The 138,835-nt window shown below is 55.1% G+C and overlaps 2 protein-coding genes across 22 annotated transcripts; both read left to right on the forward strand.

The window, feature by feature from the left end:
• Positions 1-26,319: 26,319 nt before the first annotated feature.
• EPB41L1 (erythrocyte membrane protein band 4.1 like 1) lies at positions 26,320-97,439 on the forward strand. 14 transcript variants are annotated; one of them, XM_074888416.1, is made up of 27 exons: positions 26,320-26,451; positions 35,724-35,773; positions 36,498-36,565; positions 66,078-66,273; positions 66,971-67,135; positions 69,928-70,032; positions 70,111-70,153; positions 70,820-70,895; positions 71,199-71,417; positions 71,523-71,610; positions 71,936-72,088; positions 72,877-72,974; positions 73,123-73,298; positions 73,716-73,864; positions 74,438-74,473; positions 76,457-76,648; positions 77,999-78,097; positions 82,883-85,564; positions 86,124-86,231; positions 87,459-87,857; positions 89,267-89,353; positions 89,753-89,833; positions 90,026-90,088; positions 90,996-91,091; positions 92,080-92,160; positions 93,039-93,155; positions 94,355-97,439. In XM_074888416.1, the coding sequence occupies exons 4-27, from the start codon at positions 66,097-66,099 to the stop codon at positions 94,361-94,363; spliced, it is 5,499 nt and encodes a 1,832-aa protein (XP_074744517.1). In that variant the 5' UTR covers positions 26,320-26,451; positions 35,724-35,773; positions 36,498-36,565; positions 66,078-66,096; the 3' UTR covers positions 94,364-97,439. The 14 variants fall into 14 exon arrangements, with proteins under 14 accessions (XP_074744517.1, XP_074744515.1, XP_074744520.1 ...); XM_074888414.1 differs by lacking the exon at positions 36,498-36,565; XM_074888419.1 differs by lacking the exon at positions 36,498-36,565 and having other exon boundaries at positions 82,883-85,561.
• Positions 97,440-98,279: 840 nt separating this feature from the next.
• AAR2 (AAR2 splicing factor) lies at positions 98,280-116,713 on the forward strand. Of its 8 annotated transcripts, XR_012631450.1 has the most exons (6): positions 98,280-99,078; positions 100,489-100,718; positions 103,792-103,985; positions 105,485-105,633; positions 109,258-109,378; positions 112,422-116,713. XR_012631450.1 is itself a non-coding variant. In XM_074888434.1 (5 exons), exons 1-4 carry the CDS (start codon positions 98,331-98,333, stop codon positions 103,032-103,034), a joined length of 1,128 nt encoding a protein of 375 aa, XP_074744535.1. In that variant the 5' UTR covers positions 98,280-98,330; the 3' UTR covers positions 103,035-103,063; positions 103,792-103,897. The 8 variants fall into 8 exon arrangements, 6 of the variants coding, with proteins under 6 accessions (XP_074744535.1, XP_074744532.1, XP_074744533.1 ...); XR_012631449.1 differs by lacking the exon at positions 109,258-109,378; XM_074888434.1 differs by lacking the exons at positions 105,485-105,633; positions 109,258-109,378; positions 112,422-116,713 and adding exons at positions 102,066-102,137; positions 102,957-103,063 and having other exon boundaries at positions 103,792-103,897.
• The last annotated feature ends 22,122 nt before the right edge of the window (positions 116,714-138,835 follow it).

Consider the following 138,835-nt stretch of genomic DNA (forward strand, 5'->3'; position numbering starts at 1 on the left):
GTAGGTTTACACCCTGTGGGTACGGTGGGTTTACACCCTGTGGGTACGGTGGGTTTGCATACCTCTTGACAGCAATAGAAGGGGAGAAGAAGTCGTGCTAAGATACCTCGGGCTGTACAGTGGAGTTTAGAAAGGTGCCCAGGCAGGTACCCCTATTGCATCTGGGACACAGGAGCTGCTGAATCCTGCCTGCCTGCTGTAAGAACACGGGTTCTGGGAAATGCACGCAGAATTATTTGCCAAGGACTCTGAAGCCCTGTGGGCATTTATAAACTTACCAACCGCAGCAAAGCAGGGAGTAATGCCCACCCCTGTTGCTCCGAGTGGCTGTGTGAGCCGGGACTTCTCACCTGGGCTTTGGGAAGGGTTGGAAGGTAGCAGCCAAGTTCCTAAAATTATAAATGTGATGTAGCAGCTATTTAAAGGTCATAGACTAAGTCACACCTTTGAAATGCTCTGTAGAGCAGCAGGCATATGGAATAGATGCTTGGTCTAGAGCTCTGGAGCCAGGATCTGTCCCTGCTGTGTGAGGTGATTCTGGGCTTCCTCCTCAGGATCCCTCTGCCAGATCCCAGTTGTGATGTCCCAGCTGTGATGCCATGACCATGCACTGCTCAGGCTCGTAGGATCTGCTGGGCTACATATGAAAAATAACAATTACAGGCTGCTGTTTCTTGCAAGTTATTACACGCTCTCATTCTGCTGCTAGTGTGAGGGGCAGGTGGAGAGAGCAGGGTGGTCAGTGGGGCTGTGGCCCCGCTCCATCCCTGCCATTAGCCAGGGACATTGGGCACTCCAGGCCATGGAAAGTTTCTCGGATTGAGCTGACAGTTTATGGTGAGAAATTCAGCCCTGGAGATACAACCAGAATCTCATTCTGCCGTGGGCTGTGAAGGAGAAAAATGGAACCAGACTCAAGGCAGGGAGAGAGTGAGCCATGCTGAGGCCAGCCTGGGCTCCCGGGAGCTGCACGTTGGGGCATACTTCATGACAAAGGTCAGCAACTGCCAAACTGAGGTAGTACGGCCACCTTGTCCCCACTAATGAGCATTCTCCAGGGACAAGGGTGTGTTCAAGACGATTCATCTACCAGTGCTGTGCTGCTGCAGCACACCAGGGACCACAGATCAGAGTCTTCCAGTGCCGTGCCATCCGCTCTGCAAACTGGGCAGCCTGCAAGCCCCCATGGGCTGCCTGACACACTGTGTGACCACTGCCACAGCCTCTCTCCCTGCCCACCAGCAGTACCTTCCCAGCTCACAGGAGATGGATAGAGCCTAATGAGCGCTAACGAGGTGCTTTGCAGTGCCTGAGTGGCATCTGCTCTGCATGTGGAGCTGGTGACCCAGACTGGGCATCACCGAAGCACTGCTGATACTGGGGGTGCTCGCAGCCTGCAGCTCCCATTGCACGGCCAAGGGGCCATGGGACACTGCCTGCGGGTGGCCCTCTTCAACCCTCCTTCCCTCGCCTGCCCTCAGCACCGCTGAGTAATAGAGCATCATGGTGGCAGAGCTCCAGGGTTTCTACACGAGCTGTGGTTTTCCTTAGCCCCATGGAGATGTCCCACTGCCTTAGTTGCTGTCTTTCTCCTGTCTCATCCTGGTACAGAGGGTGGAAGGTCCATCCAAAGTGCAGCAGAGTGAGGTCCAACGCAAAAGGAGAAGGAACTGTATTTCCCATGAAGTCTGATGGGGGTTGTCAAGACAAGCTGGTTTTGGGTGTTCTTCATCTGTCACCATACCCAATACTTTTCCTGCTCTTTCTTACTGGTCAGAGTATCTCAAACAAGTTCTTGAGCATGCCAGAGCAATCACACCTTGCAGAACCTGCCTCATTCCTCAGATCCAGTAGGTATTTAGCCCAGCTTTTGCTGGATTTCACAAAAGGCTCCTGCATGTTTCTACCCTCACATACCCTGCCCTGTGTCACTCAGGAAAGGTTTAATTTCCTAGAAGTCTCCACTACTGCTGCTGCAGGGACCAGGGTAAGAAGAGAAAGGTGACAGTAAGAAGGAGGAGGTGGTTCCTCCTGTGGAGGGACTGTGGAGAGAAGCTCCCGCGACTGGGTGTGGAAAGGGACCTGGGGAGGGAGTGGGACCCACAGAGTGAGAAGCAGAGGGCCTTCAGGATGCTGCTATTCCTGAATACCTGCAGTTCCCCAGTCACTGTGGTCCAGAAAGGGCTCGTGGCTGCAGGTCCTCAGTCTTGCAGTGCCTGGGGGTGATGAGCTCAGTACCTGCCGCTGAGATTCCCAGGGCCTGGGGGGTTTACTGGTTGCAGCGGTGGGAGCAGGTGCCAGTGGCAGGCGGGTACCTTGGTGGCTGTGGCTCTGGAGGTGTTGCAGCGAGGAGGAAGGATGCAGATTTCTAAGGAAATTGCTTTTGCTTGCTCTCAGAGTTTTAGAAAAACACACTTTGATTCAAGAACAAGGCTGATATTTACCTTTTTTTCTCTGCTCTCAGCTATCAGCTCAGGCCTGGCGACAGGAAAGCCAGAAAACCAGGGAGGAAAGGGATGAGCAGGAGTCTGAGGCAGGAACAAGGGAACAGGCAATGAGGAGAGAGATGCTGGAGGATGGTAAAGAAGGAAAGCAGAATAGGAACTGAGCATGGAGTCCTGCAGCCAAGCCACCCAGCGCTCCTCTCAGCCCGTCTTTCATGTACTGTAGTGTTTGGGTTTCTCTAAACCTAGAAAATTCCCACACAAGATAACTCTTATCACCAAGACTGCTAAGTACAACCCAAACTAAGAGACACTACTCAAGAACAAATGCTTAAACATTAAACCCACAGAAATCACAAGCAAATGCTGCATTCTTTATTTCCATACCAACCCCAGGCGCTCCGGTGATGATTGGAGGTAGCAGTGGGAGAGGAACCAGCAGAAATCAAGAAGAACCTGGTAAACTTGGGAGGAAGCCAGGAAAGAGAGCACCACGTGGGTACAGGACTCATGAGAAAAGCAGATTCAGGTTCCTATAAGCAGAATCCTACATCACCAGAGAAACACGGACTTGCCAGCACTCACATAACCTGAATTCCGAGCCTGCATCCCATTTACAGATTTCATTTCAATCTAGGAATAGCTTTCTGTTTTTTCTAGCGTTAAAAGTTCAGTGTTGTTTTGTCATTTGTTGTGTACTGAGTGGAATCCCCAGTATTTACTGCTTTATTCCACCACAAACTCTGCATTTCCTCATGGACTGCATTTGGATACATGCAAAATCTGGTTAGGTACCATGGATTTATTTTGCCAAGGGAGGAAGCATTGCTATTTGAAAGGTATCTGGGCAACTGTCATCCTGAAGGTTAGAAACCTGTCTGGCAGGCACAGGCACTGGCTCCTGGGCTGGGCTTTGCAGGGGCTGTAAGCTGCCATTGGCTCTGCAGTCTCAGCCTGGTGGGAGCGGTGCATTCTGGAAAACTGGTCTCTCTTACAGGCACTGAGCCCTTGGCCATGACCTTTTAGAAAGTTTGACCCAAGATGTCTCAACGTGAGCATTTGAACTTTGCAGCAGACAATCTTTTGGCCAGATTCTTCCACTTTTACCCATCCACATAACACTTCTCAGCCCAGCGGCTGGCACAGCTCCTTGGCAAGGCTCTGCTGTGCCGTATCTCCTGTTCCAGATCCTGCTGAGCCAGATGTGATGCGTAGAGATGATGAGCCACCAGCCTGACCAGGCAGTCACATCTACCCATGGGAGCTGTCTGGGCTGGGAGGGGGCTGCAGTGTCAGTGTGGTGACACAGCCTCTGCATCCTGGGAGCTGGCAGCAAAGTGGGGAGGTGAAGGATGAGGGATGACAGCAAGGGGGTGAGCTGGGGAGGTCTGATATGCCTCCTAACATCTGTCATCCCGGCCATACCTGCATTGCCACCTCCACCCGGATGTCTCAGCTGCCCTGATGCCTGTCCCTGCTCCCTGTGCCCTGGATGTCACAGCTGCCTGCAGTGGATCTGGAGAGGAGCCTGCAGAAGGAATGACTCATCAGACATCCAACCGCAGAGCTAATTGCTTCCTCTCCTGACTCACTCAGCTGGGAAGCAGGCTGGAGCTGCACAGCTCAGGTGCACACCCAGCTTTGAGTGTCCCCAGAATTTGAGAGCTAAGACCTGAGGATGTGCAGCCCAGGCTGGACCAGTGAGCAGCTTTCTGGCATCGTTAGCCTGCCGCAGTCTTCTGGAGGGCCTGATGGGGTCAGTACCCTTCCCCACTTCCCAGGGGAGATCTTCCCTCTCCCCCTCTGTCAGTGGCTCCACAGCTATGGCCACCCATGGTACATGGCAAAGCTTAGCCTTCCAGAGAGCTGCGAGGGATGGGACCTGCCTTTTGCAGCCTGCAGGAGCCCAGATGATGAGCGATGCAGTGGGAATGGGTTTGCTGCTGGCCCATATGCCCTCCCCATTCGTTTACTGGGGAGCAGGAAATACATCCCCCTCCATTTGGGCAGCATCCCCCGCTGTGCCCAGGTGCCAGAAGGTTTGGCTGTGGGAGATGGGTTCTCAGTGCTGGGTTGCTGGGCTGGTGCCATGAGCAGAGCAGCCTTTCTCACCTGCCTAAGAAAGAGCAAGGCTGCCCTGGGGCCTCGCAGCCACCTTTTTGTCCAGTTGCTGGACCTTATGTGCATTGTAGTGCATCAGGGTGCCTTGATGGAATGGGCAAACTCTGGGTATCCCAAGAGGAAGTTTAGCACCACTGGGGAAGCTCCTCTGGATTATTCCAGCACAGCCTGGCACATGAACCAGGACCTGAAGCCATCTCAGCATGTGAATGTGGCCGTGTCAGCCAGCAGCAGGACCTGGGCTGTGCAGCACTGCTGGGGAGCAGCAAGAAGAAGAGAGAAGGACCAGGAGCTGAAAGAGTTGGAGTAACAATATAGTTGTTCCTCTGGGTGTCGAGGACAAAAGGACCTGTAGAAACCTCTGCTGTGCCCTTGTGCTGGTAGCACGGAGACCACATGGCCCAGCAAGAGCAGTCACGGCAGGGTTGGGGCTGGCAGGCAGAGTGCAGCACTTTCAGGGATTCCTCCCCAGCATTATGCTCATCTCCGTGCAGCCTAAGCCCATCTGCAATGAGGGGGTGGATAGCCTTAAGCATAAGCAGGAAGCACTGTCAAAAAAAGCCTCTTCAGTGTTGTTATGCCGGTGCAATCATGTCAAAAAAACAAAAAGGCATCACCACCTGCAAAAGAGCAGGCGCTAACTCTGACAGCCTTGGAACTCCCACCCACATGGCCAGCCCTCCACGAGACAGGCACGGAGCTCGTTCCTCAGTCCCTGCACTCTGTGCGACCCTTTCTCAAGCCCTGGGGCCAGTTGGACCCCCCTCAGCCGACAGAGCAGCTCAGGGTCTCCTCCACTCACCCACCCCGCATCAATGCACCAGCTCACCAGGACCACCAGCAGCCCAGAGGCACCAGTGCAGCCTGTGGTCCTGTCAGCCCCTTGGCCCCGGCATGAGCCTGTTCCCAGCACTGCCAGAGACACAGCCAGGGAGAAGATGTGCCTCCTGCTCCACGGCTGAGCCACGATGGGACCAGGCACTGACTCAGGCTCAAGTCCTTTCTTCTTGTAGCTTCAAACCAGGTGGAGATGAGTGCTGTAGACCAGTGCAGGGTTTCTGGATTTGCCCACAGCATCTGAAGTACATTGCTACTTGATGCTACCTGCTCTCTGCCTGCCTATCTGTACAAGTTCCTGCTGGTGCCTTGGGGAAATGAAGGGCCATACTGAGCAGTCCCACCCTGGTGCCAAGGGGAGGTCTTGCCTGAGCCCTGGATGGTCTGGAGGAAGGCAGACTTGCTCCCTGACACTGTTTTTCCCTAGTCCTGCCCAGCGACCCAAGCAGGCTGCAAGCAGCATGTTGGCATATGGGGGCTCCAGGATCAGATCCTTGAACAGTAATCAGTGCTCCTTCCTTGTCCTGCTGGCAAAGCGCTGCCTACCAGTCTGAGTCACCACCCAGCCACCCATACCCTCAGCATGGTGGGTCTCCCAACAACACCAGCAGCCTGGGAGTCCTGGGGCACCCAGGGAATACAATGGGTACTTACCTCCCTCTCTGCCAGCTAGATTTCAAAGCACTTGTACAACATCACTTCAAACCTGTTCTGAGAGCAATAGGAGCAATATGTGCTCCATGCACAAATCCAAAGGGATAACAATCCCTGAGGATGAGCAAAACCCCGATGACAGCTGGCATGGCCTGCAGGAGCAATTCCTGCCAAAGTGCTTATCTCCCCAGAGGGGATTTTGACTGGTGCTTCCTGGCAGCCCTGACCTTGATGTTACCTACCAAGGGCTGGTGAGCTGCCTGCAGAGCCTGTGTACTCATCTCCCCACTCTGCCACAGCAGCCGCTGCCCCATTCCTGATGGCCACAGCTCATCTATCTGCCTGGCAGCCCTGGCATGTCCCTCTGCACCATCCAGTGGACCCAGGAGATGCAGTTCAGAAGATGACTTCAGGAGTGAGCTGAGGATGCCTGGCTCCTGAACCCCAGTACAAGTGAGGCAACATGGCACCAGAGAGAAACAGAAGTGTCACATTGAACTGACCCATATGAAATGTTTTGGATCTGCTCATCAAACTACAAGAGTTCCTTCCACCTTGGTAATACTTGCTGACTACACATCAAAAAAAACCCTCACATGCTTTCCTTTTCCAGAAGTGACACTTTTGTTTTGTTCCTTGCAGTGTTCCACTTAATTAAAAAATCTGAGATTTCCCTTTTTGGACCCTGGATAAACAGAGTATAGGAAGTTTTGTGCAGGAAGGGTGGCATGGCTGCTGCTCAGCTCAAGCCTTTGCTGTTACTCCTGGACACTCCTAGCTGCCCTCCCTCCCCTACTCCATGCAATGTCATATATGCAGTACTCCAGAAGGTTTTGTGCACCAGTGCCTGGCCATCCTCTGAGCTCAAGGCAGGGGTAAATGCATCAATTAGTGCAAGTGGTGCAGAAACGAGGGTTTGGGTCCCTTCACAGCACGGCTGGCCAGAGGTGGACCCTGAAGAATGAAAGAACACCCAAGGACCCCGATGTACCTGCCCAGTAAGGAGGGATTTCTTTCCTGTTTGAGAGGACTAATGACAAAAACCAAGGGGAAGAACCAAGAAAGCTGGATAAAAGCCTCCAGGAAGAGTGGGAAGGCACAGCAGAGCCTGAACAGGGCTGAAGGAGGGAGCACGGTGGAGACTCCTGAGATCTGAGCAGGGCAGACACAAATGCCAGCAGCAAAGGGGACAAAAGGGAAGAGCTGGGGACATGCCCTGGGAGCTGAACATCACAGGGACTTGGTGGGACAACACAGGCTGGGTACGTCAGTATAGAAGGCAGAACCTGGGAAAAGGGAATAGTGCAGCGTTACCACACATCGAGGAGGTAGGTATAAGGATGAATATAGAGGAAAACACAAATATGGGTAGAGAAAATAAAGCAGACTAAGGCAGAAAATGAGTTCTGCCTAGATGTATAAGCCTAGGAAAAGAAAAATCTGTATATCCAGGAAAGTCTAGATGGTACAGATAAGCAAATACCAGATGATATATGAGATGGCTGGATTGTTTGATATCTTTTATGCTTTAAATATTTACAGAAGGGTTAACTGTGACCAGATTACTATTAGCAATGAGAGGCTAGGAACAAGAACAGAATAACAAGGTTGAAGAATATAGCATGGGAATATTCAAATTGTCAATGTCTGATAAGATTTACTCTGGAGTACATGAGGAACTAGCCACGGTAATCTCTGACCCCATTAGCTATTATCTCAGAAAACATTTGGAGCATGGGTGAGGCCCTTGTGGAGTGGAGCAGGACAAAACAGCGCGTAGCATTAAAAAGGGAGAAAGGGAAATACAGTAGTCAGACTAACTTTGATTCCTGAAAAGATACAGAATGAAATAATTACACAATCATGTTAAGCATCTCAAGGATAATATGTGATAAGGAACAGACAACAAGGATTTGCTAATAATGCAACATGTTGAACCAATCTAATTTCCACCACTGATGGGGAAGTAGCCCAGCTGATAACAGGAAGCAGCAGATATGGTAGGTTTGATTTTCATGGGGTTTTGGGCGCTGTCCCACGGGACATGCTCTTCAGGAAACAGAGGCGATGGAGAGCAATTGCAACATCACGGAGATGGATGTCCAACTGGTTAAAAAACCCTGAGAGCGGGGGCTGCTCAGATGCTATCAGACTGGGAAGACTTGTTGAGTGAGATCCTGTGAGGTCTGTCCTGAGTCAGGTCCTGGTCAGTGTTTTCGTTAGCCGTGAGGTTGATGAAAAAGTAATTGTGCTTATAAAATGCTGAAATAATAACAGCAAAGGGCTGCAACTGTTTTGAAAGACGTGATCAGAATTTAAAATAAAACTCATTCACTTAGGAATTACTTGAAATTGATATAAAGCAGTTCAGTAAAGACAAATGCAAAGCAGGCAACCTGCAGCGCACAAACACCATGCAGAAACTCTCCTGCTGGAGAGCAGTGCTGCTGCCGGGGGGTTTCGGTGGGTGAGTGCTGATCGGGCTCGGCAGCCGTCTGCTGCTGTGAGCCAGGCAAGCGCGTGCCGGGCATCCCCTGTAAGGCAGGGCCAGCTGCAGCGCTGCTCTGCTTGGCCTGGGGGAATTTCAGCCAGAGATTTGGGCTGGTCATCATAAGGAGGAGGTAGCAAACAGGAGAAAGTCCAGAGGAGATGCTTACAAGATTGGTTAGAAGTCTGAAAAACATGAGCTGCAAGAAGAGGAAGAGCAAACCGAATCTATTGGTTTGGCAGGGCAAAGCCTGAGCAGGGATATGAGAACAGCCTTCTAAAATGCTAAAAATCACCAGAAAGAGATTAGTGATCATTTATTCTCAGGTCTACCCAAGATATTTTGTGCAGTAATTGGCTTAATTTGCATCTAGAGAGATTTAGGGTAGGTATTAGGATTGCAAGGAGATTTTCCTTGGGCCACATCATGATATATCAAAGGCTGGCCGGGATCTAGCTGTTCCAAAACAGCATGCAGAGGAGCAGCTCCTTGCAGTCCCACTTGCCCTTTGGGGCTGTAAGGCACCCTGGAGGGACCCCACTGTGCTGGGCACCCTGGGAAATCTTCCTCAGTAAATCAGGGCCAGGCAGGGAGAGGCTGGGCAGAGCACCCTGCACTGGGCTTGAGGCAGCAGGGGAGAGGGGAGGCAGCGGAGGCTCTTGCTCACACTACTGAGAAGAGACTGTCTCCTTGCCATGGGAGAAGGGAGGTCTTTGCCCACTGGCAAAGGGTGGACACTTTTGGTGAGCTGCACAACTGAATAGGAATACCAGCTCCACAACTGTATCTCCAGTTCTCCCGTTTTTTGATCTGTCCCTCTGACACACCACCCTTTCCTCTCCCGCCTCTCTGTGCCTCTGTTTTGCATCTCCTCCATAATCTTTCTTGTGCTGTACGCCTCCTGCTCTCCATCTTCCCCATCCCTCCAGCTGCACTCCTCCTCCTTTCTACTCTCTCCCTCTTTATTCTCGTTCCTTCTCACACCAGCTTTTTAATTCAGCAGCACGACATTTCCATTTGAATCGCTTCCCTGACTCCATCCAGGGCAGGAGCTGAGCCAGGGTGCTGCATCCTGTCCTAGCCCCACATCACGAGTGTCACGCGGACGGTGCTGGCTGTCACCCGCAAGCCCGTTCTGTATGCGTGGTGGGAGCTCCTCTCCGCCTGGCAAGCTCAGCTAAGCAGGGATTACAGGGCCCGCAGAGCTCCAGTCGCCGTGCGGGGAGGGAGAAACAGTGACTCACCTGGAGACAGACTGAGTGCTCCCCATTGGCATCCCCAGCAGAGTAAAGGGCACTCTGCAGCCACCCAGTTCCAGGGAATATGCTGGATCTGCAAACTGCGTTTTTGAGGGTACAAGGCACACACATCTGTGCCACCTCTGCCCAACAGTCCTCGTGGGCCAGCCTGGGAGCCCCACTGCCGAATCAGGCACCGCAACAGTAAAGGCAAGAGATAAGTATGGTGAGAAGGATCATCTGGTGGGGGGTGGGTGTCATCAGGGGGGGCAGCCATCAGACAGTCTTTCTCACAGGCACTAGGTTTGCCAGGAGTGAAGGTCTGGTCTCACCAGGATGGTGCAAGCTTGGGTATTCGCTGGGTGGCTGGGTGGGGGTGCTGGGCTCAGCCCAGCCCCTCTGAAGCCCTCTCAGTGGAGGGACCTCCCCAGCTCTACACAGACCCTCAGATTAGCCACTGGGGTCTGGCAAAGTCTGTTCTTTCCCAAGGACCATCTCCACATGTTCCTGCTCATCTGGGTGCTGAGGGCAGTTTTTTGGGGCAAACTCACTCTTTTCTGCCTATTCTCAAGACCCTGTGAGCATGATGCTGTGGTCTGTGCAAAGTGTCTGAATTTCTCCTGTTTGTCACAGCCAGCCATGTTCAGGCTGAAGCAGACAATGTGCGCGTGTTCCCCAAGAAGTACATCGCTGAGCTCCATGCTCCCAGAGCTACCCTTTGCCCTTCAGTCACTCATCGCAGCGGCTGTTTTTCTACCAGAGGCAGCAGTCCAGCACAAGGACTTTGGTGGAGCCATCCCTGCTGAAACACCTGCCCCAACTGTCCCCACGGCACACGCAGGATGCGACAGCCACACAGGTTGGGGTTGCTCTGCTTTGTTCAACTGTGTGCTCAGCCTCACCAGGACCCTGCCAAAACAGAGGTAAACTGTACCTTGCCTCTTCCTCCTCCAGCCTTCCCAGAGCTGGGCTCTTAGGCTGAGAGGAGCGTGTACCCCCAAACACCCACTCACACACGTGTGAATTCACTTCTTGCACATCAGCACATGTGAACATCCATCAGGGACCAGACCGCATCATGCAGGGGCCATTGAACAGGGCCTGGGACCCACTGTGGCAGCACCTCTGCTTCCCCGAGACCCCCTGGGGCTGCTGGCTGAGAGTCCCCAGCTCCTTCACTGGGAGGACAGAGAGCCAGGAAACCCCATCCTGTGGGCTACCTCTCCATAATGAGAGGCCCTGTTGTGAAAGTCCCCAAGAGCAAGACACAGTTCTGCACCCAGGTGCGTGTCCCCTGAGGTCCCTTGGTCTGGAGGGGAGGGTTGGGGTGGAGGCCTGTGGGGCACAGGACTGCCCACCCTCCCCACCTCCTTCTCTCTTCTCTTGAGGCTCATTTCAGTGCTCAACCTTGCAGAGTTCTATCCCTCTCCTTTGTAATCTTGCGGACTGTCCAGGCTAAATATGATTTATTATCTCCCCAGCACCAGGCAAATAGCTTCCAACCTCACAGGGTGTTTCTTTCCTTCTCTATCAGGTGCCTGTTAATGATTAACTTTCAGGAGTTTTCCTCCTAGCAAACAGGGAGCCCTTCAACATTTTCTTTAACCTCTTGGTTAAAGAAAAACCAAGAGCTGGTTGGTATCTGGTGAACTTCTCTCCACACCAGGTGGAACCGGTGCCCACTTTGCAGAAGCCTCCGTGCGGGTGCCATGGCAGACGGGCAGGGCAGCGCGGGCTGCGGGCAGCCAGGCACAGGCGCCAGCGGCACGGTGCAGGAGAGGGTCCAGGCAGGGTTGTGTTTCACTTACAGGATGTAGAAGCTCGGTGTGATGGAGGGCTACAGATACAGCTGAGGATGTGGGGGTCCTGCAGCAACACGGCTGATTGCTGACAGGAAATGGTCTATGGTCCCCGTTGAGCTGTAAATCAAAACTCCACCTGTCTCCTTCTCCAGGGGCAGATTGGGTGGGAATGGGGTTGGTGTGCTGATACACTCAGCAGAGCCTCAAGTCCTTTACGTGAGTGCAGAGGAGGGCAATGAGGCTGGGGAAGGGCCTGGAGAATAAATCCTGTGAGGAGCGATTGAAGGAGCTGGGACTGTTCAGTGTGAGGAGGAGAAGGTGAGGGGAGACCTCATCACTCTCTACAGCTCCCTGAAAGGACGTTGTAGAGAGGTTGGTGCTGGTCTCTTCTTACAGGGGATTAGTGACAGAACGAGAGGGAACGGCTTGAAACTGCAACAGGGGAGGTTCAGGCTGGAGATGAGGAAAAAACGTTTCCCAGCAAGAGTGGTCAGAGAGTGGAATAGGCTGCCCAGGGAGGGGGTGGAGTCCCCATCCCTGGGTGTGTTTAAGGGTCGTTTGGATGAGCTGTGGGGGGATGTGGGGTAGGGGAGAACTTTGTAGAGTCAGGCTGAGGGTTGGACTCGATGATCCCAAGGGTCTTTTCCAACCTGAATGGTTCTATGATTCTATGATTTACCTGTAAATGCACAAGACACCCCCAGCGTGCAGGCAGCTGGTGCTGAGAGCTCCCCGGCAGCTGCGGCCATCAACTCCCTCATCATGGAAGAAAAATGGGCGCACAGGTTTCTGCTTACTGTCTCTAACATCAGAGCTGTTACCCAGAAGTTCATCTCTTTGAAAGAGGGTCAGATTCTGCTAGTAACAGTGCAAAGGGATAGAATATTTTGCAGTCTTGTTTGCGTTTTGCTGATGGCCATTCACAAACCACCGACACGTGGTGACCCTCAGACCACACGAGCAGAGCGACGGGGGCTGCCCTTTGGTGGCAGCAGCGTGGCACAGCGCCTCATCCCTTCATTTTTGACTGGCGTGTTAAAATATCACTTGATTGCCATTCTCTCTGCCACGATGGAAAAAGCAAACAGGTAAAGAGGCTTTGTGCTTGGGTTGTTAAATTTTCATGGCAATTTAGCAAGGCTGGTTGAGAGTCATTTTCCAGCTAATGTCAGCTCCTCTGTGCTGCTCCTGGGCTGCAGGGCCCAGGCTGCAAATGTGACAGCAGGAAGCTGCTCGTTTGTTGCTCAGAGTCTTGTCATGACCTGAGAAACATTGTTATCAGCATTTGATAAGAGATGATAATGCTAATTTTGGTCCTAAAATTTTTCCTTAATAGAAATGATCAGCTCATATTTATCCCAGCAATTACAGCTGCAAAGAGCTCATTCAGTTAGAAAAAATCCACCTCCTGCAGCTGAGAGAGAGGAAAGGTTTACATGGATCATGAGAACTAATGCTAACGTGGCTTTTTGAAAGAAAATTTCCGTTTGGAGGATAAATCAGCACCCAGCTGTTAGAAATTGGGCTCCTTTCTTCCATGGGACAGGCTGTCCCACATCTGCCTGACGGGCGGGTGTCTTGCCAGTCCCTCTGATGCATCTGGCTTTTGTCCTTGCAGGAACCAGGAGGCAGGACGTGGCTCGGCTCCAGTGCCCAGTGTGGGCTTGTGCTCAAGGTCTGACATTCTGAGTGGTATTTTTGAGGTTGCCTGCAAGGGGCTTTTGCCAGAAAATGTCCATTCCAGGACATCAGGTCTAGGTGGGCACATGGATCCCAGCCTACGCTTGTGCCCCAAACCCTTCTGAAGTGCAGCTATGTGCAGTGTGACCTGCTGAGGCATCACCATACACGTGCCAGGGTGTCATCGTTGCTTGCAGATATTGGCAGCCCACATTTCTCCTTTAGCATGTGTGGCCTGAAGGCTCAGCAGGACACAAGGCAGAGCACGTATGGCTCCACAGCGGGGATGCTGGCGCTGCTGCCAGGGAGTTTGTGTTTCAGGGGCACGGGCAGACCTGCAGAGCCTTTGCAGGGCATATTCTTACATTTTGCAGCAATGAGGAGAGAGTTTTCCAGCCTGCTCCAGCCTTTGCAGCACTACAAAGCACAGTCCTTGACGCAACAGAGCTCACCGACTGCTTTCCATAGCACCAGCCATTAACCTTTCTCCTCTGCCCAAATAAATCAGTGTGTCTGTAGGGCCTCTGGAGCTGGTGAACGATGCCAGCCGGCGCTGGCGGGCGTACCGGGGAAGCGGGGTGCCAGGCGGTGCTGCGGAGGAGTGCGGCAGCCTGGTTTGTCTGGGTGTCCTCTGGCCACGGGGTGATTTGTCAGCCAGAAGGATCAGCACAAGCCACCCGGCTGGTGCAGCTGCCCACAGGGATGCCTGGACACCCGGCCCGGGCGCACAAGCAGGGCTGGCACTGCTGCTTCTGCCATGCGGGTCGACGAAAAGGCAAGGGCTGAAAATGTGTCTTATGTGCAAAGCACCAAAGCCAAGGGGGCAGGATGAACGTCCCAGTACTCCCACAAGCCAGTCCAACTGGTTTATGCAAAGAGGAAATCACTGATATTTCTGTGTTGGTGCTTATGTCTGCTCCAGATCTCATATATAACAGCCTCAATTTTAGCATGTCGGGACTTTCAGAGATTTGACTGTTTGTCTGACTCCAGCAGTCTGGACTTGTCCGTGTGAGCACCTTCAGCACACAGCCTGCCGGCGCTGCCCACTCATGAAGGCTGTTGACCATCATCTTCCTGTACCCAGTCCTGAAGAAAGGAAGCTGGCACCCACACCGGTCCCCTCCAGGACAGGGAAAGGACGTGTGGTGAGGATGACGAGGCCCTAAGCTGGCACCTGGCTAGGCTGAGCTACTTGCAGGGTACGTTGTAAGGGAGAAGGTGGGGACCTGCTGATTTGCCTGATGTGGCCGACACCCCTCAAACGCTGGCTTTGCAGGGGGGATATGCAAGGAGTGGAGCAGGGGACTGGCCCCAGCTGACCGTTGGCACTGGGGATGCCCAGCCCTTCTCGTTGTGAAAGACAAGAGTGTGTCCCCAAAAGCACCCAGCTGTCAGCATCGGCTGGTGGTCCCCATGCCACCTGGGTGCAGTGGCAGCTCTGCCACCCAGCTGAGCTCCTCACCAGGCTCCAGCACCTCAAAACAGCCATCAGTGAGGGCCTAATCCAGACAAGTGCCAAATACCCACGTCCATCCCTCGAACTGACTAATGGGAGTGTGTCACCGAGCCCAGAGACTCTGTGGCCACTACCAGCACTGGGGTCCCCAGTCCTTCACCCAGGACATTTGGGGCAGGACCAAGGATCAGGAGATGTTCCTCCTGCACCTCCTCACCTTGCCCAGCGCATCCTGCACCATGGCCACATGGCCCCTTTGCTCCTGCCAGCCATGTGCTTTGGAGGGGGACCAGCTGGCAGTGTGAAGCCTCCATGGCTCCAGTCCTTCCCCATCAGCCCTCTGCTTTCCTCCCTGAGCCTTTGTTCGGCCCCCATCCCATCGGGCTGGGGCTGGGGGAGCCTCAGGCAAGCCCCACACTGTCTGCGAGGGGCTGATCAAGACCACGGCAGCCACGGGAGCCCCAGTCAGGGAGCAGAGCTGGCACTGGGGCAAGTTGCCCCGCAGGCCCCTTCCCTCCTCCTCACTTCTGGTCCTATTAACCAGCATCAGCTGAAGCTGGCAGGGGGCTGGAGGTCTCAGCAATGCAAATAAATACCCTGAAAAGAGGACCCCACCTTCAAGCCTGATCCTGTGCTGCTGGAAGAGGCTCCAGCTGGGTGCTGGACACCCCTGGCAGGGGCTGACTGTGCACAGATCTTTATTTTCCAAATATTATTTGTGACCCTGTATGTGATGAGCAATAATAAGGCTGGGATCTCACTGTGCGCTGCTGCCAGGTTGCCTGGGCCAAGGAAATTGGCTGTGGAGGTGTTTGAAGTGCTTTCACAGCATGTGGGGGGCTGAGCCCTGGCAGCCCCACAGCCACAGTGGGGAGGCTGTTCACTGCTCTCTATGCCCTTGGCCATAGAGTTGGGGGCAGCTCGTGCCAGAAGCTGCATTGGAGGTTGCTCAGAGTCCAGTGAGGCAGGAATCTGGGACAAAACAGAGTTTGTTTCCTCAGCCGTGACTTCTCTCATCAGCTCAGCTGCGGGCTTGTGTTCCCACGTCTCAGTGGGGTGGCATCGCCCAGGAGGATGCTCCTCTTGTCCCACGGAATTTGTGGCATGGAGGCCAAAGGACCTCTGTCCTCACTGGAGCCTCCCTGAGGACCCGATGACCCCCTTCTTGTGTAGCCTGAGGGACTGGGCCCCGTGGGGAGAGCTACCGCTAGCCAGGGCTGTGGAGAAGGAGGGCTCAGCAAGACCCTGGGGCATCGATCGCATCCTGCAAGGGGCTGGAGTGGACAGATGCAAGGAGAGGGTGAGCCAGTGCCTTTCTGGGGCCAACACTGCTGAGGGGCCACATCCAGACCAGGCTCAGGGATGCCCAGGATGGGTACAACAGTGGGGAGGTGATGGGACAGCGCTGTACCCGCCCCACATGTCTGGGACCCCGTGGCTCAGGGATCCCAGGAGGGTGCAGAGCTCCCTGCATCATCCTGCCCATGGGACATCCACAGGCAATCCAATGGTCCTGGCTGGGGGCTGTTGGACCAAGGCTGTGTAGAGGGAGCGAGGCACAGACAGTCTCCCTTGCAGCACGGGAAGGAGAGGAGAGCTGCTCCCTGGATTTTGGCAGTGGTTTCTCCCCAGCTGGAGCTGGACTCTGGTCCCATCTCTGTGCTGCCCTCCCACCCATGGGCACGGCCAGCATTGGTGGCACAGTTACAAGCCTATCGCTGGGGATTTGGTAGCTAATCCTGTCTGGAAAAGATGGCTGTAATCTAGCAATATTGGCTCAGGCTTTTCTTATTAACTTCTCCCAGGCTGCCAGATGCTTCTGGCCAGCATGTCCAGTGGTGAGGGACTGCCCTCTTCACACCTTCCCAGACCCTTGGGAAGTGGGGTGAACTGCACACACTGCGTAGGTGTCAGGTTGGTGGGGTGATGCTGGGGCTCAGTTCACAGGAGCCCCCCATCAGGGGGTCAGACCATTTGGGAGCAAGCCCTGTGCTTCAGGGCAAGACAAGTATGAGACAGAGCTACTTGGAGTGGGCAGCAAGGAGGAGGTACTTCCCTGTTTTGGGGGGCTGGAGAGGGCCACGGCTTCTGACCCCATGCCACTGCCTAAAACAGCAACGCTGGCTCAGCTTTTGCCCCGGGTCTCTGTGGAAATCTGCCAGCTGGTGGGGGACCTTGACACTGAGCAGAACACTTGCCATGCTGCAATGGGCCAGGGCTGTCAGGCTGCCCGTGGGCACCAGAGGCAGCAGGGACAGGCAGGAGAGTGGGCACGGAGAGTGCTGCCAGGGGCAGGCAGATCGGGGAGGCGGGGGGGCAGGAGCCCTCCCTTGCTTTTCGGGGAGCCTCCCGTGTGGGTCCAGCCAGACATCAGCAGCCGCCCTGCCTGCTCTGGCTGGCGTGTGGACAGAGGGAGTAGGCAAAGATCCTGCGTCCAGCACCAGCATTTTCCTACCTGGCAGTGCCAGTAAAACCTGTGATCCAATCAGGTTTGGATCCGGCTGCTCTTGGGCTCCCTGACTCTCTGTCCTGCTGGTTAGTTGTCAGGGAGAGGCTGTGCTGTCCCAGGAGCTGCAGAACTTCAGTTTCCATCAGAGATGGAGCAAAGCCTGATATTCCTGAGGGTGGGACCAAGCAGTAGGAACCCAGCGTCTTGGAGACTGTCTGGGATCCAGTTGGGAGTGAGTTAGGTGCCTGCCAAGGAGTGAGCCTGCCCTGCCCACCTGCCCTCCCTGCCTGCCTGCCCTGTCTGCCGCCAACCCCCTGCCCTGATAAGACCTGGGTCATATGCACAAGACTGGGCAAAGCCAATCTCAATCCAACCTCTTGCCTGCGGAGCAAACTAAGCCCTTTTTGTGCCTTCAGCAGATCCCATGTCAGAACAGTAAACAGCATGGGCTGGGAGCTAACAAGCGAAGGAGGCTCCAGCTGCAGCAGCCATCTCTCCATCACAAGCAGATGGGAGAGCAGCTCTGGTGCTGATCCGGACCACCTCTCCTGCCGGATGGAAACTGTTCCAAGCACTCACTTTGCAAATGATGCTGCCTAGAGCTAGGAAATCTAGTCTGTCCCTGCCTGCGAGACAGGCTGTGGACCAGCAGCCCTGCTCTCCTGGAGGTGGTCCCCAGGGGTGGCCACACAGGGTTTCTTGTCACCGAGGCCCAGAAATGCTGGTTCTTCTCTGTTCCCAAAGCACATCTGGTCCTGCTCAGCTTCCCACTGGCTATGGCCAGGACCTGGCAGCGTCCACTCTGCCCACTCCGCCCTCCAGGGTCAGGATGAGGAAGTTTGTAAGATACTGCTGGAGCAGTCAGGACCGGAGTAGATCAATTTGAAACAAATCCTCTCCTTCCCAAAAGAAACTTGGGCTCTAGCTGACCTAATCCCACCTATGTAATCTTGCCATGCTATGCCAAGCAATTTAGTGCCTCTCCTGGAAAAGATGGGTCTCAGGCCTTCTCCATAGGGGTCAAGCAACTAGGCCAATAGCCCCAATAAAGTGCTTGCTGGTGAGGGGTCTCCTATATCAGCAGTCTTCTGGCTACCAACACCAACCACATCACTGCTCTGCTCAGAGAACACCTCCCAGATGCCCTTCAGGGCCTTCCTCAGTGCCTGCTGCCCCACTGACGACTAGCAGCGTGATTGTGGCTGTTGGGAAAATGTGGGAGACCGGTCTCTTTTTATTCAGGGAAGGTTGGAGCACCCTCCAGCTACACATGGGGCACCGGGATCTGCTTCCCATCAGTGCCATGACTCTGGGTGAATTTCTGGCACATACTCTGGGATCTTTGGTGTGAGATGGGAACCATGTGAATCCTGCATCCAAACCCATGAGCGCTTTGCCAACATCCAGACCTCAGTCCAGAGTGTTTAGGACCAAATGTGGCTTTAGCAGGGGGTTTGCAAGCCATTCAGCTTGCAAAAGGACTGGAATACTTTTTCATTGTTCCTGGCAAATCCTTGCAGCACAGCCCTCACAATAATGTATCGTATCCTTTATCCAAATCACTGTATCCAGGGGAAAAGTTTTCATGGATTGCCTTCATTCAGAAGACATCCCAGGAAGACACTGTCACTTTGAAGATACTGGAGTGAAGCCTCTGCTCCTTGTGACCCACATTCCTACAACAACATCCCCACTTCTGTGCATCAGCAGGGAAGGGAGTTGTGCCCACCACTTAGCTAACTTCAGCCCAGGTTTGGAGCACAGACTCCTGGGGAGCCTTGGTAAAGAAAGTGTGATTCTTCCTACACCCGTCCTGAACCCTTCCTGTATGAAGCTGAGTCTCAAATGTGTCTTAAAACCACAGACATTCACTGGTATCATGTATGAAGTTGAAAGATGTCCAAAGAGGGCTGCAAGCCCAGCCGTGGTCAGATGAACCTGCCTGGCAGCAGCAGACCGAAGAACTTCAGCTGGTTGGGTTTCTCCAGGAAAATGCCCAGAGGTTCAGCTGGTTGAGTTTCTCCAGGAAAATGCCCAGAGGTTCCTGTGGGAGCCGTAGGCACCAGCGTGGGGAGATGCTCGTGCGTAACAGAGCACTCTGTAACCAGATACATGCAGCAAGACCTAGTAGCTGGTCATTGAAGATACTTAAATTATGGCTGAGGTGCTGCTCATACAGCGGGTCATTAATTTCCTTAGGACTGTGGTCAGCTCACCAGCAGTGCTCAGCAGGTTGTCCCTCCCAGGGACACGTGCCCGCTCAGCCACTGGTCCTGGGCCTTGTGGGAGGCTGTGGGGCCAGGCCTCCGGGGCTTGCTGTGCAAGGCACCAGGCCAGATGATTGTAGTAGTCCTGCACGGCTTGGTGCTTTTTCCACCTAAACAGATCCTTAGATCATTCTTGACCCTCTCTTGATTTGTTTTCTGCCATTCTAGCCTTTATGTTTCATATTTTCCTGTCTTTGCTGTACCCAGAAGAGTTAGAAGCTGCAATTTCCACATAGTCACCCGGCTCCATGAGCTGGGACACTGGAGGTTGTAACTGGTAATCTGAAATCCAGAAGAGATGGCTTTTTTTGGGGGGTGTTCCCTTCATGCCTGTGATTCTTAATAGCAAAATCCATTCAGTCTCAAAATGTTTGCACTGAGAAGTAATAGCTTGGGCAGCATGAGAGATTATGCAGTACAAAGTCAGGTTCTTGGGGAGAAATACTATTTTCTGGTGGTGCAGTCCCCCAGGTCAGTACTCCTGCTGCAACACTGTAATTAATATTGCACCCTCCTCTGTGGCCCCCCCAAAGCAGAGTGATTTAGGACAGTGTTAGGAGCATCCTTCTAACGGGGCAGTTGAGGGATAGAGGAGCCATGTGAGAAGATGTGATGCTTCATTGAGGGGTGCTGTGACATCAGCCTAATCTTCCCTGCCTCACAGTGGTATCTTTAGCAGAGTGCTTAGCAGAATGGGTTAAAGGTGCAAAGGTGACCACAACCACTCCCCACTTTGCACCTTGTTCTTCGTCTTCCCCTGCTTTCTCTCTCTTTGGTGCCATGGGTTTTGCTGGGGATCTCAGCTGTTCTCAGTGGGGCAGGCTAGTGTCAGACTCCTCTTCCTTCAATCCCTGCCATCTTCAAGCTGGCAGTTAATTAAGCTGTCAGAGCCTTCCCTTTAATCAGAGCATGTCAGAGCTGTGCCAGGGGCTCCCCTCAGGAGAACTGTACTTCCCTGGCAGGTCAGGATGGAAAGACAGAGGATATCCCATTGCTCTGCCTGCTGTGCAGTCTGGGGCAGAGCCTCGGCCTTGCTACGTTCCTAAACAGGATGGGGCTGATGCTCTCCAGGGACTCTCAGCCCAAGGCTGCATCCAGTGGGTCCCTGCAGAAAGCCCAGCTAAGGAAGGAGTGGCTTCCACGGGGCTCTTGCCTGCATGGGGCAGGATGAGCACAGAGGGCCGGAGCTGCTGCTGGGAGCAGGACCTGCCCAGCCCTTCCTCCTTCCCCTCACAGCTCACAGGACAGGAGCAATCTGTTGCCAGTATCACAGAATCACAGAGTTGTCTAGGTTGGAAAAGCCCTTGAAGCTCCTCCAGTCCAACCATGAACCTCACACTGACCGTTCCCAACTCCACCAGATCCTTCAGCGCTGGGTCAACCCGACTCTTCAACCCCTCCAGGGATGGGGACTCCCCCCCTGCCCTGGGCAGCCCATTCCAACGCCCAACAACCCCTTCTGCAAAGAAATCCTTCCTAAGAGCCAGTCTGACCCTGCCCTGGCGCAGCTTGAGGCCATTTCCTCTTGTCCTATCGCTTATTACTTGGTTAAAGAGACTCATCCCCCCTCTCTGCACCCTCCTTTCAGGGAGTTGCAGAGGGCCATGAGGTCTCCCCTCAGCCTCCTCTTCTCCAGACTAAACCCCCCCAGGTCCCTCAGCCGCTCCCCATCAGACCTGTGCTCCAGACCCTGCACCAGCTCCGTTGCCCTTCTCTGGACACGCTCGAGTCATTCAATGGCCTTTTTGGAGTGAGGGGCCCAAAACTGAACCCACTCATCGAGGTGCGGCCTCACCAGTGCTGAGTACAGGGGTAAGATCCCTTCCCTGTCCCTGCTGGCCACGCTATGGCTGATACAAGCGACGATGCCATTGGCCTTCTTGGCCACCTGGGCACACTGCTGGCTCCTGTTCAGCCAGCTGTCAATCAACACCCCCAGGTCCCACTCTGACTGGCAGCTCTCCAGCCACTCCTCCCCAAGCCTGTAGCGCTGCTGGGGGTTGTTGTGGCCCAGGGGCAGCACCCGGCATTTGCCCTTAGTGAAGCTCATACAGTTGGCCTCAGCCCATCGCTCTCTGCAGAGCCTCCCTACCCTCGAGCAGGTTGCTCGTTACTCTCTTTGCTGGTGGCTCCTAACCCCATCGCTGACTCACTGGGGACCCCATCTGCCCTAAAAGTCTGCTGAGATGGCCGTAGCACAGGTGCTTTCTGTGGTTACTTTGCACCTTGTTACAGCTCTGTTGGGTGGCATCAGGCAACCCACATCCCACCCTGGGTCTCCACTTCCCTGCCTCTAAAGTGGGCAAAACTCCTTCCTCCCCATCTCCCAGGGGTGCTGCAATTCTTTCCACTGCAATTCTTCTACCCCTGCAAGGTGTCAAGGTGGGATGTGTCATAACTCTTATATGGGTCATTAATCTCTGTGAGTTAAATTTAAAATAATGCATTTCCTGCCCCTGTTGTTCCTAGTTCTCCACCATGTGTATAACTGTCTGAAGTTATGCCCAAGTCTCCGAAGGTCAGCAGGCACTGACAGCATTTGGGTACTAGGTCCCGTTCCTTGGGAAGCAGGGGATGAAGGCAGCGGGTGGCCTGCTCGTTCTCCAACACTTCAGGGCTCTGGACACACAGGGATAGATCTGACGTCTCTGATGACATCTCAGTCCAGGGACTTCTTTGAGCTTTGGATCCCACTCAGACAGTGTGGAGGAAGATGGCACCAAGAGCTGGAAATATTTTCTTTGGATGGAAGCATTTGCCTGGAGCTCCTGGGGGTGAAGCAGCCCGAGCTCACCACTGTGTTCCCATCATCCAAAATGTGTGAAGGGCAGAAAGTGCCCAGGAGCTCAGTGCAAGGAGCTGTGCTCCCTGTCCTGCAGGGTGACCATTTCTGCAAGCCCTCCTCAGCCCACGGGCACCCCCATGCCTCCCTCTGGGCACAACTTTGCCGAGGGGATGGAGCTGAGGAGCACACAGGGAGCGTCTCACTAATCCCAGCTGGCAGCCAGCTCCCCGAGCTGCACAAAGGGCCTTTTCATGCCCTGCATAAACAAGCGAGAAGCATGAAAGGTTGTTATCGCAGAGCATCAGCACTAGCAGCAGCTCAGGCGGGGATTCCCAAAATAACCTCCTCCCAGAAACACACAGACATGCACACCCCTTTTTCCGTGCTGCTGGGCTTTATGGAATAAAGGTTTTGGGTGCACCCAGCTCCTCTGCTGAACCCTGTAGCCTGAGAGCTGGCTCACAGGCAGGGCCTGACCCCCGTGCCTGCCGGTGCTCCTGCCAGGACAGGCAGAGCTGGCCATGCCCCAGCAGGCACGTGCGTGTGTACGCACACATGTGCACCTTCACCTTGTGTTGGAAGTGAGGGAGAACACAACCACACGTCAATGTTTGCTGCATCCTTGTGTTTGTGAGTCTGATGAAGAATACCTTGCAATGATTATTAGTAACTGGCAGCGTGCTTCCCTGACGCTGGGACTGCGAGGGCTAATTAACAGCTTGCTCTGTGATTGGAAGGTGGAGCTCCAAAAGCTCCAGGGTGCTCTTCCTTGCAGGAGGTTTCCTCTTCATAGCCGCACCTGTGAAGCTGGACCCCCAGCTGCACCCCTGTGTCATCTAGCTTCTCCAAGGAAGAGCAGGTTTCCATGTAGAAATACACTCAAGGGTCACTACTGGAGGATGCGCTGATCCTCTTTGCTTTCTATCCCATAAAGCCAGGCCAGAGCTGCTGCAGAGTCAAATTGTAAGGGGGAAACTCGCTGGAATAAAAGACCTTGGAAGCTCTCAAGTAGATCTGGCAAGAGCCTGGTGACTGAACCTGTCATAACATCGAACCATGAAACATCTGCAAGACCTTGCAATTTATGCCAGTCCTCGTTTATTTGTGTGGGCATTTGTGATTTATATTGTTTCAAGTTCATTCCATCGAACAATGGGAATCTGGCCGGGAGATCCTCACTTGGGTTGCAGAAATGAGCCGACTCCTGAGAGAGGGTTTCCCGTGGAGGTGCTGGCCAGCAGTGAGCAGGGCTTGCAGGCTCCTCCATTCACATCGCTGTTGCAGGAGGCTCAAAGGTTTCCCTTGTGCACCGCTGGGCAACAAAGGTCTCCAGTGTCCAGTGGGCAGACAGAGAGACAGTTCCACCCAGATGCATAATGGCTGGTTTTGGTGTTTAAAACAACTAACTTTTCTGGAAATGTAGTTGATCTACCTGAACAAATAACTGAACAAATGTCAGCTCCTTTAGATTTCTTAAAATTCTTTATATTTTCAGCTAAGCTCCAGAAAACCTTGTAAAGTTTACATTTCCTCAGTGTTTTCCGGGGAAAAAAACCCAACTTACTGTCCCCTCCCTGCCATGCCATCTGCAATGTGTGGCCAGAGCAGGTATCTCCATGGCTCCCATCCCTGCAGCAGGAATCTGACAGGGATGCAGGAAAGCTCCTTTGTCTGTTATTGAATAACCCAGAAGAGGGTCCAGCACATGGTGGGGTGATCAATAGCTCACAGGTGATTATTTTGCAAATTCAACTCTTTTCCTCATTTCAGCAGGCATGCAGGTATGCTCACAGATTGCATTTTCTATGTCTTCAGGACTGTTGAAGAGTTTCAGGTTTTAGCTTGGTGGTTACTGGAAGACAGTTCAGGCTGGGCTGTTCGCACCAGTGCGAGAAGGGGAGTGAAGGATTCCCTGGAGGAATCTTGTTCTGTACCTTCTCCTTCTGGCTCCTTGGCTTTGCAAGGCGAAGCTCCCTGCGGTGGGTCCTGGGGAACTATACCAAGTGCTCATAACTCTGCCGATGTGGTCACCCACTGACTTATTTGAACCAAATTCACTTAAAAGTGAATTGAACATTTAAATTACCTACATTTTCTTTTGGAGTATGACAGAACCTGACCCACTGAGCAGAAACTGCTATTTTTCCTTTGAATGACCTGAAAGGTGAAAAAAGACAGTAACAGTCCTCAAGACACTGCACAGAGCTACAATTGCAATTAGTTTTTGCAACAGTACGGTGCAACTTTTCTCCTGTACAAGTTCCCTACCAATTCAGCACAGCGTGACACGCGAATGATGTCACTTGCAGCGCAGCCACCCCTGCAGTGAGGTAAAGCATCTATTCAGCATCGCCCCTTAACGATGCACAGCGGTGGAGGGCCGGAGGTGAAAACCATGCCTGCAAGGGGAATATGATCAGCTAGTTGAAATGTCTTTTATTTGTAAATGAATGCCCTCCCTCAAGCTTGGCTCTGATGCGGTAGGGTTTTTTTTCCAAGAGGTTCCTGCTATTTACCCAACTTTCCAGCTGGGCTTCTCCGAGGCACAAAGAGGCAGGACCTGCCTGAGTTTGTACAGTGAGTCAACAGCTCAGCAGGGGATTAGAGCCCACAATCCTGCTGGCATCGCTGCCTTGGCTCGAACCACTGGACCATGCAGCCTCATTTTGTTCCTGGTACTCTCTGCTGGTATGTGGTTTGTCAGGAAAAAAGCCTCAGCGTGGCTAATAAAGGAGGCGCTTTACAAAGCGGTAAAAAAAAGCCCTCCTCGTTCCAGCGCTTGGTCCCAGTCATGGTGGTGTAGGGGTCAGGCTCCCTGTGTGAGTGGTAATGGCAGGTTTCCCGAAGGCTGGTGGGGAGGAAGCTGAGGAGCAGCACCCGGAGGCAGCCAGCACAGAGCCCTGGCACCCACTGCTGCCAGGCAGGCGACCGTGTGCTGACACACCGTGACGAGCCGCCCCAGGCCAGCCCTGGCTTGCAGAGGACAAGCAGAGGCAGCCAGGTCAGACCTTCCCTGCTGGGAAGAGTCCCCAGGCCTCCCCCTCGCCGCTGGAGACCTGCCTTTCCTGGAGTCCCTTCCGACCTCAGAGGCCCGATACAGTACCTGATGGCAGATGTGCTACTAGATAACAGAAAAGCAAAGGCCCCACAGGGAAGTCCAGGGGCACAACACGCTGCTTGGAGCCCTACATGATGCAGCAAGGGCTAGTGGGCATTGGGTTCCACGTCAGGACTAGCCACAGGCTCTGGGAACGAGGAAACCAGACCCAGCGCTACCCTGTGTATGACACATCCCCTCCGTCCTTCGCTCCTTGGCGAGACAAAGAGGGCTGAGTGTGCAGCACACCTCCAGTCTCATTCCTCCTGTTTGTGACCACCAATCTGACCTCCCCAAAGGTTTCACCCATGGCCATTGCAGCCACGCTGTGCACCCGGTGCACCCCTGCAGCACCCAGGGCACCCATGCTGGGGGTGCGGGGCTGTGTGGTGGAGCAACTGCTCCCCTTTCCATCTGCATCTCTGGGAGGGGGCTGTTTGCCCTGACACACCCAAAACACACGGCTCAGATCCCTCGGTGATGGGACTGGCTGACGGGTGTCCCGCACCCACACCGCGCGGTGCTCAGGGGCTGCGGGCAGTGGGGGGGCAGCCCCGGACACTCACCCAGGACTGACCCTCAGGAAGGGTCTGTCACCCCTTGGAGCTGCAAAAGGAGGGCGCAGGAGGAGGCTCTGCAGGGCCCGGAGGTCTGGGCCGGGGGGGGGGGGGGCGGGGGGGAGCGGCTGGCGCAGCCGTGCGAGCTGAGCCGGGCAGGGTGAAAGGGCGGGGGGGGGCGCCGAGCAGGGGGTCCTGGGTGCCTCTGCGGGACCCTGCCCTTGGGTCGCGCGGGTCGTGCGTGAAAACAACCGCGGCGGCATCCCTCCCTCCCCCCCCACCCCCCTTCGGGCCGGCCGAACCGGAGCCCAGCCGCCGCCGCTCGCCCCGCACTGCCCGGCGCTCCCGCACCCCCCGGCGCGGCCCGTGGGCGGCTCCGCGCGGGGCGGAGCGGGGCGGGCCCGGCGCTGCGGAGGGGGAGCGGCCGCTCCCCGCCCCGCCCCGCGCTGCGCTGCGCTCCCGCCGCACGGCGGGCAGGCAGCAGGCAGGCAGCAGGCAGCAGGCAGGGCGGGCAGCGGCCGCTGCGGCGTGGGGCCGCGCCCGGGAGGTGGCGGCGGAGCGGGCTGAGCCGAGGTGAGCGCCCGGGCGAGCCGGGGAGGGGGTCGGGCAGCGCCGGCAGCCCCAGGTGCGCTGCCTGCGAGGGAGAGGCAGGCAGGGCTGCAGGCAGGCGCAGACCCGCCGCTGGGAAAGCTTTTCCAAGGCGGGCCTCCCCTCCTCGGCAGCGGAGGGAGGGAGGGAGGGAGAGAGAGAGGGAGGGCAGCGCATCCCGCACCGTGTCCTGCCTGCGTGCCCGCCGTGCGGGGCGGGATGCTGCGGCCGGGGCGCGGCTCCCCGCGGGGGTCCGGCCGGGCACGGGGAGGGGGGACCCCGCGCTTCCCCCCCGCGAAGGAGCAAAGCGGAGTGCGGGGACGCAGCAGCGCGATTCGGGTCCTTGCACCGGGATGAGCCAGCCCCGGGGAGCCGTAGCCCTGAGCTGCGGGTTGCCGTAATAGCATTTAACTGCCGGGCTGGGATTTCAGGGGGACGATTTACATTAGAGGGAGAATGTGGAGAGAGCCAGGAACAACTTGGAATGGGTCCTCGCATATTTCTGTGGTTATTTTTGGAGTATCGTCATATGGCAGGAGGTGGGCTCTGGAGGTATCCTTGAGCTCAGCATTTTCTCCATAGGCTGGTTACCCGGGAGATTGTACTAGAGGACCTGCGTGGCCCTTTTCTCTATCAGTGGTTTCTGTATAAAACACTATTTATCTTTGCTGTTTGCGCGGGGGTATTGTTTCCCTCTGACATGCCCAGCCTTCAGCATGTTATGGGGGGGACCCTTCTGTGGGCAAACAATGGTCCGGGGATGCGTGGTTGAGTATTCACAATGTGTTGCAGGAACAGGTGATGGAAAAGCTGTGTTTGATTCAGCTGTGGATGTTGTGAGGTGACTCCTGATCAGGCCTCTCTCCACTGCCGTGGATGAGGTGTGGCTTCTCCAGCATCCCTAGAGAGACCAGCCCATGCATCAGTCTCCTTCCTGCACTTAGCTGCCGCTTTCCCTCCAGCTTTCTCATGCGAGACTTGTCCAAAGTGATTTTTGCTTCCAAACAGCTGGAGATGCGGGAAGCACATTGTTACCAAGGTCTGCTCCTTGGGGCTGCCGTGCAGATCTCTGCGTCCTTTGCTGGAGGACTCTGTGTGTGTCAGGTCCCTTTGCCCTCGGCCGCACGGGCTGGAGAGCTGCTCTGGGGGCCTTCGGTTACGTGTCCTTGTTGCTGTCAAGCGAGTTTGGAGCTGAGGGGAGGCTGGGTTTGGGCGACGATGCTTGCAAGAAGGGAATTACGCTTTAATTATATTTTTTTCGAGTCTGCTTTGATAGGCACGGAGCCTGTCTGTGGAGGCCTCCCCAGGGTGCTCAGAGCTGTGCTCTTGGTGAGGACCCCAGCCTCCGCTGCCTGCAGGGATGCAGGGCATGTTCTGGAAGCTGTGGCAGACCCTGGCTGCTGTAGAACCTGGCAAGTCCACAGCCACCCTCTTTCTCCCAGAGCCTTCCCCCCTTACACAGGGGTAACTCCGTGTTTGGTGTCAAAGGACCATGACGTACCTGTCCCTTGGGGGTGCGAGCCACCTCCCCGCCTGCAGCCCCTGCGGGGAGCGGAGTATTCACGGCTCCTCTCCTCTTTGCGCCATCCTTGTGCTGTGTTGATTGCTTCGGCTGCAACTTCAGAGGGTAATGCGGGCATTAAACCAGACATCACTGTAAACAGCAGAGCCCTGGGTTGGGCTGCAGGGGGGTACAGGGTGTCTCGGGGGGGGGCGGGGGATGCAGCTCTGGGTTAGCTGCAGAGCCTTGTGTTTGTGCTGACAGCAGGCTGCTTTGGCTGCAGGTGATGTGTTATTCCCCTGCTGTTTTGGTTGCTTCTTGATGTTGTAGCTAGAACTGTCCAGACTTTTTATTTTTACCAATTTTTGAGAAATCACCATTTTCCAGAACTCTCAGGGGAGATGTTTTGTTTTGGAGGAAGCTTCTAAAAAAGGTTTTTGAAGTCCAGTGTTGTATTTCTAGTCAAAAAGCATGAGTGTGGATGAGAGTCTGTGTTCTTGGTGTGCTGAAGGTGAAGGTTTTAGTACCTTTCCTGTCCAGTGCAGGCATGGAGCTTGCTGGGCCCCCTTTCCTGGGCTGCTGCCATGGTTGCCACCACCACAACAACCTCCCAGGGTAAGTGTCTTCTGGCATGTGGTTCATGGGCGGCCAGGAGGGGCGGCTGGGTCAGCTGAAGAGGTCACTGCAGTGTAGAATGGGGTAAATCTTAAAAATCAATTTTCTTCCCCCAGGCAGTTGAGCTCCCTGTTAAGCTCAGGGTGATGACCTTGGTCCTGGTGAGGAGCTGGATCTCTCATTGGTTTACAGAATAACCTTTCATGCTTTCTGCTGGCAGCACCGAGCCCTTGTCCCGTGTGTAACTCTGGCGTCACTCTGCCTTGCCTGCGTTCCTCCTTGCTCCAGCACTGCTGATGACTTCTGCGTTACTAGAGGAGGTTTTCAGAGACGGAGCAGTCAGGTGCCTGATTAATTTTGTCCTTAAAAGAAGAAATCTTTCCCAAAAGCTAATTAGGATTTCTAAATTAGGAATTCACAGAGAATGACCTGTTGGTTAAAGGGCAGGGGTGGGCTTGGCTCTTCCTGGGCCTGCTCTGAGTTTCCTGCCCAGTCTCGCAGACATCGCTTGAGTGTCCTTTGCCTTAATTTTATTTGGCTCTGGACTGGGGATATTTCCCTGCTGCCTTGGGCACAGCGCTGTGGCGCCTGAGTGACAGCTGGGATACCGATGGGGAAGCAAGCGTGTGCGAGGAGATGGGCTGAGTACGGGCTTAAGCTTTGCGACAGATCAGCGTGGGCGTCTGTAAGGCCTGTGTTTGGATGTATAGTAGACTTTCATGTGGTGCCTGTCACTTGGAGGTCTGAGCCGAGTCTGAAGCTCTGTTTTAAGCATAGAAGCAAAAGAAGAAATGTGAAACGGTGGAGGTTCCTGAGTCCCCGGTTGTTGGAAGCTCCTGTGCAGGAAGACTTGTGCAGCTACAAATACTTGATTCTCATACAGCATCTAAAAATGTGCTTGTGCTGAGGCTGTGACAGTGATGGCTGCGAGGCTTATTGTTCTCATTAGAGCAGTCGGGTGGCTCTGAGTCAGCAGGTTTGGATTTGTCACAGCCGGGGTGATTGTTCCAGGGAGACCTGTGAGGTTCTCTGGTGCTGAGTGGAGGGGCTGGCCCTGGCTGTCTCCTCCTATGTGGGGATGTTGGGGTTTGAGCCCGGACTGAAGCTCAGTGTTGGCTTGTGCTGTCACTTGAGTCTGGAAGGAGTTGTATGTATTTGTGGGAGCGGGACGACAGTCTCCTTTGGGACCTCCTTTCCAACACCTGCCCTGTGCCATTTGGGTCTATGAAGTTGAGCATCACTACTGGCAGTGAGGCAGCTTGCCGAGTGAACCAGTCTTTCTCGTGCATGTCACCTTGTCTGGATTACAGGAGATGGGAAGCATGGTGGGAGGAGACCATCTTTGACGGGGACATGTTGCAGGATTTCCCTGTGGCTGCAGATCCCTGTTTCCTCTCCTCCCAGCCCTTGGGTGGAAGCTTGTGGGTTGTCCAGGACCTAAGTGTGCCTTAAAGAGAAGAGGAGAAGATCTGGGCAACCACATCTTCCACCATGGAAGCCGTGGCTGCTTTCTGCAGCAGCTCTACTATCCACGCAGCATGCCCCTGGGGCAGAGCGGGGCGCTGGGCCCAGGCCCCATGGATGTCCCTTGTCTTGGGTGACGGTGGCTCCCTCTGCCCTGCCTTGCTCCAAGGAGGTGAACCGTTTGGGAGTGCATGGAGGCATCTGTACCAAGAGCTGTTGGGCTGAGCTTTTGTACAACTGGGACTGGAGCCAAGGTTTGCTCTCCTTGTGCTAGACAGGGAGCTGTGGGACTGTGTGGAAAGGGGCAGTCATCCCAGAGCCCCAGCTGGGTGATTTGGTGCAAATACTTCATGTCCGCTTGTCCCAGGACACAGCTGAGGGTGCTCTGATTTGAAGCTGAGAATTAGGCAGTGCCCTGCCTATAGTATGTGCATGCTCATGCACGCTCCCGGGTTTGCCATCTGGGAAGATGGGAGTAGCAGACAGAGCCTTAAAATCTGGATGATAATGCTCTGGAAGAGGAATTTCTTTCCACCTTTTGCTGATGTCTGTCTTTTGCCCTCTGGGGGGGGGGGCAATACTAGTGCCCCAGGCTGGGTCTGCCCCGTGCAGAAGCTGCTGTGTCCGGGAGCAGCCGGCTCTGGGTAAGCAGCATCCCGGGTCCGATGTGATCACAGTGCAGAGAGGAGACTGGGCTGACCCTATTGTGCTCAAAACACGAGACAAATGAGGCTGAAGCTGCAGATTTGCAGTTGCCAGCAGGTCAGCAGTTTTACTTGGGCACTTGGCCTCTTTGTGGAGGTGAAATACGGTGGCAGCTTAGTATCTGCTCCATCCCCCTTTCAGAAACCAGCCCTCTGCCCAGCAGCTATAACTGGACCCCGTGGCCACCCCACTGGGCTTTGCTGTCCCCGAGCCCTTCTCGGTGCCAAAGACTGATGCTCCTTTGCAAGGTATTGGGGATGAGGTGGAAACCAGGACCAGGTGCTGCGCTAGCGTAAAACGCACCCTGCGTTTGAGGCAATACTGAATGAGGATTCACAGCCCAGCCCTGCTGCCAGGTTCCACCCACCGGCTCCTTCCTCCCTCTGCTCCTACTAACCCACTGCCGGGCCCCGCTTGCTCGCTGCCTGGCAGCAGAGCGGAGATGTGTGCTGGTATCCTTCCCTGAGTATCATCGGATGGAGAGGAAAACACAGGGTGGAGTCATCTCTCGCACAAAGGAAATGTTGAGGTATCGTTTCTGCCTTTGGTGGATTTTTTAGGTGGCTGGGGAGAGATTAAACAGGATCTTAACACATTCACAGCCCCCTTCCCACCTCATTTTCCTGTGAATCTGTTGCTGTCATGGTATCTTTCAGAAGATATTTTTAGCTTTGCCTTTTTTTTCCCCCCTCTCCTCGTATCAGGCTTTTGAAGGGAAACGCGTTTCTATGCGAGAACAGAATGAGCCATTTCACGAGACATTTTGTTATGAGCAGAAGGGCCGGGAAATCTGATTGTGCGTTTTAAATGACACATTCCCCTTTGTAATCAGCTAATCGTACTCGCTGGGGTGAGTGCCAGCAGAAAGCTCTCCCGGCCGGGCCAGAGGCAGGCAGGTGCGTACCCTGGCAGGCTGCGGGGTGGAAGGGGGGATGGACCAGCCCTTCGCATCCTCCTCCTGCCCATCCACACAGGACCGTTACCCAGGTGGCCACGCGTGAAGGGCTGCAGTGCTGGGAGGGGTCCTGCAGGCTTTTCTCCTTAATGATCCTATTGAGGAAGCAGTACCCCCTGTGTGTGAGAGAAGCAATTAAATGTTCTAAATAGGTGCGCTATGGATCTGGCAGTGTTTCTGCTGGCAGGAGCTCCTGCTGAGCGTGGGATGGCATGGCACCTGACAAAGCTTTGGGTCTCTGCTTTGCCGGTGATGAGAGGGACGTGGCAAAGGACTCAAAGTGGGAGAGTGGTGCTGTGTTAAGGCCTAAGGGGTGGTCATGCAGCTGGGTCTGCTGCTTGCTATGGGAAGGTGCAATTTTTGACAAGGATGCTAACCCAACATTGATGGTGAAGTTTAGGGTGGGAAACCTCCAGTCTGAATTCTCAGCAGTGTTGCCTTTTAGGAGATTTACTGCAGGTCCTGATAGATGAAGGTTCTGCAGAGTGAACTGGCCAGAACGAGAGAAACCTCCCTTGAGGTCTAATCTGCCTGTGGGTATATGCATGCCTGTGTGAGGCCATTCCCTCTGCAGATTCATTGGGGGTCTTCTTCAGGGAACCAAAAAATGCTTTCTGGTAGTATGGCATGAGTAAATCCCTGTTGGTTGCCCTGGTCTCGTGTGCGATACATCTGTAAGCAATGCAGCTGACTTTAGGGGGACGGTTGGAAGTACTACAGGATGTAGAGAAAACACAGCTGGCCATGCTGTGTTTTGGTGGCAACTTCTACCATCACTGTAAGCCCACCTGGCCACTTCTGTGCTGCTGCCAGAGCTTTGGAGCTCAGTCCCCCTCTGCTGTGGTGCTGCTGGCTGTGGCCGCCTGCTGTGTGTAGGCAGGGCAACCTGGAAGGCCCATGGTGTTGTGGTCCATGGTCGCCTCCAGCTGAGCACTGGCCGGGCTGTTCTTTCTCTGCTGGCCGGAGCTGATGTGATCCCAGTGCGTGGTGAGCCGTGCACAGCTGGACTTCCCTCTGGTCCTGCTTCGTGCTTGGCTAAGCTGCCCTGGGGCTGCCACACTGCCCTGCCCTGTTTATGTTCCTTCTCTGGTGGATGTGGGAAGGAGACAGTATGAATCCTTGTCCCCTTTGCTGGACCCATCAGCACTTTTGCAATGTGCTGGCCTAGATTTGAGTGAGCTGGGCTCAGCGTATTGCTCCCTCCTAACCCCAGCCAGCCGTGCTGGCCAGGATCTGCCCCTTGCACAGACTGTAGCCGTCGTCTGGCTGCCGTTGGTGTCCCAGCGCCTGCTTCCATCACCAGCACTCGTGCTCACCCCGTCAGGGTCAGGCTGGACGAGTGGGATGACGATGTTGTGACAATGTGGGTCATTGTGGGATGTTTTCAAGCCTGGGGCACTGTCTGTGGCTGAGATGGTGTATGCACCAGCCGGGCGCCGGGGAGAGCTGCGTGGTAGGAGATCACGATGCAATCTAGCATGGATTTTCACTAGCAGGAGTGTTACGGGGAGCTGCTTGTTTGCAGGCAGAAGTGAGCAGGGTTGGGGGAGGGTCTTGCTCCCGCTGCCTGTGTTCTCAGAACACTTCATTAATATGATACTAATTGATGCAGTAGCTCAGATCCCAAAATGTCTATAGCTCAGAGCCTGCTGTGGTGCACCAGCCCCAGTGAACGCTGCTTCACGCGGCAGAAGATGGGAAGGAGGGACAGCCAGTGTCTGATGGAGAGCGCAGGGGCTTTGTTTGGCAGCGTTAATACAGGCAGGTTGGGAAGCGTTGAGTGCCGCTGCCTTGCTTTGGTGACTGCATCCTCCATCCTCCCTCACAGGAGGAACATGGTGCAGCTGTGGCAAGCCCCAGGTGTTGGGGCCACTGGTGTGATACCCTTTCTTCTGGGTCTGTCGAAAGCTGTCTGCTCCTGTGCCTGGCTCTGCGTCTGCCTGCCCGTCTCTGCTGTGCATCTCTTGACTTGCCCTTGAGCTGGGATGGGAGAAAGCCAAGTGTACAAACCCGGGAGCAGCATGGGGCCCGCACAGAAATCGCTGGGCTTGGCAGAATAGGAGCAGGGCCACGGAGACTGCGCCGAAGAGGGGAGAGAGCCCCGCAGATTCCCACGGCTTTGTGCAACAGTATGTGGGTGGGAGCAGGAGCTGCTGGTGTTGGAGTCCATTCCCCATACCAGCATGGCCTGTTTGGGGCACCGTTGTGAGCTGCCTCTGGGAGAGGGCAGAGCTCTTCTCCTGATGGGGCTCTTTCTCTCCTTTGGCTCCTTAGCCGATGGGCTGTGACATCTGCACGAGAAGGAGGCAGGTGAAGGAGAGAGAGGTCTGTCGAGGCTCTGGGGCAGAGGGGTGTGGGCATGTAGGTAATGGCATGGGACGTTCACATACCAGTGGCATTCCTTGGTCCGTGGGCAGCACAGGCTCTGTGTGTCATTGCAGGTGGGTCGGGAAAATGCCATTTCCAGGACTGGGAGAGCAGCGAACTGTGCACCGGGACGTGCGTTCAGCGTGGAGGAGTTTGGGTCCCGTGACACCGGCCCCGCAGTGGGGGTGGATGGGGGGACGTGGGACTGTGGGTGCGGCCAGCGCTGGTGCCACTTGACCGGGTACAGCCCCGCTCCCCACGCAGTGAGTGAAACCACTCGACTGGTGGCTGCGAAGGGATCTGTCCCTGTGGGGCAGGGGTGTATGAGAGCCAGCATGCAGTGGCATGTGTCCTGCTTGTGCTTCCCCTCGTGTGACAGCGGTGGAGAGCTGGGACAGGACCACGCACGTGGCAATAGCTGTAACTCCCTTCTCTCTCTGTATCTCTCATCCAAATCATTGGGGGGTGCAATTTCTCCCTGCTTGGAGGTGCCAAAGCTCCTGGCCTTATTGCATCAGGTTTTCTGTCTGGGGGACAGCAGCGGGTCCTGTTCTTGTCCTGGAGGCTGGAGCCCCATGTGGTAGCTGCCCAGCCACAGATCAATCGCTACATGTCACCATGCTGCTTGGGGACTCTGTCCATGTGGAAAGTGGGGCAGCTTTTATGCCCCTCTCTTGGGAAAGCTGCTGTGGATGGGTGTCGCTCAGGGCAGGCTGTGTTGGGCTACACCCAGATGGTATTTGCTTGTGGAGAGTGAAAGGTTTTTGCTGAATCCATGGGAGAGGTGGGTGCTTTGCATAGGTGGGTCCTCCTGCCTGCTTTGCTTCTGTGCTTATGGGAGGATGGTCTTTGCCTACCGAAGGTACGTTTGAAAATTAACCCTTGGAAAAGCAGAAGGTATCCTTGCTGTGCTGTGAGACAGCTTCCTCCTTCATGTAGCTGTGGTGCCTGCTGGGCAGTTTTTCCTCCCCTATTAGATGCAGTTGTCATCTAAAAACTGACCCTGAAAATGCTGTTGCAGGATTGGGGCTGTTCCTATTAAAACTGCTGATTTTACTCCTGGTGTGCCAGAGCTGCTGGTCACTCCACGGATGGGTGAACGAGGCTGGCTCCCATGGGTGCTGCATCACTGACCTGCATCATTACCCGGGGTAAAAGTCCTGCCCACCAGATGTTGCCCTCGGCGTTACCACAGGGACCGCGCCGGTGAGCCAGAGGGATGGGTGACAATGGGGTGGCACAGATGGCCCTGAAAGGAGAACTTGGGCAGCACCGGGCGGTGTGAGCCAGGAGGGTATCTGTTTCATTTCTCGGAGGTGTGTTGGTTCTGCGGCACTGCCTGTAGTAAATATTTGCTTTTATCACTCAAATGAGCAGAGCTGGCTCGCAATGCACGCAGTGGGCAGACTGGCTGCGTGAGAAGGTGCTGTTTTCACATCAGTCTTTTTGAGAGTAAAGCAGCATCTAACATAATCTGGAGCTTACATTCTCCAGCAAGCAGATTTGTATGGAGTCTAAACACAGTGCTCGAGCCGTGCGGGCACCATCTTGTGATGAATTATCTGGCTAACGTCCTTCCGTGCACTTGCCATCGTCTCTGGGAACGGTTTTTTTTTTTCTTTTTAACCAAATCTGATTTCTTCTTTGCAGGTTCTGAATTGTGCCCAAGCAGAGCGCTGAGAGCAGCCCCTGGAAGCAGTGTGAGTTTATCCTGAAAGCTTTTATTCTTCTTTCCAGATCCCACATAAGGCTGAGTGGATTTTGTAGCGTAGAAGGGGTTGCTCAGCAGGGAGCCTGTGCTGCAGGGAGGCTTGTCTGCCAGAAACCCCCAGCAGGACTGGAAATCTGGCCTGCTACCACCAAAGCACAAAACTGCTGGGCTTGGGCTTGTTCTGACTTCCTTTATGTGTTGGGATTTTTCCTGGTTTAGTTAGGAGTTGGGCAACAGCCCCTTTGCCAACAGGAAAGCTCCTTCTGGCTGCCCAAGTCTTTGCCCGCTGATGGAGCGGCTCTGGGACGTCATACTTAGTGCTGAGTTTTCATGCTTTCTGTTGTGCAGAGGATTTGAGGCAGGTGGCCTGTCTGCAAACCAGCCATTGTGCTTTGTTGGGTGTGGATCTGAGCCCAGGGAGTTGGTCCTGGGCTCATGGGGGCTGGGCATGGCCAGCTTGAGGCATGTCCCAGTGAGGCTGGCTCCACCGGGCAGCTGGGAGCGAAGGATGGGAGAGGACAGCGATAAGTCTGAGCTGCAGGATTAAATTGCTGGGATGCCTGAAAGAGTTGAGGGCTTGTGGTCCAGGCCTTCTTGGAGACCCCTGGGGTTCCTCCAGCTGGGTGGGCTGCTCTGCTCCGGGTCCCCAGTGCCCAGCAGGTTTGCATGGTGCATGTGACACCAGGTGTGAGCTGTTTCCACATGTCCTGCAGATGGTGTGCAGCTGGGGATAGCTGGGAGGACAAGGGCTCGCTTCTGCTTTCGCTCCCCGACCTGCAAGGTGAGCCTGGATGGAGAGCAACGCAGCAACACTACCCTCACTCTGGCCCAAGATGGGAGGAAGGTGTCATCATCTGAAAATTGGGGATAAGGAGCTCCGTGGCAGGACCCTGCTGTCCTGGCTCTGTCCGGGGTGACAGGAGCATGTGGCAGCGGGCACTGCGAGGCTCGTGGCATCCGTGGGACCCCGCTGCCCGCTGGGGCTTGGCTCCTGCCTACATGAGGCAAAGGGCGCAGAGGCAGGCAGTGCCCTGGATGTGGACGGGGGATCTGCGTCCTTGCCGAGGGCTGCGATGGGCTGCTGTGATGTGTTCCTCAGGGCGAGAGGCGCCTCTGGCTCTGAATGGGGCAGCTCGTTACTTTTTATGAGCAGTTTCTCACCAGCGGTGCTACAAGAGCATCCCTCCAGGAGGGCTCTTTGCGGACCTGGCAAGATGCCACATCCGCCTGCATCCAGGGATGCGTGTCTGTAGGGAAAGCAAGGAGAATGATGGGGTTTGTTGTCCCATCTTTGTATGCTGAAGAGTTTGGGTGCTGGAAGACCAGTTTTGGCATTGGTGGGGGCAGAAGTGCAGGCCTAACTTCAGTGGTGGATCGCATCGCTGTGTGCCTCAGTTTCCCTCCAGCACGGGGTGGGTGCCTGTGTGCTTCTGCTCTGGGGCTCTGCACAAGGAAAGCTGCTTGGGAGGTCAGGCACTGGCCACCCCAACGTGGGAGTGTTCAGCTCCTGGGCGACGCCTGGCAGGAAGCTCTGCCCCTGCATCGGGGGTGTGAGTCCCTGTCGGGGTTCCCTGCACTGGGGCGACATGGGGAGCAGGACACGCACCACCTCCATGGTGACCCCTGGTACCCAGCCGACCCCTTGCTTTTGCTGGTGGCCTTAGTGTCCCGGGTGCAGCTGGGGGTCGGTGACCCAGGTCTGGGTGTCTTTGGTTTCATGTTTCTCTCTTTCGGTTGCATCTCCTGAGCCAGCACTGGGGGTTTGGGGGAGCACTGGCACAGCAGAACTGCTCCATGGCTGTGTGCTCGGGCAGACTCGCCTGCAGGTCCCAGCTTCCTGGCAGGTTTGGGCAAGCAAAGCCTTACCAGCACAGCCTGGGCCAACTGCTGCCTCGTGCCAAGGGAAGTGTCCCCAGCTTCTGGAAGGGTTGGTGATGCTTTGGTCCTGGCACAATGCTCATGCTGGTGATGAGCTTCTCATTTCTCTGTATTTCTACAGCTCCTTCACAGCTGATGTAAAATCCTACCTCCTGGATGTCATGAAGGGCTTGCTGCTGGGATTTGCTAGGCAGGGGTGAAGGGAAAGGACTGTCTCCTCGGGGGCTTGCTCAAAGGAGATGGTCATCCGTTAGTTGGACTAGATGATTGTTGTAGGTCCCTTCCAACTGAACTGCTCCATCCTCCTGGGAAGTGGCGCACAAGACACGACCGTTACCTTGGGGAGAATGATGCTTCCTAGCCACTGCTTTAGTCTTCAAACAGGGCTCTTCTGGGGCTGCAGATTGGAGGATGATGACTGTAGGCAGAGAGCTTGGGCCTTCCTTTGGAAGGAAAGAGAAGATGGGAGAAGGCAGGGCTGAGCCTCTGCCTGAGCTGAGCTCCCTTCAGTGGCTTCCCTTGCTCTAGGTGCTCTTCACCTACTCAAGCTCCTCTCCTCTTCCAGCATGCTGCTTATGGGCTGGCCTTGTGGTTTCCAGGGTACATAAGGCAGCTGACCTTCCCTGGCTGCTACATCCCAACGCAAGACGGCTGAGCCCGTGGTCTCTACCTTCCCCTGCTTGCACTTGTGGGTGAGCGGTGATTGCCGCAGAGGCAGTGGGTGACCTGGAGCTGGGGTGGGAGCTGTCACCAGCAGAGGAAGAGTGTTCCCTGGCGATGGGTGGTCCACATGGTTTGCAACACCCCTGCCTGCTTCTGGTGTGTATCTGAGGTGCCTTGCTGGTGCTCTGCAGTGGTCAGCCACGGGGCACACCTGCAGCTGGGTGACCTGGGTTCAAAGAGCACTGGTTGTTACCATAACAGCCTTTGGGTCAGTCTCCCTCCCTCTGTTGCACCAGAACAGCCCTGGGCTCCACTCTGGTGCCGTCCCTACATGAGAGTTGGAGTAGGAGGAGAGGGCTGGCTGCAGTGCTGGTGGTCCTGGTGTCTCCCTGGGCAGCCTGCTCCCTACCTGGGCTGACTGCTCCATTTGGCCATGGCACCCCTTGGGCAGCCCCTTCCCCACCCAAAACAGCATGCAGGGGCCGTGGGGCATGGCCAGTCTGCAGCAGGGCAGCCCCATCCCCCAGGCAGAGCCACCAGATGTGGCACTGAGATAGTTTAGCCCCGTCGTTCTGCTCACAGGCAGTTTCTAATGGCTGTAAAGTGCAGGTGAGCACAGAGCAGCTGCTGAGGTCCCTCCCTGGCACCCTGGGCAGGATTAGCTCCTTATAATAAGAACTGGGCCAGGACGCTGCATGGATCACCTTGTGCCTGAGAAATGCTGTCAGTCTGTTTTATGGAGTAGAATCACAGAATCATCTCAGTTGGAAAAGCCCCTGAAGCTCCTCCAGTCCAACCATGAACCTCACCTTGACCGTTCCCAACTCCACCAGATCCCTCAGCGCTGGCTCAACCCGACTCTTCAACCCCTCCAGGGATGGGGACTCCCCCCCTGCCCTGGGCAGCCCATTCCAACGCCCAACAACCCCTTCTGCAAAGAAATACTTCCTAAGAGCCAGTCTAAAGTTACGAAGATGAAGCTGTTCTTTCCTCCCTGCCCTTCACCCCGTGTGGCAGTGGGACCCTGGCTGGGCAGGCGGCGCTGGCAGCCCCGGGGCAGCGCTGCCGCAGGGCTGGGGCTCACTGGGTGGCAGCGCTGTCTTTGGTGGGTGCTGGGGCACTGCTGTGCCTGCTCCCCCGCCCTGGCTTGGGGCTGCTGGTGCGCTTTCCTCTTGATTTGGGGCCCATCCTCGCTGGGAGACATGCCTTGGTCAATGAAGCTTGCTCTGTGCCATCCCAGCTGCTTTGGCCTGGGCTGAGCAAGCAGGTTTGCGGTATGTGGCAATGTGTGCCCTGAAGGCCGGTGAGAACTGCCAGCTCCCTCAAACTCAGCTTGGGAAAGGCTGGCTTCTGGCCAGGCACCCTGCTTGCTGTGGCTGATACTTTTAACCTCTTCTGCATCCTCGTCAGTTAGGAGCTGGGCATCCCCCATGCTGTGTTACAGCGGGGGTGAGCTGGGGTGCCCACCCGTCTGACCCCCTCTCTGCCTGGCTGTTGGAGGCTTCTCTGCCCGAGAGCTGGGCTGGGCTGGGATCTCGCCCCACCTCTGACACGCAGCGGGCAGCACATGAGGTACCACCCTCGCTGCTGGTTCTGGCCAAGGGTGTGAAGGGCTGGGATGGCCTCCTACCTCGCTGAACTGGTGATCCCACCAGGGCTGGGTGGAAAGGAAGAGCTGTCCATTCTCAGATCCCTGCGGAGCAGAATTTGCCACCTGGGACCGGCGTTTCAGCAGCTTTATTGGCGCAGCAGGACCCAAGGGATGCGGAGCCATAGGCAGTGTCTGAGCAGGCGGTGTGGGGTGGGATCTGCAGGACTCGCTCCCAAGGGGGGATGCGGAGGCTGGATCATGTGCAGGAGAGCATCCAGCCCTGGTGTGGGTATGCTCCAGGACATCATCTCCCAACAGATGGGTGCTGGTGACAGCACTTCTCTGGGCTTCTTATAGCCTGGCTCCCCCACAACCCTTGCTCTCTCCTTTATTCTGGGTCAGAGGCTTTTGATTTTCCTTTTTTGGCTTTCCTCGCTGTTGCTGAATGGGTTAAACAATGTTTGCTCCACTTCCCATCCTCAGCAGCTACAAAAGCAGGTGCTGAGAGCTGCTCAGTGGGAGGCCAGCAGGTTCTGTGGGGCATGATCTGCTCCCATCATAGTGGTTTGCCAGGCTCAACCTCACCCAGGGTGCAGGTCAGGGGTGCTGGGGCTCACTTGCCTCCCCCAGGGGATGCTCCTTCCATGGGGGCTGGGTGCTTGTCATTCCTTTGCGTACAGTGTCTCAGCCTGCTGAGAGGGTCCTCAGCATGGCTGGTATTTTCTCTGCTGTGACATTGCTCAGAGACCTCTGGAAAGGGCCAGTTCTTCATGGAGCCATATGCTGCCCTAGGACTCGGGTCTTGGCCCGTGTCCTTCCCCACCTGCAGATAAGGCCGGATGCTTGGCAGGGTGATGAGGAAGCAGGCGGAGCACTGGAGGGAGCTTTGCACTGTGGTGAGGAGCTTTCAGAGCCTCTGAGACCACTGAACATGCTGGATGGAGAGTGAGGTTGGGTCTCCATGCCACTGGTGTCACCTGGAGGGTGCTTATCCTGCTCCCATGTGCACATAATGGCCCAGGCCATTCAAGGTAGCCAGCGTTGAGATGGCATCTGTCACTCAGCGTGTGGCTGCTGCACAGATCTCACTTTCCTCCAGCTGAAAGCTCCGTGGTGCCCAGTAAACCCTATGACAGTGGTGGTTGGTGGGGTGAGTGGGAGTGCTATCGCTCCCCATGACCCTGGCATGATGCTTCTTGTTCCTCACCACAAGGTTATGTTTTAATGATGAATTTTGGATGGAAAGGGCAGGAGGGTGAATGAAAGAGAGAGCTGCTGTAATCCTGCTATGGATTCAGCATGGCTTTTGCTGCACAAGACTGCTTGGCTGCAAGTGAGAAGGCGCTGGTACCCAGGTTGCCGGGGAGACGGAGACGTTCAGACGTGGTGGATGCTGCGGCTGTGCTGTGCTGTCCCACCCCTCCGCTGCCACCACTGCCAGCCCCAGGGGCTGTCTCTGGTGCTGTTGCAGGGGATGCAGTGTGGGGCAGTGTGTGTGCTGCCTCGTCTGAGAGGCATTGGTGATGGAGCCCCCACACCAGTGGTTTCTGGTGGCTGTGGCTGCACCAGTACCATGGGTGGACACCCCAAAGTCGGGGCAGGCTGGGGAGAGCCGGACAAATGTCGGGGCTTCAGGGGCCCGCACTCCAGAGCCACCTCCAAGTGGGTCCCTTGTGCCAGCCCTGGTGGGGTGATGCTGGTGGGGGGTGAGAGGCTGTCTGGGGTGGCTGGTGGCCTTACTGCCACTCAGCTCGTCCACCTGCTGACCGAGATGGGCAGCCCCACCTCTTGGAAAGTCTAGACTTACCTCCTCTTCTAGAAGGCGCCTGTCATGGGCCACCTTCAGGTCCCTGAGGAGCAACTGGTGAGCAGAGGCGCGCAGTGCCGTGCCAGCCCGGGGGTGGGTGCTGTGTGTTGGTGCTCTGCAAGGGCTACAGCCCTGCCTGTGTCCCCACATGGCCCTCACCTATCCACCACCTTCCAGGCAAGATCACCATGCCTTCTCCCTGTACACCCAGCCCTGGGCATCCTCTGGCAGCTGCCCGCACTGTTCCCCCCATCTGCCTTCCTCCCAGCTGTGGGCCGGGTGTCCTGCCTACCGTCCAGAGACCGCAGTGGAAGGCATGAACCCATTGGGGATGGCTGCTGGGTATAAGAGGCATCTCTGTCTTGTTCCCCTCGTGCTGTGGTGAGAGCGCTGCAGCCTCCTGCTTGCAGCAGCCGTGGGGTCACTGCTCCATGCCCGGCAGCCCTGCTGCCAGGCTGGGCTGTGTGGGACAGAGGGGTCAGGCTGGGATGGACCTGGCTGAGCCCAGATCTGCCAGGGAGCTGCCATTGGCTTTGCATCCCTGGTCCTGGCTGAGGCAGCCCCGATTTAGCTGGGAGGGCAGGAGGTGTGCCAGCCTGTGCCCAGGTGTGCTTGGCACAAGTTGTGTGCTGGGGAGTGCTGCCTCTGCCAGCCACTCATGTCCAGGACCTCCTGGACACAAATTTCTCCCTTGGGTTGTGCCGTGGTGTGGCCAGCTTCGCTGCAGTGGTGGGGTCCCTGCTCCCTGTGTTCAGGCTGGCCACAGCACCCTCCTGTGCCAGGAGCAGGGGTCTGTGCCCAGGGTGCCTGGATTGGGACCTTCCTCTCCGAGCACAAGAGCAGGAGGCACTGGTGGGTACCACGGGCTCTGTCCAACTTGGGGCTCTGCCCATGGATGCAGTGGGGAGGAGAGGCTTCATTCAGGTTTGCTTTTTTCTGCCCCCCCTTTATTTATTTTTTTTAAAACTCCTCTGGCCCTTCCTTCTGTTGTCATTTAATTGCCCAACTTCCCTGAATACCCGTCACCTGCCTGGGGGTAGAATTTGAGACACATCAAAGCTAGATGAGCTTGTGCAGGCGATAAGCGTACATCCTCTGGGAACTGGTGGGAGATTAAACAGCCGAGAAAAACAACTGCTCAGGGTTCTCCAAGAGGTAAAATGGAAGGGCTGGGAGAGAGCAAGGGAAAATCAGCAATATTTGCTTACCAGAAAATGTCTGCCTCGTGCCTGGGGGCTGGCTGGCGTGGTGGGTCTGCCCCTGGGGTGAGGCCTGGGGGCTGCTGGGTGGGGGAACACCAGGCTGGAGCAGTTCTGCAGTGGGAGCTGGGGCTCTCCATGCATCTCTCCCAGTTTTGACCCTGGCATGGGTTTGTACAGCTGTTCATCAGGATTATATCTGTGCATCATCTAAATGACTCTGATTCCTGCCACCCCTTTGGCAGGAATCTGGTCACATGGAAGTGGAGGAACAGTGCCAGGGATTAAAAGGGTTAAGATTAAGTGGCAAACTTGGTGTCTTACCTGGGCTGGGTTCTTCGTGGGTAGGTGTGCGTCTGGGCAGCAGGAGTGGACCTGCACCCACCCAGCTGCCTGCCACTGGCAGAGACCTGCCTGCACCTGAGGGGTAAATCAAGCTTCAACTTCAGTTGAAGAGGGGGGAAAAAAAAAAGCGAATTTTAAGATTTGTATTTCGGAATAATACAGAGCAAGTGGAATAAATCCCAAGCAGTGTCATTGTTTGTAGTCTCAGGAGCAGATCAAACCAGCACTCGGAGAGGTCTCCAGCAGAAGCCGGCTGCCAGCGTGCAGGAGGGAGCGTGGCACGGGCCTCAGCAGAGCAGCCTGCTGTGGCTCCCGGTTGCTACCCTGGTCCTGCTGGTGCCGTTGACCAGTCCTCTGTGTGTTATTAGACCTGTGTTTAAAGAAGAATGGGGTTTTTTGTTTGTTTAAAAAAACCCCTGTAGTAGTAGTCATTTTGTTGCATAAAGTATCTCCTTCCTATATCTTAAAAAAAACCTCAACCCACCTAAGATATTATACTCTGCTTCACGGAAAAACTTTTGGTTTTGATGATGCTGGTGAGTGAGCTGGGCATGGGATGGGTGCTGGGCCGTGTCAGCTGGTAGCATCTCCCCTGCCATCCGTCACAGCCCTGGGTGGGGGTGCGAGGAAGGTGGGGACCTTTCGGGGAGCAGTCTCTGGAGACCCATCTTCGGCTGCTTTAATGCACTGGGCCTTTGCCTCCTGCGGTGCTGGCACCCAGTGCCAAGCTGCAAGGAGGCTGTGGCTGCGGGATTGAAAGCTCGTGGAAGCCTCTCAGCTTTTTTAACAAGACTTTTGGGCAATGTGCTTGCAGTCACAATGATTTCTTGCAGCACTGATGATAAATCAGATTTCCGGGTGCCAAGTCAAAGGAAAAGCTTGGTTTGCTCTCTAGCTCTGACACATGAGAGGTCAGACCTCTGCTAGACACCAGTGCTGGGGATAGTTTAAGGAAGCCCCAGAAGGTCTATTTTCCAGTCTTGATTTTCCATGGTTAATATAGCAATTTCCTGCTCCTCTTTCCAGCCAGCTAATCTGTCTTCACTCAGAAGTGAGACGAACAGCAGCATAAATTGCAGGCACAATCCAAAAAGATGTGTGCAAGAATAGTTCTCTTCCTTGAGTTCCAGCTCCTGCCTGTTTCACTTACTGATCTGCTGCTTTTCTTCCTGTGAATTTGTAGCATTTTCTTCCCTGCAAAGGACTTTTGAGGTGTTTGCAGGGATTTTCCCAAGTACGTTGGCCTCTATCAGTTGGAAAGCCACAGTGATGCTGGGGCTTGTTGCAGCCTGGGGACTTGCTAGGAGTGAAGCTGTGAAGGATGATGCTGACCGGAGCGTGGGGTGGAGCTCAGACACATCAGTGTCCCCAGGGAAAGCAGGTTGTGTGGTGCTGTGGGAGATGCTCGTTCCAGGTCAGCTGGGCTGGCCACTTGAAATGCGCTGAGATGGCGTGAAGTGGTTTCCATTTGTCCTTTTCCTTTCCCTATCTAGCATTTGTCAGCTGCTGGAGGCAGCAACTGGACTTGGGGTGGGGTGTCTGTCTCGCCTAAAAGGGTTGCGCCCTTTCCTGTAGGCCTTGGGTCCAAGGCAAGGCTGGGGGCTGAGATGTGGGGTCTGACGGGGTGCAGGGTCGGGTTGCAGTGGAGCACGTCCCTGGCACAGCCAGGCCCCGGAGCTTCAGCGGGAAGGGGGAAGCTGGCAGATACCAGGTGGTGGTTTCTGGTCTCACCTCTGCTGCCAGAGCTGTTGGAGCAGAGCTGTTGCGCTGCTGGCAGGGACGTGCGGGAGAGGTGGCTCCTGCGGGATGCTGGTCGCTAAGCAACTGGCAGAGGTGGAGCTTTCTGGGTACCATCCCCAGCGCCACTGCCTGTGCTGCTGCCTGTCTGCTCCGGCATTGCCCGCATCCTCCCCAGGCAGTGCAGTGGGAGGTCCTGCTGGCTGCACCCCACTGTCCCGGGGCAGAAGGACACCCCAGGGTGTATCTGGGTGTTGCTGAACCCTGATTTGAGGTTCCTCTGCCCAAGATCACTGACACCCTCACATCGGGGATGGAAGTTGTCTTGAAGTTCTGTTGACCCTTTTGTTTGGGGCTTTCACCTCAGTGCTGCTTCCCTGCCTGGTTCTGCTATTTTGCACTGAGGCAGGGCAAAAAGTGAGGAGCCCCAAGGCTCCAGCACCCTGTGGCTCATGTGCAGCCCCCCTGGCTGGCCTGGGGGCTGTGGATGCAGGGTGGGCTGGCTTTGAAATGCTGGGGGAGCATGTTTCCCCTCTGGGATAGTTGTGCCAAGGGAGCCTGGGAGCCTTTGGTCTTCCTTGGGTGATGGGTGTGTCGAGACAGGGATGGTCAGGGTGGTACGGGAAGGTTGGGTGGTGCAGAAGGGTTTGGGGAGGTCTCAGTGGCTGCACTGCTCAGGTGCCCCTACTCAGGGCTGCCCCTCAGGGCGACTGCAGCCCTGCCTGGGTATGTTGTGGCCTTGGATCCCTTTTCTTTACGGCCTTTCCAAGGCTGGGTGTTTGTAAGGCACTTGGAGAGTCTTTGGATCAAATGATATCCTGCAGCGTGGGAAAGAGCTGTGTCGGTGACTGCTTGGGGGCTGGAGGATGGGGAGGTTACTCTGGGTGGTGGCTTAAACCCTTCAGTGCATCCACAGGGCTGATTCACCATGTGCCATCGCATTGGAGGATGTTGTGTGCTGAACGTTAAGCAACTCGCTTTCTCCCCTGCCCTCTCCTGTAATATTCCTGCCCGCAGCCAGTGCTTCTTGCTGGACCTTTGCTGGAGCAGCTGAATGCCCTGGGTGCACCATCATATCATAAATCTCCCGTCTCCCCACTCCTAGTGTGCTCCAAACTCTGCTGACAGTGCAAACATGCCTTTTAAAGGTATGCATTTGCCTGGAAGAAGCACATTCCTGGCTTTACAGGGCTGCCTGACGTGACAGAGCGAGCGAGCTGGGCAGCCCTTGGTTTTGCAAGAAGCCTTAATGAACTTCCACACCCCCCTGGACTCCTTCCTGGAACAGCAGGCAGGATGTGGGCAGCCAGCGGAGGGGGATGCGGGGTTGCCGGTGGCTGTACGGTTTCTGGCACAGGGGCTGCCTGGTTTGCAGCTGATGTGAGGATCTGCCCTTTGCTCCCGAGGGGCTGAGCTGCCACGCTGCTGGCGGGAGCCTGTGCTGTGGGCTGGCTGTGGGCTGAGCTTTGGGGTCCCTGTCACCCTGCAGGCTGCTGTGGCTGTGCTGGCACAAAGGTGCTGCGTGGTGGTTTGGGTGTCCCCGGGCAGGGAGGGGACCGGTGAGCTGCTCCCTGCCAAGACATGCCCTTGTCCCTGAGAGCCAGCAACGGTGCTGGCGTGGTGCAGCCTTGCAGCCAGGCAATCCTGAGGAGGCAGCGAGGCGGCCATGGCTGCCTGCATCTGCCTGCTGAGCTGCTTTGGAGATGCTTTGGGGAGGGTGGCCAGCAGGCAGTGCGGATGGCTCTCTGTGAGCCGCAGGAGCGGCTCTGCCTGGGAGCAGGGGATGGTTTTCAGCCGTCTGGTGACAGGTAGGCATTTCTGCTTGTGCTGCTGAGTGGCTGTCATCAGGGGGAGGGAGCTGAAGTGTGAGGGAGTCGGGCTGAAACCGGAGAGCTCTGGAATAGCATCGTCCCTTTGGCACCTCCGGAGGCTGTAGGACCGCAGAGCTACTGCCCAGCACGGGCCTGGTGTGACCGAGGGCATTCATTGGACTCAGCTTTTGGAGGGGAAAACAGGTGAGACTGGAGGGACCTATGGGTGCTGAGGAAAGCAAAGACATCCCCAGAGCGCTAAGCAGGCTGTGGTTTGCTAGTGAGACAATGCTGTGATGTCCGGGCTCAGCGATGGCACGTGGCATGCCATGGCTGGTGCTGCCGGTCCCATCCCACGTGCTCACGTGGGTCTCCAGGAGCGGGAGAGCAAACCAGGGGCCGAGGGGTGCCTGGGGGCTGCAGCCTGCGCCGGCTCTTTCCTCTTGCTGATGGGCGGTGTCTGGCTGCACTTTCATCTGGAGAAGCGCAGGGTGTTTCTGCAAGGGCTGAATCACCGCTCTCCTGACCCACCGGTTGAGAGATCTTCGTTTGCATGTTCACGATGCTGTGTGGAAGGTGCTTCCTGGCTTCTCAAGCTGTCTGCTGTGAGGGGTCACAGCGATTTATTCCTGAACTTACTTATTTGGCTGGGAGGTGTCACTCAAAAGGGTAGGAGTGCAACCTTGTTTAAAATGGCCTGAAATTACGCGGGTCTTGCAAAACGACTGTGTGCTGCTGTGCGTGGCGGGAGCAGGGGGAGGACATGCTGCTTTGGCATCCTGGCAGCCTCGGAGGAGGAGGCGCCTCAGCCCTGTCCCCCCCACCCCGGGGAGACTCAGCACAACTCATGCTCCTCTTCCCTGGTTTTTCCTGGTGCCAAAAGCACGGAGGGAGCGAGCTGGAAGGGCGGGTTTGGTCTCTCGGGGTGGACTCTGCCCAGGCTGCTCTCAATGCTGGCAGCTGAGCTGGGGAGGCGGTGAGTTGCTATCGCAGCCTAACTCAGGGCTGACTTGGGGGACAGCCCCTCTCTCTGTGAACTCAGTGGCTTCTTAACTTTGCTTTTTTTGTTTTCCCCTGACTTGCTCATGATTCATTTTTGACCCATGGCACAATGCCTTTGGAGCCACAGGGGAGCTGAGCCCCGCTTCCAGAGTGTAGTTTGGTGAAATAAGCTCAGGCTGCTTTATTAACCCTGGATCAGGGGGATGCCACTGTGGGCAGCAGGTCGCTGCCCATCTCCCAAAGGCAATGCCAGTGGAGAACAATGCTGTTTGTGGCAGGGGAGGCACTTTTCTGCCTGTCAGCTGTGTTTGCAAAAGCCCAGCATCCTGCTCTGGGGTCAAATGTCTCCGTGCTGCCTGGCTCACGCATGATGAGTGAGCAGATGTCCGGGCTCTTGGCAACTGCTGACATAATATAAATACATAATTGCCCAAACACAGATTCAACACGTGTCAATTAAGTCTGAGCTGCAGGAGAGCAGCTTTGCCAGCCCCGTTCAGATAGGTGGGAGACCCCCACACCATGGGCTCCTTCCACATGGTGGATCCCAAAGCCTCTGGAGGTGTTACACAGGATCGCTGCTCTCACACGAGTGTGTTGCCACTGGATCATCTCATCCTTGCTGCCTTTATTCTCATATTTTTCCCCACTTGACCCAATTCATTGCTTGGCAGCTGCAGCCTGTTGATGAAGAGCCACCATCCACTTCTCATTGTGGTGCTCGGTGGCTACTTCAGCCCTGGGTTTGACTCCTCTTCCCCAGCTCAGCGTCCCTCAGGAACTCCAGGTCAGGTCAGTGACTGCAGAGCATGCCAACTCAACAGCCCAAGCTTGCCAGGCTTGCTTGGGGCTGGAAAGCAACCACCTCTCCTGACAAAGGTGTCTGTAGTAGCCATCAAAGCCCTACACTGATTTAAGGCCCGCTGATAGGGCAGGCTTGGGCTTGTCTTCAAGAAGGGACTGGTCCAGGCAGCCTTGATGAGACCTTCATGCCCTCCATTGCCAGACAGGCTCTGAGCTAGACCTGTCATCTCCTCTGGAGGGACAGGAGCTGACGTGTCCCTGCAGTTTCACGGGGAGCAGCCTCCTGTGCTTAGTTGGTGGTGATCATCTCCACCAGCAGGTTCAGACCTCAGTGCTCTTCCCTGCCTGAAGGCAGGACGGGTGGCAGGGCTGGGTCCTCCTGATGCTCTGCTGTCGTGTGGTGGGCCAGCCCTGCTCTGGTTAGCAGGACAAGGCAGCAGAGCTCAGTTGGGCCAGCGCAACGTCTGCTCACAGGCTGGGGAGAAAGGCATCTGAGGTGAAGAGGGAATGCTCACACTGTCCTTTGTGTTCTCAGTGTGACCTACTTAAGCTCAAACCATCCTGCTGGGCAGGAGAACGTTGTGCTGTGTTGGTCTGACATCTCCTTTCCAAATGTTCCTGGCAGGTGGGTGGGAGGGAGCAGGCTTGGAGGTGATGGGAAAAGGCTGAGTTGTGGGCAGTGTGGCTGTGAGACTACGTGTGTATGCAGCGGCATGGAGGGACGTGTGGTGCAAGGCTCATGGGTGGATGGAGGGAGGATGCCTGCAAGCACCCCATGGTTGTAGGGCGGGCTGGATGAGGTGGATGGTAGTGGCAGGGGATGGGTGAGCAATAAGGCTTCTCCCAGCACCCCAGTGCCCTGCTGCTTCTGCAGTCATTGAGTCCTGCTCTGCAGGGTGCCCATGGGATGCGGCGCCTGTGCTCTTGTGCTTTAGCCCTGGCTGCTGTGTGCACCTTCAAGTGGTTGCTGGGCAGAGCAGCTGGGTCACTGGGAACTGGAGTAATGTCTTTGATGTGAGGCAAAGGGGGAACTGCTTTGCTGTAAATGAAGAACATCAGAAGAGATTGTGATTGTCTGGAAAAAGACTTGGATGCTAAAACATTCATCTGTGTGACTGATCTGAGGAACAGAGAGAAGATAGCAGGACATGAGGAGGAAACGTAGAGATGGGGGCTTGAGACAAGTGTGCAGGCATGAAGGGTCTTAGAAAGCTATGGTTACAGACCGGACGGCAAATCTCAGTGCTGCAGTCGCAGAGCCGTGCTGTCCCGGCTAACAGGGGTCTGCAGGAGCCAGGCAGAGACAAGAAGTGAACCCCAAGGTCCATCCAGCTAGATGCAGCAAGGGCACATGGACTAGACCCTCACGGCACAGCCAAGACCCTGATGGCAGGAGGAGGAACTGAATGCTTTTGGTTTGGACCCAGCAGCGCTCAGTGCCCAGTTGCCCGTGTCTCTGCCAGCTGTTTTCTGCTCTTTCAGGGTTGAGCAGAGAGGAGCTCCTGGGGCTGGTCCTGCAGGGACCTCCTGGGCAATTGTCTTTGCCTTGGTTCAGTGGCTCTATAGAGCTGCTGGTCTCTGAGGGCCTCCAGATCACCTCTGGGAAGGACCAAAGCTGGAACCCATTGGAGTGGACGCAGGTCCTGCTGGCTGAATGGGGGCCGCAGGGAGTTGCTGTCCTTGGCCTGAGTGAGGTACCACGGGTGTTGCCTTCTCCGTGCAGGGCTGAGCTGCCACTGGCACTGTCTCTCTGTGGGGCTGCTCCTGTGGAAGGGTCACAGTGGCCTGGGGATGGTTGGGAGTTGCAGAACTTGAAATGGTGTTCTTTAGGGGTTGATATTGGGACCGGCACTGCTTAACATCTTTGTTGGCGAGAAGGACAGTGGGGTTGAGTTGCACCCTCAGCAAGTTTGCCACTGACACCGAGTTGTGTGGTGTGGTGACATGCTGGGGGGAAGGGATGGGCCATCCAGAGGGACCTGGACAGGCTGGAGAGGTGGGACATGCAAACCTCATGGAGTTCAACAAAGCCAAGGGCAAGGTCCTGCCCATGGGTCAGGGCAATCCCCAGCACAAACACAGGCTGGGGGATGAGCGGATGGAGAGCAGCCCCGAGGAGAAGGACTTGAGAGTAGTAATGGATGGAAAACTGACCATGAGCCAGCAATGTGCACTCACAGCTGAGAAAGCCAACTGTATCCTGGGCTGCATCCAGAGCAGTGTGGCCAGCAGGTCGAGGGGGGGGGATTGTCCCCCTCTGCTCTGCTCTCGTGAGATCCCCCTGCAGTGCTGTGTCCAGCTCTGGGGGCACCAACATCAGAAGGAGACGGACCTGCTTGAGCGGGGCCAGAGGAGGCCACGAAGATGCTCAGGGGGCTGGAGCACCCCCCTGTGAGGACAGGCTGAGAGAGTTGGGGGGGTTCAGCTGGAGAAGAGAAGGCTCTGGGGAGACTTTCTAGCAGCCTTCCAGTACTTAAAAGGGGCTACAGAAAAGGGGTGAGGGACTCTTGATCAGAGAATGTAGGGATGGGACAAGGGTTAATGGTTTTAAACTGACAGAGTAGATTTAGATTAGATATAAGAAAGAAATTCTTCCCTGTGAGGGTGGTGAGACACTGGCACAGGTTGCCCAGAGAAGCTGTGGCTGCCCCCTCCCTGGAAGGGTTCAAGGCCAGGTTGGACGGGCCTTTGGGCAACCTGGGCTAGTGGAAGGTGTCCCTGCCCGGTGCAGGGGGGTGGGAACTAGATGATCTTCAAGGTCCCTTCCAGCCCAAACCACTCTGTGATTCTATGAAATGGTGGAAAGGCAGAAGGAGCTCTGCCTTGTCTCCTTGAGACAGGGCCAACTGCAGACCAAAACTACAGGGAAGAAGGTTTGGTGAGATGCTGGAGAATACCTCTAATGTGGATAAAGCCCTGGCACAGGCAGAGGTGTAGGGAGAGGAGTTTCCACCGCAGGAGACTATTAAAGGCTTGTTGGGCCGGTATGGATGGAACTGCTCCAAGTGGGATTAAATGACCTCTTGAAGCATCATCTCCCTGCTGCAGTGGGTGGCTGCTGCAGCCTCCCTGGGGCTCGCAGAGATGTTGTGGGTACCTGGAGGAGGGTTTTCGGGAGCAGGCTGCGGGGACCAGGGCTTCTGCGTCAGCTGCATCCGGAGCCTCACCTCTGTGAGTCAGCGTTTCGCTGCTGATGATTCACAGCGGCGCTGCAAGACAGCCACGGGCTGGTGCAGGGCTGAAATTAATTGTCTGGAAGGAGGGCAGTGCGAGAGGAGGGAGAGATGTTTTCCCTCATCTTATCGGCGTTTCCCAGGCCTGGCTGCAAGGTATGCCAGCACCGAGCTGGAGAGAGATGCGCTCTGCCTGCAAAGGGAGCTCCACCTTTTGGTCCACTCCATGGCAGTGGCCGGGGCGTGGGGTTTGGTGCTCTGGCACCTTGGCAAGCTGGTGGCTGCTTCCAGCCATCACTGTCTTAACCCAAAAGCACAGTCCCCTGCTTGGCTGGACCTCCTGGTGTGCTGCTCCGGTCACCGGCAGCCCCTGCCCTCCTGTGGCCCAGCGGGGAGGATGGGATGACCTCCCTTGCATCTCTGGTCCCTGCAAACCCTGCTGTGGGTCTGCTTGCTGATCAAATGTTTCTGTAATTCAGAGGAAAAGTGGAGGTCACCTGCCTCCCTTTTCCTGGTGGGAGGCAAGTAACCCCTAGCACATCTGGCACAACTGTAAATCCACTGAGCTATTCTGAACCAGCTCGGGGAGGACAGACAAGTACAATTGTTATGCTTCAAAAATATTATTTGGGCATCTTTCTGTGTCCTTTCTGGGCTCAGATACCCTCAACCTGAGACGTAAATTGTCAGAACTGCCTCTTGGGAGGCTTGGCCCCGTTCTTGATGCTGTAGCTCACGGCTGGGTCAGAGGCTGGAGTACTGTGTCCAGGTCGGTGCTTGCCAGCCTCTGATTTCCTTTTGAAGGATTTTTTGCAGACCAGGTGCCCTGCAGCAAGCTGAAGCCTGATAGCAGGTTTTTTTCAGTTGTATTTTGCAAGTCACCGAGGAGTTTTCCGTTTGTCCGTGGTTTGGGTGTCTGTAGTGTCCAGGCACTCGGATGCCAGAAGACGGATTCTCCCCAGCTCTGCGGGGAGACAAATGCTGTTGCTTGCCAATATCTATTGAAGTGAGACTAGCGAAGTAGAGTCAGAGCCAGGTAAGAAAGGTTGTTCAAGGCCGTGAACCTCTTGCCATCCATCTCTACCGAGACAAGCATTTGAAGGTGTTTTCTGTTATGGGGCAGCCTGATGGGGGATGTCTGGCCCAGCACACGGAACCCAGACTCCTGGTTGCTATTTCTGGCTCCTGCTCAGCCCTGTGACTTGTTCAAGCTCCTTTGACACCTTGTTGGTCCTTTTGCATATCTGTGAAATGCTTCAGAGCATGGAAATTTCCAAGTTACAGTTTTCCCCGCAGCAGCTGGAATCCAGCTCTGCTGCACGGATCTCTCAGGACTCAGGTGTGGGAGCGGGCGCTGCAGTGCCGGTCGCTGCGGGCACGGCATCGCGCTGGCTTTGGGACTCAGACCTTCTGAAGTGATGGTGCAGGCACGTTTGCGCGGTGATGACGCTGCATCAATGTATATAGTAAACACTTTATATAGATATTCTGAATATAAAACAGGCAGGGAAAGCAGCCTGGGCAGGGCTAATTGCTGCTGAAAGACAAACGGGGGACAGGTAAAGGAGGGAATCAGAGCAGATCTGTTGCCGAGAACTGGTTGGTGTGTGGGCACTTCTCATGTTGTGCCACAGTGAAGCTGGGACAGGGCTGGGGGCTGACGGTGTCGCAGCTCCTGGGGGATGTGACCTGGTGGGGAGCCTATGGGAGAGGAGAGGGAGACTGGGAATATGTGGGGCTCGTGAAAGTGGGACAGCGCAGGGGCTGGGGCAGCTCCACTCCTGTTCCTCCAGGCTTGGTGGCGTGGCCTGTCCCCTCCTTATCTCCTCCATGGTGAGTGGGGAGGGCTGGGGGTCCCTTTCCTCCTTGTTCTTGGGGCTTATCCTATGCAACTGAGCGCCGGGTCCAGTGAAGTGGGATGCTCCCCTCAGTGCATCCCCACCAGAGCCCTGGATCTGGCCAGCACATTTCCTGGTGAGTTTTGCATCAAGTCTGGGGGGGCCCAAGAGGGTCGCTGGGGACCCTGGGCACTGGGGCACTGTCCCAGACAAACTGGAAAATGTGAGGGTAGGTGGGGATAAACCCAGCCAGTGTGAGAGGCCCCTGGAGGCTTTCCCAAGCAGTGGGGGTCCCCAGGGCATGGCACAGCGTGTCCTGCCTGTTGGGGTGGTGGGAGGCGACAGGACCCCAGTCTGCGCAGCACTAGTGGGGGGTCTGAGTGGGTTGGGGTGCACCCCACAGTGCAGTTGCAGTCCTGGGGCAGGACTGAGGCACCTTCTCCTCAGCACCATTTCTTTTTCTCTGCAGTAGCCCCAGATCTGCCCACTTGGCCCAAGTCCCAGTTGTGTCCCACAGTGTCCCATGCTGTCCTCTGTGTGGAAGGTCAGATCTGATGAAGAAAGCCCTTGTGCTGCTCCCCACCCCACCGCAACTTGCTTTTTCTTCTGTCCACCGTCTTTTATCCCTCTTCTATCCCTTCTGGCCTTTAAAACATTTGTCTTTTATCTCTGATAATTGCCTGCAAGGCTCAAACATCTCCGAGGCCTCAGAGCTGTCCTTGCCTTGGAAACAGCTAAAAAGCTCTTTTCTCCTGTGTCTGGGCACCCGCAGAGGGTGCGTGTCCTTCTCTGCAACAGCCTGTGAAATTGCTGCACTGGGGGGACTGGGAGGAATATTTCTGTGCGCCGGAGAGCATTCTTCCTTTTCTGCCCTCCTGCTCCACGTTGGAGCTGTGGGTCTTCACCAGTGGACAGGCTGCTCCCTGGTTCGCTCCTGCCCCGGCTGCCTGCGCTGCCCCAGCGGACCTGGCCTCGTCCGGTGGGTCGGTGACCCCAACCTGGCTCGTTAGTGGGATGTTGAACCCCAAGATGGGCAGGGGGGGCTGTGCTGTGTGTGCTTATGTTATTTAGTCTCATCTGGTGATGCTCTGGGATTTCTTAGGGTCCTGATCCTGTGTCAGTCTGTTGCCACTGGTGGGGATGAGGTTCACGGCTGCGCAGTCACAGGGGTGCTGTTGCTCCCCGCTCCTGGACATAGTTGGGAGAAGGTCGGATGGGGAGAAACCAGAGTGAAGCCTGCGCTGGTGTCTTTAGGCATTGAGAAAGCATGATCCAGGCATGCCGAAAAAAGGGGAGTTGTGTTAAAACCCACAAATATTCTAGTAACAGCCCCTCCAGCACTTACTTCAGCCGGTGCGAACCTTCGAGGTAGGTGCCAAACTCTTTTTTGCTAATGCGAGGACAGAGCTGAACAGATGGTGACAGGGACAAGTGGTTCAGGGGGGGTGTTTTGGGAAAAGACTGTTTTGGTCATGGACCAGGTGTGCTGTGCTGCAGCCCCTGGCCCCCTGAATCCTCCCTCCTGCTCGGGTTGTGGAGGGCAGCAGGGCAGGCATGGGCATGGTGTCCCTGCACAGGGTGACCAGCTGTGGGGTGCCTGTGGGTGCTTCTGATGGCTGGAGGTTGCAAGTAATGATTAGTCCTCACTTGGATTTAAAGCACTCTGAGGATCAATGTCATGTTTTCTCCTATGCCTACCCCTCCCTGCCCCTCTTGTGGGGGTGACAGGCCTGAGTTGACAGCTGGGTGCAGGCTCTGGGCAGGGGGAATGGTTCCAGGATGAGGCCTGTCCCAAATACATCCCCCACCAGAGTGGGAGGCAGGGAGAGAGCATTGCCACGGCTGCTGTGTCACCAAGCCCTGTGTGCCTCAGTTTCCCCTGCCAGGAGCCGGGCAAGCTCCCAGCCTCTGGATGGTGCTGGCGGTGCGTGCAGGAAGCCCAGCAGCAAGGCAGCAGCACGGCTCTGCCACCCTCCCCTCCTTGCCTTCCTTCCTGGTGTGGTGGGCGCCTTGTCGCCCTGCTCCCAGTGTGCGGGCTCAGGGCAGGGGGGATTGACCCCACAGAGGGGCACCCCTGCGGGCACAGCACAGCGGGGAAGGTGCTTTCGCTCCAGCACGAGGCAAAGGGCTGGTGCTGCAGAAGCACTTGGTGAGTCTCCTGATCCCTGCAGCCCCTTGGCCCCACAGTCCCTGAGCGGGGAAAGCCATTGTGTCCCCATGGGCCGGAGAGCCACCCACGAGCCAGGGCCCAGCACTGTGCTCCCACCGCTCTGGACAGCCCTTCCCACTGGCCCCGAGCTGTGCTGGCTGCTCTTCAGCTCTGGGCAGCCCCTTCCCGGGCGGGCTGGCAGTACAGCGGCCCCAGAGCACCCTGCCCTCGCCCCAGAGCTCCCCTCCATCTGGATGTCAGAATATGGGGAGGGTCCTTCCTTACATGAGGGATGTGCCCAGTGCTAGTGGTCATCAAAAGGTACTTTTTTTAAAAAAAATGTAAGTTTGGGTGAAGTTTTTCAATGGATTTTCCAGCATTTTCCAGGTAGGGATTGGCTTTGTCAGTCCTCCCCACCCCAAGGTTCATTTCTACCAAATTGATCAGAAACATTTTGATGCTCAAAATCAAGAGGCTATGTCTGGGATTGAAGGAAACCTTTTGTCAGCTTGTAGATAGAACTGCTCTGTGCAGCACCCACCTCCCTGCCTTCCTCTGGGTTTGCAAATGCTCCCAAAATGATGGTTGGCAGCCAGCTTTGCCAGGCTGGGTCGGGGGTAAGACCAGTGCCCCTCTGCCCCCACAGCATTCTATGCTGGGATCTAAGAACTTACCACGATGCTGAACTAAAACCTAAGCCCAGCTTAGCCCTGACCTCTTCTAAGAGTTGGGCTGCGTTGCACAGTGGTCAGAGGGAGGTGGCTCCACTTTGGTGCCTGAGTCACCAAATCGCATTTTGGGTGGCAGTGAGGAATGCAAGTTGTCACCTCCTGTGCTGGGTGGGATCGCAAGGACGTGAGGAAACCATGTCGTGGGGTCAGCAGGGGTGGTGGGAGCAAGGAGGGACTCGCCAGCAACCACTGCCTTTGCAGGAACTTGGCTGCTCCTTTCCCTGGGAGGGGTCTTGGTGTGGATTTTTGGTGGGTGAGGAGGCGCAGGATCAGGCCCAGCCCATGAGTCGCATCTCAGTAGGAAGACTCAGGCATTAGCTGGGTCCTCGCTGAGCCCAGTGTCACCACAGCAGGGAGAGGTGCTCTTCTGTGGGGTTGTACCGCGGCTGGCATCTTTCTGCTGGTCCGAACCCTGTGCTGAAACGCACATGGAGGTCTCTTGGGCTCTGCCAGTACTCTGCCATCCCCTCCCTTTGAAAGTGAAAAATGTGCTACACAAGCTGGTCTGTGTCACCCACCAGCGGCACGTGGGGTTCATGTGCTGCTCTTTAGAGTGAAAAGTGGGGGAGCTCGTCCCTGGGGCAACTTCCCCCTGCTCCCAGCAGCATGAGCCATCCTTGGCTGCTGCCAGGGCTTTCTGCTGAGAGGACGGAGCCAGGGTCTTCTCAGTGGTGCCCAGGGACAGGACCAGAGGTCGTGGGCACAAACTGGCACCCAGGAGGGTCCCTCTGAACATCAGGAAACACTTTTCCACTGTGAGGGTGACCGAGCGCTGGCACAGGCGGCCCAGGGAGGTTGTGGAGTCTCCACCCATGGAGATACTCAGGAGCCAGCGCAGGGGGGTCCTCAGTGGGATACCACAGGGGCCAAGGTGCCAGCAGGGCCCTGTTTGAAACTCATTGCTGTTGAGGTCTCCCCAATGCCTTGGGCACCCCGTGGGTCCCAGCAGTGGCAGCTTTTAGAGCCAGGAAGAAGAGCACTTCCACAGGCACCTCCATCCCTGTCAGTGGGTAGCAGACGCAGTGGGTCCCTTCCAGCCCGGCACGCTGGTGCCTGAGCAGCTCTGGCTGGGTGCATCATTGCTTCTTGCCAGGGATGGAGGGAAGATCTTTTCTGCTCTTGTTTTCCATAGGCTACCTCATGGAACCAGCACAGGAAACAGGGGGTTCAGCGCTGATCAGAGAGGGGGGATGTCCCATGGTCATTGCCCACCCCTCCAGGCTGGCTTGCTCACTCCCCTGAGGCAAACAGACGTGGGGCAGTGGCAGCTCCTGCTGCCCCCCTCCTGTTTCAGGTAGCGCTCCCCAGGGCTGGGGGGTTTGTCTGAGCTGGGCAGGGGGTTGTGCACGGCGTGATAAATTAGGTTTTTCCCATCACGTGTCAGGTCCAGTCTGAGGCATGGCTGGGGTCTTGGGATCTTTGTCTGCTGCTGTCTCTCCCTTTCCCCCTCCTTTTCCTGTCTGTGTTTTGTCTCCTCTCTCCGCTCTGGGCTGACTCTTCCCTCTGCTTTCTGTGTCTCCTCCTCCTTGTTCATGTGGCGGCTCTGGACAAGGAGGTTTTATAGTTGTGGGTGCTCGGAGATTGGCGATGTCAGCCCCGACCACAGTGGGAGCGGTGCCGAGCAGCCGAGAACTGGTGGCCCCCAGCCACACACCCCCGTGGCTGCAGCTCCCCCAGGGTGAGGCCAAGGAGGGGCTCAAGGCTGGAAATGCCACGGAGGATGCTGAGACCCTCTTGCGTGTGGGGCTGCCTGAGTGCTGCTCCCAGGGGAGCCGGGGAAGCTGTGACCCCCACTGGTCCTTGGCCTGGCTAAACTTGTGCGGATTGCACTGACGAGGTTGGGGTGTTGGGTTAGGGTGCAAACAGACTGGGCAAGGATTTTGGAAGAAGGGGCTTGCTGGGAAGTGTAGGATGACTGGTTCTCCCTTGCTGCCAGCTTCTACGTTTTGCTTGAGTGAGACCCCGCCCCAGGCTGTCCCGCTCCAACGGCTCAGGAGTCCCTGTGTGAGGCTGAGCTCGCCACCTGCCAGCATGGCACACACCAGCCTGGCTGAGCAGTGCCCGGCTCCTCAGCAGGCTCGTGGGGAGGGGTGTCAGGGCTGCGACGTGCTCCCTGCCCTGCCGATTCCCCCAGGGCTGATGTTCATGAGTGGGGAGATGGTTGGAGAGCATCCCAACGCATGGGTATGATTTGGAGAACTCATACTGGTGAGCAACTGGGCAGCTGGGGCTGAGTGGGGTTTTCTCTCTTTGCATCCAGCATGGTCAGGCTCTGTGTGGCTGGACCATGCGGGTGGATGCCTGTACCCCAATAGCAGGAGCCTACCTGGAGTCTGCCAGCAAGTCGCCAGACTTCGCCTGGCTTGTGCTTCTTGAATTCATTGAATGACTCGAGCGTGTCCAGAGAAGGGCAACGGAGCTGGTGCAGGGTCTGGAGCACAGGTCTGATGGGGAGCGGCTGTGGGAACTGGGGGGGTTTAGTCTGGAGAAGAGGAGGCTGAGGGGAGACCTCATGGCCCTCTACAACTCCCTGAAAGGAGGGTGCAGAGAGGGGGGATGAGTCTCTTGACCCAAGGAACAAGCGCCAGGACAAGAGGGAATGGCCTCAAGCTGCGCCAGGGCAGGGTCAGACTGGCTCTTAGGAAGGATTTCTTTGCAGAAGGGGTTGTTGGGCGTTGGAATGGGCTGCCCAGGGCAGGGGGGGAGTCCCCATCCCTGGAGGGGTTGAAGAGTCGGGTTGACCCAGTACTGAGGGATCTGGTGGAGTTGGGAACAGTCAGTGTGAGGTTTGTAGTTGGACTGGAGGAGCTTCAAGGGCTTTTCCAACCCAGATGATTCTGTGATTCTTCCCCTTGGGGCTCCTGATGGCTTGGTGTGCTCTGGAGTTTTCATCAGCATGTGTCCAAAGTGGCGAGTGCTACCTGAGCACTGCTCCTCCCAGCAGGCTGCCGACACCTGGTAAATATTACAGAATCACAGAATTACCTGCCTGACCTACAGCCTGCCCAGCCACAGCCAGCCCCGGCTGCTCCTGGGGCTGCCCAGCTATGGGGTGCTGGGCAGCACCCGCTGCCGGCCTGCAGCTGCTCTGGCAGTGCCCCTGCCCGCGCTCTGGGGTTTCCCACTGCTCGCTGAAGGCAGGATCCGTCCCTCGGCTGCGGTGGTGTCAGTGCTTGTGCTTTATGGGCACCTCGTGCCATTGTGTTACCAGGTATGAGGCACCTCTGTGGTGCAGTACCTACCCCCAGCGTTTGCTCTGGGCTGTTTTGCCTCTCGGGGGATGAGGGGGGGACAAGGAGCCACGGGTGCTGTGGGCAGGGATGTGCTGGGTGTCACGCTGTGCACTTCACTGCGGATGGGGGCAATGAAAGAGCCTCTGTTCAGCTCTCGCTGCTGGTACATCTCCAAGCTGACTCGTGCAAGCGGGGTGCTCGGGTACGTGTTTTGGAGGCAGCGCAGTGTTTGCTGCCCTAGGGCCCATGTAAGAGGGCGGGTGATGCAGGAAAGTGCCAGATTAATTTGGGATGAAGCTGGATAGTGGGTCCAGCTCCTTGCTGAGCAGCCAGTGCAGGAGCTGAGCTCTCCTTCCCTGCCGGTGCGTGCACGGGGAAGGATCCTGGCAGGATGGCAGCCTGCGCCCGCTCGCTGGTGCCTGGCCCAGGATGAGTCAGGTGTTTGCAGGCGAGGGGGGACGGATGGGGCTGGCACCAGCACCCACGTGGGACCCTCCCGCCGCACCAAGGGGCTGTGGTGTGGGCACAGAACTCCCGGCGAGGGGGGAGCCCGGCGGCAGAATGGGAAAGCAGCCCAGTTCCCAGCTCGGCTGCGGCTGCGGTACACATCAATCACTGCGCGGGGGTGTTGGGGTTGGGGAAGAGGCGGCTCTGCAGAAAACGCTGCCTCGGACGCGGCAGCAGCCTGGCAGCGCCGAGCTGGGCTGGAGGCATGGGGAGCCAGCACCAAGGTAGGGCCGGCCCTGCCATGGAGAAGGCAACTCTGCGGGATGCTCTGCGGTGCTGCTGGCTGCCCGCGGGATGCTCTGGGCTTTAGCTATCAGCGGGTGCCCAGCGTGGGGAGTGTCAGCCTGGGTGGGATGTGGGTCCTTGAGAGGGGGTGGGGACGGGGCATTTTTCCATCTGAGGAACAGTTCAGGGCAGTGCAGATCTCTGCCCCTGCCAGTCCCACGTGAGGAGGAGTGGTGTGTGGTCTCCGGGAGCTGGGGACACCCTGCATTTCTGATCTGGCCCCCTTCACCATAAACAGGGCAGCTCATGTGATTTTTTTGGCCTTGCGGCAGAGCAGCATAGGAGAGCTCTCCGGGCTGTACTGTGGAGCAGTTTGGGGATTTGCACGTTCCCCAGTGCTGGGGGGGGTGAAGGCTGGGTGACAGCAGGGCTCAGGGGTGCTGCATGTTGCTGGGGCTTTGGGGACTGCTTTCCTTGTTCGCTTTTTATGTGTCTCTGGAGGATACCTAGGACTCACTGCTGGGGCTCCGTTCGTGTTTCCAGGATGGCTGCAAGGCACTGCCTGTGCTGCCTGTGCTGTGATCCTGCCTGTCCCCTGCCAGCTCAGCCTCTGCCCCATGGCAGGGGTGCTGAGTGCTGCATCCCTGCTGAGCTCCTCCATTCTTGGGGCCAGCAAGTACCTGGACCCCCTGTCATGCAGCCACTGCCACCCTCGCAGGGTGCTGCCTGTGCCCAGTTTGTTCCCATGTCCGTCTGTCTCTGTGGTAGCCGTCTGTCCCGCCGTGTGGCAGTGGGTTTTGCTGCCAGGATCAGCCCCACGGACCCCTCAGCAGCTGCTGAATGCAATTGCAAGGGAGGAGGGTGCTTGGTTGTTGCCCAGCTCTGTGCACTCCAGTTGCACTGGAGCCCATGGAGGCCTGTTTGGGCACTCAGCATGGGACTTTGCACAGAGACTTCTGCCTGCCCGTGTCTGTGATGCTCCAGAAGTGAAGCATCATGGATGGGCAGCATCCTCAGCGGGGAGTGAGGGGGTGAAGCAGAGCCCAGGAGCAAAGGGGGGTGCTCAGCCTTGAAAACCAGCCCAGCAACAGGGAGTGAATGGGCAGGGGAAAGGGGAAAGCAGACTTGGGCAAAACCCTGTTTGGAGGTGGCAGGAAAGGAAGGGCTCTGGGAGGGGAGTGCTGCGGAGGCTGAAGCTGGGATATGCTGGGGAAGTGCGGGGGCAGAGCGTCTGGGAAAGCTGTGAATCCACACTCCAGCTTGAAGCGGGGGAAGAAGAAAACACCAAGGGAAGGAGGAGCAAGCAGGGAGATGATGGGAGGAGATTATAGGCATGATGAGCAGGTCTACCTCTGATCCTGCTAAGGCTTTCTTTGCAGTCACTGATCCAACGTGCCTGTTTCACTAGCCTGGAGCTCCAACGGGTTCCAGACATTTCACCTGATATTTACCCCAAGGAAAATATTCCCCAGCCCAGTTTGGTTCCAGCTGCAGCAGAAGTGAGCCAGTCCTTGCTGAAAACCAGCATTGTGCTTGGCATGTGGCATTGGGGACGTGGGTGCGCAGGAGTCCTTCAGCCAGTGCCCTGCACAGAGAAGGGGTTTGGGGAGGTGGTGCCTGCTGCCTCCTGCCTCTGCCAGCCGCTGCCCGGGCAGCTGCCAGCCTCAGCACCAGAGCTGCTCTGGCCCTGGCTTCGCTCTCAAGGGAACATGCGTGAGCAAGGCTAAGTGCTGGGAAGGGCTGGGACAGCCTGGGTGGGCTGCCTGCCTGGCAGGATTGGGCCCTGCTCCTGCTGTGGGTAGTATTTGGGACAGCATTTCCACTGGTCTCAATCAAGTTTGCTGTTGTTGTGGTCTAAACCTCTTCTAAAGGTTTGTCATGGCTAATACGTCGGTTAAATTGTCCCTTTGGCAGCATGCTGGCGCCCATGTCTTTTCTCAACCCGTGGCCCCCCACATCAGGGTCTTCTGGGGCCTGTCCTGCAAGGTGGGGCAGCAGGAGCTGAGTTTTGCATCTGGAAAGTGCTGTGTGATGGCAGGAGCTCCACCTGACTGGCTTCTTGCAGTCTGAAAGTGTGCTTTCCACTGTTAAATCAGGGGTGGTTCCTGCTTAAGGCACAGAGATGCTCCCGGAATGAACATCATCTGCTTTTGAAGCTCTTGAGTACTGTCAGAAAGTCCACAGGAAAAAATGTAGCTCCTCGGGGGACAGAAGGGGCTGGGACGGGTTGTACCAGCTGCCTCACCATGAGTGCTGCCAGGTCGCTACGAGTCCTGTGGCTGCCCCAGGGGTGCTGAGCACCGCCCCCAGCCTGGCAGAGGGCACGGTTGGGGGGCTGGTGGCCATGCTGGCCACGGTGGCCTTCTCCCACGCTGGGCCTGCATCAGCCCTGGGTACAGGCAACCAGGTTGTGGTGGAGGATGGCTGCATCCCACTGCTGCTCCTGTGGGCTGGGTGCTGCCAGGCTGAGGCTGACCCTCAGTGCCCAGCCAGCCCTGAGCCCCCAGCCCCGCTGCCTGTGCTGCTGCGAGTGCCAGGGCTGCAGGCGGCCCCGGCTCCATGGTCCCGGCCTCTCGGCTCAGCTCCACCGTGGGCAGGAAGAGGGTGGGCAGGGAGCCCAGGCAGCACTGCCACCCACATGGACGTGGCACCAGTGCCCCACTGGCTCCTGAATTGGTGCTTCCTGGTGGAAGAAAAACATAATTTTGAAGAAAGTTTAGAAACCTTGAGTGAAAAACTCAGCATGTTTTTGGCCAAAGTGATGGTTATCATTTTAGAGATTTCACGTTGATTAAAAAATTCACACGCTGAGGAAGTGGTTGGGAATGATCCACACAGGGATTGGAGCTGGGAGCATGCAACTGCTTGAATTTGCAGTGGAAAAACAGCAGCCCTGCTTCCTCTGTGGAAAAAATACACCACTGGTGACCTCTGAAATCTTCTCGTGCCCTTCGCTGAGCACTAGGGTCTGTTAGGAGAAGCTGAGCTGATGTTTCCCAGGGGCTGGTGGCAGGTTGTCCTGCCTGTTCTGGTCAGGAGAGTGTGACCCTGGGGCAGGGGGTGAAATCCTGGCTCTTTTGGTGTGAACCAAGTCCCTCTGCGGTGACAGTGCTGTGCTTGCCCAGCCAGTGTGGACAGTGGCAGTGTCACTGCCCACCAGCCATGGGAGAGGGCTGCTCCCAGGCAGGCTGAGCCCGGCTGTGGGAGACGCAGGCTGACTCGCTCCATCTTGTCTGCCCATTCCTTCCCACCCCCCGGAGCCAGTTTTAGCAGTTTTTCTGGGTAAGATTTCACATCTTCCCATTGTGCTGAGGACACCTGAAAGGCAGAGGTGGGACATGATCTGTGGTGTGAGATGTGTTTTCTTTGTAAAAGGAAGTCAGCAAGTTTGCGGATGACATCAAGCTGAGAGGTGCAGCTGATCCCCCCAGAGGGAAGGGATCCATCCGGAGGGACCTTGGCAGGCTGCAGAGGTGGGCTCATGTGAACCTCGTGAAGTTCAACCAGGCCAAGTGCAAGGTCCTGCACCTGGGCTGGGGCAGTGCCCAGTACCAGCACAGCCTGGGGGATGGATGGGTTGAGGCAGCCCAGCGGAGAAGGATTTGGGGATACTGGTGGGTGACAAATTGGATGTGAGCCAGCAATGTGCGCTCGCAGCCCAGAAAGCCAACCGTATCCTGGGCAGCATCACAGGCAGCGTGGCCAGCAGGGCGAGGGAGGGATTTCTCCCCTTCTGCTCCACCCTCGTGAGGCCCCACTTGGAGCCCTGCGTCCAGCTCTGGGGTCCCCAGTGCAAGACAGACATGGACCTGTTGGAGCGGGTCCAGAGGAGGCCACGGAAATGGTCAGAGGGCTGGAGCACCTCCCCTGTGGAGAAAGGCTGAGAGAGTTTGGATTATTGAGTCTGGAGAAGAGAAGACCCTAGGGAGACCTTATTGTGGCCTTTCAATACTTAAAGGGGGCTTATAAGGAAGACAGAGAAAGACCGTTTATCAGGGCCTGTAATGACAAGGGGCAACAGTTTTAAACTGAAAGAGGAAGGGTTAGACTGGACATAAGGAAGAAATGTTTTATGATGAGGGTGAGACAGTGGACCAGGTTGCCCAGAGAAGCTGTGGCTGCCCCTTCCCTGGAAGGGTTCAAGGTCAGGTTGGACAGAGCTTCGAGCAACCTGATCTAGTGAAAGATGTCCATGCCCATGGCAGGGAGGTTGAACTAGATGGTTCTTTGAAGGTCCCTTCCAACCCAAATCATTCTCTGATTCTAAAATGGTCTTTCTCCGCCTGCCTTAGGTCATGGTCCTGACAGGGCTTTTGCTCTCCCATACCTGCTAAAACAGCGTTTAGGTAGTTGGGACTTACAGAAGGTGATGGTGGTGGGATGTCATGTCACCAAGCAACTCCTCCAGCCCCAGAGCGGCCACGTCCATGGCCTGGAGCTGTGCTGGGACCTCATCCCTGCATTAGTGCTGTCAAGGCTGGGGCAAAGCCTGGGATTTGGCAGCTCTGGGAGAAGCTGCCCAGGCCACGTGAACTGTCATTCCAGAAACGGGGATCAGAAATATCCCACATGGGCTTCCACACTCAAAAAAAGTTCATTTTTTTGGGTGTTGCAGGCATTACTCAGGGCTGCTTGTGTGACTGCTCTGTGGGCGATGTGACTGCGGGCCGATGCTCTGAGCTGGCTCGTCTGGTGGCAGCCACAGTGACAGCCCTCGGGCTCTGTGGTGGTGGCTGGATCCCAGCTGGTCCGGCATGGCTGGACACAGCCCGAGGAGCACAGCCCTGGGGAGCTGGTGGGGCTGAGCAGCCCGAGTGGCAGACGGGTGACAGTCACAAAAGGCACGGATGACCTCTGTGTGTGTGTGTGAACCGTCCCAGGAGCACTCGCCAGCCCCACGCTGCATTTGCGTAAAGGTTTCAAAAACATAAAGGTTGCAAAAACATGTTACCGAGCACCCCACATGGAAAGTGCCTTCCCATCCTCTGTTGCTGACCCCGGGTTTGTTTTTGCATCTTGCTGGAGCTGGAGGCAGGTTTTGTCCCGCCGCCGTGCAGGGTCCGGCCACGCCGGCCGTGGGAACCCAGCGTGCTGCTGCTGCTGGGAAGTCCAGAGGGGAAAAAAACCAGCCATCCCGGATGCAGTATGTGGAGTTGTCCGTGTTTGCAATTTCCTGTGTCAGTGCAGCCTGAAACCAGACACACAGCCTGGTTTTTCCTCCCAGAATAAACCCTCCCACTCATAAAAAATATTAGTGAAGGTACCGAAGGCCCCAGGGCTGGGGGGAGCTGGGGGTTGTGGCCAGCCCCGCTCCCTGCTGTGAGCATGGGGATGGGGTGTGAGCCCTTTACCCTGACCATGGTGGGTCCCTGCCACCAGTGTCCCTCCCCACACCGCTGGCTTTCTCCTCCGGCACAACGGAGTATGAAATCCTGATACCCCGTGCTGCTGCCACCAGCCCCTTGCCTGGCCTGGCAGCGGGTCGGTGTGTGCCAGCAGCAGGGTGGGGATGGGCAGGTCAATGACTGCCCAGCTGGCACCCTCCATCCCCACACACCCAGGTGACCCCTCCTGTCTCTCCTTGTGGGTGGCGGTGGCAGAGCGGGGTGACCAGCGGCCATGACGACAGAGACGGGCCCCGGCTCGGAGGTGAAGAACGCGCAGGAGGAGGCGCAGCAGCAGCAGCTGGAGGCGGCCGCGCACGGCCCCACCGCCGCGGCTGCCAACCCCGCCGGCCGCGACGCTGAGGCCAATGAGAAGCCCGGGGCGCAGGCTGATGCCCGAAATATGGAGCCGGTGAGTAGAGGATGGCTGGGTGCCGTGAGATGCGGCAGAGAGGAGGGCGCAGCAGACGAAGGGGACGTGCCACTGCTTTCTGCTGCCCATCACCGTGTCCTTGCTGCAGCACGGGGGCTGCAGGGAGCCCGGTGAGGTGGGCACCTCCACTGTGCTGTCAGCCCTGGGGGAACATCCCGGAGGGGAGCCGCCTACAACCAGGGCAGTGGATGGGCTCTGCCGGCTGCCTCCCGGCTGCCTGCGCGGGTCCTTGCGGGCAGGACGGGCAGAAGGAGCAGTGCGACAGCCCGAAGTGCTGACTGTGCTGGAAATGGCCCTGCCGCGGCTGCTGGCCAGGGCAGGGGGAGGAATCGGGTGGCCCTGTGTCCCAGGACTGAGCTGCCCCTGGCAGGGCTGGGAGCAGCAGCTGCACCCCAGTGACAGCCACGGTGCTGCCCTGGCCCTGCCTGCTGCACCTGGCAGTTGGGCAGGGAGGTTTCAGGTGCAGAACTGACCCCAGGCTCCTGGGTGTCCATTTTCCTAGGACGCTGGTTGTGCCGGCAGTGTAGGGTAGGGGAACTGGGCTTGGCTGTGGAGTCCCAAGAGGTCATCAGCCTCCCCTGCCATCTTCTGCCTGCTGTTGGAGGGCTTTCCCCCTCTGTCTGTCCGTCCATCCTGGCACTGGTGCTGGTTAACCCTGTGCATCTCCCCACTCCAGGGCACAGAGATGGAGGAGAAGGACTACAGCGAGACAGATGGGTTCTCTGACAAAACAACCCCCAGCAAGACCCAGAAGTCACCCCAGAAAACCACCAAGAAAATGAAGAGTGCTCTCTGCAGAGTGACTCTGCTTGATGGCTCCGAGTACGAATGCGAGGTGGAGGTGAGTCCCAGGTTCAGGGGGCTGTGCTGGCACCAAGGAGGGGACACGTCTCAGCCTGGGGACCCTGCCCAGCCCAGCGAGTCCCCAGCATTGGGGCTCTTCCAAGGACAGCTTTGTCTCTGTCCCCTCTCCGAGGGAAAAAGATCCACAGAAATAGCTGTTTAAGTTGAAATTGCAAAATAAGGAAGTAATCTGGAAAGACAGACCCTCGCAGGGAATTTCAGCCCAGTGAAAAAAGCAGAAGCTTAATAGATGGGGATGGAGCTCTGCCTAACAACATGTGCATGACACATCCATGCACCAGCCTCTTAAGAGCACAGCGTGTTGGCTGTCCCCCACGCTAAGGTGAAGGGTGTGTGTGCATGTGTTGGTGTGAAGAGGCTGACCCACGTGGAGGCTCACAGCTGCCCCAGGCAGGTTTGCGCCCATCCTCTCTCTGTTCACCTTCTCATCCCTTGCTGTCCCTCCCCATAAAGCCAGCAGGGAGGTGTGTTAGACCCTGGCAGCATCACGCAGTGTGTGCACACGCGTACGTGAGCGTGGTACACGTGCCCACCCTTGTAGCTGCGTCCTCGTGTGTGCAGGCAGGGCGGTGTGCCCGGGCAGGCGGTCCAGCCCCCCGCTCTGGGTGTGTGGGCCACCCGCTATTTGTGCAGTGTCGCAAGCGTGTGCCGTGGGTGTGCACGAGTGCACACACGCTGGGGAGCACATTTCCCATGCCGGGGCAGGGACAGGGGGGACTGGTGCCTGTGGGTGGCTGCCTTGGCATTGGGAGATGCTGCAGGGCTGCTTCAGCCGCTGTCAGCACGGGGACCTCTCCCTTCTAGGGCAGGCTGGGGGACACGCAGGATTAAACCAAGAGTTGAGGCTGGTTTTTGTGGAAGGGCCCTGTAGCCCTGCTGCAGGGGCAAAACCAGCTGGGAGGAGAGGTATTTGCTGGTAGTGCCTGTTTCTGTCCCCAGCACTCGCTGCTGTCTCCTGCCTGTAGGTTGGGAAGGGCAGCGCTGCTCTGACCTGCGGCATCGTCCTGATGGGAGGGACGTTTTTAAGGACTGGCAACTTTGCTTAAAAGTGCAAAAGCTGAGGTTGTTCAGGAGCAGAAATCCCAGCATCTTTGCCAGGGAGACCTTTGCACTTGCTGCTGGCGAGTGGGCAGGCAGGTTTCTGTTGGCAGCAGCTCGGAGCTGGCTGCGCATCTGTATGCAGGTCCTGCCTCCCCCAGGTCTCGGCTGCACAGGATTGATGAACGTAAGGAGCGTGGCTGCCTGCTCGCTGTGCCTGCCTGGGATGAGTGAGCACCCCGAGGCAGCTGGCAGTGGGGGGATCTGGCCCCAGGCCCGTGACACAGGCAGCAGCACCTTTGATCTCTGCGCCCCAGCAGCCCTGACTGTCACTTGTCACAAAGCTGTGGGAAGAAGGGTTGTCACAAAGATGAAAGCCCTCCCGGAAAAGGAGGGGAGCACTCGAGGGACGGCAGGGGACTCACGGGGCACAGGAGCGGCTTCTGTGAGCCCTGGCAGGGTCGTCCTTCTGGCTCTCCCTGTTAGCTGTGGCCAAGCAAAACCAGCATGCAGGCACAAACCCGGGCTGTGGGCTCACTGGCAGCTTCGTGAGCAGAGCGATGCCCCTCGCTGGGAGTGGGTAAGGACGAGCTCTTTGGTGTTGCAGTGCAGAGGATGGGGCCAACTTTGAGAGAGCTGCGGCTCTCTACATAAGCCACCTGGGACGTGAGGGTTTAGCGTAGAAAGGCTGGTGCTGCATTTCTTCTTTTGTTCTCATAGGCCCTGTGGGAATAGTTGTGCCTTGCCCACATGCTTAATTAGAGCTTAATTCAATAAAAATCAAAAAAGGGAGTCAAGCCATTCAGTGTGACACCCCGGCACGTGCCACGGGTGAGCCCCTGCCTTCAAAGCCTGGGTCAGCAGGAAGAAGAGACTCAGGAAGGGTGACTGCAACTGCTGGAAAAGCTTTGCAGGGCGGCAGGAGCGCAGGGTTGCAGCTGAGGGCAGTGAGCTACCAGGGCTGAGCTGCTCGGTGCCCTGGGCTGCCGTCCCTGGGGTGTGTGGTGAGGGTGCTCTGGTAAATGGGTGCCTTGGAGAGGGGAGGTGGAAGCTGCCAGGCTGGAAGGCTGTAAATAGGGCAGAAACACACATGGGAGGGGTTGTTCTTCCATCTCCATGAACAAGCTTGGACCTTGCTGCCACCAGTAATGGAGGGAAATTCAGGGGAACTCAAAGGACTGGATAATGAGGGTGCCCTCCATCCCTGCATGTGGCTCGGGCTCTTTGTGGCTCTCATTTGTCATGCTGTGATTGGGGACCCAGCCACCACTGCCACCAGCAAGGAGGGCGTTGGGAAGGAGCTTGTCCCACGGGCAGGGCTGGCTGCCGTGAGCTCTAGGGCACATTTGTCCTAGCTTGCTGGTCTGGAACGGAGGCTCCTGGGCTGGCTGGACCCCTCTCTGGTTTGGCATCACTGTCTCCTGGTGTGATGGGGGATGAGCCGGCGGGCACCGGGTCCCCCTGGCCCATGGGACCCCCACCACACTGGGCTCTACCATGCCCTGTCCTCGCAGCCCTGGGACTGCCTGGGAGTCCCCAGAGCAGTGCTGCTGGGTGAGAGGGCTGCTCTCAGAGGCAGCCCAGCACCTTTTGGTAGTTGCCTGGAGGGCTAGGCCTGCCCTGACCCTCCCCAGTGCTCCCTGGCTGTACCCAGCGGGTGCTGCCTGTGCCTGCTGGGTCTCCAAGAGCACAAGGGAGCCAGCTCACCATCAGCCTCCATGTCTCCGACAGAAGCATGCCCGAGGCCAGGTCCTCTTCGACATGGTGTGTGAGCACCTCAACCTCCTGGAGAAGGACTACTTCGGCCTGACCTTCTGCGACTCGGACAGCCAGAAGGTGAGCACAGGGGGGTCTCTCTACAGCCACCCCCTCCATGGTGGGGGGCCACCCTGACCTGCTGTCTCCTCATTGCAGAACTGGCTGGACCCCTCCAAGGAGATCAAGAAGCAGATCCGCAGTAAGTGCCCGGGGAGGGTCCGTCCTCCCCAGCCCTGGGGCTCTGGATGGCTCGGCTGTAGCTGTCCTCTGGTGGGTCCTCTCCCCACCTGCCCTGGAGGGGCCTTTGACCGCTGGCCTGGGAACAGAGATGCTGTTGCTCATTCAGCTGCCTGTTACCTCTCCTCTTACTTGTGACAGGTGTGGGGGGCAAAGGACCCCACCTCTGCCACCAGAAGCTGGCTGAGACCTGATCCCTCTCTGGGCACCATCCCCACCTGCCCTGAGCAGAGAGGACAGGGATGGAGGGGAAGAGTGGGGGGCTTGCTGGGACAGGTCCTGGGGTGCCTTTGTCCATGATGTTGCCTTCCTGGGGCAGCAGAAGGGCTGTTGCCAATGTGTCACCTTTTGGGACATGTGAGGCTTTTGCTGTGACATTGGTAGTCATGCTGAGCTGGTGGCTGCTGAAGTTGCAATGCTTTTCTCTCCCTAGCTGTTTGGGGAGGATTAACCAAGTTGTGCTAGAGTCTCGAAGACTGTTCTCCCAGCAGCTTCTGGAGCACCCTTCTCCCTGCCCTGTGCTGGGCTTGAGGGGAGTTGGGGGACCCTTAGTGGATGCCCAGATGCTCCTGCACGCCTGTGTGCAGTCAGCAGAGGTGCTGCCCTTACTGCTCTCTCCCCTCCCTAGGTGGGCCCTGGAACTTCGCCTTCACGGTGAAGTTTTACCCTCCAGACCCTGCCCAGCTCACAGAGGACATCACAAGGTGAGGACCAGCCCTTCCATGGGCACAGCGGCCGGGGCAGCTCCTAGGGGACCGGCTGGGAGTGTGTGGAGGGGCAGGGCTCAGGCAGGATGTGGGCAGCTGAGGGAGGTGTCTGGGGGCTCACGGCCTTCGCGCTGCATGTGGCATGTCTAAATCGTGCAGTGTGGGGCCAGGAAGGTGGCTGTGAGAGGTGACAGTCCCCATGGAGAGTAGTGCAAAGTGGGGTGCATGCTGCTGCTTCCCAGGGCAGCTTCGGAGGGCACACACCTCCGCCCCGCTCTCACCCTTTGCCCCCTCCTGCAGATACTACCTGTGCCTGCAGCTCCGTGCGGACATCATCACGGGGCGCCTGCCCTGCTCCTTTGTCACGCACGCCCTGCTGGGCTCCTATGCGGTGCAGGCTGAGCTGGGCGACTACGATGCCGAGGAGCATGTGGGCAACTACGTCAGCGAGCTCCGCTTCGCCCCCAACCAGACGCGGGAGCTGGAGGAGCGCATCATGGAGTTGCACAAGACCTACCGGTGAGCCCCAGGAGAGGACGGGCTGGTGGTGAGGAAGGCACCAGACAGCTGGCCCACGCCTGGTGGGGCGCTCGGCCATGTGTCCCCCTCTCTGTCTCCCTGCAGGGGGATGACCCCCGGGGAAGCGGAGATCCACTTCCTGGAGAACGCCAAGAAGCTCTCCATGTACGGGGTGGACCTGCACCACGCCAAGGTACGGGGCCATGGGGCTGCCAGAGCAATGGCCAGTGCCACCCCATCCTGCCCTGCTGCCTGCACACCCCTCCCTGCCCAGCCCCTTCCTCCCACGCTGAAGCTTCACGGAGGACACAGTCCTGGGTGGCCAGCTCTGGGTGGCCCTGCACTGGACCAGAGGGCTGTCAGAGGTCCAGTCTCAATGTGTCTGTGATTCAGTGACCTCTCTGTCAGCTGGTCCTCAGTAGCAGAGCACCAAACAGGAGGGAACATAGCACTGCTGGCTGGACTGGTTCTTACTGGGCAGCTGAGCAGTCCCCTCCTGTCCCTCTTGCCTCCTCCAGGACTCAGAGGGCATCGACATCATGCTGGGTGTCTGCGCCAATGGCCTCCTCATCTACAGGGACCGGCTGAGGATCAACCGCTTCGCCTGGCCCAAAATCCTCAAAATTTCCTACAAGAGGAGCAACTTCTACATCAAGATCCGCCCGGGTGAGGTGGGTGCCATGCGCCAGTGCGGACCCAGGGCATGGCAGGGTGCCTGCTCGGCTGGACTGGGGCTGCCCACTGGGGAGGTCCTCGCCTGGCTCCAGCCTCTGCCCCAAGGGTCCCAAGTTAATGACCACGCTGGCCAAGAGACCACATCTCCTGAGGCGTACGGAGGCTTTCAGCAAGTGCTTTCTTGTTCGTTCTCTCATTTTGCACTGGCAAAGTGACTTCAGCAGGCTGAGGGCACCCCCAGGCTCCTTTCCCCACCAGCCAGACACTGTCACCCCGCTGGCATAGGGAGGTTGCCCAGGAAGGGGGGTTAAGGGCCCCTTTTGATGTGTCTTCCATGCTTCACAGAAAGACATCAGGAGGCTTGTTCGTTCATTTTCAAACTTTATTTTCACTCTTTTCACTTTTATGTGAACTGATGGGAGAATGCATTTCCACCCACATTTTCCAGCAGGCAGGAGGGCAAAGACAGTGCATCTAAAATGGGGAGTGATGCCCTCTCACCAAAATTTGCTGTAAAAGATTTTTGTTTCTTGAGGGAATTTATCTTGCACTGAAAAGCCATTTACGGTTGAGGAAAGTGCTTAAGCCAAAAGTGTGGGGGTGTGATCCCACCACCCAGTGGGGCTGGGCATGAACCTTTCCAGCATTGCTTTGAAGAATACCTTTTTTGGCATGGTTATGCTTCTACCAGGGGAACCTGAGTGCCTTGGCAAGGCAGGTCCCATCCCATCATGTTCTCTAGGGCAGGATCTGCCTGTAACGGCGTGTCTCTGTCTCCCCCAAGTATGAACAGTTTGAGAGCACCATTGGCTTCAAGCTGCCCAACCACCGCTCCGCCAAGCGTCTCTGGAAGGTCTGCATAGAGCATCACACCTTCTTCAGGTGAGGAAACCTTCTCCAGACCTCCTCCAGGCCTCCCTTCTTGGAGGCAGACATGATTCTGCCTCTGCTGCAGCGGGTACACATGGAGGGCAGCACCGGGGGGCATGGCTGGGGCTTGCTGATGACACTCCACCTCTCTCACCCCTAGGCTGGTGTCCCCAGAGCCACCCCCCAAGGGCTTCCTGGTGATGGGCTCCAAGTTTCGCTACAGCGGGCGGACGCAGGCGCAGACACGACAGGCCAGTGCCCTCATCGACCGCCCGGCTCCCTTCTTCGAGCGCTCCTCCAGCAAACGGTACACCATGTCTCGCAGCCTTGACGGAGGTATGCCCCAAATTGGGGAGGGGGTGGGAGATTGGTTCGCTGGCGGGAGCAAGGGGGATGCTGTTTGGCTCGTCTCTGCGAGCTCTTTGGCTCGTTTGGCAGGGTTACAGCAGCCATTAGGCTTCCTTCTGGAGGCTGACCCCAACCACATCCCTGTGGCAGAGGGTCTGAACCCACCCCAAGTGATAGCTCAGACTGCGCATGAGCAGGGGGACGTGGCAGGGCGGGGCTCGGGCAGCTTGGGGATGGGGCTCCCCCCAGCTCCCTGTGCCCTGGGACCAGCTGTCCCTGCTCAGGGCGTTGGGGCTCCTCAGCCCCCAGGTCTGAGCTGTCAGGGTGGGGGGCAGGGGATGGGAGGCTGGGGTGGGGGTTGGGGGTGGCAGGGCTGGGGTGACCCGGGCTCTCCCCCACGGGCAGAGTTCTCGCGCCCAGCCTCTGTCAGCGAGAACCACGACGCTGGGGCAGAGGGCGAGAAGCGGGATGAGGATGGTGAGTTTGGCAGCAGGAGACGGTCCGAGACAGAGGATGAGGAGGTGACCACCCCAACGAAAATCAAGGAGCTGAAGGTACAGATGAGGCGGGCAGAGGAGGGTGGATGTCGAGGGGTAGGCTGGCTCACACCTGGACAGGGCAGGCAGGGGACTGGGCACAGGCAACAGGGCTGGGCTGCAGGCAGGAAGGGTCACCTCGGGGCACGGTCCCCTGCAGCCCTTTCTCTGCCAGCTCTGCCCCAGGCTGCTGGGACCCTTGGGACACAGCTCTTGGCCTCACTGGTAAAAATGGGGCTGTCCTGGGGCTTGGCTCAAGTCTGATTCCCCAGCGCCCTCCAGGTGGTCTCAAGGCTTGTCTCCAGGCAGGGCTGGACCTGGGAGCAGCCCTGCTCCAGGACAGGGATGGGGACAGGCCAGGCACACCAGTGCACACTCGTGCCTGCTACTGCCCAGGCACAGCCCACCCACTCCCTGCCCCAGCCCCCAGGCTGGCCAAGGGACACCCCAGCCCATTTCAGCCGCATGCTGCAAGGGGAGGGGGGGTCCGGTCCTTCTGCACCTACCAGCCCATCAACTTAACTGTGATGTTTGTGACAAGTTCCCTCGACTGACCCTGCTGGTTACTTTTAACCCTCTCTTTGCTGCCAGCCGGAGCACGAAACAACCCCCAGGCACAAGCAGGAGGTATTCTCTCTCTGGAGTATCTTAGTCCTCATTGGTGCATCATATTGTCCATCCTTTCCAAAGCAACACTGTGTGTCACCCTATTTACTGGAATACAAGATGCACCGGGGCAGGGGGTTGGATGCTAGAGAAGCCCGATGAGCAGACAGCTGGGGATCTGCCCCAGCGTGCACACGGCATCTTCTATCCCACTAAGTAAGGTAGTCCTAATCGTACATGTGAGCAAGAGCCCTCCCAAGGCACAACGGCCAGGCCCCCATGCTGAGTCCTTGGCCCGTTGGGAAGACCTGGCTTCTGCTCGTGTTACTGACTCCGCCATGTCCTCGCCTCGTGTCTTCTCTCCGTCCAGCCCTGCAGCCCTAGCTCTCCTGTGGAGGCTGGTCCCATCACTCCTGCTGGCACCCTGACCCGTGCTCTGCTTTTGCCGGACCCGACCTGCCTCCGCCACCTGCCCTGCCCGGCGGCTCTGCGCTCCCGCAGCCCCCCACAGTCCCCCCAGCCCTGATTCCCGCAGCGTGGCTCTCCTCCACGGAGAGCGGGGCCGGAGCTCCTCGCTGCGCCGAGCTGCCGTCCCGCCCCGCCGATGGCAAATGAGTCTCTGATCTGCCTCCAGCGCCTGCTCAGCTGCCCGTGGGGGCAGGCACTGGCACCCTGTGCCAGAGGGCAGCTGCCTGCATCTGCCCACCCTGAGAGCAGACTGTCACAGAGAAGAGGGAGGCTGTGCCTTCCCCTGCACAAACTCCCACGTCCATGGTGGCCCCCCATCAGGAATGATTCATCCCAGCCTAAAATCCACGGCTGCTCCCCAGGGGTTTCCCCTCTGCTCACAGTGGGACATAGATCCTTGCTGGAGCTGTCGCCAGAGGCAAACACGGCCAGGAGATGGGGTTTGCCGTGCTGGCATCACCCAGCCCTCACCGTCCCACTCGGCACCGCAGGGCAGACCCCGCCGGGGCAGTGGGCACCGGTCCCGGTCCCTCCCCTGCCCGCCTCATTGCTTACCCCGCTGCATGTGCATGTGCTGCTCCCCTGGCACACCCCGAGCCCAGAGGTGGGCAAACCATGAAGCTTTTCTCCACGGCTCAGACACATGGGTCCACGGGGGGAGCTTTTTCAAGAGTTGCACTGAGCCTTCAGGATCTGGAAAATTTGGTAGGGTTTTTCATGGGACTCTCTTGGGCTGTTGCTGAGGAGAAATACCGGGGAGGTGTTTTAGGTGACTCCTTTCGAACCTCAAAAGAGGTTTGAGTTTGAAGCAGAAGCCAGGGTTCTTGCTCTTGCTGGTTCTTGCTCTGAGCCAGTTTGCCCACCTCTGCGGCAGGACGAGGGGAGCCACCCTGGTGCCTGTACCGTCACAAAACGATGCTCTAACGCCTAAACGCCACCTTGCACTTGAGCGCTCTTGAGCTGTCCTCTCTCCACAGCAGGACAGACCCCACCCCACCCCAGGCTGCTGTTGGGCCCAGGCTGGCCCATGGTGATCCATGCTGGACATCTCTGACCAGCACTTGACCTCCTGCCCTTTGGCAGAAGCCCACTTTGAAGGAGCTCCGTTGGAAATGCTGGTTTCCTGCCCTGCTGGGACAGAGGCTCAGGCTCCTTTTGTGCCTGACACAGGAGAGCAGCAGAGGAGGCTGCTGGTATTTCCAACAGGGTCCAATCCCTTGCTGATCCCGAGGGAGAGCCCACTCTCTTCCTCCCAGTGGCTTAGCTTGTCCTCAACAGGCCGTGCTGGAGATGCCAAAGGGGCGTGCTGTGCCCTGCACGGGGGGAAGCCTGCCACGCGCGTTCAGCCTTTTTGCTGCTCCCTGCAATGGTCTTAGTGAGAACTGCAGACCAGGGTGCTCTGACACGCTGTTCATTTGGCTTTTGAGACCCTAAATTCAAGCCCAGTGTGAAGCAAACCCTCCCAGTGCCCCCGCTCATCTCTTTTGCCTTGGCCGGTGCTTTAATCATAGTTATCTTCCTCTCTCCTTCCACAAGTTTTTAGACAAGCCAGAAGATGTTTTGCTGAAGCATCAGGCCAGCATCAATGAGCTGAAACGGACCCTGAAGGAGCCCAACAGCAAGCTGGTTCACAGGGACCGGGACAGGAGGCTGCCTTCCTCACCAGCCTCTTCCTCACCCAAGCATGAGGATGAAACACCAAAGGGAACCCCAGAAAAGGCCAGCGAGGTTTGTTCCGCTGCTTCTCTTATGGAGGGGATCAGGTTGTTTGCGTGAAGATGTTCCTCAGCTGTTGGGCTCTGGGTCTCTGCCTCCTGTGCCACCCTGGGACAGCATGGTGGAAATTACGTGGTGGGGACACGGGGTGGAGGGAGGAGGCCTTTGGCCAGGCTGTTGTCTCTGTTTTGTAACGAGCTAACCGTTTTCACATTCCTGGTAGTGATCTCCCTTTGTGCTCAGGCACTGCATGGAGTTGCACTTCTCATCCTTCTCTGAGGGCTGTGTTTTGGGAGTACCTGAGAGTTGGTCTGTGGCTTTGTTGGCCCATGAGATGGGACTTTCCTCACCCCTTGTACCAGCTGGGCTGCTGCGTGGCAGTGCGCGGTGCAGCTCCGGCCCAGGGAGTGTCCTCAGCAGAGCAGGACCCGACAGCTGTGCAGAGGTGCCCCATGGTGCTCTCACCAGCTGGGACCTGGGTGGTGGGAGTAGGTGGAGGTGTGAGCAGTGCCGCGCTGGCATCCTGCACGCATGCCCTCCCCTCCTGGCGTTTTGCCTGCTGGCTTTGCGGTGGGACTGCGAGTGTGAAAGGAAGGCACCTGGGGAGCTGGAATTGGGGATGCTGGGACATGCAGAGCCCCCAGTGCGAGGGGTGCGGATGTGGCACAGCTGGGTGCTGGGTTCCCGGTTGGCTCGGTACAGGCAGTACAGGCTACGTGTGGCAAGGGCATCCCCGCTGCCAGCCTGGATGCCGTCTCCCTGCCAGGGACCCCCCCCGCTTGCTCTCCTCTCCCTACGGGGACTCTGGAGCCCGTCCTGTGCCTGCACCCATGGGCATGGCTGTGGGCAGGGTGGATGCCACGCGTGGGGCCCGCTTTGCCCTGGCTCCCTCTCGGGACAGTCTTGCAGAGCAAGTGAAGCCGTGGGGCTGGGCTGTGGGGAGGGTGCGTGGTGCTGCAGGGCGGCTGGGCCAGGGGCTCTCTGCAGGGGATTCGTGATGTGCACGTGTGCCTGCTGGTCCCCAGCACTGACCGGAGACCTGGGGCTGCAGGGTGGCCTGGGCAGAGGTGAGCTCACAGCCCCTCATCAAAGCACTGAGCTGGGAAGAGGAAGAGGGACTTCACCTCACATCTCTCTTACAAGCAAATATGTGAAGTGCAGAGATGTAAATGGAGCATCTAGAGCTGGCATAGCTGTGACCTCTGTTCATCCATCCACCCAGCCATCCACCTAGCCATCCACTAACCCACCATTTGTTCCTTCATTCCTTCTCATGTGCTCTCTCTCTCTCTCTGTGTCTCTCTGTCTGTCTCTCTCTCTCTCTCTTTCCCTGTGGGTGCTGGGGTTTCCGTGCTGGCACAGACGATGGAAGAGGACACCCTAGACGATCTTGCATCTGAGCACGGAGCTTCCCTAAGCATGGAGTCTTTCACGCAGAAAAGCCTTGTCTCCTCTCCTGAGGTTGTCACCATCTTCCTCTTCCCACCCTTCTCTCACAGTTTCCCCCCCATGGGGCCCTCTGGCCTGCCAAGGTGGCTCCTGCCCTCTGAGCAGAGCTTGAGCTGATCGCTGGCCCCCCTGGGTGGGTCCCCTCTCCAGCGATGGGCAGGATCCCTCGGCAGGACAGGGCTGTTGCTGAAATCTGATCCCCTGACTGTTCCTTCTGGGCTGTGAGACAGGGTCCGGGCAGGGACCTTCCAGTGGAGCCCTGCTGTGCACCCCCAAGCCTGGCTGTGCGCTGGGTGAGGGGGCCATGCTGGAGGCCAGTGCTGGGGGTCCCGAGGCAGTGCTGACCCTATGGCACAGGTACTCTGTGGGTGCAAGCAAGCAGGCAGCTACAAGCTGCCTTCAGCGATCCCTTGTGCTTTCACTTTGGCTGCAGTTCCCCAGGCCCAGGCACCCTGAAATAGGGCATCTTTGGAGGCATCAGAAATGTTGGACTTATGCCTGTGCAAAGCAGGGCCATGCTGCCCTCTATGTCCTCGTGCGGTGCCCACAGGTGCGGAATGTGGGCTCTCAGCACTGCTTGCGTGCAGGGTTTATCTCGTGTGATGGTGTTGTTTCCCAGGACAGCCAGGAGGAAATATCACTGAGCAGAAGAAAATGGTCTTTGAGACTTGGTTCTGGTGTTGTCATACCCAGCCACACTGCAGTGAGGTGCCCAGCGGTACTGGGGTGCACGTCCTGCCTGAGTGCCCCCAGAGAAGACAGCGGAGCAGGAGCAGCATCGGGCAGGGGGGCAGATGAGGCTGGTCCCATTCTCGCTCCCTGTCATCTCCCTCAGTGCAGAAGTTGCCAGCGTCAGCAAGGCTGAGCCTGAACCTGGGCTGGCTGGAGCATGTGTCCCCAGGAGGCAGTGTGGGGGTGAGTGAGGGCTTTAGCACAGCCTCAGGTTTCAGCAAGGGTACAGGCGCCTTCAGTGAAGCTTGGGCTCTGCAGCAGCATCTCCTGATCCATGCTGGAACCCTCTATGTGCCAGTATTAACGAGTTGGTGGACAGAAACAGCAGAATTGAGGTGCACACACATCTCTTGATGCGGAGAGTCTTCCCCTCAGCCCTCCACAGACCCTTGGGATGCCAGGGCTGCGCTGGGGTGCAGGTGCCAAGATTTCTCTCCAGGCATTAGTGGCTGAGACTCAGCAGTTGATATGTGGGAACTTGTCCCCCCCTGGCCTCTGGTCACAGTGAGGAATTTGTGGCCCTCAGAGGGTAATGACATGAGGACAGCACATCTGCAGAGCTTGGAGCTCTCATCACGCTCAGCCAGAAAGTCCCTTGGTGCTCATGGGCTTCAGAGCCGCTGAGGTTGGGTTATCGGTCACCCCCAGCTACACGCGTCTCCACCCTCCCCTCCATCCCTCAGTCCTCACTCATGCTGGAGGACCAGAGTGCTGAGCTGGGAGGTGCCAGGAGTCTCTTTGGCTTTGGGTGATAAAGCAACCCAGTCTGTTGTCTCAGATTCACTCATTCTCCCCTCCTTGTTATGAAGGTCATGCTTTCTTCTCTGGTGAGCTGGGTCTCCCCGGGGAGCAAATAAAGATGGCAGGGACATTGAAGGATGCCAAAGGCCCTTGTTGACAGGGGCAGAAGGCTGTCGCTGCTCTATGCTGTCATTTCTTTCCTTTCTACCAGCTTGCTCTCTCTTGTGATGCGTAGGCCACAGGGAAAATGGCTTTCCCAAATGCTCCTGTTCCTCGAGCAGATGTGTTGTCAGGAGGGGAGTGTGAAAGTAAATTATCCCTTGGGAAGTCAAGGTTGCTCTGTGGACAGACCCTTCCCAGCATCATCACTTCTTAGACTTGGCTCCTGCCTTGGCACACACTCTGTCCTGCCAGACTACTGATCTCCAAAGCTCCAGGAGTTCTCTTCTTTCCTGGAGGATACACCCAAGTATCCAAGTATGTGCTCCGAACATCCCTGAATCCTCAAGCTCTGGAGACACAAGGGCTGCCGTTAGCTGTGGAGCTAGAGCTGTGGCTGGAGCTGGCATTGAGCCAGAGTTCAGATCACACCACAGAGCAGTTCCCTTGGAGTGGGCTGTGCTCACCCTGACAAAGTTTGAGGCAAAGGAAGCTTGGAAATAAATCTGAAGCTTTTGGGTTTTCTTTACTGGTTAAGAGGTCCTGCCATGGAAGAACACATTGTTCCAGGCTTCAGAAGACTTGTGTTAAGGCTTTTTGATCTACAACATATATCTCAAGCCTTAACCCAGAGAAGGAGCCTGAAGAATCTCATCGTCTTTGTCCAGGGACAGTCTCTGGTTTGCGGCCAGAGAAGGGGGACGAGAGGGCTTCACTAAAGAGATTTGTGCATGTGTTCACAACCTGTCCATCCTTGCCTTGGCTGCGGAAGGGGCTCAGCAATGAGAAGCCGCTGTACCCTCAGGAAAGTAAGCAGTCTTCTGGTTGAATTGCTCACGAGCATTGTTACTGAATGGGAAGACTGGTGTTAAAGGAATGCTAGAGACCAACCTGGGCTTCCTGGCAGGCTGAATGCAGCTGCCAAGTTAGTGATAATGTTGCTTTCATGGTCAACCCCAACTGTGAAAGGCCTAGGTGCAACCTGGCAGTCACCAACTGCTTCTGTTGCGATTTCCATGGACTAGGAAGAAATAAAACCTTCACTGGAGGCCGGTGTGGAGGAAGGGACCTGGAGAGCAGACGGTGCTTGGGAGTGCAGGGTAAAGGGATATCGGAGAGGTTTGTGCAAGCGATGCTGTGGGGAGTTGGCATGGGACAGGTCTCCTGAAGAGCTGGTTCCTCCAGCACGGGTGTGCAGGGCTGCCTGGCTGTGGCTGGGTGCAGGTGCCCTGGCAGGGGTCTGTCTTCCATCTGTGGAGGAGGGTGCCCTTACTGCCATGTGTGTGGCATGGCTTGCAATGCACATGTGCCATCCCAGCTGTCCCTCCCGGCAGTGCGAGGAGCCTGCAGTCGCCTCTGAGCTCAGGCGGCTCGGCGTTCTTGCAGAGGGCCTGAGGTGGGCTGGACCCGTGCGCAGCCCCCGTTGTGCCTCCCACCCAGGCACTCGTTGGGGGATTTTCAGGGGGTGCCCATGCTCTTGCCAGAGCCCATGGCAGGGGGGAAGGTGTGTGTGCTGCCAGGGCAAGGCCTGGGGCACTGTGCCTAAGGACCTTTGCTTGCTTTGGCACCTGGTGAAGAAGGCAGCAGCCGGGGCCTTTCACCAGTTTCTGATTCCCCTCCTTGTGGAAGCCCTTCCACTAGTAATTGGTTTTCGTCCTTTCTCTCTCTCCTCTAATCTCATCTTCTTTTCCCTTCCCTCTCACTCTGCTTCCATCTGCCCCCCTGATTCCCCTTATTCAATATCAGTTATTAGGTTTCCATTTTGGGTGCAACTGCTCCAAACATTCACCCTGACAGCCCTGCATGGGGCATGGCTCACGTTTTCGTGGATTATTTTTCCTAGTTTGAGCAGGGAGCGGGCAACCAGCCCCCCCCACTCTCTGGGGCCGAAGTGCATCCTGGTGCCACAGCAGGTCAGTCTTGCCCAGCCTGCAGAAGTGTCGCTGGCTCTGCCCGCAGGCTGGTGCCCAGGCAGCCTGTGTCATGGGCAGAGCCAGCCCTGTGCCGACCTCCACAGGACCGTGCCTGCAGCGTTGCCCTTCGCGTGTGTGCTGCCTGCAGTAGGATGGCTGGGGAGGCTGCTGGGCTTCCTCATTAGTGCAAGTGTTTTCCTGCTGCTGTCTTGTCATGAGTTATTTTCTACCTTCTGTTCCAGAAGTGGTTGAATTTTAGCAGTGCTTTGTTCTTGTCACTTGTGGAGTCTTTAGCTGTCTTGCAGGACAAACCTGTGACAGTAGCAGGGACCTAGCATCTCCCCTGTGCAGCAGCGCAGATACACTGTGTGGTATATCACATACCCACCGTGTCCTAGCTGCAGGATGCTCCACAACCTTTGCTTGGATCTTGCTGCACAGAACCCCTAGCTGGCTCAGCTGCCAAGCCCAGGGTCTTCTTTTACACTTCACAGGTAACCTTTTACAGGTTCCATTTTCTGAACCACTTGGTTTCAGCATTGCTAGAAACCTCTGCTAAATAATTGCTGCTGATGAGATTTCCCTGGTGAGCGGGAAAGGAAGGATGGACTTTGGAGTGAATCTGAGCTGCAGCATCTGGTAGGAAGGGGAAAGGGCCTTTCTGATGCCTAAAGGTGGTTTCTTTTCTTGCTCATGCTCCTGGCAGTCTGACATAGTCTTAGGGCACATGGATGAAGCTGAGAGTGAATCTACTCAAAACACAGACTGTTGCCTACAATGAAATCTCGCTCTTTGCTCATGGAAATTGCTAGAGCCAGTGGAAAACAGGAGTCAGACAGGCAGTCCCAGTTGGGTTTAACCAGCTGCGTTCCCCTGCTTCATGAGAGATGCCCCGATGGCTGCTAATGTGTCTGCTGGGAGCATTGCTCCTACTTCTGTACTTCCAACAAAGCTGCAGATACTGCAGGTATGTCAGTGAGCCACCACCCAGAGCAAAAAGTGGTCCCTGGAGAGGATAGAGCATCTCAGTCCCCGTCACGGCATCAGACCCCTTATTTTCAGTCCCTTCTCTCCATCAGCGGGTTGCCAGGCTCTTTGTATAGACCCTGCCTCAACTCTTGCATGAATAATAGTAATAATTTAGTCAGTCCTGTCAGAGGCAGATCAGCTTTCTGTTACTCATGACAGCAATCATCAGCTGTTAGGTAAAGTATGTTTGATGCTAACTCTTCTTGCTCCGATTGCAATGCAGGGCTCGGAGCATTGGGTATTTATAGAGAGAGAAACTCCTAGGCTGGAAGCAGTAGCTCTAAAGAAAGCTCTGGGAGTCAAGAAAGAAGAAACACATGCAAGTTCTTCAGAGGTGAAAATGAGTGCGAGCATATCGAAAGTGGAGATGGCAGTAGGGAAAGCCAAGGAAGTGGCAGGCCAGGAAGAGCCTGCAGATGCAGCCCTGGATACCCGGACGAGAGCAAAAATGATTGCTAGTCCAGAGGATTTTGAGTCTGTTTGGGAGGATGAGATCTATGAGAAGGAAACCAGCGGGGAGCCCAGCCAGGAGGCAGAGCGCCTGCCAGCTGAGAGCGCAGAGGACGAGCCCCAAGAACAGAGCGAGGAAGCAACCACTGGTGAGCCAGGTCTGCCCAAGCCATGTCATCAGCCTGAGGAGAGGCAAAGAGCCAGTAATTTGGGGCCAGAGCCTCCCCAGGGAGAAAGTGAGGTGGTCTCCAAGGAGTGTGCTTCTGCAGCCTCCAGGAAGCCGGAGGCCAGAGTGCCAGCCACAGCCACAGAGCTCGTTAAAATTAAAGTGAAGGCTAGTGATGACAGCTCGGAGACTTCTGCAACCCAGAGGATCATCTACTTAGGAGATCCAGAGGGAGAGGAGAAGGATAGTAAAACACACCTGCTCTCGGAGACGGGTGGATGGCTTGGCTTGGAGGAGACACCAGAATCCACTGTGAATGTGTCCAGGGAGGGATCTGGGCACGCGGCACCTGTGGCAGAAGGGTTCCAACCCCCTTCCTCAGCGAGTCAACAACACAGCGCAGTGTCTGGAAAACCTGCTGAAGCACCAGAGCAGCCTGGGACAGGATGTCCCACCTCAGGGTGGGAGGAAGGGCTGTCCCTACAGCAAGAGAAAACATCTGCTGAGCTTACAGGCTGTGAAGCACCCAAGGGAGATGAAGCCCTACCATGCTCCCGAGAGGTGGGACCAGAGGAGATGGATCTGCAAAGCCCAAAGGGAGGCTTGAAGCCATGTGGCCTGGCAGGGGATGGCCACAAGGCTGAGGAGCACAGAGGGAGCCCAGTACAGAGCCTGGACTTCAGCACAGCAGTGGAGGGGCTCTCGGGAAGGATTGGAGCAGATGGTGACAAGGAGGAAAGTGCCAAAGAGGTTCTTCAGATGGAAGAGATAGAGACCAAGTCACCTCCATCAGCTGTGCCTCAGCAGGGCCACCCTCACACCACTGCGGGGTTGGAAGGGGATAAACCCAGCACTCCTACCCCTACGTCCTTTCCCCAGCAGTCTAGCCCTGCCCCTGCTGAGCCAGCCCCAGGCGCTGAACCTGAGGGCAGAGACCTGTCTCAGGGCACCAGTCCTGTAAGAGGTGTGGGCATACCCAAGGATGTGAACCTCTCCGTGGAGGTGGCACACAAGGAGGCAAGCCCTGTAGTCAGCAAAGGAGCACCTAAGGATGTGAGCCCTGTAGCAGAAGTGACGATACCCAGGGGTGCCAATCCTGAGTCTGAAGAACAACCCCAAGACATGGGCTTTGCTACGTGGAAACTACACCGAGGTGCAAGTCCTGTTGCAGGAGGACCACCCCAAAACACAGATGCTGCAGCAGAGCTGATCCAGGTCAGAGACCCAGCCACAGGGGAGGTGGCCCAGGACATGGACCCTGTCACAGCGATGGCAACCCAGAGGAAAGTCCCTGCCACAGAAGAGCCGCTCCAGGAGGAGAAGCCTATGATAAAAGAGCTCTCCCAGGACATAGGGACCATTTCAGAGAAGCTGACCAGAGATGAAGGCTGTGGGATGGAAGAATTGTCCCGTGAGAAAAGCCTTTGCTTGGAAGAGCTGCCTCCCAAGGCAGAAGAATCAGAAGAACAGACTGAGGCTATAATAAGAGACCTGCCCCAAGAGGGTCCTGTGGCTGGAGGGCTGCTCCACACTGCAGATCCCAAAGCGCAAGAGCCACCCTGGGACTTAGAGTTTAATGTGGGACAAGATCTGCAGGGCAGGAGCCCTACAGTAGGAGAAACCGCCAGGGACAGTGACCTTGCTCTGGGGCAGCCTCTGCAGGACAAGTCTCCTCCCAAAGAAGCTGCTGATGTCCCGCACTCCCACACCCCAGTAGCAGGTTTGTGTCAAGGAAGCAAGACGTACCGGCTCTCTACCTTGATCTATGAAGGTGGGGGAGAGCTGCACGTGAGCAGTGGGACACATCAAATAGAGTCCGGGTTGTTGATGTGTGTGGCTGGGAGGACGGGAGCTGTATCGCAGGAGCATGGAGATGTCACTGTGGCCCCAGGTAGCTGGCAGGACAGCGAGAGCTACAGGAAAACCTCAGTGGCCTCTAAGATTAAGATGTTCGAGCAAAGCGAAGCAGAGAGAAGGGCAGCCCAGGAGGGACAAGAGCGTGTGCCTGAAGCTGAGACATCAGCAAAAGCAAAGGGGAAGATGGGTCTGGCACAGGACATGGTTTTGAACACAGGCCTTGCCTCAGCACCGGCGGTGCCAGTCATTCCGGTGGGACCCGCGTCCAGTGGGGGCTCCTTGGCCCTCGGGCAAGGGGCTGGTTCGGGAGACACCTCCCAGCCTCTCTCTCTGAAGGAAGATGTTTCTGTTGACCTGGAGCACGAAGGAGAAGACAGTGCTGACCTGGCCTCCCCTGACTCTGGCTGCGAACTCACACTGGCAGAAGCCGTGGTAACTCTTCCAATGAACTGTCCGGATGGAAAGTTCATGCGCATGTTGTGTGGCTCTTTATTATCATGTTCAGTGGCTCCTCACACATCCATTGACTGACAGCAGTCGCTTTGCATCCCCTGTCCTTTTATGTATGTGTGTGTGGTCAGGCTTATTTGCTGAATGCAGACCCGCTGGCCAGTTGGTTCATCAGCTTCTGTTTTGTGACCCCCCCGTGACATTTTGGCTCCCTGGAGAATGTCGCTCGCTAAACCCAAGAGCGGGCACCCAAGCTTCATGTCCAGGAGCAAGAAAGGGAGACGGGGGGTGGCTGAAGGAGCTGCGACTCTGTCACGGACGCGCACGCACACCTAGCAGCGGCGTGCCCACGCTTCCAGCTTCACCCTTGCATTTCTTATGTTGATATCCCTTCTTGCTTAGCTCGCCAGCCTCACCCACCCTCCCCTGTCTTCAGCAAGCTGGTGGCTGGATGATGAAATAGCTTTCTTCGCTCTTGTAAGCTCTAGATCAGCGCCTGTAGAGTTCATTTCCTTACAACTAACCATTTTCTCTAATCCAGAGCAAATCTCAGGAACCAAGTGGGGAAGAAAAGGATTTATCTGACCCGTCAATAAAATCCAGCCTGAAAGAAGAGAATTTAAAGACTGCTGTTCCAGTGGTCTTCCAGGTCTCAGTGCTGTTTTACTAACTGCTTCTTACTGTAGTGTGAAAGCTCACATTAACCAGCTGAGGGCTGTGTGCTTCCAGCTCCTCTCCCCATTGCAGAGCTGTTATGTATATATTTATACATACACACACACACGAAAACATGTATGCAGGTGTGTTCCTCTTGAGTTTTTTTGACACCCTGTTTCTCATACCTCTCAACCTCCCAGCAGTGCCAAGGGAAGGTTGTGCTGGCACAGCCTGGCCCATTGCAGGGGCAGCTCTGGCTGCAAACACTTGGACCAGAGTCCAGGAGGTGGGTTTCCTCTGGCATCAGTGGGCTTAGAGCTGTTCCTAAGGGAGAACTGCCTAGAGTGAGTTGTAAAGTTCAGCATGGGTCTAGATTTCCCATGGCTTCATGGCAAAGTGTGGCGAGGACAAATGTACCCTCTGATGGTGGAGTTGAGAGGTATGTCCATGTCTGGTGTAGAGCTAACGGAGGGAGGTCATCCCTTGGCTCTGATCGTGCTGTCAATTACACTGACCAAACACTCAACCAGCTCATCCCTAAGACTCATCCCCGGCTGCGTGAGGCCTCTGGAGGGGAGGTGTTGTGGTGGGGGGGCAGATTCACTCCCCAGCGTGAGCAGCCGCCCTGGCGTGCAGAGCTGGGGGGTGGCTGGTCCTCCTCCCCCCGGGGTGACGCTCCGCAGGGCCCACGCGGATGCTCAGTGGAATTGGCACACTCCTTCGCTTCTCCTTCACCACGCGTGGCTGGTGGGGCCCTTTTCTTTCAAACTCTTCTCTCTTTCTTTCCCTTTGTTTGTTTTTTTTTGAGTGCCCAACCTTACTGACATACAATAGCACTGGCGTCTGAGCTGTTTCTGAATGTCTCTTAACAGACCTGTTGTTTTGCATACATCTGCTTCCACCGGGTGCACTGATGTGCCTCCAAGCTGGCCAAGCTTTTCTGTGTGACTGACCCTTTTGTGACATGATTAATTACCAATAGACTTTTGGCAAAATCAGATTGAATAACACCTCTCCCCCACTCCACCCCTGCAAAGTCGCTGCTGTCAGAAAGGTTTGAGTCTCCATGCTTGAGTTGTGTTTGACTCTACTCTGTGATGTTTGCTGCAGGCTTCTTTCTCCTCCTCCTCCTCCCCTCTCCCCCGTCGGCGCTGCCAGCGCTGCTGCGCCGTGCGGTGCTCACTGTCTCCGTCTCTCTCCGCCATTGTGTCTCATTCAGAGAGCGGGCTTGAGGGAGGGCGCCGAGGAGAAAGCTAAGCCACCTCGGCACAGGGCTCCTGAGAGTGACACCGGCGACGAGGAGCAGGACCAGGAGAAGGACTCGGTCTTTCTGAAGGACAACCACCTGGCCATCGAGCGCAAGTGCTCCAGCATCACAGTCAGCTCAACCTCCAGCCTGGAAGCAGAGGTGGACTTCACAGTTATTGGTGACTTCCATGGCACAGCCTTTGAGGACATCTCCCGGAGCCTGCCTGAGCTGGACAAGGACAAAAGTGAAACAGAAGACGAAGGCCTGGTTTCCTTGCAGCACACTGACAAAGTAGCTCCCGGACTGGAAGAGGATGTCAAAGGCGGGGAGAAGGTCTCCCAGCCCAGCCCAGATGTCTCCCATCTAGAGGTACACAAGGACACCATTCCACCGAGACTGTCTCAGTGCATCATGCCTCCATGTTCCTTGTCCTGGTGCCCAGTATTACCTCGCTGGTGTGCACTCCCATGCTGGTTTGGAAGAGCATGCTAGCTTTCAAACATCCCCAGGTTCCTGTCCGGTGTAGCTGTTTTCCCCCGGCACACGCTGTCGTCTGTGTTGCATGGCTCTGTCGTGTGTTTTGTGCACTGCTAACCAGCAGAAGTCATCGTCATCTCGTAATCCCCCGTGTTTGGCTGCCCACCCTGTCCCTTGCACCACTACAGCATGTCAGCAGCTGGGAAGGGCACGTGTCACTAACCAACAGTTCTGTCCTTGTGTTTTGCATGAAGTCAGTGACCAGTTTGTGTAGTGAAGAGAAATGTGCTGCCAACTAACCTCTCTGGTCGTGCCGGGGCTGGGAGGGATTTACAGAGTAGCTTGTGGGAGCCTCTCCAAAGCTCGTGGAGGGTCACTCCTGTGCTGGGAGTGACTATTAACAGGGCTAAGAAAAATGCATGCGGCATGCGTGTGGAAGTTGAGTGTATGCTACAGGGAGAGGACGGTAGAGCCAGCTCCAGCTCGGACGAAATGTAGCCTTGCCTCTGCGCCAGGCCAGGGCCATCTCCTGCCCGGTCAGCGCTGGGGCAGCCCTCCAGCCCTGGCAGGTAAGTCCCCAACGCTGCCTGGAGCTGCCAGGGTGAGTCCAGACCTGGAGCCAGGATAAAGCTGCAGAATTAGAGGGAGGTTTCTCTGAACCAGCCTGGAAACACTTGTGCCGTGGGCTACAGGGTCACAGGAGGGCTGTGGGCATGGGTGATGAGCTCCACCATGCCCCATGGCCAGCGCTGGGCAGGGGAGGCTGTTGGCTCAGGAATGCTGAGCAGTGGTGAAGCAGCCTCTGTGCAGGAGCACCTGGCAGCTCCAGTTTCCTGTAGCAGGGAAACGCTGAAAACCTGTCTCCATTCCCCTGAAGTTCTGACTCCCTGGGTATAACCACAGCCACCAGGACCTGGTGCAGATCATAAACCTGCTGCAGGGCACAAGTGAAATGTATTTGGTGGGTGTCACCCACCTTTTGAAGACCAGTGTGCCCTAACCGATGGTGTCTATATCCAAAAAATCCCTGAAAACCCCAGGGACAGAGCATCAGGTCTGATTTGGGGTATGTCAGTCACACAGGGCCCTTTGCACAGTGGCCACCTGCCCAGGGCAGCAGCCTGGCCTCTGCTCTTTGCCCAGGTAGGGCTTGGCATGACGGCTCGAAGGATGTCAAACGTGTGTGGCACCTGCTGAGGAGTGGGGCAGAGATGCTCAGCTCATGGGGGCTGCTGCACAAGGAGTACTCAGGGCTGTTGGCATCGTGCCCCAGTGCCTGACTTGCTGTGTTTCCTCTGCAGTCATCAGCACCGAAGACGGATGCTGTGACTGTCGGCCTGGGCCCAGGCATGAAGAAACCTGAAGCAGACGGCTCCGCTCCCCACCAGGTCAGCACCACAGAGGCAGCCCAGGTGACATGGCAGCTCCGTCCTCCTGTGGCCCTGCTCCCTGATGGCTCTGCCAAGCCTCAGTCCAGCAAAACCTGTCCCCAGGCAGCAGCACTGGGAGGGTGGGTTAGGGGGCCTCTGCTCACCCTTATCTTGCTGGAGTCCCCAGAATATCAAACCAAAGCCCACCCAGAGATATTCTGCCATGCTGCTGGGCAGCACTGGCACATGGGGACATCTCCAGAGGGTGATGGCCACCATACATGCTGCACTGCACGTGTCCGTGGCCTCATGGCCCTCCCTGGCTTTCTCTGGCAGCAAGGATGGCCGCACCATCCCTGCAAGTGTCACCCCCTCCCTGGCACCTCCAGGCTCACCGGGTTTCCTTTGCCCTGGCAGGTGGAAGGAGGCACCCCGGGCAGCAGGGACACCACAGCCACTGCTCACGCTGGCACCGCAGAGACGGCACTGGCGACCTCAGTAAGCAGGGCTGGCCCCTTGAGCGGTGGGGGACCTGCCATGCCCTGAGGTGCCTCTGCTCCGGCGAGGGCGACTGGGGCTGGCTGTGCTGGGGGGGAACCCTGCCCCCCCGGGGATGTCTGCGGAGGGTGACCTGCCATGTTTGCCCCCACATTGCATCCAAGCCAACGTGCCCATCTGCTCTTCTTTCAGGACCACAGCACCAAGGCTGGGAAAGGGGCTGTTCCCGCGACAGACCTTCGCTCCCTCTCACCGGTGAGGAGGGGGATGTGGCACCACCAGCCAGGCCAAATGGTGGGGAGGGAGGGAGGGAAGCGGCCCTGCGGGGGCTGGGGGTGGGCTGGGGTTGGTCCCACAGGGCCCCCTTCCATGTTCCCAGCACCCTTGGCTGGTGTATTGGTACTGGGAGAAGGAGAAGGATGCTCAGAAGGTTGGGGAGCAAGATGGCAGGGGACCCCCTACCCATGGCCTTTCTCCTGTGCCAGATATGCACCTTGAGCATCTTCTGGGGGAGAATAATTCCAAAAAAATAGCCCAGTGCCTGGTGAAGGTCACATAGCAGGCTGAGATATCTTTAGCCCTGGGTGTGCTGCCTGGCCACCCAAGGCCACACACAAAGTCTTCTGACTCCCGGTGGAGGTGACGGCCATCAGTAACCCTGCCCAGCAGCAGGCCCTCCTCTGTAAAGTGTTTTTCTACTCTGTTGCCTCGTTTTGATGGAGTCAAGCCTGGCCAAATGCCACGTGCTGCCCCAGGCTCGTCACTCTGTGCAGCAAGGAGCACCAGCACAACCTTCTCAGCCCACGCCGTGCAAAGCGGGATGGACAAAGCTAGAAGCAGCCTGAGAGCTCTGCACTTAGGGTGGCTCTGAGGATGGAGGGGGAAGAGCGAAACGCAGCCATGAAATCATCTCCCTGCTGCAGAGGCCCTGTCCTGTGGCTCTGGGCTTGGGGTAGCTGTGGAAACCTCTCCTTTGCCCCCCCAAAAAACTAGGTCCGGTTGGAAGCACAGCACAGTGTCTTTTTTTTCGCTTGCCACTCGCTTCCCTCCCGTGCTTGGCTGAGTAGGTGCATCCCGGTAGGAAGGTCCCAGCTCTTTGGGAGCCAGCGCTGGGGGCTCCCCTGTGGCAGCCCCACTGATGCTGCTGCTCTCTGTCCTGCAGATCACCAGCGGCTCTGCCGGGAAGGAAGTGCTCACCAGCATATTCAGTGCCACTGCGGAAACCCTCTCCACTTCCACCACTACCCACGTTACCAAGGTAAGAGCAGCTCCAAAGGGGGCAACCTGATGCAAGCCACTGGAATTTGAGGATGGGTGGATTCATATTGTGGTTGGTCCAGCAGAAAATGCCCCTCTCCTCCTTACAAGACAAAAAAGTGTGTGCTGTTCCATGGGGGATGTCGAGCCAGCACAGCGCCCGTGCCCCGCTCTGGGTGCCCCGTGCCCAGGTCAGCCTGTCCCATCCAGCCAGGCATGACCGTGGTGGGCCACAGGCAGGGACAGCCAGACATCGGGTGTTCATCACCTGCATACCACCTGCGGGGACTGGGAGCATGTTGTGCCCACCTCTACTCGTTGGTAGACTGGGAGTGCAGGGAGTCGCTGGGGTGACAAGGTGAGCAGCACGCAGTGTCGCTGACCTCCTGAAGCCAACTGCAGGGGTGGGAGGGACTCTGAATTAGGCTGCCAGCGGCGTGCGTGCGAGTCCCTGCCTGTGCAACAGGGGTGAGTGTTTCCAGATGCACCTAGAATCAGACCCCAGGTCCCCCTGACCCAAGAAGCCGACAGCAACAGTGCTGGGGCATCTGGCCTTGTGTCAGCTATGGGGGCCGTGTTAGCATGGGGTGCTTTGGGTTTATTAGAGCTGGAGTGGTGCAGGCGAGGGGGAGCGATGGCAGGAACTGAAGGAGATGAGGCTGCATCAGAGGACCTCGCCCATGGCCATTTCATTCCCAAATTAAGCGCACATAAATGAAAGCAGAAGCTCAGTGAGGGACCTGAGCAGGAAGGAGGGGTGCTCAGTACCTGCCACCTGGGCCTTTTCCTTTCCTCCCCACCTGTGGCCAGCTGTGTCTTGCCAGTTCTCACCATTCAGCAAGTCAAGTGTAGTGGGAGATATGCTAAATTACGGGGGGACTTCCTAAGGCGATGCTGGCGTAGTCCTTCCTCCCATGGGCAGAGCTACACCTACCAGGAGCTGGCTTCTCGGAGAGCTGTGGGTGAGTGCTTTCCTTCTTGTTGTGCAGACTGTGAAAGGAGGGTTTTCCGAGACCCGAATAGAGAAGCGCATCATCATCACAGGAGATGAAGACGTGGACCAGGACCAGGTAGGAGCAGGATGCCGTGGCTTTGCCCAGCTCTGGCTGCCCCCAGCTGCAGCACCACATGCTTCTGGTTCTGGCTCGTGCCTGTTTAGCCCTTCTCTCCAAAAACTGACCCCTGATGCCCCAAACAGCAGCTCTGTCTGGCAGTGCAGGTCCCCACGGGGTGCAGTGGCACCCATGTGAAGCCCCAGCCCAGCTCCCATCAGCGCCAGCTGCAGCAAAGAAGCAGTGGTAAAGGTTACATCCCAGCACAGAGCCCAGTGATGGGATCACCTTTTTATTTTCTTAAAATACATTTCCAGTTGCTCTTTCTCTGTGAAAATACTCCAAAGTGATCCGGGTTATTCCTCTCTTTCCAGCACAGTCTCATTACAGGTTGACTTACTCCAAGTGATGGTAGAGGCATCTGCCTCTGTGATAGAGGAACAAAAAGTGACAAACTTTTATGATGAAATAAAAGGGATTGACACAAATATCTAGGGCCACAGGGTCATTTTCCTGTGGCTTAACCCTTTGGGATTTTTTGCTTAAGAAGAAAAAGAGCTAAAGTATTTAAAATGCTCTAAAATCATTCTTAGACTTTTTTAGAATTATAATAAATATAATTAGATTATTACTGTAGACTTTTCTAGGGTTTTCCTGCAGAGAGAATTGCTGCTGTTCCTTTGCTTGGGTTTCATTAGGGAGCCTGGTACATAGAGCATATCTACAGAAAAAACCAGCAAGAGAGAGGCAGTGCATGAGGCTTCCCAATGGTGTGCGAATCCCTGATCAGTGGTGGGCTCCAGCTGCTTTCTGTCCACCTGCTCTGTCTGGCTGAGAGCAGCGTACCAGATTTCAGGGAATTGACAAAAAAATGCTTTCATCCTTCTGGTTTCTAGGCACTGGCTTTAGCAATCAAAGAGGCAAAACTACAACATCCCGACATGCTGGTAACCAAAGCTGTGGTATACAGAGAAACAGAACCTTCTCCAGAGGAAAGGGACAAGAAACCTCAGGTAGGTGGAGAAGTTACCAGGTAAGATTTATACCTGCTGCGTAGGGGTGCATGTAACTGGGCAAGTGTCTCTGATCCCCACCAGCTGCAGGTGCTGGTAGGTGTTTCTGCTCCTCAGCACTAAGAGTGGCAGCTCCTGGCCAGCCGTCCCCGTGTGATGGTGGCTCTGGGCATGGCCACCTGGTTGTGGTTAGAAAGCCGGTGCCATGCTACCAGAAGCAGTTCTGCAGGTGTCACCTTGCTCAGCAGAGGGGTCAGAGTCATTTGCATGTAAAGAACAAAGGACCTGGTGATACCAGTTTTGTGGATGGGCTGAGAAACTTGGCTACAGGTTCTGTAAAGCCAGTCCAAAGTATCAGACCAGTGTTTGTAAAAAAAGAGGTTTCTTTAGGCCCATTCAGATCCCCAGGTTGTCCTTTCATACACAGGCAGGTGCAGGCAGCAGCACACAAGGTCTGCACCTCCCCGCAGATGCCCCAAAGCAGTCGCAGCTCCAGACATTTTTCTTCAGGGCAAAAGCTGGCTTGAGGACTCACTCCTGCCCCACTCTTACCCGCCTGCTCTGCTCCCATTGCTCCCCATCAGCCGGGCTGCTGCAGCCCTTTGGTGGTGGCACAGCCCAACAGACCTTCGTGTCAGAGCAGCTGAGGGGTGGAGGAGCATGGTGGAAAGGAGAGGGGGAGCTTCTGAAAGCAGCTTCACTGCTGAAAAATGTATGAGCAGCTCTGTCACCAGCCAGGCTGCAGGTGCATTTTGAGAGGCCTCTTTGGAAATATGATTTTGTGTTTCTTTATCATATGAAGGTTTTGATTGGCAGCTTTTAAGCTTGGAAAAGCGACCAGCTCCATTGCAGCTTGGAAGGTCAGAAGAGGCTCTTGCATCTGCCTAATCTTACTTCCTATCATACAGTACAAACAAGCAAGCCCAGACACTTCAGCATCACTGCAGGGAGCCACCCAGTTTTAATTGAATGGCTTAAAATAAGGGAGCAGTGACTCATCCTTATCTCCCCCATACACCAACACCAGCCCAGTGAATTAAGAGTTCCTGTTAATTGCCAGAGGTCCCAGTAATTAAGTGCAAACTGTGGCCCCAAGCGTTTGCAAATTTACTGTCCAGTGGTCTCATACAAAGAGGAGCCCTTTTATAGCCAAAGAAATCAGCACCCCATGACTGGTCATTTCCATCTGCCTTGTACAGGAATCTTGACCAACATGTTCATGGAAGTTGGCATCTGTATTCAAACCTGGAGAACAGCGGGAGAAGGAGCCTTCATGCTGGATTTGTCAGCAAGACATAGACATCCTGGCTGAAATGTTCGTGGCGAGAGACAAAAATTTTTAAAAAGGAATAGCAAATATATTATATATATATATACATACATACATATATATATATATATATAAAAACAGGAAACAAAAATGCATCCTTGCACTGCTGCTATATGCTGGAAATGAATAGCAAACACCACCACCAACAAACAAAGCCAACCCTCCGCAGATAAATTGAAGAATTTACAGGATTGGTGATAAGATTAAAAAAAATCATAATAATAACAATAATATTCTTAACAACACAATAAGCCACCATCTTGCATGTTACATTAAAGGATACACAATCATGAGTTCATTTGTTGCACACTGAATGGAAAGGAAAACTGCTTTGCAACAAAGCAAGAAATAAGCAAACTGAAATAAAAAACCACAAGCAGAAGCAAAACCATTCCCCACCTCTGGAAAGAAGAGAGAAAACCATTGAATTTATTACCTTAGAGTTATTTTCCGATTCTCAAGTGTCGTTTCGCCCTTCTCCTCATTCCATGCTGGTTCTTTTGCATCTTTTGGGGTTCTGTTAACTCTTCCCCTTCCCTTCCTTATCTTCTCTGTGCACTTGTCCAACCTCTTGTTCTCTGAAGGTATTTAAGAATGGATTTCATTTCAAACAAAACAAATGATATGTATATGGTTTCTCATTTATAAAAAAGCAGCCTGTAGGGTTTCATATGGATGTGCATTTAAGTTATGTATATTATTATATATAACAAGGGGGGAGGGAGGGAACAATACTGAAATAATTCAACAGTGCTGGTAAATATAATGACGACATTTTTAAATTATTAACTATTTGATTGACTGTGGTTGGTGTACTTTGAGACTCTTAGATCACACGTGGGACTCTCAGTCCTGCAAGAAGAGAACGGGGAAGGTTTCAGCCGCTGCTGTTTTGGGGGGGAAGGGGAGAGGGTGAGAGATGGGAGATGTCCCACCGGCTGATCTGCAGTGTATGGTGGTTGGATTTGGAGGGTCAGTGGTGACTTGGAGGGGCAGGGAGGGAGGTTGAGGCTGCGGCTCTGGCAGCTGTAGGCAGGATCATCTCCCCGGCCCCCACCCAGAGCCATGGGAGTCAGCTGGGAGCAAGGTGGCAGCCGCAGGCCGCATTCATCACTCCTCTCCAGCCCACTGAGCCATGCCGGCGGGTGGGGTGGTTTTGCTTTGTTTCTGGATCCCAGTAATGAAGTTACTTGAGTTTTGTAGTAGGGTCGAAGGCAGAGGGGTTGTTTCTGCCCTGCCTCCCCCGCTGCCCAGGGTGTGATGGCAGGGGCTGCCCGAGGCGTTGCGGGCTGGTGGCAGCAATGGTGGGGCAATGGCAGCCCCTGCCTAGGGATGGGCACTGGAGAGACAGTGCTGTTTCCATCAGTGCAGAGCGTCCCCAGCATCCCAGGCTGGGCGAGAGAGCCCTCTGCATAAGAAGGCGCGTGTTGAGGAGATGTCAGTGGAGCTGCCTTCCCCCAACTCATCCCAGCTCAGCCTTTAGCCACAGGCTTCCTCTACGGCTGCCTTTGGAAGAGGATCATGGGCCAAGCCCAGGGCCTCGTACACTGTGAACCAGGCGGTTAGGGTAGACTTGGAACCAAAATCAGAAAGGAAAGGAAATAAACGGGTTTCCTTCTTGGAATCGTCTCTAGCTCCTGTGGAAACAGAAGGGCCCACGATTCTGCACCATTTTGCCTTTAGTCTCCCACCCCTCACACAGACTGTGCCCAGAAATAGGTGCGTTTTGCCAGGTCCTGCAACGTCTCGGAGGATGACAGCGAGCAGGAGAGCCTGCACCGTGAGGATGTTGTGGGCAGACCCCGCTCACCGCCTTTGCTGTCCTAGGAGAGAGCCTGCTCCCTGGCAGCCGCGATTTCACCAGTTGCTTGCTGGTATGTCCCCGTGGAGTCTGTTCTCCAGGCAGAGAGGTTTCTCCTGCAAGCGTGAAAGGTGTGAGCACAGGCTGCTTGGGAAGCGGGCAGAGCTGCTGTCTGGCACCAGTGCTGCCAGGTCGTGAGGGTCTCCCCAGCTTCCATCTGAGCACCTTCAGCTACCTTTAGAGACCAGACCCCCAGCCAAAAAAAAGTTAAGGCAGTTGCAAAGAGGCTACTTTTCTCTCTTTTCTTTTTTCAATACACCCGAACCAGCTGTAATCAGCAGTGGCACTTTCAGATAGAGAGGCGGGGTGGTGGAGGACTCGCGGTCTGCACACAGTGCTCATGTTCATCAGCACACTGGGTGTTTCATAGTCGGAGGAGCTCACCTGGCTTTGGCACCTTGACAACCCACCAGAGGCTACTGTGAAACTAGATACTTGCTTTTGAGATTGTGTACAGTTCCAAAAGCGGTTACTGTTAAAATTAGTGGCCTTACGGAGTTAGACTTGATGTGCGCTTGGACTGAAAGGAGTTATGTTTGGAGTGAGCAGATCCAGTCCCTGGCTTCCGCAGCGTGTTTAATGGGTGGCAGTGTTTAAAAACTTTGAATAAAAAAAGAAAAGAAGGAAAGAAAAAAGCTCACTGCTTGTTCGCCTGGTGAGGTGTGGGTTTCTGCTGCTCAGCAACAACTGAGGCCCCCGCGGGCTCAGCTCCCCCAGCCTGCCCATCACCTTGCTGTTTCAGATAGCTGATCACTGCTTGTTTTCTTCCAGGGGCCTCTCTGTTGAAAGGGGTGGGAGACACGAGTGCCTGTTTTTACCCGATGCCACAAATTCATTCCAAACCTGGCCTGCAAATGCATGAGTAATAATAACAGCAACAATAATAACAATAATATTTATTTTTATTTGAGAAGCACCTTACCAACCAACTGCAACGCTCTGTTGTTCCTTCACTAATTCTCCTTTTCTCTTCCCTTGTTCTCCCTCTCCCCCCTTCGGTCATACTCCTTTTCAGTGCTCGGTGGTGTATGCGTGTGTGCTCACTGTTCTTGTATTCAATAAAAGTGAAATAAATGTGTTTGATGCTAAATCAGCTTGGGGCCTCAGTGGACTCTTTCCTACTACGAGGATGGAGAAGTGAAGGGGGGACCTTGCAACTGGGGTCTCTGCACATGCAAACACTGGACTCTGCTCTGTCTAAAGATGCCTCCGGGTTGGGTGTTGGGGCTGGTGGAGCTGGGGGCGGCTTCATGCGGCGGCTGCCAACCCTCGTACACACGCGTGGGGCAGCGAAGGTGGTTGTGAGGGTGCGAGAGGAGGTGGCGCCTGTCCCTGAGGAGCCAGACTCCGGCTGTCCTGGGGGGGGGAGGACGTGGTGCTATGAGGGCATCTGCCCCACAGATCTGTCTTGCTGTGAGGGTCTCTGTGTGTCTGCCCCGCTTGCGGGGGTCTCGGGCCATCTGTCCCACAGCAGGGCTCTTGTCCGTCCGTCCCGCTGCAGGGCTCTTGTCCGTCTGTCCCGCTGCAGGGCTCTCAGTCCCCGGCTGGACGGACGGGGGGCCCAGGGGAACGGCCGCCAGCTGGGGGGTCTGCGGGAGTCAGCCCGTCTTTCGGGGACCTCGGGCCGGAGTGGAGCAGCCGCCAGCCGTGGAGGGTCCCGGGAGGGCCGCGGGGAACACCTGCCGGGTTTGGGCTCTGGGGAGCCAGCGGGGATCAGCGGGAGGGTGTCAGGGGACCCCCGCCCGCCGGGGGCCGTGGGCACGGCGGGGCTCGGGGCACCCACCCCTGGCCCGGGGCGCGGCCGGACAGTGCGGGCGGCTCCCCCCGCCGGCCGCGCCCGGAACGGCCGTGCCCGGAACGGCCGTGCCAGGAACCGCCGCGCCCGGAACCGCCAGGCCGCCCGGGCGCTGTTCGGGGCGGACCAGGCGGGCGCGGCGGTTCCGGGCGGTGGGGCCGGGGGTGCCGGCAGCGGCCTGCGCTGCCCATGGCGGGCCCGCGGCCGGAGCCCGAGCTGGCCAGGCAGCTCTTCTTCGAGGGCGCCGCCGTCGTGGTGCTGGGGGTGCCCGAGGGCACCGAGTTCGGCATCGACTACAGCGCCTGGGCCGTGGGACCCAGGTTCCGCGGCGTCAAGATGATCCCGCCGGGCGTCCACTTCCTGCACTGCAGCGCGGGGCGGGCGGCGGGCGGCCGGGAGACGGGCCCGCGCACCGGCTTCTTCCTCAGCCTGCAGCGGCGGGAGGTGCGGGTGCTGCGCTGGGACGCCGCCAGCGAGGCCGTGGGGGAGGCCGCGGGGGAGGCCGCGGCCTTCAGAGAGCACCTGCAGGAGATGGACCCGTTCCTCGGGCCCTATCCCTACGAGACGCTGAAGAAGTGGGTCTCCCTCACCAGCTTCATCAGCGAAGCGGCCATGAAGAAGCTGCAGCCGGAGAGCGGCCAGATCTGCGCCTTCTCGGAGGTGCTGCCGGTGGCGGCCGGGCGACACACCCGAGACCGGGCCGAGCAGCGCCTGCCCCCCGTGGACGCCGAGTGCCGGAGCCTGGCCGAGGGCATGGCCCGGCTGCCCCAGATGAAGCCCAAAGCCGGCACCGAGATCAGGTTCACGGAGCTGCCGAAGCAGACGTACCCCGATGGTGCCACCCCGGAGGAGATAACCAGGCACAGCATGGACCTCAGCTACGCCCTGGAGAAGGTGATCAACCAGCGGTACGCCAGCCGGCCTCTGGAGCTGCTGGGTGAGCGCTGCCCGCGGGAGTCCTGGGGTGCTTTGGGAGAATAACGGCGTTTCTCTGTGAAACGAGAGCCCCGGGATGAACCCTGCGCCTGTGCTGGGGGCCCTGTGCCCTGGCGCCTGCAGGCATCCCTCTTCATTGCAGCACAGAAATTTGTGGAGTTTTTAGCAGCTGTAGGGCCTGTTGCAGTTGCACTGGTGTGAGGTGGCCGGAGGTGCCAGCCTTTGCCTCTCTCAGTGCTGCGCTTGGGGCCCAGATTGCCTCAAATTAAGTCAAAAGCAGCAATTGCAAGTGGCCACGAGCTGCATCTCGCACAAAGGGCGCCCGTGGTCTGGCACCGGCAAGGCAAATCTGCCTGTTAAGTGAACCTCTTGAGGACGGAGCTTATGGAGGCCTGGGAGCATTGAATGGGGCTGAACGTCGTATTTTTCAGAGTCGTGTTCCCGTGTGGGTCTCCCAGCGGGCGGTTGCCCAGGCAGTAGCCGGTGCCCTGGCCGGCTGGAGCGCGGCAGCTCCGCGGGCGATGCTCTGTGGCAGCGTTTGGGGCCGGCGAGGCTGCGGCTCCTGGCCGCACGCTCTCAATTACTTGCCAGCCTTTTTTGACAACTTGTGATATGAATAAATATCAAATCTGTGGAGGTCCTGGAATGTGGTTCTGTTTTGTGGCAGGATGAAGGGAGGGCTTGGGAACCTAGCCAAGCTGGAACCTCGACTACTGAGGTTTGGAATAAGCCTTTGTTTTTCCCTTCATCCATTTTCTCTATATTAATGTTATATGATTTATTCTTTATGAAAATTATCAAAAGACAACTAGGATATACAAAGAACAAATTACCTTAGGAAATGGTGATGCCATCATGCTGGCAAAATAGCTGATGCTAAGCATGCAGTGAGACAAAGCCTGGCTCCTAATTCAGCGAGGAAAAAACATCTGTGGATGTACCGCTCACCTGTCCCGGTGTTCCCACAGCCTCTGCATTCGAGGGCAGTAGCATTTGCACTCCCATGTGGCTCTGGAAACCCAGGCACGGGCGGACTGAAAGCTTGCAGAATAACTGCAATGTCTGACTTTTTATTTGAGTGTCATTTTGAGAACACAGATGACAGTGGAAGGCCTTAGGTGGCTGTTTACTCTGCCTGTAAAATCACTCTTCAAAGATGGTAATTACAGTTACAGGTGGACCTGCCCGATTATGCTTCGCTTTTTCTCCAGCTGAAGGGCAGAGCATTAGGACATAGTGTTTGGAGTATTGATCGCTATTAACAGAATCGCCGGAAGGGCAGAATGTGTGTGCAAAAGGCTAACCCAGTTTTATGCAATCATTTACAGAGTTTTTGAGAGGACATGTACCTTGGATATGTTTTTAGTCTTACATGTGTTTTGTTTTGTCTTCCTTTGCTGAATATGCACAGCTGAGCTGCAGTTTGCTTTCATCTGCTTCCTGATCGGGAATGTCTATGATGCATTTGAGCACTGGAAAAGACTCTTAAACATCCTGTGCCGATCTGAAGATGCCATAGGGAAGTATCAAGACCTTTACATCAATCTAATTTCTGTGCTGTATCATCAACTCAGTGAAATCCCAGCTGATTTTTTTGTGGACATTGTCTCCCAGGACAACTTTTTAACCAGCACCTTACAGGTATGTTTGTAGCTATCTCGTGAAAAATGGGAGTGGGAGGAGAGGGCACACAGGACATCAGAGCAACTTCAGGGAGAAGCTGCAAAAGGAATTAAGCTACTGTTGAGCTACGTGGGAGATAGTGAGTCTATCTTAACACACATGTATTTTCTTTTGCCTTTTCCCTGTGTTATTTACAAAGAAATACCATTTGCTTGTCATCTCAGAGCTTGATCTGCTCAAGCTATGCCCAGAAGAGTCTAATGCAGTATAAAATTGAGTTAGTCTGCATGCAGAGGGGCCAGCAAAACGGGGCAGTGACAGGAAGGGCTAACGAAGATGGCTGCAACAGAGAATGGGGACTGTCTTGTTTTATTATGTTTTCCTTGCAAATAGTGCTGAAAGTAGCCTGCTACATTGCCATGGTTTTAGAGTTCTGGAGTGGTGCATCTACTGCGACTGGACTGTACCAGCATACTTGTTCTAAAAGTTTTTAAGGCCTTGGACTGCATTGAGCTGAACAGCTGTGAGAGAGGCTGAGCAAGTGCAAGATGGTGGCTGCTAATTTTTTTCCCGAATGCCCTTCATTCTTTAAAAAAAACCAACCAAAGTTTGGCATAAAAGACTGATGATGCTGATTTTTGGCCAGCTTGAATGGTATGCTTAGTATGCAGAGAAGGTGCAGTGAAACCTTACTGAGCTTAGGGCATTGATAGTATTTAAGAAGCTTTTCCATTCCTGTTAGCCTTAAGCACAGCTGAAGATTTCTTATAATCAAGTTCTTATCCAGAGGGAATTTATGGTTAGTCCAAAATGCAGAAAACACTGCTTCTACTGAGACAGGCCTGGGCAAATCTGTAATTCAGCACTAGTAAAACCTGTTAGTCCCACTGATTGTAACCATGCTAACAGTTCAGCAAACAGACTAAGCAGAGCTTGGTTTAAAAAAAAAAAGAAAAGCCAAAACCATATGCACTGGTGAAGTTCAGCAATAGAAACTTAATCCTAGCAGAAACAGTAGTGAGTTCTGTTGCGGGTACTTGGTGCAAATTGGGCGTGCGTTCTCCTTTCTCTGGTTCCATTTCTCTACCCATAACTCCCAAGTTCTTCCTGTAGCTTTGGGGAGGGTGGAGGTGTTTGTTTTTAATTTGCTGGGTGAAATGTCATGGGAAGCATTGCTTTAATCAAGTGGCTTTCTTAATTTTTTTTCAATTTAGATTCATAAAAGCCTTGGTTTTTTTACTTTTGTTTTATTTTTGGTGGTGATTTTTCCATCCAATCATTTCCATCCAGTCATTACAGGACTGGAAAACCTAGCTCTCTTTGCAGCACACTCACAGGCCACCGCTTTACACTATCTGTTTACAGCAGTACAAAGAATGTGTCAACCAGGCATTCTTTCCATCTGATGGGACTTTTGGAAGCACGCTGTCTTGCTGGGTATCTTTCCTTTTTGGGTACCTGAATCTTGTATGCCCTTGGATTTCATCGGTGTGTGTTTTTTATTTAAGCAGTAGAGGCTGATGCCTTTAGGTGGCTGCGCTGGCTCCGCCGATCCCTGTTAAGCCCTAGCAAGAGTCGCTGCATTGCTAGTAACAAAGAAAAAAATTGCCTTATGGTTGAACTCAGCCTCTCCTTGCTAAAAGTTCTCTGTTTCTCTGCTCCTGGGGGATTTTCCTCATGTGCTGAACAGTGCCAGGGAACCCCTGGGACCTGCCTTACCCAGTCACTTTATGTACACAGCCATCAGAGTTAACAGTCTTAACTGGATGTGGGCAGGTGCAAAATGGTCTGTGTGGGGGGAGTGTATTATCTGTGTTAGCTTTTGCTCAGCTTTGAATACAGCAACTTTATTTTTGGAGTTTGATCTAAGGAAGAAGAGTACAGCATAACCTCCACTGAATATGCAGCCCTAACAGTCTTTAAAGAAAAAAAATATTGATGGAATAATTAATTTAATATGCAGTTCATTGAGAAGTGGGAAGTATGATCTTTAACTCTTTTTTAAAATTATGTTTTTAATAGCAGCCTTGCTGTGTAAGAGGGTTCTGTTATAACGGGCCAGTTTGAGGGTAGAATGAACAAGGCAAAGGCAAATGATCATAAACAAAGCAACGAACTTTGCTGCTCGTTGTCAGTGTTTTATCTAGCTGTCAGTAGGTCTCTCCCAAATAAGAAACTGCTTTTTCCCCAGATGGCTTTCCCTTCACTGCCATCATGCCATGATTTTTTTTTTTTTTCCTGGCTTTGAAATATAAGATACTTCCCATGGAAATGAATTCTGGATCACAAGTTCAGAAGAGGAGCAGAAGCAGGCTGATGAAAGATGGGCTCTGAGGCTAAATGCCCTGCTTAATCATACACAGGTGCTTTAACTCTCAAAGTGCTAACAAGCCGTGAATTTGTGAAAAGTTAATAGACTTGTGTGTGTTTGGGTGACAGAGGAGAGCCACCCTTAGAGGTTAGTCCAGATTTCAGTGCCCTGTGCTCAAGGGAATGGCTGTGCTGGGGATAACTGGACTTTTTCCAGAGAGCTCCCATTCCTCTCTTACCTTCAAGGTAAATTTTATTAAGTTTCCTGTGTATCCTGAGGTGTTGGTGATACTATATTACAAAAATACTTTGGGGGATCTCCTGGTCCAGCCAACCATCAAAAAGGTGGGTATAATTACCTGTTGGCCTTTTTGACACACGCTGTAAAATTGGCTATGTGGCCATGAAAACTGATAGTCCTCTTTTTTTTTTTCTCCTGCTGCCCAGACATTTTTCTTTGCTCACACTTAAGCAAGTTTTAGAATTCCATAGTACATACTTAATTACATACGTACTCCTGTTTGAAACAAAGTTATTACCTTAGTGCAAATATTTCTAATGCTGACTGGGAGTGAAGGCAGGATGTCTCTCTTGGCTGTGGGATGAGAGAAGTGTAGGCTTTGTTGAGGTAGCCCCAAAGCTGGAGTGGTTTCCAGTGTGGTAGATCCCTTACCAGTGGCCTAACCTGAAAGTTCTGGTGCACCTGTTGATGTCTTTGTAGGAAAGATGCACAGCTTGTACCATGATGGAGTTCTTACTGACCTCTACTCTGTTCTTTTAGGTGTTTTTTTCCTGCACGTGCAGTGCTGCTGTTGATGGGACCTTAAGGAAAAAGGCTGAAAAATTCAAGGCTCACCTAACGAAGAAGTTTAAGTGGGACTTTGAAGCAGAGCCTGATGACTGCGCTCCTGTAGTGGTAGAACTACCTGGGGGTGTGCAGGCAGACTAAAGAAAACACTTGCTTACAAACAACAGGTTTTTTAAAATAACTCTTTTCTCCATGTCTTCTCCAACTTTGCCAGCTTGCTAAAGTCTGTTTCTGAGGCTGACTCCTCTTTGTGCTGTAGAAGCAGATGTGGAAAACCCAGGAGGATTCCTAACTTTGTGAGGAGACCAGAATTATTGGAGGAGTTTTGTCACGTGGCTGTTTTGGACAGCTGCAGCATCTCATTCTGTACTCAGCTGACCTCTAGCTCCCCGGTCCCTTCCGTCCTCCTGGGCTGGAGGTGACACCCTGTTTGGAGAGCATCGGTGGTTTACACTTGAAGCCTTTGCTGCTCCGATTTGATGCCTCCTGAGCGAGAAGTGAATGCCCACCCACATGACTGGTCACTGCAGCTTTTGACAGCCCGACCCCAAGCTGTGAACTGAAAAGCTCTGCTCTTCCTAGGCTTCTGTTACAGAAATGTAACCACAGCTGTTTTGGAACTGTGTTGGATGCTTATGCTGCTTACTGTGATTTATTGCAATGATCTGTTGTGGAGGAGGACTCAAAGCCGCAGCAAAATTCCTCCCATTTCATACCCCTATTACTGAGGTATCTTATTCCTCCCTTTTAATAAAGCCTTTTGTATTTACTGCTGACATTCTGTTTAGCCTCATGTAAAAGAAAGGTAACAGTTTGGTAACAAGAAATAGAGTTATTGGACAGTAGTCACCCAGGTCTTGAAGAAGAGAACCAACGTGAGATAAAAGGTCAGACTTCCACATGAACCAGATCCTCTGTTTTGTTATAATTGGAAATCTTACATATTTTCAATTGTGACAGTCTCTTCTTTCTCCCCATTTCCCACAGGTAGGCTGTAAGAAAACTTGTGCTGGTTGTTCAGAGCTGCACAGGGATTTAGTCCTACCACTCTCTTGTTACCTTCTTGGCTGTTAGACTCCTTCAGGAATTTGTCTGTATGCATGTCTAAGAAGATAATGCTGTTTGTTAGTCTTTTATAGTTCAAAATAAATCTTGAGAGCCTCGCCAACAGAAAACATCTGTACAAATGTTTTTTTAGTTATGTAGCCAAAGCTTATGGTACAGTTGTGCTGCCCTCTCTTTCTCATTGGGATGTCCAGTGGCCCCAGAAGTAAGATCACACTGGTATCTGTGACATCCAAGGACGACTCCTAGTCAAACGGTACATGGCAGAAAGCGCAGCAGGTTCTGGGAAGAAGGTATGTGATAAGGTGTTTCCAGATAATCAGGAACTTGCCACAGGAAGCCTTTGTCTACTGCTGGGTGCCGTTTCCTCCCTTTCCTCAAGGGCTCTGCACTCTGGTATGCTGCTGTCTTGGTTTGTCCATTTTAAATGACCATTTAAATGACCACACACCCTTAGGGGAGGTTACTCTTGATTTGACAAGTGTTGTGTTCTTAAATCTTTCTTTCCATGCTTTCTTGTCCTTAACACCCTTGAGATCTTTTGTACAGTAGTTTGACTGTGCTCTCCTCTTATCTTTTTGGTCTTTGTTTGTATCCACAGGCAGTGCTGTCTTTCCAGTTGCCAGCTGGACAAATCATTTGTAATGAATGGTCCCAGCTTTGAGGAAAGGTGCCTTTTCGGTTTGTTGGCTCTTAGCACCAACCTGATGACTGGTTCTGTTGCTTTGGAGCAGAACACCAATCACTGATGTAAGTAGTAAGTAGTGAAGGTAGCTCGGAGCCTGGGGACCTGCCTCTCTGGAAGGGAGGGAGGAACAGTGCTCTGTGGTTGCAATCCGGGCTGGCCAGGCAGTGTCAGTGCTTTGCAGGCTGTCCTGGCAGTGCTCCTACGTGTTTGATGGATAGGTTAATTTGAGTGGGTCTTTGTTAGATGTCAAAAACAATAACTGAAAATTAACTTCCAAAGTGTGCAATAGTCAGGTTCCCATGATGAACTACCACTTTAGCAACTCAGAAAAGAGAATATAATTGTACTTCCATTGTGCTTTTTTAATTCTTTGCAAGGTAGTAATAGGGAGAGGTAATAAATCTCTTATTAGACCCACAAAATAGATGAGGAGGAAACAGGGCTTTGGGAACACAGTCCCTTTGCTGGATATGAAACAGAAGCAGTGAACTTCCAGCTAAATACAGGTTGAGGTGTTCAGAATTCAACTCCATTATATTGCACGCTTTGATGGCACATGAAGCAGCGTATGTTGGATGTTTGCAAGGGGGGGGTTATAAATTTGGGAGGGAAAGAGTGCTGTTGCTGTTGAAGTCAGCAGGAAGGAGGGGATAAAAGGAAAGTGGTAACATGTAATAGGAGTATTTTCTTGCCCATATATAGCATTAGGCCAGCCATGGCTATGATAACACTGCCCCTTCTTCCAGCTGAGTATGATCTGAAAGCAAAAGAGAGATTGTGTGTGTGTAAATACACATTACTGCAAGCTAATGAAGTGTAATATGTGATGTGTTTGCAACAGTGATTCAGCAATGAATTAGGGTCAGGACAAGCAGCTTTCGGCGTGTTGTGAAGCGGCACTGAAGCATGAGGTACATTGGCCTCCTGCTTATGTGGAGAGTTGTCTGGCTGCCAGAGATGTGCGAGTGAGGCAAATTGGCATCATTCCTGTCCTGTGACATGTGCTTTCACTGCAAATTGTGTTGGAGCATGGGACCTGCTTAGCCCTAGGTGAGGCTCATCACTTGTGAATCAGCAGTGCACGAGCTGACCACTGGATACCCCCAGAGATGCACTGCGCATTGCGTTTACAATGCCAGGCCCAGTGTGAGTGTATTCAACCCTGAGAGCTGCTAGTCCTTTTTTTTTTTTTTTTTTCACTTTTCCCATAGGTTCAATAACATTAGCTAAACCAGAGTTTTGAGACTGATATTTAGCCTGTGTGGGGCCTCTGTGTTGTCCTGCACCACACTGAAGAGAGTTGCTTCTTGTTTCATCCACCCTGCAAATTCAGAGATATGGAATGTGCCACCTGAGGCTGTAGAAAGCTGCCTTCCTGTCCCGGTATCGTAGTACACCCTTTTTTTATTGGGAAGAGAAATGGCACATCTTGCTCTGCCAGTTCATGTGACATTCTTTGTGATTCCCACCACCTCCTCCCCATCTGCCAGAAAAGTAGACAGACCACTTCTGTCTCTTTTCAGGTGGATCGCTGCCCATGACTTCATCATGTCACTGATGAACATGCACAGTGTAGTTTTGCAGTTCAGATCAGTTTTGTTTGGCAACTGTCTCAGCAATGCTTTACCTCCTGTGACAGCAGTGCTTGCAGACCGTGACCCGCACCAGGTTCGTATAGTGTTAGATGTTACCCAGACGTGTAGAGGTGTTCTTGTCCCACAGCTCTTGTCCTCTAAATGCAAACTAAAGATGAAAGAGAGCAGGTGGGGAAGCTTTAGAAAGTGATCAGTGACTCTGTGTAGCTTGTTAGTGCTGTGGTTTTAAATCTGAAATGAGCTCAGGGTTAGTCTTTTGAAACAGCAACTCTTCCTTGGTGCTTTCACTTTTACTGCTTCATGGTAAGTTGAATTTTTCATTATTAGCTCAGTGTTTTCTTGTGGTAACCCTAGCCTTTCTGTGTGCGTCTTGTTTCAGTTCAAGTCTTTTCCTATTTTTATTAGGCTTTTCTAGTGTTTGTTACTATTGTACCCTTATTTTTTTAGTCCAGAAATAACAAATGATAGATATCCATTTGACATTTGTGCCTCTAACAACTAAGAGGAGTGAGAGATTTTTCGGAGTCTCTTAGACATACACCACCTTTATTTGGAGCAACATTTATTTCTGCTGCTGCTTTGACAGCTGGACACAGACTATGCCAGCTGCTGCAGATGGAGGGGCTGACACTGAGCTTCTGGAATATGGAGGAAGATGAAATGGAACGTGTTAATTCCTTTCTCTGAAAAAGGAAATCATCTTCCCCTGATAGTGCTGTTCATTGTTGAAGGAAGATATGACGGTGGCTTATTCTACAGCCCTGTTACTATAAAAGGGCTGTGCTGTGAATGGTCATTCCTTCCCAATGTGGTCAGCTATTTCATAGCTATTTCTGCTCCTCCTCCTCGGATGTGTACCTCCTGTCCCGCTGTGGGCGCTGGGGCTGCGGTCTGCCGGGCAGACCAGGGCTGGGATTTGGCAGTGCAGGGCCTGTCCCAGGGAGGCGAGTGTTGTACAAACCGCAGAGTGGAGGTGGAGCATGGGTGGAGGATGCTCTGTAAAGCATGGGCTGTGCTGGAGCCTGTAATTAATGCACAGGAGGCATTGACTGCAGGGGCCTCATTAAGAGAGCATAAATGAGCTGCAAGGCAGCCTTAATACAAATAAACAAACTCCAAATGGGTTAATCAATAGGAGGAAAAATCCATATACACAGACTGTCAGAGCCACTGCTTTGGGTGTGTTGGTCCAGCTCTCTGCCTCGGTGGGTCCAGAGGGCTTTGTGTTTGCGTGAGGAAGGAGCTGGTGTCAGGGCACAGCAGAAATGGGTTGTGCAGCTGCAGCCTGGCCAGTGAGGTGCCAGCTCTGCACCTTGCCTGCGTCCAGCAGAGCTCAGCTTGTGCTCCAGCGGCGCTTGTCCGCCTCGGCTTGAGGGACTCCACAGATCTGAGACAAAACGACTGTGCTCATCTGTGCTCATCGTGGTGTGGTTGCCAGGCGAGGGAGCCCTTGCCAGGTCTCAGCCTTGGGCAGGCAAGGAGTGAGAGGGAGAAGGAGACAACGAGAGGGTTAACTTTCCATCTCAGGCAGCCATCGGGAGGGCTGTGTCACTGGCTGACTGGCAGGTGGTAACTCCCCTGTCCTGCATAGGATCAAATGGAATACTTAGGTGAGGTGCAGAGGTTTCCCAGACTTCAGATCCCTGAAGCCATAGTACTTGATTTTTCCCCCTCTGTGAGGGAGTTTGCAGCTCAGTCACTCTTACAGATGCCATGCAAGGCTGACCTGGTAAGGGAAAGAGTGCTCCTGCAGTGTCCCCTTGCAATTTACTTATTGTCCCTCTGCCTGTAAGAATTATGTCTCTTCCCACCATAGTCGTTAAATAATTCAGGAAATCAACTAGTATTTGTAAAGGAAGAGTGGTGAAAAATGCAGCATTGAGCAGTGAGCGGGGAGATGACAGACGGGGAGCAGAAGGGAGAGCAGCTCTCGGCTGCGATGGCCACTGGAGCTGCTCAAAGCCCCTGGGTTGGGCTGAAGGTCGGGGAAGGGGGGTCCAGTTTGCCTGGGGCATGTGCAGGGCTCACCAGAAGGGGAGTTGGTTTTATCCTGTGCTGCAGGTTTCAGCACTTTCGTTTTCTTCCCCAAAGGCAGGTTTCACCACATTTATTTTAATTTGGAAGAAGTTGATTTTTAAAAGCAAAAGTTGCTTCTCCTCCCCAGCTCTGATCACTGTGCCTGCATTCAGTAGGATGAGAGGACAGCATAAAGGTAATTACTATGATTTTTATACATTACAGTAAATTTAAACCCTAATACAGATGGCAAGTTTAAAGATATTTTAAAAAAAAAGGAAGTGGTCATTGTTCTATATTCAAAAATCCCTGATTTCTCGCTCAGCTGGGGAGCACCTGGAAGTGTGAGGAAGAGCTGGTGACATCCAGGAAGGCTTAACCCAGGGGTAGCTGTGGTCTCACGGGAGGTGGCTGAGGTTTGGAAATGAGGGACATCAAGGATGTTATTGAAAAAGCCAGGTTTGGAAAAGACATTCCCTCTCAGCATTGAAGTAGGCACAGTTTTGTCCTTGCTTTATGAGATGTTGTGTGAAACGAGCTGTTTCTTTTGACTGGACAGAATTTGGGATTCTTGCACTTGAGCGAGCAAAGAGGTGGCCGTGTCTATTGGGAAAGGATCTCCAAGGGACATGGATTCCCTTGAGAATCTGACTTGCTTCGTCCTGTGGGTTTCTTTTTTTTAATGAAGCTAGCTTTGTTTAAACAGTGGGAGTTCCTGTTAATTGTTTTTCAGGAGCCTGTGTTGGGTATCCCAAGCTAATACTGTAGCTGGAAGGTTAGCAGTGGCACAGGTTACCAGGGGGCTCTTCCCATACTGTGAAAGTTGCTCATAGCTTTAACTGAACTGGTAAGAACCTTGTGAGTTAATGTTCTAGGAGCAGTCCTGTTAATGATGTGAGTTTTTACATTTTCCCAAAAAAATTGTGTTCTGGGAAGGAGGGGACACTTGCTCTGCCTTTTCTGTGAAGGTTCCTGTGAGAAGGGCATCACTGGCAGGAGCACGGCTTTCATCATGTGTTTTAAAACAAATTTTACTGTTAAAATTTGTTTGGATTGAGAAAGCTGCTACTGTGCAGAGAAGGGGTTTTCAGGGAAGGAGAAGGACCTCTGGGTGGCTCCATCTTCACAGACTTGGCATATTGTAATTTCTGCATGAGTACTACATGAACAACTTTATTTTCCTGATCATCCTTATGTTTTAAGTCCTCAGGAGCAGTGAATATTCATGCCTGGCTAATGCAGCTAGCTGGAGACAGTCTTGCTCCGGTCAGTCAAGGAATTGTTTATAGCAGGTGGTTATCCCTGGGAGCGCTGTCTCATCACTGAGCACTGGTGACGTGTCCCTTGTCTGCAGTGGACATCCTGGCTGGGAAGCTGATGCTTCACACACATGCTGAGGCCCTGCAGTCACACACTGATCTGGAAAGGGGCCGGCTGCTCCAGCACCCAGTATTGCCTGCTCCATGGAGTACCAGAACAGGCTTTGCACCATGTAGTTCTGCAATAACCTGCATTTCAGGGTGGTTCCCTCCAAGCAGAGGTTGAGTGTTCCCAGTAACAGGAAGGTGAATTGTTCTTTTAATAAGGTTTGCTGGAGGATTTTATGTAGCTACATTAATAAGTATTCACTCCATGCTTGCTCCTCCTCTGTACAAGTTCTTGTGCCCTTCAAACTGCTGTGAGCTGCTCAGACAGATTAAATGGTGGGTGACCTGAACCCAGGTGTGCGCTGAGGGGACCCTGCGCCGGGCCAGTCGGCTGCTGTTCCCCTGATGGGAACGGTGCTCTACAGGGAGACCTGTGCTCGGCGGGTCTGGAGCAGAGCAGTGCTGCAGGGTACAGCCCGCTCCTGCCGCAGGACTGCCTGTCCGCACCGTGCACGCCTGGCTGCATCTGTGAGATTCACAAATTTTGCTGAAGTGAATTCCAGGCATCTGTGCAGGAGGTGATGGAGCAGGGATGAGCTGGCAGACCTCGCAGCAACTGGGGAGAGGAAACAATTCAGGCAGGAGAAGTGCTGGGTGGCCCCTTGAGCTCAATTCTTCCATTTGTGCTAAGCACGGCCTCTTGTCTGGTGGTATTTTTATTTTGTTTTTCAAACAGCCACTTCATGATTTAAAAAGCATCACTTGAGAGTCTGCTGATCGTTGCTGTGAGCTTTACAGACTTCTGAGAGACCTTCCATGTGCAATCCAGCAGGGACCTGTTAAACACATCACCCAGCTGTGGTGTGTGGTCACTCAGGGCCTCTAATGGCTTTATTTCATTAGCAGGAGTTCACTGGGGAGGGCTGAGCATGTTCATCGTCACTGGAAGTTCACACTGCCTAAGTGTGTTCATTTAATGGACTTATTTTCTTAACAAGACCAATAACCAGTGTGATCTAATGTTCCTTCTGGGGCTCTCATTCACTTTATTCCTCAGCAGAAGCAGGCAGGTCAAGAGCTCTCCTGCATTAGCAAGAAGATGTTCCACCTTCCTTATTATCCACCATTCCCTGCAAAGATTCTTTTAAACTCCCAAAGAAAATGTTACCTTTGATTTACATTTTTTCTCCCTCTTTGCTTCTTCAGTAACAAAACATTTATTGCTACTTCAAAAGACCAGACAACTTCTCTTATTGTGTCAGGGGTCTTAATCCATTTCTAATGTGACTTAAGTCCATCAGTCTTCCCATGCTTCAGTACTGAAGGGAAATGGCAGTTTTTGTCTTGTGCCAGCAGTAAACCATTTTTTTTTTAACATGTGCCACCAGGTAGCGTCCCTCACAGCTGTCTGACCAGCTTGTGTGTGCGAAGTGGTAGGTGTGTGGATGCACATGGAGCTGAGCTACCAGCGTATGCGTCATGCAGCTGAAGTTCCTGAGCAGCTGGGTGGCTTTAGGCTCTCGAGTAACAGCTCTGCTGCTTCCCCTGGTTACTGCCAGTGCCTCTCAATACCTTCTCTCTCCTTCTTATCGTGTGGTGGGTCATCGGAGGGCTCAAGCCTGTGCTGTTGCTGCTCTTGAAGTGCAGGACGGGAGGTGCTGAAGAGAGCCGTGCTTAGGGAGGGGATCTGGATCTGCAGCCAGCCCTCCACCTTCTGAACACACACCAAACGTGCTCCATGTGCACTGGTGCAAAGCAGGTGTAAAGTGCTCCATGGAATAAGGAGCAAGTGGGACCACGGCCTGGGATGTCCTGAGGATGTCTTGGTAATCAAAGCACAATGCAAGGCAATGAAATCGGTTTCTTTGGCAGGTGAGCAGAGGGTTGCTGCATCCAACCTGGCTGCTGGGACAGGACCTGTACAGCCTTGACTGTGGTGCCCATGTCAAAGGTTTGTGCTCATGAAATTAAGCCAGCAGCAGCTATGCTTGTTCTGCAGTTAGTGGAGGTGAGGGAAGAGCTGAGGAACAGGATCTCCTGCTCAGCTGCTCCCTGAATACTGCTATTCACCAGCAGGCCTGTGGGTTTCAAAGCTGTTTCTCCTCCTCCCCACGCCGCTGATTTTCCCCTTTGCTACTTATCCTGGCATTTCCTGATTCTACTGTGAATTGCTGAGAAGATGCAGTGGAGGAGAGCTCTGCACGCCTTTCCTGCCTCCCTGACTTGGTTGCTTCCCAAAGGGGATGGGATGGGTGGGTGAGTGCCTGAGGCACCTTGCTCTGCACCAGCAGCAGGGCAGCCCTTCCTCTGGCTGTGAGCTGGCTCCTGCTTGGTGGTGGCTGGAACGCGAGACTCGACAGGAACCTGCCCTGTATCACTGGACAGCAGATGTGTAAGCGAAGTGCCCAGGGTGGTGGGGCTGGTCCTACGATGACACAGCATACAGTGGAAATGCTCTTTGCCCTGAAGAACCAGAGTCAAAGGCAGGAACTGAAACTGTGCCTGAGCTGTTTTGCTGGTGATGAGGACACCAGTTCGATCTGGCCAGATCCAGCTCCTTGGAGGTGTGAAGGAGGTGTGGGGATGCTGGGCAGGGGAAGTGCGTGGGGCTGAGGACTGGAGGGGCCATGGGCTGGGCTGAGAAGGTGCTGGCAGTGTCCTGCTCCCTCCCAGCTTTGGAGTCCTTGTTTGGCACCAGCAGCCCTGCTGGGTCCAAGGAAACACACGGTGGGGTCTCCATGAGAGCACTGTGTTGATTGAACCCCTGCGGATTTAGAGAGGAGAGCAGTGGTTTCTCTGAAGCCTGGTTTCATCCACAGCCCTCTGTGGATGGTGGCCTGTGTCATCAGGAGACGAGTCAGTCAGGAGATGGCAATGTGAATGCTTGCTTGGATTTGACAGAAAGACCCTAGGAGCAGTTTGGGGAGTTCTTTGAATAAGATGAGGGGTGGTGCAGGTAGGATGGATAGCTGACCCTGTGGTCTGGGGGAAGCAAGACAGGTTGTGTCTGGTATGATGAGAAAGGACAGAAAAATCTGACAGAGCGGGATGGGATGGAGGAAGACGACCTCAGCCTCCGCCCCCCGCAGCTCTTCCTCCCTGTGACGTGCTGGTCCAGAGGTCCAAGCGGTGAAGAGCTCAGCCCCAGGGCTGTGAGTGCTGCCTGGCCCCTGCCTGGCTGTGCAGGCAGGCTGCCGGCCGCTCCCTGCCAAGCGCAGGCAGATGGCAGCAGCCCCCTCCGGCGGGCACCGAGCCTGGCGCTGGGGCTGCCGGCAGTGCTGGCACCTGTGCCTCTGGCAGGGCCCTGGCAGCAGGACTTCTCTGGGGACACCTCAGTGGGGGCCAGGCCCAGGGAAAGGCCTCTGCAGCTCACAGCAAGGACAGAGACGCATGGGTGCCCAGGGAGGGTCCCAGTTCTACAGCGAGTGACCTGGCCAGCATCTGGCAGTCACTGCTTGACATGGGTTGGAAATGTGCTGGTGGGAAGATGACTTTGAGCAGCAGGATTTCCCCCTGAAGGGTGAGGTGTGGCTGGGGACCCGTGCTGCTCTGTGTGCAGCCCTGCCCAGAGCTGGGGCAGAGCTCGGGGCATCGCAGCCCTCGCAGCTTGATGTGCCTCTGAGCTGCCTGGCTGGAGACTAACATCTGTAAGGAGCAACCTGCCCGAGGGGCAGCACCAGGCGCCTCGGGATTGTCCTGAACTCCACTAGATACTGCGGAGGAGATGGATGCAAAAGCAAAAATACCCTGTCTGTCCTGATGTCTCCGAGGTGTGCAGTCTTCCATGGGGTGAGCACCTCCTGTTAGCATATGGGGAGCATTGATGCTTCCCTCTGCTCTTCTGTCAGTTGCCAGGTAGCAAAGTCCCCCCAGCAGTGCTTTGCCCGTCAGTTCTCCATGCAGCTGATGTGCTATGAAGGTTTCAGGAAATAATCCTTCCCCCAGTGTCCTTCCAAGCAAGGAGAGCTAGTGTGGAGGACAACAGGAGGAGCTTTTCCTTCAGGTCACCTTTCCTGGAACAATTCTGCTTTCCTTCTTATCCTGCCTGGGCAACATCTGTCAGATTTTCTGCTCTATCGCAGCAGAGACAGGGCCTGAAGATGCTCACTGAAGGAGAGCTGCATTCTCTTGTCATGATGCTGATCGATTCTAATATTTTAGTGTAGTGTAAGGCACAGCGTGAGTTGGGTGCTGTCCTCAGCCTGGTCACCTTCCCAAAGGACAACACAGCTTGTGAACAGCACCGCTTCTGACAGCCCTTTCAGCAAATGCTTTCACAGATTCATTTGTTTGTCTGTCCCTGAACCCTGGTACCAGACAAGGCAGCATCCGGCACACTGAGGCTTGGCAGGACTGGAAGGAGATGGTGGCCCCCTCTGCATGGGAAGGAGTGAGGTCCTGCAGAGCCTGGGGAGGGCTGCTCCCCTTCACGGGCTGCAGGTAGATCGAATGAGCTGCAGCCAACTGCGGTGGGCTCTGTTGGATGGATAGCATTCACAGTTGTCCCTGGAAACTGTTTTGAAGTGGCCCAAGCGCTAAAAGTACTATTTGTCTGTAGCTGGCAAAGTTATGCTTGCATTTCACCCGAGGAAACTGGGTGGTGTGAGCTCAGCTTGCACAGCGAGAGTGCAACATAGCTGGGAGGAGACCCAAGGCTTCTTCAAGCATCTTCTCGGCTTCTCCACTACCATACACCCCAGCCAAGGCTGCATCTGGCTGTTGGGGCAATGCTGGTACCTGGCTGCCACAGCCGATGCAGCAGGTGATAGTGCTGAGATACGCAGCATGGGCATGGTGAGAGCACCCCCATGCACTCAGGACTGCTGGCATTGGGGGCACAGATGGGAGCAGCGTGGGGCCAAGGGGTGAGGCTGGGTGGCCGAGCCCTGACCCCTCCCTGTCACACTGGTCCCAGGAGGAGCTCCTGGTCCTGGCCTCATGCTGGGCTGTTGTCTGTGCCTACCTGCCTGGCGCAGCAGGAGGAAGGGCGACTGTCCCTCTCCCATGTGTAGCAGCCCCAGGTGTGGAGGAGCTGAGGAGCAGCTAATCACTGTGCTCCATATGAATGAATAAATAAAAAGGACTTCTGCAAAGAATATAATCTCCTAGGGAAGAAATTGCTGCTCTGCTCCACCCACACTGTGCATGAGTGGCCTTCAGGCACTGACTCATCCCTTCCTTTCCCGAGGCTGGGGGCAGTGTCCCTGCCAGGGGTGCTCTGCTGGCCTTTCCGCGGTGGGGCAGGACCGGGACACTCTGCCCCTCTGATCCGTGTGCTGGGCTGCCAGGGCTGGGCCTGCATGGAGCCTTCAAGGGACCTCACTGCTTGGAGGATTTCGGCTTTGAGTCACTGTGTGCGCTGGGTTTGTGTGTGAGGTGGGGTTTGTGGTAGCAGGGGAGGGGGCTACAGCAGTGGCCCCTGTGAGAAGCTTCTTGAAGCTCCCCCAGCTCAAGTCAGATTCGCCTCTGGCCAAGGCTGAGCCTCTGTGATAACATATTTAAGAAGGGGAATCTGGGAGCAGGAGTGGGAGTTGTGAGGAGGAGTTGCGAGGAGGACACCTCTGTGAACACCCAGGGCAGTGGAAGGAAGGAGGAGCAGGGGGAGGTGTGCCCGAGCAGAGACACCCCCTCCCTCTACCCTGTGAGGAGAGGACGGGGCCACCCCCCTGCCACCATGGAGGTCACCAGTGCAGCAGATACTGACCTGCAGCCCGTGGAAGACCCCGTGCTGGAGCAGGCCGGGACTCTGAGGGGAGGAGAAGCCCCTGCTGTTGTATTTCAGCACTGGGAGGGCTGCAGCACGCGGGGGTGACCCACGCTGGAGCAGCATGGGAACAGCCGCAGCCCGTGGGAAGGACTCACACCAGAGAAGGTTCACGGAGGACTGTCCCATGAGAGGCACACCATGCTGGAGCAGGGGAAGAGTGTGAGGAGTCCTCCCCCTGCGGAGAAAGGAGCAGTGGGACTGACCATAACCCCCATCCCTGCCTCCTGCGCCGCTGGGAGGGAGGAGGTAGAGATACTGGGAACACTACTGAGCCTGGGAAGAAGGGAGGGATGAGGGGAAGGTGTTTTTAAGATGTGGTAATGCTTCTCACTGTCCCACTCTGTTAAGTGTTGTTGTTAGTGTTTGAATTAAAGTGATGTTATTTTCTTCCCCTCACGAGCCTGTCTTTTGCTCATGACAGTAATGGGTGAGTCATCCCTCTCTGTCTGTATCTCTATTCCAAGCCTTTTACTTCATTTTGTCCTTCCCAGTCCCGAGGGGGAAGGGGTGAGTGAACGGCTCCGTGGTGCTCAGTTGCTGGGCTCAAACCACCACACCATGCTCCTCCAGGAGCTCTCGTGACTGCATCTGGCCATGCAACCCACATGGCCCTGCTGCTGCTTCCCCCTCACTCGGTGCTGTCTGTCTGTCTCCTACTCAACCAGCATGTCCTTGTGATCCCAGGGGACCCAGTGGGTGTCTGTCCATGCACCCACTCTTCAGTGACGGGGCTGTGGTGGGACTGTGGGTGGTGATGGGATGGTGTGGGTGTGCCTGTGTCTCAGGTACAACAGACACCGCTGAACACCCTCTGAGAAACCAGAGAGGGGTGGCGGAGGGCTTCCATAGAGCTGCTGGGAAGCGCCTGATGACCCTGAAAGCATCCTTCCACCCTCCACCCGATTTGCTTGTGAAGTGGTTTCTCACAGGCTGTTGTAAAGACCAGAACTATGAAAAGATATTTGAAAGAGAATTGGGCAACTATCTGCAGCCTCTGGCTGAGGAAACACCCCAAATGTGGCTGGCCAGGGAGAGTGTAACATCTGTGTCATCCCCATGCTATGGGCCCTGGTGTGGAGGAGTCGGGGGGGTTGGCAGGTGACAGTGATGAGTCCTTGTCTCTCCCTGCTAGGTGTGCTCAGGGGAGCTGGTGGAACAGGAGGGCTGTTTCTGAAAGGTGGCTTGTCCACTGTGGACTAAGCAGGTTCTTCCAGATGACTCAGTCCCCCACAAGTGTCTTGTTTTTCCTTTTTGCATTTTCTGCTTCTTAATCATCTTTTGATATCCTTCACCACAGACACCTGCGTGAAGCATCTGGAGACATAGTGCTGAGGTTGGAGACTGGCTCTTGGCTGAAGGGCTTGTGCCTGAAGTGTGGCGCTTGATGCCGACTCGGGGATCTGGGGTGAGCGGTGGAGGACAAGCGGTGGCTCTCTGTGAAGCCCTTCCCTGCTCAGTGCTGACACAGCCCATGAGAGGCTGCTCGTCCTCAACCGTGAAGTCCTTTCTGTGCCTAAATCCTCATTGCAGGTCAAGCAAGGAGGGAGCTCCAGGGCCCTGATGTGGCCTCCTGGCCACATGGGGTGGCAGGGTGGCCCCATGGGGTCAGGGGGCCAGTGGGGTGCCCCAGTAGTGTTTTGCTCTCCATATCACGTGTCCTGGTTCTGGTCCCTTGCAGGTGCCCTCAGGGACACAATCACAGCAATGATGGGAAGGGGAAGGCGTGGAGTTCCCTTGGCTGCTCCCCGCTGCTTGGCAAGCTCAGCAGCACAGCCTGGTAGCTCAGGATGGAGCTTGGCGGTGGCGTGTGGGACGTACAGCAGAGGAGCAGTGCCCAGCAGCTCGCCCGGAGCTGCTAACCGCAGTAAATCCATGTTTGTGGCTCGAGAGCGAAGGCTCAGAGTGGCCGGTCCAGACACCCGTCTGCACGTGTGTGTGGTGCTGTGCGCGGTGTTGGACTGCACGTGGCAGATGACAGGTAAGAGTTGGTGTTGCCGTGCTCGTTGCAACGCAGTTTGTCTGGCTTGTACCGAATGAAGCACTGAGCTGTAAGGAGCTGCCTCCTGATGAGGACACAGTGTACCAGAAAATCAGGTGCATGGCTTGATAATGATATGATGATACAATTTGGGCTCATACAAGCAGTAACGAGAGACAGGAGCAGAATTCAAGGAGCCAAGCATCTCCTGAGAAAAGAACTAGAGAGAGAGATGTGGGAAGGAGATAGGGAAGGCTAGATCTAGGCTGTGATAGGATTGTTCCCTCTAGCTTAGGGCTACAGATCTATCTGACCTGGGGAGAGGATGGGTGGGCAGTAGATGGCCTTTTCCTTTCCCCTCTGCCTGGTAGAGGGATCCTGCCTTTGGCTACTCTGTCACAGGTGCAGGAAGGACAGTGTTGGTTTGCCCCTCTTGTCTGAAGTCTGCTCTCTGTTGGCAGGAAGGGGTTGGCGCCCCATGCCAGGCTGTTCTTATTTTTGCTTTGAGTTTTGTTTTCTTAATGGAATAAAACATTTCAACATGCAGCCACCGATTCTGTGAGCAGGCTGCTGGTGCTCAGGGGGAGGCTGGCTAACAATGTAGGAAGCATCACTGGGGGATGCTTCATGCAAATGCATAATATGCATAATTTACCAATACATTAATATTAATGAACAACCTAGCCTAACCCCTTGTAAAAACAATCAACAAAACTGCTCCTGCAGCTGTGTGGAGGTCTCATTTTTCCACCAGCAGCAGTGGGACTTTCTTCCTGCTTCCGTCTCATGCTCGCTCAGGTTCCCAGCTCCTCCCTCAGCGCCGGGTGAGGCCATGAAAGGCAGCTTTTTACAGCTCCTTGCTGCTCTCCAGGGCCATACAGGAGCTTGTTCTGTAGCTCTGAAGCTCAGTGCAGCCTCAGGACTCTTTGCCCTGCCTTTCCTTCCAGACATGGGGTAGATTTCCACAGAACTGGCTTTGTGACCAAGTTTTTTTCTCTCCATCTTGGGCCCAGCTTATCCTGATGCCTCTTTTCCACCCTGCTGCTGTGTGGCAGCTGTATATTACTTTATAGTCACCGTTCAAATTGTCCCAGCTGTCACATTACGGTGTACAAGTCAATGCTGTGGCACTAGGAGTAGGTTGATGTCTCTTGTAATGAACCTCTGTTCCCATGATCAGCTCCATTCAGACCTTCAGGGGTTGCTGCCCTGAGTCCATCCCAAAGGAGCTGGTTCCAAGGAAGTAGAGCCCAGGTCTGACCCCAGAGCCAGTGGCTGTGTCACCAAGGGAACAGTACACTTTTGGAAATTGCTTCAAATTGTGGCCACTTCTGGAGGCAAAACCGTTTGAGAACTCTGAGGGCATCTCCAGGGAGCATGGTCCAGCAAATAGCCACAGCCTCATGGGCTGACCTCCCTGCCGGTGCCTGTTGAGCAGCACCCTGGTGTTTTGGAGACATTCCCCCAGTTCTGTCTCATTATGCCCAGTGATGTGGGCTCCCAGCAGTCTGGGAGAGGACGTCTCAAGTTGTGGCATCGTGAAAGTTTAGGAGAGGTTGGTAGTGTGGAAGGAAATGGATGGGAGGGAGGGATTGAGGGAAGGATAATGCACCGGCTTCTTTCCAGCCTGTCCTCGCACCAAGAAGGCAGGAGGCCAGCCCGCACTGATGCTCAGATGCCTCTTCCAATGTATTTACATACCTGCACATAAGCTGGTAGGAGGGCGTGGAGAGGGCTCTGCAGTGCGTGAGGCTGGGCGTTAGCAGGTTCCTGTGCACAGAGCAACATTTTGCCTCTGTCAGAGGGATTAAAGGTGAAGCAGTCCTGTCCCCTTGGCACTCCTGCTCTGACCTTCCCCGTCCTTTCCTCTCTGAAGACACCTTGGGATTTTTTTCTAGAAGCTCTTGAATTGTTTAAACCTGAGTAAGCCTTCCAGTTTTGGGGTTGGAATGCAGGAATGCTGCCTTCTTTAATGGCTGCACTTGAACAATCCTTCCTCCCAGAAAATGGGAGACTGAATGGAGAGCATCAACCCATAATGCAGCCTTCCTTTCTTCTGCTAATGCTCCATCACTAGTGAGGAGGGAAGCTCTCAGCTCCTGCCAACCAAGTGATGCGCTATCATTAAAGCTCTGAAGCAGCAAAATGCTTAAGAATATATTTGAAGTGCTTTCCAGAGCCTGGAGTGAAATCTCACAGCTGTAGCGCAAGGCTGGACCCAACCAGATGCTTGGAGGAGCTCTCCTTCCCCAGCTCTGTGCCAGCAGATGGGACAGCAGGGATGCCTCCGCTCCAGGCCCTGGGCAGCCACGGCCAAAGCCCAGCCCCTTTCCTGGGGCTTGTGCTGCTCATGGGGACAGGCCACGTCCCCGGAGGGCCCTTGGAAGGTGAGTGGGGAGGTGTCTGTGTGTTGCAGTCAGGGTTGTGTCTCCCTGGCAAAGCTGACCACGCACTTGAGTTTCTCCATTTATCTCCTGACGTTTTGAAGCAGGGTGGGGGACACATTTGGACTGTGATGGCCCAACTTGGTGATCTTGCAGAGAATTCTTACCTTTCATTCAGAAAATAATGACTGCTACATGCAGGACATATATGGGATGTGCTGGGGTCCTGGTTCACATTTCTGGTGGTGTTTGAAACTCCCTAGGTGTCAGAGATACAGCGCAGGGCTGGCAGACTGTCATAGGACCTATGTGATGTTGGGGGATGTGGTGTAGGGGAGAACTTTGTAGAGTTGGGCTGATGGTTGGACTCGATGATCCCGAGATTCTGTGATTCTGTGACCGGGGGGGGCTGTGGCTGCTGGCAGCCTGGCAGGGGGTGCTGGGGTGCTGGGGGGGCTGCACCAATCCCTGGCTGAAGTGACTCAGAGCCCTGGGTCTGCATTCAAACACCCCTGCTCTGCCCTTCTCCCTGCACCCCACAGATGCTGTTCCCCACACATCCCTCGTTGTCACGGAGCAGGAGAGGGACCAGAGGTGGGGTCAGCAGGGCACCCCCTTTCTAGCCACCCGCTGTGCCAGGGAGGGGAGAAAGCGCTGCTGAGTGCGGAGGCATTGCCTCTGCCTCCTGGCCGCATTGCACTGCTCATCTCTCCTCCTCCCTGCTGCTGCCCTCATTTGGCTGCTTTTTGTAGATGAAAAGTGGCCTTTAAAATATAGGACAAGGTCACCGTTCCCTCCCCACACAGCAATCGCAGCCCCGTGCGGCTGTGCCATGGTGCTTGGTGACAGCAGCTTCACAGAGGCACTGCCTGCGGGGGCTGAGGTCTGTCCCACCAGGACACAGCTCCAGATGTGACGTCTGTGCCCCTTGGATGGGCCAGGCAGAGGCAAGGGCGCAAGTTGGTGCCCTGCTCTAGAGCTGCCTCAGAGGCAGGGCAGCACCGGGCTGGTGGCCAAAGGGCTGGGGCTGGCCCAGTGGCCTGTGCCACTGCTGCTCTGTAGCAGGCTTCTTTGCATCGCACATCTACTACACCCTCTCCTTCGGCCATACTACCAGCTATGCCCTGCCAAAGTGCTGCTGCTCACCTTGCAGAAGAGATGCCCAGTCCTGCCTGGGTGTCTCCAGGGCAATGGGACTCAGGTGGTTGGGTTTGAAGTCACTCCTGGCCCAGTGTGAGCCACTGCGGGTGGAAGTTTGTTTCCACATGAGCAGTAAATGTTCCTCTTGCTCACCACCAGGCTCGCTTGCTCCTCCTGGCACTGCCAGTGCTCCCAGCAGCTCTGTGGTGTGAGTTGGTGGGGGAACCAACACGCCAACAGCCCAGCAAGTGTTTGTGGAGTTGACGCCTTGCAGACCAGTGTCAGGTGGGCATGTTTACATGTTCTTGCAAGGTGGGACCCAAGGGTGCTGTCTGGAAGGGGTCATCCACATCAGGATGCCCTGAGTCTATTTTGTTGCACCTTTCTTCTCCTTCCATTGCCACTAGACTCTGAGTGCCCAAGCCCTCTGCAGTCCCGACTGTCACCGCTCCAGCCCAACTGAGCCGAGGCAAAGTGTGCAAATGAACTTCCTTGGGAGCAGTCCAAGCCGGAAAGTCCTCTGCCCTCCTTCCAAGCATAAAGTTATTGAATATAAACAGGCTTGTTATTTCAAGGGGAAACAGGGGTCTAAGGCAAAGCCTCACAGAAGCAAATGCTGAGCAGCACTGCAAGCAGCAGCCCTTCTTGATGAGACATTTCCTCATGCCTGTCCCTGATGGCTTTCCAGGTGGATGCCAGCACTCCCATAGTGCTTTTAGTTAATGGAGAAAGATAATCCTGATGTCCTGGCCAGCACTGTGTCTGTGCAGTGCCCAGGGCTGTCCAAGAAGCTGCTGATGGCTGTTCTGTTTCTTTGTGCTGCTGTGTGCTGCCAGGATCTAGCTCTCTGGCTGGAGTTCCTGGTGCCCCCAGGAGAGGACAAGCTGCTGCCCCAGTCCTGGGGACCATCCTGTTCTCATGGGTGCCGCAGCATGCAGGGGGACTGAGCCAGAGGTGGAGGGACAAGAGGCCAAGGGCAGCACTAGCCTGGGCACTGAGCACACCTCTCCACCAAGGTGTTGGCTGGGTGCCTTCCACCTGCAATATCTTGGCAAAGAGATGCTATTACTGAAGAGAGGAGGCAGGTGGTCAACCCAAACTAACCAGATGGTGCTGTGCCTCTGAATGTAGGACAGGGTAGACCTGTAGCTCCCAGTGGTCTTGAATAGCGTCCGAAGGCCTCCTTTCAGGTCTCTGAACAGAAGTGCAAAGCTCAGAATGATGCTGCCATCTCCTGCCCCAGGAGAGGATCCAAAGGACCACAAGAGCCGTGCATGTCCACAGTCACACCTGTGGGTGCCATGCCGGAGGCGTGCTGGTGCCGCTGCAAGGGTGAACCTGGCCCCTTGGAGGTAAGGAGCTATTCCTGCCAGCAGCACAGCAGATGATGGCTTTGCTGTCTGGGCTGAGATTATTTCCAATCTGATTTCTGAGAGATGGAGTTGCCACTGCAGCAGACCCTAGTGCAGTGCCTGCACATCCCAGAGCTCAGGGAGAAGTGAGCTCCAGCCCTTCTGCTGCTGGAGGAGCAGCCTGTGTGTGCTGATGGCAACGCACATCTGTGGGCAGGGTCCTTCCTGCCCATGCAAGTCAGATTTGCTGTAACAAAAGCACTGGCTCTGCACAGCCCCTGTGTATGTCCCTGTCGTGGGCCTGGGCCTCCGAGTGGTAGCAGGTGAAGCACTGGCTGATCATTCTTCAGCAGAGACCTCCCTTCTCTGTGGCTGAGACTGGGAGATGCACCCTTGGAGAAGAGTCTATCTGGGAGGTAATGGAAAAGTCCTAGGGGTGACTGCCCTTGAAAAAGAGGTGTCCAGCTGGTACAGCACAAAACTGCAGGCTTCACACCAGGGTCCGGCCGTCACTGTGCTGGAAGCTCTACTCAGGCAGTCCCAAGGATGCTGAACAAATCTGTAACGGACATGCAATTGTTTGGTCTTTCAGGCATGCATTGCAGGCTGTTGCAAGATCACACTGGGTCGTGTCCTGTCCAGTTTTATTGGCCTTATCCACATCTTCTTGGACCAGCCACCTCCAGGTGTCTTCTCTGAGTGATAGTAAGAGCATTTTGCTGGCTGAACTCTCTAAGTTACCAGGCTATCTTGGTTCAGAATAAAACCCAGTGGTATTTGGTTTTTGATACCTAAAAAGTATATTTTGACCATGCCAACTCATTTACACAAAATATCCACAACTGCATGATTTCTCTGCTGTCTCATAAGCACAAATGCCGTATGGCTTCACAATAGCTTGTTCTTCATGCTGACAAGCGAAGAAGACACAGTGAAGACGAGCTCTTCCACACTCCCTCCACCAGGGAGTCTGAGAAAGAACTCCGGCGTGAAGTTCAGGCACCATCAGCCTTTATTAAACATCGTTAAACTTGTCCCAGCAGACTGGCAACATAAAAATTTCATGTGGCTTTTAGTAAGGCTGGGCGGAGCTTCTTAAACATCTACATCTTGAGAAAGATGCAAAAGAAGAAATCTGTGCCAGGCTAGGCAGGAAGTACACTGAACCTACACCAGGATGATTTCAGGATGGGAGGTGACCTGTAGTGAACCTCTGATGACTCTGTCAAAACCACACTTATTTTTAAAGCATCCACCTGATTTTGGGGCAGGGATTATAGGAAGTAGCTGCTTGTTGCAGAAGACCTTAGAAACTGACCCAAGATGACCTGTTTATTCCTGTACCTGGGAGGGTGGGGAATGAATGTAAAGCGTTTAAAGGAGACTTGCTGTCCTGGTCCCACTGCTGGTCACAGCAACAGTTGGAAATAGGACCAAGCCCATGGCAGAGAGTGGCTGCTGCAATTCAGTTACTATGCACACTGTCAAAGAAACGGGTCCCTCTGCATCAGTCTGTCAATAACTGTCAATTCAGTGAAACTGGAAAGACCAAAACTTGCAGCAGAACAGAGTTTTTGTTACACAGGCCAGCCATGGTCTGTAAGACTTGTTTCTGTAAGAGGTCAAGAGCTGAGAGGGTGCAGGATGTATCCAAACTCCACTTCTGGTTTCACAGCTCCCACTGGCACTGCCAGCCATAAACTCTTTCTTGGAGAAAGAGCCAAAAGCTGCCATTCCTCAAAACCATTAGCCTCGTGCAAAATATCTGAATACAGGGATGTTCTCAATCCTCCTTGGGTAGGAAGGGTTTACATCCAGAAAGCCCGGTGTGCAGTCAGTGCTGCAATGCCATACGGCAACAGGACCACCATGGAAGAAGTAGGAGTGCAGTGGGAACTAAACCCATGTGGTCATGGGGGAGCTGGATGGGTTTAACTACAGCCTGGGAGGAGGGTGGCCCGGCACGACGTGGACACAGGTAGGGAAACCTGGCACAGGCCAAGGAGCACCTTGGTCCTGGCAGCCTGGATTAAGGCAGTTCTGCAGCTGCTCCATCTCAGTACCACCTCCTGTTCTCCAAGGCCTCCCTGATGTTGGGAGGGCGTGCTGGTTTGGCGTTTGCCATGGTTGTGCTGGTCCGGAGCCCCCTGATAAGTCTGTGGGGTTAGTTCCCTCACACCATTTGCACTCTGCTTTTTGGCCTTGTTTCCTATCAGAGCTGTGACGTGCTGGGCCCAGGACTGGGCGGGGGTGGAGGGGTGGGACAGAGGCCTCCGGAGAAGAGAAGCTGTCTGACCCCCAGTGGCCTGTGGCAAATGGCCCAAGCGGCAGGTACCCCCAGGCCAGGGGTCTGTTTTGGTCCTCCAGAGGCTGCTTAAGCACCCGCACTGCCAGGGCCCAGCAAGGAGGAGCTGGGGACAGTGCCCATGCTGCCCGCACCTTCCCAGCTGAACACGAAGGCTTTGGGAAGTTCCCAGAAGTGGGATCGAACTCAAGTGTAAGTTTTGCCAAGTGGCAGACTTAGAGGTTGAGCTGCAACCCAGCAATAATTAATGTAGCACTTACTTTAATGACAGCCACTAATTGCAAAAGCAGACAGCTCAGCACCTGTGTGTCAGTGCAACCCTGCAGGTGAGCCGTGACTTCTCATTTCAACAAGTGAGGAGGGGGAGCAGGACATCTAGTTTTTCCTGCTCCCAAGGTGACACTGGGTCACGCACCCCTGTAGCAGTGAGGGGTTATACAAAGGATCCCCCCTCCGGGCTGCACTCCCCCCGCAGTGGAGGGGCAGTGGGACTTGTCTGTAGTCCAGCTCTTCAGATGCCCCAGGAAGGTTGTTCCACACTGTAGGGCAGTTGCACTTGCAGAAGGCAGCCTGGTGGCAATTTCTTGAAGCACATCTGACCTCTGGACCCAATGAACTTGCCCCGTCCCTTACCCATGGCCAGTCTCTGGCTCTGACACCATTTTAAGTTTCCCACCTCACTGGGCTGCTCCCCGGCTTGGGGCACTGAGCCAAAATCCTGAGCTGTGAAACAAATGCTCTCACGTGGGGGGACTCTGAGATGCAGCATCTCAAGTGCAGAGACAAGGTCTGCTTCAGGGCGTACAAAACAAGGGGTGAGACCTGCTGAGCACAGTGTGATCACCAAGGCCTGAGACCCTGAATCTAGAGAGGCAGGGAAGAGCCTGGGAAGCGGGAAGAAGGGTCTCTTGCAGCTGGTCTTGCCTTTCAGTCCCTCTGACCTCTGTCTCTCTCCTTGCCTGCAGACAGCTCCACAAAAGGCAAAATCAAATCACTATTATTTTGTTTTCCCAACCTGAGCTTTAAGTAAAAATAGCTAAAGAAATATTCCTGATGCAACAGTGGTTTTCAGCAAAGCAACACGACTCTCTAGGTCTTGCCATGGGGTGGGATGGAGATGTGTGGAGGGCAGGAAGCCATCCTGGAGCCTTCCAGGATGTTTGTGTGCAGGATTCATGTCTAATCAGCCCAGGCTGCCAGCCTTGCCACCCGAACTGGGCATGCTTAGGGCATCAGCTTGTGTGCACAGAGCTGTGGGTCCCTGTGCGTTTGGAAAGCTGGTCAGCTCTGTTGTTGCTGGGGAGGGGAACAGGGCTTGTATCTGTTGGTGATGTTGCTTTGTGTAAAACCAACAAATACTTGCTGAGGCTCATGGCTTGGGTGGGATGCTAGTGAAGTGAGTGTGCTACAGCTCCACACCCCTACCAGACCCTACTGCTGTCTCCTGCTCTCGGGGACTGAACCCAGCCTCTTATGGCACAACAAGGCAGGCTTGCTGGCTCAAGCTGGCTGCAGTGCTGGGAGTTCAAATCACTGTTTCTTTTAGGGCTAAAACTGGACATTGCTGTAAACGGTCATTTGCCTAACCTCGTTCTGCTTTGTATGACCCATCCTGCAGCAGTCTTTCAGCAAACCTGTTCCTCTCTCACTGGCACTGATGTGACGGGCAGCATTGTCTTAGGGAGGCTGGTGGAGGTCCTCTGGGGTAACTGAATCACAGGCTGGCAGTTTGGTTCATTGGGTGAGAGGGAGAGGGAGAGATGCTCCAGTCAAGGTGAGGAGGGGGTGAGGGCTGCGATCCCCCACCTCTCTGTGGTGGCACCCCTTGCTGTGGGGGGTCAGGTTGACAAGAGAGGCTGAGCGTTTCCTTCCTGCCTGTCCACATGCCTTTTTGAGGGGTTGCACCCCACAGCCCTTACTTCAGCTGGCATGAAAGTGGCCATCTCCTTTTGTAAGTCCCTTTCTCAAAATTCTGGCTTGAATGTGCAGGCCTTTGCCTGCGCCCGCTGCTCCCCTGCCATCACTCCTGGTGTGGTTTACGCTGGCTCCAGCATTGGTGGCTTTTTCATATCATATAGGGCAGAGGTTGCAATAAACACCCTCTGGGGTGGATGTGGGAGGACGACAGAGAGGGAATCACGTTGGTCCTAGTCATCAAGCTCCTCAGCTAAGGACAGGAAGGGTGGGAGAGAAAAGCCATTGCCCCAGTCCTTCTGCTGTGGCTGGTCCTGGTCTGAGCCTGCCTCCTCCTCTGCTGCCAGTGCTGCCGTGGTGGACACCTCGGCGAGCTGGTGCTCTGCTCCCTGCCGGCTGCCACCCCGTGTGAGAGCCCACCACCCTCCCCAGACCCAGGGACGAGCACTGGGTTTCTGAGCCCGTTAGAGACTTTGTAGAAGTACGGCTGGGGGTGTGTGTGGGGGATTTATTTATAACCTCCCCGGTTTCACCTGTCTGCTCAGTCATAACAGTCCCAGACACGCTGCCTTTCCTCCCCCGTTTCCCATATGCTAATGCTTTCCTCTCACCTGCCAGGGGCTGCTAATAGACTTGTTCATGTCAGCCTGATAGACAGCCCTTTAATTTTCTCCTCCTGCAAACTGCGTGGCTGCAGGAGAAGGAGACCACCTGCCAGGGGGGGCATAGTGGTCCGGTGGGTTTCGGAACCGCTGGGGTCCCTGGGCGGTGGGTGCCTGGATTTGAGCTCTGGGTGGTTAGGGACAAGCAGCCTCTGCCTTGTGCTGCTGTGCCCAGTCTGGCCCCAGTGAGAGGCTGAGGCCTCTCACCAGCTGGTGGCAGGGAAGGCCAGGCACAGATCACAGCAAGCTCCGCAAGGTCCTTCGCCTTCCCAGCACGCATGCAGCGAGATGTGACAGAGGGAATAGGTCCCTGGGGTCGGGGGTGCTGCAGGGACCCTCAGAGGTGACAGCAGTGCCCATCTTACCATCAGTGAAAGGGGGTGGAAACCCTGCCCGTGCCTGAGCGCTGAGTGCCCAGCTGGGCTGCCAGCGTCTGCTCTCTGACAGCCTTTGGGCAGGTTGCTCTGCCAGCTCCCTACCTCAGTTTCCCCAGGGCAGAGCCGCAGCCCTGCTTTGCCTCAGTGCCTTTGTTTCTGCTTATGTCTAAACAAAGGCATCTGTGCTGTCCCTGGCTTTGCTTTGCAGGCTCTCAATAATCTGGATCTTTCCAAAACCGGAGGCAGATGTGGCATGAGCCTTCATTCCTCACCTCAGGCTCCTGCAAGCTCTCCAGTTCTGTGCTCCTGTGGCAAACCCAAGTGCTTCCCCCTCCTCACCCTTCTCCCAGCTTCCAGAAGAGCCCAGTCCCCTGAGCCAGGACCTGCAGCAAGCTGGAGATGTGCCGGGCATCAGCACCCCACAGTGCTGGGGCTGGTGCTGTGCCAGCCCTGCAACTCCCCGGGTGGGTGACGTAGCTGAGGGCTTGGCAGCCTCCCCTGCCTGCCTGCCTGCCTTCCTGCCTGCCCTCCCTGGGCCTCCCCTGACGTGAGGTTATTTTTCTCACTAGATATTACTCGTGTTGAGCACCTCCCTCTATTCGTGGACTTTCTGAGCATCATTCGTTTCCCAGGCATTCTCCCCCCCCCCTTATATTTTTAAATTAAAAAGAAAAAAAGAGATGTTTCCATAGGAACTTGGTGAGAGGCTGATCCCGACCTCATTATTTGCTTAGTGAAAGGAACTTTATTTTCGTCTGTTTGTGTACATTGTCAGATTTTGGCTAAACCTACTTTCCTGACTTTGTACAGTGCGTTCTTTTAATCTTCATTTCAAATGCATTCATCCCATGGCTTAATTTATCCCGTATTGTGATCAAAATTAGCTGAAAGTGATCTGCTTTGCCAATTCTGAATATTCATCAGCTGCCTCATTCATTCACTGGAGCAAACCCTGCTCAGAGCGGGCGGCTGTGGCCGCAGCGGCCTCCGCCGGGTGCTGCCCATGGGGATGCTGGCTCGGGGCGCTGCCTTTCTGTGTGCCCTGAGCTGCCGCAGCGGTGCCGCCCGGAGCCCGCGCCCAGGGCCTGTGCCTGCTGCGGGCAGTGCTGGGTGCTCAGACGCTGGCAGTGCCGCCGGCCTCGCGCCACGCCGGCTGGCTCACCGGCAACAGCTGTATGGGCTCGCCAGCGCCGTCATCTTTGGGCCTGTCTGAAGAGAGAGGAGGGAAGGAGGCTGCCCTGTCCAGGGACAGTCACGGGGTTAGGAGGAGGGGAGATGGATGTCTCTGCCAGGTTCACCTGGGGGATCTGCAGGTGGTCGAGGACATCTCCACCTCTCTGCCTTTTGTACCTGTTTGGGACTTGTGCACAGACAGGACCTTTCTGATCTCTCCTTGTGGCCCAGTTGGCCCCTTCTTTATCCAGAACTGGTTCAGTTCAGCCTCCATCCTCCTGGGAGTGTGTGAATGCAATGAGGGGAATGGGAGGTGAAACACACACAACCCAGAGCTCAGAGGAGAATTTGCGAGACTTGGGCAAACATGGCCAGCGCAGGGTATAGTCTGTGTTTCCCAATAGTCCCCAGGTGGCCCTGGAGCACAAGCTGAGAAGGTGCTGTCACCATTCCCCTCTACTGTGGGCCTGTCTTGCCTGTGACTCGATGTCTGCACGGAGTGCAGAACAAGGGTCCTTGATCTCTCTCATTAACAGTAGCAAAGGTGGTCGATGGTGGTGTGAGAAGTCACACATCCTCTTTCCCAAAGAAGTGGTGACGTGTTCTTTTTAAGGAGACATTGCACCCATTTCAGCAAGTCCAGTGCGGTGAGCGTGGCAGAGTGAGCAGGGCTGGCTGAGCATCCCCTGCGGCTCGGGGTCTCAAGCCCATGCTGCTCTGCAGGGATGCAGTGCGCAGGAGGGAGGGCAGGAATCTCGCAGGCTCTGCTATCCAAGTTGCTGTTCTGCAGGAGGGAATTTGTTTTCACCTTTATTTTCAGGGTACAAGTAAATATGACGAAGTGGAAAGAAAATGACTTGACTTTGGTGCTGATGTTGAGATTTTCAAAGGAGTTCTGGTACAGACTGAATTGAAAAGATGTGGGATTGCCCCATTCCCTGCTTTACGTTTGTCTCTATGAATCAGAAGTGTCTTAAAAAAGTGAAAAAGTTTGAAAACTGGAATGAAACAGCACTGTTCACTAAATATTTCTGAAAAAAAAAATATGAAATTTGAGAGGTGGTTGATGAGTGAGTGCCTCTTCCCTCTCCCCCAGCTCAGTCCCGCAGGTCCCAGGGCCTGAGGAGCAGCCAGCAAGGCAGGACTGCCTGCACCTTACAGAGCCACGTTCCCACAGCTGCACCCAGTGGGTGTGCCCCTGTCCCCCCCGCAATGACCCTATTGCTGGATCAAGGCATGGGCGTGTGTGGGGAAGTGATGCACACACAGCCCTGCCGCAAAGCAGTGTTAGATTCAGGGTCTGATGGCCGTTATGTGATGCTGTTTCACCAGACCATGACACGTCCTGGATAAAATATGCCTTCATCCTCTGTTTCTTCATCCATAAGAGGCAAAGTCTAACAAGATTTGGATAATGGATCAAACTGGTCCTCTTGATATATTCAGCAGGAAAATGGGGGTACCTGAGGTGCCCATGATTTCTTCAGGTCTGAGAGCTGGATGACAGGCTTCTCTAAGGCAGTGCACAGTGCATTCAGTCAAATAGTGCAGTGCAGTGCTCCTATTCTCCTCCTGGGAGAAATTAAATTAGTTAATTCATAGATAAATGAGGTTTGAGAAGTGCTTCATGAGAGAGATTGGAAGCTGTGGGAGTCCTGTGGCTGACGAGCCAGCTGGGTGAGGCACATAGCAGTTGAGCTTACTTTTCAGCATGACAGAAAAGTCAGGCTGAGTCTGCTCTATAGGCTTGGGAAAGGGGGATATGTTTACAAGGTCTCAGGAATCTACCTCACTGATTCCCCTTATCCCCTTGTTGTGCAGAGCAAGAACCCCCCAGCTGCAGAGCTGCATCCGGGTGCGGGAGTCGGGGTGTGAAGAGCCCCACGCAAACATCATGGCCAAAGGGACTCAGCAAAGACAGAGGCAGCTCTAAAAGGGGTTGAGCACTTTGTGCATCACCTTTCTCTGCAGAAGGGCTAGTGTGAGATGCCTGGAGTGAGACAAAGCAGAAGTTCCTACATAATGCTACCTCCAAATCTCCCATTTAATCCATCCCTCTGTATTAATGTCACTTTATAGCTCTTGCACTGGCATTGTGCTGCCCCTAGAGACTAGAGAGATTACTGGGAAGGAAACACGCTGGGAAGGAAACAGCACTGTGCCACTTTACACCGGCTGAGCATCTGCCCCTAATCGGGTTTAGCTGCATACAGCTCAACAGAACCACTAAGTGGATTGGCTTATCTCTCCTCCACTAACCCAATCTGCCAATTAGATCTGGCTGTTTTTTGCATGGTGTACAAGTCTGTCCCCAAATCATTCAGGAAATCTGTACAGATGGGCTGCCTCGGAGGCTCAGCGCCACCCCCGAGCTGGCTGGCTCCAGCCACCTGATGCCATCCACCGCTGGGCTTTGGGGAGCGTGTCAAGGGGTGCCACAGCCCCACCAGTCCTGGGCTGCTGGGCACGGTGAAACGCACCTTACCTCATCTCTGTGCCCTTTGCAGACCCACATCACCTCCCATCTCCCTTTGGTTGTTGCAGCAAGGGGAGCAGCAGGATGAGTCCCTGGACCGATTCATTCCCTCCTCCGCAGCCCTGTCCAGACTGACCAGAGTTCAAAGGCAGGAGCTGGCAGTGCTGCAGGGGCAGCTACTGTTGTGCTCTGGCACACTCAGTGGGACGGGAGCAGAGGAAGGGATGAGCAGGGTCATGGATGTTGGAAGGTGGCTGGAGACACTGGTACATGTAATGCAGCTCATGTAACTGTCCTTCGTTTGACTTCAGGGGGACTGCTCCTGCCTCTCAAACCCTTCAGGCCACTGGGCTGGCAGTGTAGCACAGTCACTAATGCCCACAGCCGCTGTGCCACACTCTGCCTGCTTGCACCAGACAGCAGCTCCCAGCCCTGGAGCACAAACAGCCAGCCCTGCTGGGTCTTCAGGTTCCTCGCCTGCCTCTCCCAGCTCAAAAAAGCTGGGATGAATTCAGGGCAGGTGGGCAAGGGCCCAATTTGGGCCAGAGATCTCAGGCTGAGCTCTCTCCAGAGGCACCAACTGAGCATAGCATGGTGCAGTGCCCCTGCAAGCCATCGGCAGGGCCCTGGCCAAGAGTGGCAGTGTGGCCACAGAGCAACTCTGCCACCACAGCCCCAGGTACAGGGCAGGAGCAGCACTGTCCCAAAGCCAAGAGTGAGACAAAATACCCTGGACAGAACCCCACTATTTCTGTAAAAAAGAAAGTACAACTCCAAGCATTCTCCCTCCCAAGGAAAGGGGGATGAAGGGCAGTCCCATCTTATCCCATCATCATTTGGTCAGGGAGCAAGAGGGTGCCGCAGTAGAAATAAGCAGATTCATTTTCTGCCAGCTGCTTGCCCAGGCCAGGCTGTGTCTGTGACCAGCAGCACTGCACTATGTGCAGTCCCCGCTGGAGCCACCTTACACCAGAGACACACTTGGCCTCCTGCAACCGGCTTTATGGCTCCCCAGCCTTTATGATTACTGGGCTTCTTCCTATCAATTCTTGTCTGCAGCTGGTGCTGGCTTTTTGATTTCCCAAGCTGCTTGCTAGGCAAGAGCAAATAGCTTACTGGAATCAAGTGAGATTGGATATATGTTCTACCAGGACAGCCACTTCCTTGGGTTTTTTTAAAAGAAAAAGAAAATCCCCAAAGCTTTCAGAGACAGGTTAAAGGTTCCTCAACTCCTCAAGGCTCCAATTTAGATCAAGATCAGTTTTTTCTTACTGTGAAGGTAAAGGTCAGAAGGGGAACAATTTCTGGCCGTGTCCTGAGAGTGCTCCTCCTCCCAGATGTACGTCTGACAGCTCGTACCCAGGCCCAGCCACCTCATGCTCAGCTGCTCCACAGCATCAGTTGCAGCAGACGTGAGTGTTAGACTTGCTTTTATTTCCAGGCTTTGTGACACTAAAGCACATTGAGAGAGTGGCTGCTCTGAAGGTTTATGCTTTGAGCTGGGCATTCTAACACTGGAGACCACCACTCCCCTCTACCCCACCTGTGTGACACGGTGCTGATCCTTCTGCCAGCGGTGCTCCTCTCTCCCTCCAGTGAAGCCTGAAAATGGGGCTGACAGAGCTGGGACCTCTGATTCTCTCCTTTAGCAAACAAGGTGTGAAAAACCAGCACAGCTCCAAAACCCCAGGCCTCCTGGGACTTTGACACCTCTTACAGGGTGCTGTGCTTTCCCTCGTCTCTTGCTTCCTTTGTGTGGATGCAGATGCAGTGCCCTGAGCAGCAAGCTTTGCTCTTGTGCGCCGTCGTGGCTTCACCCCAGCCAGCAATGAAGCACCACACAGCTGCTCGCTCACTCCCCACCCCCAGTGGGCCGGGGGGGAGAATCAGGAAAAAAAAGTAAAACTCATGGGTTGAGATAAAGACAGTTTAATTGGACAGAAAAGGAAGGGAAATAATAATAGTAATAGTAGTAATAATGATGATAATAAATAATATACAAGTGGTGCACAATACAATTGCTCACCACCCGCTGACCGCTGCCCAGCCAATCCCTGAGCCGTGGTGCCCCCCGGCCAGCTCCCCCCAGTTTATATACTGGACATGACGTCATATGGTCTGGAATAGCCCTTTGGCTCGTTCGGGTCAGCTGTCCTGGCTGTCCCCTCCCAGCTTCTTGTGCACTCCCAGCCTCCGCTGGCAGGGCAGTACGAGAAGCTGAGAAGTCCTTGACTTAGTATAAACACTGCTTAGCAACAGCTAAAACATCGGTGTGTTATCAACATGATTCTCATCCTAAATCCAAAACACAGCACTGTACCAGCTACTAGGAAGAAAATTAACTTTGTTCCAGCCGAAACCAGGACACGCACTGTCCCAGCATGCCAGCATTCAGCACTAATAACAGCTAATCACTGGGCTGCCTTGATTTTTAATGGCAGAATGAGGCAAATGCTGTGCCTTGCAGGACCTCACCTTCCTTCCTCAGCAGTGCTGAGAGGAGGAGGAGGTGGCAGAGGAGGAGAAGGAGGTGGAGGAGGCAGAGAAGGACATATGCTCCAGGCTCTGCATCATCCCTTGTTCTTCTAGAGGCAAGAAAGAGTGGCAGGGAGCTTGTGGCATGCTGGTGGTAACACTTGGGTGTTTGATGCATCGTGAGACAACCAATCACAGCAATTCACAATATTTAGTGAATTTTAGTGATTTTTATGACTTTATATAAGCAAAAGGTGGGGTATGCCTCTTGCTATAAATTGGGAGGGTTTGGAATCTTCCGTGAACAACGCGTGGGCATCGGAGTGTTGCCAGGTTCAAGCCTCACCTGTGGGAGCTGGGAGTTGGTGTCAGCTCTCATGCTATGATGCCCTCACTGTGGGCAGTACTGGGGAGCCAGTGCTAGGTGAGGCTGTAGGTCTGCAATGGCTGCAGTGACAGTGGCTCTGAGTGCTCCTTCACCCATCCATAGTCAGTCACAGCACAACTGCCGTGCGCCCTGCCCACCCCGGCATCAGCCTGCTTTGGGAGCCTCTCACCAGGGCACCAGGTTAGGATGTGAGATGGTGGTGCATCTCCTCAGAGCAGATCGCAGATCACCTCCTGCAGTCACACATCAGGCAATGGCTCTGTACCACTCTGTCTCAGCTGGCCGAGGGGACCAGCATCTCTAAGTCTCTCAGCCCTGACATGGTGGAGGATATGAAGGCTTTGGGACAAGCTCCTTCGAGCCCAAGAGTGAGGCGGTCACCTCAGCACCTCAGTAATTTGAGTCCTGTATTATGGGGCGTTTGTCTCATGCTTCTGTCCACAGTGTGGGTGTCCTGGTCCTCAGAGCCCCCCATGCCACACAAGCTGAGGTGATTGGCTGTTTTGAGAGAGATGGATGGTGGAGGAGGCTAGATGTGGTGCTCAGAGGAGCCCTTGACTAAGGCTGTAGGCGATGGTCTGAGCCATGCTGCCATATTTGCCTGGTGACAAAGGCTTTGCTGGTCTGTGCCCCCCATCCTGTGGGGCCGGAGGGATTCAGGTGCATGGTGTGGATTTTCAGAGGCTCTGGAAAGGCATCCTTCTGGTGCACCATGCCCCAGGTTACCTTCCTTCAGCCCATCCTAAACCCTCCTGCACATGGTACCTGCTGGTTGTATGGCACCACCACTCCTGCAGCGGGCAGACCTCCAGGGCACAGAGCCCCTAACCATGGGGCTGCCCCATAGGACCAAAACAGAGGGGGATAACACCATCTCTAGGCAAAGGATGAGGCATCCCTTTCCCTTTGCTGAGCAAGATAAAGACTTCAGGGGTCCTCACAGGAGACAGGCTGCTGTGTTGTGACCAAGCATGGTGTTAGGAGGTTGATCTCAGGTAACCATAGCTGATGCGGAGACTGGAGAGAGACCCTGAAGGCAAGCACGGAGCTGCTAAAAGCCCTGCGCAAGGCACAGCTTCTTGGGAAGGCGGCAGGGTGGGAGAAATGGCTTAAATGGTGCTTTCCCATTTCTCTGCAAGTAGTGGATGAACTGGGGAGGGAAGACTGTGAGAAAGAAGCTTATTTTTTTCCAATAGCCTGCTCTGAAGCACATGATGTTTTTAATACTTTCAATTAAGTCAGGCAGAGGAAGCTAACTATCACAGGGTATTATGGAAAATTGAGGAGTTCCGCACTCTGCACAAAACCTGAGCAGCTGGGTGGTGCCTTTGAATGAAGTGCAGAAATCAGTGGCAAGCACAGAAGAGTTTGTGGCTCTTGTAAATCTAAAGAGACAATATTGCCAGGGCTAATGGATCCCTCATATGAGATGAGATCTTTTAGCAATTCAGAGATGGAGAAAAAATCTCAGAAAGCCACCAAGAGGACACAGAATTAACCCCAAACCAATTAGGATGGTTCCACCAAAGGAAGACATGCAAGCAGGCTCATGGAGCATGAGTTGTCCTGACACTCTTCACTTGATAGAGGATCTGGTCGTTACAGGAGAGGACCCTAACTCAGAGTTTACAAACAGCAGCGCACAGGTCTGCAGGTGCTCGAGTCAAAGTGATGGATAGGAAATGGCTGTGAAGGGTGACAGGTGATCTCCCTCTGCAGGGAGTTGCCCAGGGTGGGGAGAACAGAGCTGGTTCAGCCCTCACTCGCAGGAAGAGTGCTCTAGAGGGGCAACGTGCACCGTGACAGCAGCAGTGTGAGAAACATTTTTGCAAGCAGAGGGATGAGATAAAGCCAGTCTCCCTTCCCTGGTCACAGCTGAAGTCAAGGAGAGCTGAAGGAATACAGTAACTTTGTCTGCAAGAAAACATGTTCTGCTGCCTCCGCCAGTTTCCCCCCCGCCACACAAGTGAACTCCTGGCCTGGGTGTGTCTGCAGCATCTGGGAGATGCCCTTAGGGAAAGCGAGCACATGTTTTTGAGGGTTCAGAATCTCCAACAAGAGGTGGTTTCTTTGGTGCTCACCAGCATTGTCTTCAGTTCTGGGGTGGTTCACAGAAAATGGTCCATTCAGGAGAGTATGGCAGGGCCCAGGTTCTCCAGTGATGAACTTTCGATCTAAGAGAAACCATCAAAGACCACGACCAGCCTGTATGAAGTTTTGTCAAGAGTTGGGACTGATGAGCTAAAGTAATGAAAAGGATGTCCTCAGTAAATAACATGTCTGGGACAGTGATGAACACAGGGAGGTGCCAGTCTTGGCTCTGAGCAATCCATGGAAAACACCAATTATACCAGTGTGAGGGCGATTTGGGCCAATTAGCAGCTGTGGGAAGTTGTCTGATGTCACCCAGACCATCAGGAGCCCCAAATCATGCCGAGCAGTGGGGGCTGTGCTCTCTGCTGTTGCTGCTGAAGTGTTTCCTGTGGCTCTGGAGCCACCAGCAGAGCGGGAAGGGCTCACCTTGGGGCTGGGAGGCTGGGGGACCTGGTGGAGGAAGCTGCATTTCCTGGAGCTCTCCTGGCTGGTGCTCAGCTAAGGGCTGAATTAAGCAGCAGCAAAGGAGTCAGAGGCCAGGATGGAGCCTGGGCCACTAATCCTGGGCTCTGTGCATTACCAACACGTGCCACCCGCTGCCTGAGGTGCTGGTCTGCACCATGAGGCATCCTTACAAGCACCCTTTTGGGGCAGCAGAGCTGAGATTAGTCCCTGCAGTTACCAAGGGGCTGTCAGTTTGCTGAGGCGGTTTCAGATGAAGTACCTGTCAGCTTCCAAGGCCACCTGGCAGCAGGGTGGCCATGTGCTCTGCCAGAAGCTAAGAATGGGAAATGTAACTGCCTCAGAAACACAGTGGGGGAGGTGGCAAGTCTTGGGGCTATGTGGGCAGGGGCACATTTCTGCAACTGTCTTTGCAATGTCCGTCTCCCCCATCTGCACGGCTGCTGCTGGGGCTCAGCACTGGAGGAGCCCCCCTCCTCCCCTTCCAGACTGGGGAGGGTTTCTGCTTGCCCCCTGCAGCTCATCCCCCGGTGCTGGGCACAGGCCTGGACCCAGCACTGCTCCTGATGCCGTCCTGCAGGATCCTCCTGCCCCATATGTCCCTGCTCTGCCACTTCAGTGCTGGCATCCTCAGATGTCTCAGGTGAGGTTTGTAGTCTCCAGTTCATTTCATTTGGGTCTCTCTGTCCTTTTTATCCAAACTTTGGTCTCCCAGGGGCACAAATGCTACCAGCACAGCTTGGCATTAAGTTTCCTGAAAACTCCAAAGACAAACCCACCAATTTTGCTTCTCATGCTCTGAGGAAGACCAGGGTCCTATCCTGGAAAAGTCAGTGAGTCGTCAGACTCATGCACGGTGTGCTTGTAACACGGAGATGTGAGAATCAGAGCATGGGCAGGGGGAAGTAACAGCAAGGGCACCCTGCCCCAAGGGAGAGTGTGGGATGTACTTTGAGGACTCTGGTTCCTACCCCCAGCTCAACCCAGCTCTGGGTGATGAGCTGCAACTTGCACTGCAGCCAACCTGGCCCAGCTGCCTCCCACTCTGCTGCAAGGGCTCCTTCTACACGTGTTCCTCCGGTATTGTCACCAACATGCTTCCCGGGCAACAGTTATTTGGAAGCAAAATCACTATTAGCTGACAAACATTGGGGCAATATTTGTCTTCTGTAGGAGTTAAACAAACCCATGCGCCTCATCTTTAGGTTGCTGCTGACTTCTATGCTTGAGTGGGCTCCAAAAGAGCTGGAAGGACGGGTGTGAAAAGGGGGTGTCCCCTCTGCTGTTAGCAGTTCCCCGGCTCTCCTGACAGATCCTTGTTGCGTGTCAGCCACTGGAG

Source organism: Strix uralensis, chromosome 18 (assembly GCF_047716275.1).
Source record: "Strix uralensis isolate ZFMK-TIS-50842 chromosome 18, bStrUra1, whole genome shotgun sequence".
Lineage (NCBI taxonomy): Eukaryota > Metazoa > Chordata > Aves > Strigiformes > Strigidae > Strix > Strix uralensis.

Coding starts and splice junctions, on each gene's coding strand:
- AAR2 (XM_074888431.1), top strand. CDS start 98,331: ATGGCGGGCCCGCGGCCGGAGCCCGAGCTGGCCAGGCAGCTCTTCTTC. Junction 99,079..100,488: donor CCGGCCTCTGGAGCTGCTGG/GTGAGCGCTGCC, acceptor GAATATGCACAG/CTGAGCTGCAGTTTGCTTTC. Junction 100,719..103,791: donor TTTTAACCAGCACCTTACAG/GTATGTTTGTAG, acceptor CTGTTCTTTTAG/GTGTTTTTTTCCTGCACGTG.
- EPB41L1 (XM_074888416.1), top strand. CDS start 66,097: ATGACGACAGAGACGGGCCCCGGCTCGGAGGTGAAGAACGCGCAGGAG. Junction 71,611..71,935: donor TGGACCTGCACCACGCCAAG/GTACGGGGCCAT, acceptor TGCCTCCTCCAG/GACTCAGAGGGCATCGACAT. Junction 74,474..76,456: donor CCCCCAGGCACAAGCAGGAG/GTATTCTCTCTC, acceptor TCCTTCCACAAG/TTTTTAGACAAGCCAGAAGA.